The following is a 144,179-nucleotide window of genomic DNA, read 5'->3' as shown; positions in this document are numbered from 1 at the left end:
CAATCAAAGTGTTCTTTTTTCAAATATTATTACATTCGAACGAATTTATACAATAGTATATGTATTTTAGGGTTACAGTAAAAAGTACTTCCTTCAAAAAACTTTTATAATTATTTGCCACGAACAGTGTCATACCTGCGATCGTCTAAAAACGAAAGTAAACACTGGGCCGATTGGTATATATATTTTTACCTAACTCCGATCAAGTTCATAAGTTCCCAAGCTACTTATCGTATTTAAAAACAAAAAAAAATCTAGTATATTATTAAATTATTGTTTCATTTGACCTATTAAAAATTTAAAGCTAATTTCAAAAGAACATAAATAGATAAAAAATCATAATATTAAAATACCCTTTCTGCTGTAAGAAATGGTAATCCTTCTTTACATCGTCAATACGCCACCAAACTTGTGAGCTAAGATGATACATTGGCTCACCCTTCGAACCGGACACACTTAATATTGAATGCTGAGGCATTTCTGGTGGGTACTTTTTTGTCATATAGGTACTGGCAAATGAGATACCTGACTCTATATACCAAACCAATTGATACTTTAAGAGGTAAGAAAGATCTCTTCGCCAATGCGCCCATAACCTTCAAAGTAAGATGTCTCTTGTGCCTGTAGTTACACTGGTTCGCACGCTTCAAAACACAACAATACTAAGTATTGCTGTTTGGCTATGGAGTATCTGATGAGTGCCTGGTAAATACCCAGACGGGTTTGCACAAAAGTCCGTTTATGATATTTATTAATATAATATTTCTACAAATTTTGATTATCTTAAGAGATTTTCATCTTCATCAATGACGAACATCAAAATTTCGTTTAACCTTATTCTAAAATCAAAACGCACTTTCTTAGAAATGAATAGAATAATGAACACAACAAAAATTGTGATTTAATTTTTTTTTTCTGGGTCATATTGGTGAACCAACTGAGAAAAGAGCCACAACAATACTCAGTGCATGGCATGAGTAAAGTACAACCATCACGTAACTTAGGCAGTTTTATTAATTTCCTCCTATAAAATTAAAGACATTTTAATTTTCAGGGAAATCGGTGGCATTATAGTTTGTATACAATATTTATTGATACTTGCGTCAAGATAGTTTGAACGAGTGCAGCTTAACTAATGATTGCGGCTGTAAATCCAGAAAGGCACCACTGATTCGTATAAATTGTGATCATAACTGCGTGTGCCTAATTTCAATGAAATTAAAAATATCCACCAATCCGCATTGAAGAAAAGTAAAGGAATAAGCTACAAACCTTCTCCTTAAAGGGAGGGGAGTTCTTAAACTTTAACAATGCTTTCTAATAAAAAATGTATAACAATGTATTGATTTATAGTTAGTGCCAAATTACCGGTATCATACTCGGAGCGTATCTTCAAATACAAAGAAGATATGCTTAAAAGAAGTCTGTATTATAAAATTCGTGCACCTTTCGCTTGCTCCTATATTATTTTTAACAAGACTAAATCAAATAAAAAACGAATTTCTCGATACAATCTATAATCCCCGTAAGGATAAGAGCCTGCGCACATTATGCTGATTTAATTCGATTTTTTATCCTATTTCTCGTTCGTTACTTTAAAACAATATAAAGGATAACAAAGTTTTAATTATTATTTAAAAAGTTCGTGTTTTGAAACTGTGCAAATAATATGTTAGTACTGAATATTTTTCGAAATATAATTGAGAGTAAAATTCAAGGTCAAATTGTATAAGCGATCTTTTGCAAGAAATTTCATTCTGGTCACGTGTACTGAGTATTGAATTTGTTTGAATTAAGATCAAAGTGTTCTTTTTTTCAAATATTATTATATTTGAAATTTATACAATAATGCGCATGATTGCGGATTCAACACAGGCAAGCACCACTGAATAATCATGTGCTTAATTTGTGTTTATAATTCATCTCGTGCTCAGCGGTGAAGGAAAACATCGTCAGGAAAACTGCATGTGTCTAATTTCATAGAAATTCTGCCACCTGTGTAATTCACCAACCCGCATTGGAACATCGTGGTTTTCTTCAACTCAAAGGGAGAGGAGGCCTGGGCTCAAAAGCAGTCGGAAATTTATAGTTACTGTTGTTGTTGTTTGTTGTTGTATATGTATTTTTATCCCAAGCTAGGACCAAATTAAAAGATTTTCAATTTTATAAAATAATTGTTTCTTAAATAATAATCACAATACCTATTGATTTTTTATTGGATGCATCAAAAGAACGTCATGCCGACCCAAGTATATGATTATGTTACGGTCGGTATAATAAATACAGATTAAATTGATAATAATTCCTGGTATATCTTAATTGTAATTGAATCGAAATAAATTACTGAGAGAGAAATATTTACTTACTAACTACGGAAAGAATATAATATAAAATGTAGGTGAATCTTTTATTATGATAAACTGATATTGTTTTTAATGCCCAAAAGGTAGGCGGGCAGGCAAAGAGGCCACTTGTTGATATACGATGGGTAAACTACAGCCCACACATTGTTACTATGAGAAATGTTAATCATTCCTCATATCAACTTTGACCCACTAACCTTGGAAACTAAGATACTACGAGTACGTACCTTATATCTGTTGTTGCACAGGATCACTCAATTGTCGAACTCCAACATAACAACACGTATTGATATTTAGAGGTAAAATATATAGTAAGTAGATGCTACTTACCCAGATGGGCTTTCATAAAGGCCTACCGCCACGTATCCTCATTGTGTTCTGTTCCAAGTGATCTTGAAATGGGTCACAATGGCTTCGCACTGCCATATGAAATAGCGAGAAGTACTTGCAAAGTCACTCGATGAAGACGAGGATCATCTGAAGATCTCTGGCTTCGAATAGAGCATCCTCCGGTACTTATGAAGGCTGATTGCATACGTTTTAGAGGGTAAGAATCTCTTCCTCCTCCAATTCTCAGGGCTCCAATTTTTCTGAAATTTACGCGAAACAGAAATGCCTACTAGACACGTATAAATTAAAGTATAAAGTCCATATTTTGGCAGTGCACTGGTACTTGGTATGAACATAAATCAAATCGTCCTGCCCCTAAAGTCAATCCACTCGTATCGGAAGCCATATTTTCCGAATATAAGAGGAGTTAAGAATACATCTATGTTGTGCATATAACACACACTACAATACATATTGCAGTCTCATCTCCATCCAAAATTATCACTGGAACTGCAGTCAGATCACAGAGTAAAAAATACCGCTAACTAAATAAATAAACAAGGATTTGCTCCTCAGATATGCAAGGGGCTTTATAAATCGAAGCAGTTGAGTTAGTTGAACCGCCATATTTTAATTAAAATTTGACAGCGTATACATTAACAACCTTACAGAACAGATACGCCCAAATTGATTTAGTCGGCAATTAAAATATTTGTAAGTTTATTTAATCTATGCTTATTTTTATTTTGAGAGTACGAAACAGGCTTATGTATTACTGAAACATTTCTTTTATGGAACCTTGTGCAAGTTTGTCTGGATTGGTACGCGACGGTCGTTCTTCCGTTTTTCGATTTATTTTTTGTTATGTTTAAGCACAGTTGCACGGATTTGAAAAGGCTAAAGATTGACGTCCTCTATCTTTTGTGACATCATTCTTAATTAATATGAACAGATAATTATTTTCTTATTTTTTCCAATAAGATTGCATTTTACTTATTTTTGTACTCGTCTATCTGATTGGTTCTCGATTAAAACAGCAAACTTCAAATTGCTGTTATATTCTGAGCTATAAGGCTATAATTCCGAAGAGCTGGCTCCTCTTAACACGCGTTTTTTCAGAGAGAAAAAAAGGAGTGCGTTCATACATTACGGGAATGAAATGTAAACAAAAAATCGTATAAGTAACGATGAACAAAGTTACTTATTATTTCAGTATCTACAAATTCAATTACTTTCTAAAGCATTTTGACGACCTCCATGGTCGAGTGGTATGTACACCGGTTTTCATGGGTACACCACTCTGAGGTCCCGGGTTCGATTCCCGGCCGAGTCGATGTAGATTACCATTAGTTTTCTATGTTGTCTTGGGTCTGGGTGTTTGTGGTACCGTCGTTACTTCTGATATCCATAACACAAGTGCTTCAGCTACTTAAATTGGGATCAGAGTAATGTATGTGATGTTGTCTCATATTTATTTATTATTATTTATTTATGAAATAGTATTTCTACAGCTCTAATATACCTATGCTATGTTTTCCTATTTACTAACGAGATTTTTTTAATCTTCTTCCATTGTGCTTCTACATATAGGTTGGTGGATAAGCCATTGGGTAATACTTTATTCCTTGTTTCACATTGAAGTAAAAGCTTTTCATTTCTCTCTTGGATTATTTTACTTTTATCTGTATCAGTATAGATAAAAGTATAATTATTATTATTAATCTGAAAGTAACTCTGTCTGTCTATCGCTCTTTCATGACCAAAGCGCTGAACCGAATTTGATGAAATTTACTATGAAACAAACTTGAACTCCAAGAAAGGACTTTAATTTTTTGCCAATACATGACAACCGACACACTAAAATTATAGTAATTATATAAGCCTTACAGATGGACCATTTAATGGTAAATGGTCATCACCATCCAAAGACATCGGCGCTGTAAGAAATTTTAATCATTCCTTACATCACCAATAAGACCTCGACCCAGGGTCTAAGATGTTAAGACCCCTGTACATATACATACGCTGGCTCATTCACCATCATAACCGGAAGAAAAGAATACTAGGTATTGATGTTTGGCGATGGAATATAGTTTTTTTTTTCTGTTATACCTGCTCACGTATACTTTTTTATATTACAGGTTGGCGAACGAATTTACTTTCAAGTTATAAATAGTGATCTTCTAGATAGCAATACTAAATATGTAAAGTGTGCTCTGTTAATTTATTTAATATAAATTAAATAAATAAAACTAACATTACAATGGCGTGCCAATAACTCACGAAGTTAAACATCGAACAAATACCTTGCATAATTCACAAGGGCTTTAAAATAAAAGAACAATAAACTCGGCCGATTTCGATGCAAAGTTTTGGGTGCCCGTCTCTGAAATGCAAAAAGTATTATAAAACTAATCACGCTTGGATTTGGACATAACGGAGCCTTTTTTATGCCTTGATGAATTTTCAATCCACATATATTGTAGTAACCTGTAATTAAAAGTATAGTTGAGCCGAGATGGCCGAATGGTAAGAACGTGTGTCTTTTAACCGATGACTGCGGGTTCAAACCCAAGAACCACTGAATTTTCATGTGCTTAATTTGTATTTAAAATTCAGATGATTACGGGTTCAAACTAATGCACTGAATTTTCATGTGCTTAATTTTGTTTATAATTCATTTCGTGCACGCAGGCCGAATGGCCCAGTGGTTAGAACACGTGCATCTTAACCGATGATTTCGGGTTCAAACCCAGGCAATCACCACTATATATATGTGCTTAATTTGTGTTTATAATTCATCTCGTGCTCGGTGGTGAAGGAAAACATCGTGATGAAACCTGCATGTGTCTAATTTTTTTGATTATTTGATTTTACGAAAAATATTCCGTTACAGCTGAGTTTGGAGGTTGGAAGTTTATTCTCCTGGAAAGTACGTAGAGTCTTTGGTCCTGCATTTCAATTATATCTGATTGTGCTGGATTTGATCTTCAATCGGATTATGAGCGTGGTGGAACTGTGAACATCCATGTTTGCACACACTCGTGTATATAATACGCCCTGCATCTGATCTTTGAGACGACGAGACTAAAATAAATCAGGAAGATAAATGGTCGATCCAGAAGCAGTTACGACGACATCATTTGATACATTTGATTACCTAAAAATAAATACAAATTTATATCATAGTCTTTAATATCATGAACATTGTTATTGTGTTATTGTAATTTCCGTTTGTGATTCCGAGAATAAATAACTTTTTGCCAATCTCTCAATGAACTAAATGCAAAAACTTTTTGTTGATTACTTGGCTTTAAGCCCGTGATCTTTAATTAACTTTCGCGTGCTATATCTGAATTATGTAATTAATAATAATAATATGAGATAAATATGAGACAACATCACATACATTACTCTGATCCCAATGTAAGTAGCTGAAGAACTTGTGTTATGGAAATCAGAAGTTACGATGGTACCACAAACACCCAGACCCAAGACAACATAGTAAACTAATGGTAATCTACATCGACTCGCCAGGAATCGAACCCGGGACCTTAGCGTGGCGTACCCATGAAAACGGGTGTACACACCACTCGACCATGGAGGTCGTCAAATTCCTTCGAAATAAACCTATGTACGTATATGGAACATGTCATCTGGACCCAAAGTTAAAATTTTGCCAAAAAAGCTATTTAAGACTATCTAAAAAAAATATCTATCTTTGTCTGGTATATCAAAACTATCGAATTAGAAAGAGAGGGGTATAACATCTGCTACATTTATATGCGTAATACGTGCTCCATACTCCGGATGCGGTGACGAATCATAAATATCCGGTTTTAAAAGCAGATAAATTATAATGACATGATGTACAGGATATTCTCACCGATGTCATGAAGTCTATCCATTGTATGCGGTTAGGGTTTGTTCATAAAACTTATAAGGCTTCGAATTCAAAAACTCGTTTTGACATTTTTATAATAACCTAATTGATGATATATGGACATTCTAAGAAATGACAGGGCCTTAAAATTTTGATATACTTAGTAAGAAATATATCGGCCATACGAAAAGCTTGATGTTCTAAATATAAAAAAAAAATTAAATTAAAAATTCAATGTTCAGCCAGTATGCAATCGACTCAATTATAGGGATATCTAGTAATTTATACTCTAGCTAGTAATCAGTCTGTCTGATTTAAAAAAAAAGACATATGTAACTGCAAAAAAAAAAATCTGGATTGATTTTGAACCGCACCATTGCTATTAAATAACTTTTCTTTTTATATTGCGCGTGCACAACGCCAGCTTGCCTATTGTTAAACGGGTTCTTAGTAGCTACGGGAAAGATATACGTCACTTTCACTCGTATCGAAATCGTGTACATCCGTCTCACTTGCACTGAGGCGTACGGGTTGTTTTTTTGAAATTTGAATAAATTTACACTTTTAAAGGAAGGCTCAGCTCACAGAGGTTTTTGAACTCACTGTGGGGTATTATTTCATTAAAGCCTGCTTCGCTATTCATATGTAACTGCTTAATACTTACGACTTTGTCCTTAACGGGAATGCATATTTAAATAATGAAAATGGAACAATGATTTGTGCCCTGCTCTGCTTATTATTGAAACAACAGTATAGTTATTTTGTATAAAAAGGTTCTCATATTATTATAACTAGTTTTATGCTATTTTATTTTTGGAATATCATGACGTATTTAAATCCTTCAATTACATTTGATTGGTTGGATTTTAAATTTGGAACGATACATATTATGGTATTTTATTGACGATCTCCGTGGTCGAGTGGTGTGTACACCGGTTTTCATGGGTACGCCCCTCCGAGTTCCCGGGTTCGATTCCCGGCCGAGTCGATGTAGATTATCATTAGTTTTCTATGTTGTCTTGTTTCTGGGTGTTTTCTTGTTGGTACAGTCGTTACTTCTGATTTTCCATAACATAAGTGCTTTAGCTACTTACATTGGGATCAGAGTAATGTACGTGATGATGTCTCATATTTTTTTTTTTTAATATTTATTTAGTTTAAAAGATGATAGACATTTTGTGGTAATATACGGTTGCAACGAAATGTATATGAGAAGAATGTAATATTGGGTACTATTTATATTCGACTTAAATGAAAATTTCAAACCTTATACATTCATATAAGGCTTGAAATCGTTAATAATATAAACTCAGAAGAACTTGTCGCATCGCTATAAAATTTAAGAAGATATTCGATATATACAACAGGTTCTTTGTAAAGCATTCACTATATAAATAAAATTATATGAAAATCTCCATTCTTATAAGTCTAAGTAGCATCCTTGTGGGATGTTTAATACACACCTATCCGTATCATGGTAGCATAATTGTGTAATGTAAGAAGTGGTTAGTATTTCTGTAGGAAATGTTAAAATTAATGCGTCAATAGCAATGGGCGACCTTTTTCACAAAGTGGATACCTTCAGAAGGGTATCCGAAGCCCGAATTGTACTCACTAATCTCCCGTCCCTCCTCTCCGCTATTGCGTAAGGCAGTACGAGGACATCCCAGCCGCTTCCTCAGAACTGATATTACGTCACTATCCTAAGCTTCATTATTGCATTTCAAAGGTTTCTTTAAATTGTTAGATGTATTCCGAGTATCATATATCGGATCATAATCTACTTAATATGGTAAAAAAAAGATATTTGCAATAGTTATGTATAGACTAGCTGTGCCCGTGACCGCTTGCGTGTTTGAATTTAACTAAAATTTTATGTATAAATCTACAACAAAACTAAGGTTTGACTTAGGCTACAACAACAAAACAACAACAACAGCCTGTAAATTTCCACTGCTGGGCTAAAGGCCTCTTCTCCCTTCGAGGAGAAGGCTGGGAACATTCCACAACGCTGTTCCAATGCTGGTTGGTGTGAATACACATGTGGCAGAATTTCTATGAAATTAGACGCGTGCAGGTTTCCTCACTATGATTTCCTTCACCACCGAGAACGATATGAATCATTAACACAAATTAAGCACATGAATATTCAGTGGTTTGAACCCGCAATCATCGGCTAAGATGCACGTTCTAACCACTGGGCCATCTCACCTCGAGCAATCTAAATTCAAATAAACAAGCGTAATCGTGAAAGCCAAGTAAAAACTAGTGTTGTGTTAGGTCATAAGCTCTCTCTATCTGTGTCTAATCTAGAAAATACCTTTGTTTATTTTCGCACCTGCGCGCGCACTTAGGAAGCAACGAATCGAAATGCATTTCCAACTTACACTGTTAAATCTAAATTTGCATACTAAGGTTTGGGGTACACTTAGCGCTTCTGTATTAAATTTGATTAATTATGAACAGCTTTGTAGTAATATGTGTTGTATTATAAATCTCGAAGATGTGTAGCCATTATATCAAGACTAAATTAATGGCATTGACATACAATTATAATAGTATAAGGCTTGTTTTTAAATAAAAATACTAACTATTTTTACAAAATCAATGACCCACCAATCTTGAGAACTTAGATGTTAATATAATGTCTGTCCGTCCCATGCCGCTACACTCATTTTTACTACAAAGCTCTATTTTGTTAACAAAAAAACACGTAATAATGTTTCTAAAGTTAAGTCATTTGTGCATAAACTGACTTTTTAATTATTTATTTTTCATTTTACAAAGTTTATGTTACTGTAGTCGTATTAGCTGCCCTATGTAAGTTTTTACGAGTGAAAATAAATGCTATAATTACATTGTATTCTCTTGGTTCAATGTCAAAATCCCAGATACCAACTCTAACACATTAAAAAAGTAATTCAGCTACATAAACAATAAACATTAGAGAAAATTCATACATATAAAATTATAAAGATATATTGTGCACAAATTAATTGAGCTCACTGTGTCACAAACTTTAGCTCTTCTTTAGTACAATATGCTAACATAGTCCCTTGAAACTAAAAATAAAACAAAATCAAAACAAACGCATTGAAATCTAATAGAATTGTCTCATATTAAAACATTTTAAAGGTCATTATTTGCATAATGATGTTTAGAACTTTGAAGACATCGAATAGAAAGAAAAAATGAAATAAACGTTTATTAGGACACGACGCAATTATAAAAAAGTATAAAAATAAAAAAAAAACAAAAAAATAGAAAACGTAATAACTGACTATAAGTTAGTCAGTAGTTATAATTAGTTATTATTTTTTCATTGTTTTTTGTTTCCTTTTTTTTTTCAATCTCCAAAAAAAAACAATGATGGTTAACGTGGATCCACCAACCCGCATTGGAACAGCGTGTTGGAATATGTTCCAAACCTTATCCTCAAAGGGAGAGGAGGCCTTTAGCCCAGCAGTGGGAATTTACAGGCCGTTGTTGTTCGTAAACGTATCCTAAAGGTCCTTTCAGCTTCCAAATTGAATTCCAGGAACCCAACGCTGATTTCCAATGGTTCCCTGTGTGGTTCTGACGGGCTGTGACAATATAAACAAACAATATAAATATGTATTAAAAAAAAAACGTTCCAAAATGATATACAGTCTTTTCGCCCGCAGTCCACGATTTTTATCAGGAATTAGGTACTCTTATATCAGCATGCACGTAAATCATTCATAATTATTGCTGGTCTAATTAAGAGCGAACAAACATACAAAAACAAAATAGCGTAAAGAAGAATCGCGCTAAAACTTTTGATTAGTTTTGAATATGTTGTTTTAATTGTGTTTCAATGAGGTATTAAAAAAACCAGTATGATATGACATACATGAGTAGTGAAAATAATTTTTCTTGGTGGTTAGGATTGTCTAATATCCAGCTCTTATAGGTGGATACCACCCACTCACCATCATATATTCTAGCGCCAAGCACAAAGTATTGTTAATCTCTGCTCAGAAAGATGAGCCACTGTAACTATAGGTATTGATTTATAGATTAAAATACGTACAGACAATTTTTTTTGAACTTTAAATATGAAATTCCAAAGCATTTTGTTTCGATGCAATTTCAATGTTTATTAATCTATATTCAAATATAAATAACTCGCACGGGTTCCATTTATTAATAAAGAAATCTCACTAATAATTTATCTTTCGAATGAAAATTTTGAATTTAGAATCGGATTATTATTCCTTTTTCCAATTTGACACACAAAAAAATTTTACCTCTTTATATTAATAGTGTATGGACGGTATCTAGTCTAAAATATTCTCTGTCTGTGGAAGACTATTATCTCCGCGGTAGCTAATTAGTGAGCTAAAGTGTTAGCTTTAACGCCAAATGAGATGCTTATTTAAGGTCTGTATTGCTTTAAGATATTGTATTCAAGTTTAAACTGTTCGAAATACCAGTAGACTTTATATATGTTTTATTTTCTATACATATAATAAAATTGGAGTGTCTGTTTGTAATATTAAAATTTTTAGTCGACGCGTATCGAAAAGCCCATTTTTACTCAACGTATATCATATACCAAAATAACATTTTTTATAATTTTTATCGGTCTATTTGCTCCGGCTAATCTCTGGAACGGCTGGAAAATTTTGACGGGACTTTCACTGGCAGATAACTGATATAATAGGGAGTAACTTAGGCTACAATAATATATATTTTTTGTTATATTCAAGGGCGCACAAGGTCGCGCACAGCTTGTATTCAATGTGTCTCGTTTTTGTTTTTTATAATTCCATAAATCACTACATAGTATAAAATAAAATAAATAAATATGTAAGCTTAAATATTTAAAATTGCATAACAGATTTTGATGGGAGTTTTTTTAATAGATAGGGTGATTCGAGAAGAAGGTTATTGTATATAAAACATGGACAATTTAGTAAAGAAACACTGAAAATTTCAGAAGTTTCTAATGTGATGTAATTTCATTGCACCCGTGTGAAGCCGGGGTGAGTCGTTAGCTTACAATATAAATTAATGTGATTAGTATTTTTAATATGTAGTATAATTTTAAGTTAGTAGTAATAAAAGTGAAATGATAATAAAATGTATACCAAACGCTCATAGTCTACATTATTAATGTTGATAAGGACGAAAATTGTGTGACAAATAAGCTGATATGATACAAAATATGATTACAAAACGTCTGTATCAAATTTATTTTTGCGCTACGTAAATTCGATCACGTCAGCGAATACCGTAACCAACTGAAGTGGCTTACAATTAGACATCGCCGCAACTTGCATATACTCTCCCTTCTCTATTCTATCCTTTATAATCCTCTATCTCCTAATTACTTAAAAACTCGTTTCTCTTTTTTAGGCACTGACTCTGATTGTCATCTTGATCTGCGGTCACGAAGTGACAATCGCTTAAAGATGCCAACAGCTCATACTCGCTTTTACAGTGAATCTTTTACTGTTAAAGCTGTGAAGCTATGGAATATGCTTCCCCCGGAAATCCGTCGCTCTAATTCTATTTATATATTTAAACGTCGTGTGAAAACTCACTATCTTTCCTTACAATAAGTAATGTATGTACGTTTATTGAATATGTATTATATATAAAAATGTTATATGTGTGTATTTATATATTTTTTATGTATCTATATATGTAAGTATATACATATACATATATTTATATGTAACGTATGTAGGTTATATATATTTTATATTAGTATGTATATTATAAGTCATTATTTTCGTTTATCATGAATATTATTATTATTATATTATTATATTTTTATTTTTTGCACTATCCTGCTTCTGCTTCTGCAAATCCTTTCACCAAAGGTTGTCTGTTAGAGATTGCTTTAGCAATAAGACCGCCTTTGCACGCTCTTATTTTCTTTTCTTTGTTGTAATTGTTCTCTTTATTTGTATGTCCTTTCATTGTGTGTGCAATAAAGTATTAAATAAAATAAAAAATATGATGTTCCTATATGTGTTATTTGTGAGGCCTCTCCTAAAGTGCGTCACTGTTTTCAGTTTTCGCTTCTAATCGGACCTCACCTTCTTAAGGTCATCCGTGCAACTGCTTCGGCTGCAGGGTTCTCCTGCTCTTCACTGCGTTTGCCAAACCGTAATCTCCAATCTAAGACTCATCTACTCCATCAGCCATTGGTCTTTCGACATAAGAGACCAACTGCCAATTCGATCTGCTGATTTTATTCTTCAAAAATATGTTGAGCAAAGTTCAAGTTGAGCGACCTTGAATCGGTGTACTGGTCTAGCTGTTATCCAAGCTTTGGTTGTTTATATACAACAACAACAACAACAGCTTGTAAATTCCCACTGCTAGGCTAAAGGCCTCCTCTCCCTTTGAGGAGAAGGTTTGGAACATATTCCACTACGCTGTTCCAATGCGGGTTGGTAGAATACACATGTGGCAGAATTTCTATGAAAATTGTCACATGCAGGTTTCCTCACGATGTTTTCCTTCACCGCTGAGCTCGAGATGAATTATTATAAAGACAAATTAAGCACATGAATCAGCGGTGTTTGCCTGGGTTTGAACCCGCAATCATCAGTTAAGATGCACGCGTTCTAATCACTGGGCCATCTCGACTCAAATATACTTTTATATAAAGGCACTCAAAAAAAATCAAAATTAATTCATGCAATACAATACCACAAATTTAGTATACATTCACAGGAATTCATAACTCTAATAATATTGTATGAAGTAACTTTGTTACACTTTGTACATATAAGGCGATTAGATACCGAGAGGCGAACTGCTGGTCAGGTCAATAAAAAGATATTCAGTTTTTCTATAAAAAAATCTCAACAGCAACTCGGAATTTTGAAGTTGAAAGCATTTCCCGTGCTATGGAAATAACATGGATATACAAAATCAAAATATACTTTATTTAAGTAGGCCTTTACAAGCACTTTTGAATCGTCATTTAACAACTATATTAATTAAAGCTACCATCGATTCGGAAAGTAGATTCTACCGAGACGAACCGGCAAGAAAGTCAGTAGTTACTCTTTTTCAATATTTAAAAAATACAATCATATTAGTTAAATTCAATTATACATGTTTATCCTGACTGGAATTCATTAAGTAATAATTCCACGTTTTTTTTATCGTCTGCATAATATTTATTGAATAATATGCCTTTTTTAACAATGTATTTTTTTTTAACAAATGATTTAAGTGTATGAAACGGCAAAGTTAAAAGTGTCTGTGGAATTTTATTATAGAAACGAATACGGGTGAGGTATTCGTTTCTATAATAAAGGAGGATTTATTGACTAATATAAATGGTATGAATATTTTCATATTTATACTTTAGTAAATAAGATTATTTTAGTAATCCTTTTTATTCTGAAATGTCGTGTTTAATTACCGTAAGTTTCATAACGTCAACATACTTACGTGATTTAAATTTTGTCATACACAATAGACATTACGGCATAGCAGTGTTTGTGTATGAGTCATAGACGCTCCTATCGTTTTTATTGGGCCATGTAACGGTCTACGTTCTATGAAAAATGATATGTTTGGTATGTAAATAGGTTGGTTGTACATTAGTTGGATGTTCACGCCCTATTTACGAACGTTGATTTTTATATTCTGGTCATAGTTATTTTTATTACCCCGTATAGAACTTTTTTTTTTCTCGCTGGAAAAGCACCTTACGCCCTTCCCCCACGTGATGGAAAGTGGGGGGGGGGGGTGTTACTTCCCGGAGCACTGGACGCCGAGTGCGCCCAAGCACACCAGGTTTACCCACTAAAAAACCAGCGGTACCCTCTCCGTCTTTCGGCAGACGCCACGGGATCGCTTACGCATGCTACCGTGACGCCCTGACCCCAGCCCCCCTATACGGGCCGCCAACACCTAGGGAGGATTCCCAGGGTATAGGATCCCCCCCTGGTTCCTGCGGCGCCTATTGAGGCGGGGGTATAGAATATGGCTTATCTTAACAGAAGACTTTTTACAATATTTGTAGGAAATGATCCACCTTATGGTAAGTAGTTATCAACACCCATATACAACACAAAATTAAGTATTTATTTCACAAATGTTCCAAATATAAAATGTTCTAAATACCAATTTTCCCAAAAGTATGTATAAGCCGTACTGATAGGTAAAGGTCTGCTTTCCTTTAGGACAGAAGAGTTGGACCATTCAATGCACAGAAACATATACACAGGAAACCTCAATAATTTCCATTCTATCACCGATCCGAATTATAAATACCTATTAATTGTCCTTGTCCGGATTTTTAAATTAATGGACCATCTCGACTTACTCCAATTTCCTTGAACATATACAATTAGTTCCGACCTTAATCGATAAAATAATTATGCAGTTCATAGTCACAAACAATTCGCCATTGCCGTTGGTATTAGACAAGTTTAAAATGTGATAGAAACTTTGTAATTGCTAAAAGTTTCAGAATTTATTTCAGCTAGTATGCTAATTAGCTTATTCCGTGCTAAGACACGATAACGTTCAACGAAAATCTATATTTAGAACTTGACATTTTGTTTGAAATAATTGTTACTGTTATTGTGTCGGTGATATCATGTTACGCTTAGATTAGATACTGCTACTAATTTCGGTTCAGTAAATTGGTTTCTATCACATTAACCTCATGATTATAAAGTAATGTTAAATAAATCAAGATCATGATTGTGTGAGTCTGTCTGGGGAGGTTCGTAAGCAAAGTATTGTTGTGTTCTGTGATGAAGGTGCAGTCAGAGTAAGAAAACTTTCGTCGGTTTTCAAATTTATTCCTTTATCAACTCCTTAATTCTTAGTACCTTTTGAATCTAAACATCAAACAGTTACTACGTTATTCTCGGAAATAGATCTCAAGGTGACGAACCTTTTCTTATCCCGATTGTACAAAAGCAAGACAAGGACTAGAGATATCACGCTCAGACTGATGGCATAATAGCCCGGTAAGGAATTATTAATATCTCCTACAGCACCAATATCTTTGACAATTTCCGGGAATAATTTTTTTTTTCTTAAATCAACTATTACTTCGCTTATCTACTTCGCTCCGCTGTACTAATTTCATTTGCATGGCTAATATTTTAATGGAATGGGTAAAGGGATGAAATTAACAGAATCGTTATTTTAATGTAAAGGGCTATTGAAATAAAAAATTTTAAAGACAAAAGATATCTCATATCAACTGACCTTGAACATGAAAAACAGAGGTAATAAAGTACCTTTATATTTTAAACCATTAAAGTTATTTCGCTAAAACAATTACTAATGTTTTATTTTACTGCCACTTATCATTTTCACCGTGACATTGCACCACTCCCACCATCATGAGACACGCGATACCACGACAATGGTGGTATTATCTTCACATCCGCATTTTTACTTCAAGGTGATGTATTTTGTGAAATTCCATTATTAAAATGTTTGAATTGAAATACACAATTATTACTGTCTCGTAAAATTTATGTTATGAACTTTTAATTAATAAAAGCTCATTACAGTTTAATGAATATTATTTATAGTTTCCAGAAATGAGTTAATTTTAACTAATATGATTAATGTGAAAGTGTGTTTAGCAGAGAGCAGAGATGGCCCAGTGGTTAGAACGCGTGCATCTTAACCGATGATTGCGGGTTCAAACCCAGGCAAGCACCGCTGATTCATGTGCTTAATTTGTCTTTATAATTCATCTGGTGAAGGAAAACATCGTGAGGAAACCAGCATGTGACAAATTTCATAGAAATTCTGCCACATGTGTATTCCACCAACATTGGAACAGCGTGGTGGAATATGTTCCAAATCTTCTCCTTAAAGGAAGAGGAGGCCTTTAGCCCAGCAGTGGGAATTTACAGGCGGTTGTTGTTGTTGTTGTATTTATTTGTTACAGTTTGACGTCTTAACTACCGAAACGATTATTATAAAATTTTGCATACATGTTTTCAAGGTTACGGAAAAAAGACTTAGGTACTGTATCTCTGCTCACCCTCAAATCGAGGCGAAGTCACGGGTGAAAACTATGGACGGTTTTGAGGTGGAAATTTCGTTCCCTTGAGGGCGATATTGTTCAACACGAGCGACACGAAAGGAGCACTAAGCGAAGACGTATCTGGTGTATTATTTGAAGATACACGCAAGGTTTTTTCCACAGAGTGCTTAGTTGTTTTGAGGATTATCCTAAACTTTGAAAACAAAATACTGCTGGTTACACTGGTGGACCTTAGCTGTTGTTTTCAATACGTGAAGTCCTTACCTCTCGATGACGACCTCCGTGGTCGAGTAGGGTGTACACCAATTTCATGGATAACTCCGAGGTCCCGGGTTCGATTCCCGGTCGATTCGATGTTGAAAAAGTTCATTAGTTTTCTATGTTGTCTTGGGTATGTTTCTTCGGGTCTTGTTTGTGGTACCGTCGTTACTTCTGATTTTCCGCGGGCGACAATTACCTATTTACTATTTTAAAATTATTAATTAAATGTGAAAGGGTTTGTACGAGAGATTATGTCTTACTTTAGTTCATAGTTTATTGTGTCAGTTTTGTCATACATAATAAATTAGCAAAAACAACTTCGTTTCAACAGGGTATTACAAAACACCTCTCTCTCTCTCATTATTACCTAAAGTAACAGCCTGTAAATTTCCCACTGCTTAGGCCTCATCTTCTTTTGAAGAGAAGGTTAGGTGCATATTCCACCACGCTCCTCTAATTCGGGTTGGTAGATTTACAAGTGGTACAATTTCGTTAAAATTAGACACGTGCAGGTTTCCTCACGATGTTTTCACCGTCGAGCTTAAGATGATTTAAAAAGACAAATTAAGCACATGAAAATTCAGCTTGCCTGGGTTTGCACCCGCGATCATCAGTTTAGATGTATACGCTCTAACCACTGGACCATCACGGCTCTTTTTAACCAACTTATCTATTGTATATGACAAATAAAATACAATGAACTGGTTCGTATCTCTTTTAATATAAAATATTCAGTATCACGCAAACATCCAAGGCTGTGTATAACGTGTCTAGAATCATTCAACTATTTTGACAGGCATTCTGGGAACGCGATTATATTCAAAATGCTTGACATAGGAGATGCTCAGCAAAAATCTCAAAAAAAAACTCGTAAGCCATAAATCTTAACGAGAAAACAAATTAATATTCCTCGATAATTTTACGGTGCATTTTTAAAATTTTGGGGCAGAACGGATTTTGACAGACAGGAGATGAGTCGCTTGTTTGGTTTATATGCTGGTTGAATAAATATAATATAAATATTGGACAACATCAGATACATTACTCTGATCCTAATGTCAGCTAAATCACTTGTGTTATGGAAAATTAAAAGTAACGAGGGTACCACCAACATTTCGCTTATAGAAGTGTTTGTATTGTAGTGTTTTTTATTTCTTATTACATGTATTGTATTTAAATAAATAAACATTTATCTATTTTATTGTAAAGGTTATTGAATATGTTTGGTATTACTTTTTTTTAAATATTTGTTGTATATGTGTATAAGATCATCTACGAAAAGGCCTAAGTACGAGGTAGCTAATTATTTTCTTAAGAAAACGTTCTGATGTTCTGACATTAAAATTTCATATGCGAAATAAAATAGAATTTGTTTAACTTTGCGTTTAAAATTCATCTCGTGCTCGTTGAAGTAACGCCGTGAGGATACCTGCATGTGCATTGGTATAGTCTGGTAAAGTAACCTCTTAACCTTCTCAACAAGGAATATTTGTCTTTCCTTAAATTTGATAATATTTTAGCTATATTCATTAATCTTAATAAAAGCATCAATAGATAATGGATGTAAAAGAATACAAGAATAAGATGTAATAAAACGTTGAGTTTATATTTATATTGCTTGCATACCTATTTATAAATGTAACAGTAAACGCCGGTACTTTTTGGCATATTTTTCATTCTGGCAGCAGCTTTAATTTCAATTCTATACTGTTTCATAACGACAAAACTTACCTTAAAAACTCTCTAGAATAAAAAAATATTGGGTGCTTATATTTATGCTATAAATTAGATTGATATTGTATATAAAAATTTGTTCATCTTGTCTATTTATTTGAATTGAACAGAAACTCAAAAATTACCCCAGAGATTTTTAGTCCGTGTTCACCTATAGATGGAGTGATTCATAAGGAATTAAACTCATTATTAAATAAGTGCATATCCGGGACGAGTATCTAGTTTTATTTTTTTATTTTACAGCCATGACTTCCAAGTATACTAATTACTTAATTTTATTATTATATTGACATTTATCATGTATCTGTTATGTGCCTTTTATTATACCTATATTTTAAATTCGTATTAAATGTAATTAAAAAAATGATAGATAATTTGTTACGATCCTCATTTACAAATAAAAACAAAAAACAAAACAATAAAGATAGATTAAAAATAAAGTTTTTAAGTCATATTATACACTTATAAAGTTATAAGCCAAAATGAATATAATGCGAATAATGCGAAGTAAATTAATTGTTGGTTTCTTTTTTATTATTATTGAAACTATAGGCTGAGGAACATATGTATCGAACGAAATATCATTTTATTCATTCAAAAAGTACCAACAACCTTGAGAACTAATATGTTATGCCCCTTGTGCCTGTAGTTACACTGGCTCACTCACCGTTAAAGCGGAATATAACATTACTAAGTCTTACTGAGTGGAGGTAGACTCGCACAAAGTCTTACCACCAAGTGACAAAATTAATAACATTAAATAACTTGGCATTTAATGAAAATCCTTTGTCACAAGAATTGTTAAAAAATCTATAAATTCTGAGCCATGTAAGCCGCGATCAAAGTGTTTTTTTCACATCTGGAATCCGTTTTACGTTATGAGGTTTTGTTTCCTGTCCTTCAAGGAAACGAAAAAAAAAACATACAACAAGAATTGCCTTGTTCAGGGTTCCGCAGTCATGGTCATAAAGCTTTTATTCGTTTTTTTATATAATACTAGTTGTTGCTCAGAACTTCGCTGGCACTTTTCAAATAGGTCATCAGATTTTAGATATAATAAAGTCATTCCATGGGGCTCTAATTAGCTTTATACCAAAAATCAAAATAGAAATCAAAATATTCTTCAATCAAGTAAGAGCTCATTTGAAATTTGTTAGACTGTTGAATTTAATGTAAAACTATCATCGGTTCGGAAAGTAGATTCTACCAAGAAGAACCAGTCTTGAACTCTTTCCACCATTTTAATTACTGATTATATCTGTAAAGTACAATTATTTTTATGTGTCCTGCCAAGAAATCAATAAATAATAAGTCCATATTCTTTTATCTTTCATATAATTTTGTATTGCATAATATACCTATTATCTAAATATTTATCGATGATTTTTTTATATGTGCTGAGTATTATAATAGTAACGAATACCCCAAGTAACGAGTGCCCCAAAGTTCAACGAGTTTGTTTCAGTGATAACAGACGGACAGACAGACAGAGTTCTTTATAAAATATTATTATTGGCAAAATTATTATTAAAAACTTATAGTAGATTACGTCTGATTTCATTTTTGCCAAATTCTTGTTGGTTTTTCTTCCTATGCTTTTTGGTACGGCATTCTGCATGCTCATCTACGTACCCATACATCAGATATTCTACCGCCAAAAAGTATTGCTTCGTATTTTTATGTGCGGTTCTGTGCTATGGTGCTGTGCAGTGCCACTAAAGGCACAAAATACGTCGTTATGTATTATAAGATGAATGCAGTGTGATGTAAGGAATGGTTAATATTTCTAGCCGAGGTCTGAAATATATGATTGTTGGTGGCAACTTATCATCAAATGGCCTATTTGACCGACATCTAACTTTTACTTAAAAAAGGAAGAAAAACATTGTAAGGAAATATAGATGTATAGGAAAACTAAAATTCTTGAACAATACTTGCATGTTTTGAATAATATTGCACTATTCCACATTTGTGTTCCTCGATCCGGAGTGGAATAGAAGGAAGCGAAAAAAAGAAAATAAAATACACAAATGTATATCAAAAATATTTTAAGTAAAAGACATTGAATCTAAGGTAATAATAATAATTTATTAGCCCTTCTTATTAGGCCGGCATGGTGAGGGTGACTAGTGCGGCTCATTCTGGCTGTGCGTACCAGTCGTCTTCGCGTTTGGACTCCACTTCTACTTACCATCAGGTGGAGTGGAGACATATGCCTAAACCGGATAATTAAAAAAAATAACATGAATTGTATTTTTTTAATATTTTAAGATAGTACCTTAAATATTATGTACCTAAAACATTTCGCCCTTTATAGTCATGCAAATTATAATGACGTAAAAAAAATATCAATTACAACAATAATGCATTATCACATATTAAAATTGAAAGCATATTTGTTTAATTATTATGATTAAATAATGACAAATTACATTGAATTTTAATACAACAAATTGACCATAGAAAGTATACTTAAATTTTAAAATAAGTAATAATGGTTCTAAAATCATCATCATCCTTATCCCTTATCCCAATTTCATTTGGGGTCGGCGCAGCATGTCTTCTCCTTCCATACTTCTCTGTCAGATGTCATCTCACAAGTAACACTCTTTCTAACCATATCGTCTTTCACACAATCCATCCATCGCTTCCTTGGTCGTCCTCTAACAATATATCCATCCACATCCATGCTCAATAATGGTACTAAAATATTGAGTATAAATAAAATTGTTGTTTGTAGAACTTTTAATTATTTAAATAGGAATATTTTTTTATTTTAAATATAATTAAAATTCCGGTAAGAGCTTACATGTTGACATGTAATATTGTATATTATATATCATTGCTACAAGATAAACATTAAATATTTCCGTTTATACTCAGTTTAGAATGTATTTTATGACTGCATTCAGAGAAATGGACATTCCTTAATAAAACCCAGTAAGGTTAAGGCTTGAGGAAAATCTTTCTCTGGTTCGTAAAGCATAAACAAATATTTATTGCATATAAGGATGCGCTTGGTTCCTTATGAAGGTACTATTATAATACTGTCTATTTTATTTAACACGCTGAGTATTTTGAAACATTTGTTTAAATTTAATTATCTAGATGTATTATGAACAGTCGGAGTATGAAAAGGTTCGTCACCTTACGATCTATTTTCGTGTGCTCAGTATGAGCGATAATCTGCTTTCGAGAATATATGACATTGACAGACATATTTTGACAATTCAGTAGAAGATATCATATCTAATTTGAATTTTCGCACGTGATATTGGCGAAATAATCTGTGCTCTCTTGGCACAAATAAAAGACATATTAAAAAAAAAAAGAAAAATTTAAATTTGTAATGACTAATTACGCCATGAAAAAGTTTTCATGTAGATATAAAACTAGGCATAGTCCAAATATGTTAAACTATTTTGAACCAAGTTATCATACTGTGTAAGTTTAATTCTATATGCAGAGGTCAGTTTAGTGCTTTAGTTTCAAAACGTACTAAGAGTTTACGATTTGATAAAGGAATGAACTTGAAAACTGACGAATGTTTTCTTACTCTGACTGTACAAAAAGGTTTTTATGCTATTAAACGATTTAAGAAACATTAATATTTTATACATCTCGATTGCACCACCAATCGGCAGCTAAGATTTTACGTACCTTATGATTTTAATTACACTGGCTCACTGATAATAATAAGTAGAATTTCCGACTTTCCTGATTGTTGGTATCCAGGCGGGTTTGTGCAAAACCTTACCACCAAGATTGATGATTATTGATATAACAACAACATCAATATTAGAACCGTGTGAAGCCGAGGCTATTTGCTGGTGTACAATTATATCTAGGATACAGGATTTGATTTCAGGAAGACATTAGCGCTTAGCATCGTGAATAATTTCTAGGTATGAATTCAAATCTAGGAGAACCAATCTCTAAACGTAAACACCTGATTATTTCGCGTTTTGTTAGGCTGCTCACACACACGCAACCAAGACGGTCGTTAATTGAGCATTTGTATTTAAGGTATTGTATAAAAGTAAATTAAAGTAACCACCTGTAAATTTCCCACTACTGGGCTAAGACCTCCTCTTCTATTGAGGAGAGGGTTTGGAACATATTCTACCACGCTGTTCCAATGCGGGTTGGTGGGATGACATGTGGCAGAATTTCGATGAAATTAGACACATGCAGGTTTCCTCACGATGTTTTCCTTCACCGCCGAGCACGAGACAAATTATAAACACAAATTAAGCACATATACATAGTGGTGCTTGCCTGGGCTTGAACCCGAAATCATCGAGTAAGATGCACGCGGTCTAACCACTGGGCCATCCTGTTTCAATATTTTGCAAAATTTTAAAGATTTGCTGACTTTTAATTTATAATTGAAGTCGTCTAAAAATAGATAACACCTCCGAATTGGGTCATTCTTTTATTGAAAGACGTAGCTAAAAAGAAGATCCAGATAGTTGGCATCAAGCAAGGACATTTGTGAAATAAGGGCAGATGCTAATGCGTTACCGGCCTTAATTTAGACCCTAGTCTAAGTATTAAGGATTGCTTATCCTGCTTATTAAAAAACTTCATATGTAAATATATGTATACACTTATAGGCCGGGAGATAATGACGGAAAATTCCAAGTTATTTGTATCAAGTATGACGACACTTCACGGTTTGAATTACATAACTAATGACGAGAAAATTACGGTCATCGCTGTTCGTTGAGGCGTAATCGCAGGATGATCTATCGAACCTTTCGGTTTAAGTGAGTTACCTTTCAATAGAAAGGAAAATAATTATATCTTATACAAATAAGAATGGTATTTATATTATAAATTAGGAGGAGGTTGTTGGGTATCTACACATGTACTTATGACCTTTTTATCAGTTGATGTTTGAAGTGAAAGAGAAGAAACATGCTCACAATCACATTTATAATCTTTCTTATCCTTTGCCCTTGTATGTGCACAAGTACTAAGGATAAGCTTATAAAACCAAGTTTCCGGCTTCGTAAAGTCAATAAATCTTTCTTGGTGCAAGGTATCTGTTTCTATAATAAAATTCCACAGAAATTTTTAACTTTGCCGTTTCATGAATTCTAATAATTTGTGAAAAATACTTTGCTAAAGAAGACATATTATTGAATAGAAGATTATACAGATTATAAAAAAGCCTGAAATTAATACTTGTTTTTCTGGCATTTGTTACATTTATAATTTAACTAACATGACTGTATTTTAAAATGTCGACAAAGAGTAACTACTGAGTTTCTCGCCGGATCTTCTCGGTAGAATATACTTTCAGAAACGATGGTAGCTTCACTGAATAGAGTTGTTATATGAAGATTCAAAAGTCCTGGTAAAAGCCTACTTGAATAAAGTATATTTTTATTTTGTCCCAAAATATTTATAGTCGGCGTAGCATCTCTTTTCCGTCTTCACAACTATCTCCTCACACAATCTACCGATGACTTCTTAGGTCATGTTTTTCCCCCTCATCCTTCGCTTGTGTTCATAATTCTTAGTTACATTTGTTTCAGGTGTCTTGTTAAATATGGTGATATTCAAGGGTTTCCTTTCACTTTTTATGTTATCAGCACTACTCCGAGCGCTCTCTACAATCTTCAATACTTTTTCATGATTTTATTTATTCTCGTTACTCCATATGACTATTTATTAGTAAAATCTGCGACCAGAGAAACGCGCGCGTAGTCGCGGGCTAATGTATAACTTAATATACATATATTATATAACTATTCGCATTTGGCTGATAGGCCTTTTATAAATATAAAAAATTGTGAAAAATGTCATCGGCTAGTATATCCTCTGCTTAACTTAAAACTAAAAGCGCATCCGACATATCGTAATGCATGTGTGTAAACAGCCTAAACCACAAAACGGGCCCTTGTTATCAATGACGTGAGCGCAATAAGGAAATAGGGCTGGTCAATTTGTGATGAGATTGCTCGCCGTTGATAGTGCGAATGAACGCAAAGATTGGCTTTGACCTTTCGATTGGTGAATCTAGCGAATGTGAGAATTTTAGTACTTATTTATAATGAGCTAAAATTGATCTTTACGTATACTTAAACCGTTTGGTCTGGATGGTATATTCTTCGTAGGATTACATTAATACATTTAATAAGTTCTGATGATAAATATAATGGAACACTGCAATTATATTATAATTCTCTTCGTGAACAGGTGGGTAGCTGTACCAGCGACCTTGTACGCGTTTGAATAAAAAAAAAAAACAATATATTGCAGCTTAAGTTACTCTTTATTGTATCAGTTATGTGCTAGTGAAAGTCCCATCAAAATCGGTCCAGTCGTTCCAGAGGTAAGCCGGAACGAACAGACAGACAAAAATTGTAAAAAATGTAATTTTGGTATATGTAACGTGTATATATACATATGCATTTATTAAAAAAAGGTCTATTTTAATGTTACAAACAGACACTTCAATTTTATTATATGTACAGATTATAAATATTACAAAATATTGTGTATATACGGTATTAGGCTACTTGCAGTAACCATTGATTGCTTTTGCCTAATTTGTGTTATTATAATCTTATTAAGCCTGCAATGTACACATGTCGCATTGAATTATCGATATAATATATGTATTATACCCAATATTAAAAATCGTGGTGATAAATTTTCATTCATTTCAGAGAGTCCTGGAGCTTAGCTATCTTAGGTCAAAATTTTCACAGACTTCATACTTTATGTAGAGGTGATATGCATATATCAACAACTGGTTTATTACAAATGTTGTACTTATATTTTGTAATTTGTATTGTTAAGCTACTTAGCATAGACTCAATATAAATAAATAAATAAATATTGGACATCACATAAATTACTCTGCTAAAGCACTTGTTTTATGGAAGATCAGAAGTAACGAAAGTATCACAAACACCCAGACCCAAAATGACATAGAAACTAATAAACCTTCTCCATCGACTCGGCCGGGAATCGAATCCGGGACCTCGGAGTGGCGTATCCATGAAAACCGGTGTACACACCACTCGACCACGGAGGTCGTCAAATATGTACATTGAGCATTTATTTAGATAAGTTAACGTGATTTGTGATGAGGTTCATTGAAGAAGTCATAGGTATGAATATTGAGTCAGTGGCTTACTATAAAATTAGTAAAAACAATGGCCAACGCAGCTAAAAAAGTTTACTCTTCAAAATCGAAGACCATCAGAATAAATACATCAGACAAAACCCTTAAGCTCAGCTTAGTTAGAGTTCCAATAGTTTATCATTATGATATTCGAAAATAGAATCAATTAATTCATATCGCGTTCGCACCTAACGGCTTTTACTAACCGCACACGGAGCACGCCTTGAAGAAACGATCTTGTCCAGGCTTTGCCTTTTAAATTTTAATATTCACAGTTAACAACGCACTCAAATTATTTTATCAAAATATACTTTATTCAAGTAGCGAAACATGAGGGGGCAAAGGATGACCAAATTAGTCATGGATGGATTGTGTGAGAGAGATGGATGTGGAGATGGAAAAGAGATGCTGCGCAAACTATAAATATTTTAGGACAAAATCAAAATATGCTTTATTCACGTAGGCTTTTACAAGCACTTTTGAATCGTCATTTAACAACTATATTAAGTGATGTTACCACAGGTTCGGAAAGTAGATTCCACCGAGAAGAAATCTCAAAAAAATAGTCTTATTCATCATTTAAAAATAGAGCCATGTTAGTTAAATACAATTATATATGTATGTAATATATCTATCCTACTTGAAAGTCAACAAGTATTATTTTCCAATACTTTTCAGTCCTCTGTATAATCTTGTATTGAGTAATATGCCTTCTCTACTAATGTATTGACCTATTAAATATAGTAACACTCTCATCGAGGTACTTACGAGCTTAATTTTATTCTCTTACAAACTATAAAATTTCACCTTGTCAGATGAATGCATAATATCTAGCTAATTAGCTTAGATAGTATATTACAGAAAAGCAATAGGTAGTCTATTTTTTATTAGGTTCTTCAACAATGTGTACACTGATTATAGTAATATAATATAACAAAAGTAAAATTATATTCTAAGTATCACAATTACTCAGAGAAGAACACAGCATGCACTAAAAGAAAACAATCAACATCTTAGCCTAATTTGAAAATTATTTAAATCTAAATTAACAGGAAATAATAAAAAACAATCTGCATAGATCAAGTCAGAACCGTCCAAATCCAGGGGCTCGGGTTATGGGAGGTCTACATAAGTGGACCATATTTAAAGTGGTCACGGTAGCATGGCCAAGAGATCTCATGTCACACGCAGAGACGGAGAGGCTACCGATGGTTTTTAGTGGGTATTCCAGTCTATTTACATACACTAGACATCATGGACATCAGCGATTCCCACACATATCCCACTTCATGTGAAAAAAACTCAAAGCCTGGAATAAAATGGCCCTGGATTTGGAAATTAAAGACAATGATTTTTTGTAAAAACGGGGTAGTACCTCAAAAGCAGGTTCAGGTTATTTAGTAGAGTATAGTCGGAACATGGCTTGCATCTGGATTGTTATAAAGTTTAAAAACTTGTTTGAACGTATAAATTAGAAACAAACAGATCGATTTAAAACAATCTAAGACTCTGAGACCGGAACAGTAATTTCAACTTTTAATTATTAATTTAATTTGTTCTTGACATCCAACCAAAATTTGATTTGAATATTCTTTTGTAAGTACTTTTGAATCGTCTAAATCTCTAACATATTTGAAACACAGAAACTATAACCTTCACCTTAGTCTAAAATCACAAATTTCCTTTAGTTTAGTTGAAGCATTGCGAGTATGATACATAAAGTCAGAAGTAAATTTTATCCGTGGGTTTCGGCTGTACATATTAAGGCGATCGTTTTATCCCCCATTCACACCTTGGGTATGAAACGATCGCCTCCTGGCTATTTCCATTTTAATTTTTTACAAAAAGTGTCCCAAAGGTCGAGAAAAAATGCATAAGTATGAAAGCTAGCGAGGACAAGTACGATCAGAGGGGCAGTGACAGACAACAGTGACGTCATACGAAATATAAACGGAAACGGACATTTTCAAAAACCGCATTTTCGGCAGTTAATTACAGAGTTTTAGATTTTTAATATACTTGTGATCTATCCTATAGGGAATTCTTTAAAATAAACACAAAAATAAAAATAACGTGTAATAATAACTTCCCTACTGTGTATAATAAAATAGATAAAAAAAACCCGCTGACTTCTTTCGCCGGTTCTTCTCAGGTCAGGGTATTTTCTTTTCCGAACCGGTGGTACTGTTTCATTTGACCATCAATAAGTAAGCGTAATGCTTTTATATTGAATAAAGGATTTTGAGTTTAAGTTTAGTTGAGTTTATGTTGTTCCCTGCTGGAAAACACAGGGAAACAAGGGAAACACTTAATGTTACCTAAAAGATGGCCTATACATGTAAGCTGTATTTGTTTGGCGTTTAAAACAACATGTACAATACAAATAAAGCCGTTTCCACACTGTTGTAAAGCAATAAATAACTAATTAATCTCATTTAAAATGCCCTTAAGTCACGAATAGTTAACTTCCGTGTGAGATTCGCAGATTACGAGGACCTTAACAGTTAGGGTTATAGTGGCTGATATCGGGGGTGAATGACCTCGCCCTCTGTCAATTGCATATAGAAATGATTGGAATAACTAAAAATATTTTTAATTAATTTTATTAATATTACAAAAAAGTTAAATGTATATAGACTAGTTCATTAATGGTCTACTTAAAACTCAGTACGTGCTAAAATGGTTTACAGAAAATCAGGAAGTTTTGCTTTTTTGTCGGGCTATGAAGAAACTAGGTGCAAGAATAAGAGTTGTAATTTTAGTTGCCTCTTACAGATTGTATGAGCTACAAGTTATGATAATTATTATTTTTAATTCATTCATTCAATTAAAATATCTTTTAAAAGACTCCAACATAGGATTTTGGTATTATTTTGTGTTACTTCTCGTTTTTCTGAGTATTTTTTAGATAGAACTCCATCATTTTAAACTGATTTCGATATAATTTTTTTTTGTATCGGGTTTCATAAAAAAAAATTAACTCTTTTTTCAATTCAAATTCCATATTTCATCTTCTCACTTCCTTAGAAACAATGAAGGTAGAAATATATACTATACTAAGATTGTAAATGCGAAAGTATCTCTGTCTGTCTGTTTTGCTTTCAAGCCAAACTACTGGATCGATTTAAATGAATTTTGGTAAACAAACAGTCTAGAGACTGAGAAACATTTACATGCTATAAAATAAAGAGGTCTTACATCGATGTAATATTTTAAGTTAATTCGTAAATAAATTCATATTTTCTAAGCAAGAGTTTTATGAGACATAAAAAATTAAGCATAATATCGACTCCATGTAATCTATATTCTAACAATATATTCCACACAAGGTCTACGAGTGCTCATTACAGTGTCCATATTGGTTCCGTAGTTATCTTAGTTCGTACACGACTCCTATCCTTAGCTGTTCAGACCTAAATACCTTTGGGAAATATAATTTAGACGAACTATCCCAATACTACACTTTCCTGTAACTAAACGCTGGTATGGTCCTTACTTTATCATATTCAAACAATTAAAGAAGGCTTTTACTAGACCTAAGGTTGTTACTTATTGGAATTGAGTATACGATTGTCATTCAACAAGATTGAGATCATTTTGAGGAAACCTGCACGTGTCTAATTTCATAGATATTCTGCCACATGTGTATTCCTCCTACCCATATTGGAACAGCGCGGTGGAATTAGTTCCGAACCATCTCCTCAAAGTCAGAGGAGGCCTTTGCCCAGCAGTGGGAAATTTACAGGCTGTTGTTGATGTTGTTGAGGTTGAGATTAATATTTGCTATTATATACAATATTCAAGTTCAAAAGTTCATTAGTTTTCTATGCTGTCTTGGGTCGGGGTTTTTGTGGTACCGTCGTTACTTCTGAGTTTCCATAACACAAGTGCTTTAGCTACTTACATTATCAGGATATAGAATGTTTACCTGACCAACAGCGTATTCCGGTGGATAGTCTGCATTGCTATCCTTTTTTCTTTTCTGTAAATCTTGTACGCAAAATTTATTGGTAGTCAGTACACTTGTTAAAACGTATTTCATGTAATTATGATTCAATTTTGTCTGTTTAGCGTTTCCTTACTAGTTCTAGATTTGACATCTCATAAGATTAGAAAAGAGATAAAGAGTTAAGAGTTGTTTCAATTGTTTTTGATGTAAAACGTTGTTAAACGATGTTTTTTTTTGTAAAACTTCTTCAGAATCGTTGAGATTTGAAACTCGATGTAACAAAAATATTTTTTATATATTATTATTAATAACGATATAATATTTTGAGCAAGGATGTGGATGGATATAGATATAGATGACCCAAGAAAAGTTTCATGGATTGTGTGAAAGACGATATGGTTGGAAAGAATGTTACTTGTGAGATGACGTCTGACAGAGAGGTATGGAAGGAGAAGACATGCATGCAAGACCCCAAATAGAATTGGGATAAGGGCAGGAGGACGATGATGGTGAACAATATGTATTAAAAGCTACCTAATGAGTTCTTGATCTTATTTAGTTTTCTTTTATACTACCTATACGAGTATACTGATGATCACCGCATAGTCCATATAATAGGCTCTACTCTGTCACATCCTTGTGACGTACTTTTAGATTTAGTCATAGACATTTTTACTACTTTTTATTCATTGTTTTATATTATATTTTATATATTTTGCACGAATTACCACCAAGATAATGGAAATAAGCTCAAAAGCATGGAAATCACGTCTATGTATAATAGAATTGTTAGAAGAATAAACAGCGCCATCTATGACCTATGACTGCAACTATGACGAGCTTTGTAAACTTACAAAAGGCACTTATATGTAACTTTATACTATTTATAAATCTGTCTAGAGGTCGTGTTAAATATATAGTGACCAACAATAACTTCGAGGTTTACACAATATACCAAAAATTTTCAGATTTGACGGAATAGTGGATTTTTATATTCTAATAATTTATAATTTCTATATTGATTTTATACTATTTTGTTCTATGCGCCTGCTAATAATTTCATAGCAATTACGTGCATAGCTTGCGTGCAAGGGTATGACCGTGAACGACATTTTGAAAATGAATATACTTTTTGGAGCTAGAGACTCTCTTCGGGATGTTTTTAACAAAGGAAAAATCTCACTCAACGATATTATGTATAGTCACATTAACATTGACCACTTTGATAAAATCAGTGATAATTAATCATTGAATGTTCACTAAGAGTTAGGATAAGCTTATAACACCATGTTTTTGACTCCGCAAAGTTAATGAATTCTTCTTGGGGCAAAGTAACCGTTTCTATAATAAAATTCCGCAGACATTTTTAACTCAAATCGTTTATAAAAAATATGCCTTTTTTACCAATGTAAAAAAGGCATATTTATTCTATACAAGATTTTGTAGATGATAAAAAAGCGTGGAGTTAATACCTGTTGACTTCCAAGCAGGATATATTAATTTAAATAATTGTATTTAACTAACTTGACGTTGTATTTTTTAAATGTTGAAAAAGAGTAACTACTGAGTTTCTTGCCGGTTCTTCTCAGTAGAATCTACTTTCCGAACCGGTAGCTTCACTTAATTGTAAAATGACGATTCAAAAGTGCTCGTAAAAGCCTATTTAAATAAAGTTTATTCCCACAATAATTTAAACACATAAGATGAGGATTCTTCAGATACTTTAAGTCAAAGTAAGAATGTGTAACTTAAACCCTAAAATCATTTCATTCCATTAAAAATTATGCACAGCTTTCGGTTAAATGAGTGTCTAAAACATAAGAACATCATCGCTTTGAATACAAAATGTGTATTTAACACAAAGTCAATGATATTAACAAATAATACAATAAATATTAATATAAGAGCTGAGATAGCCCAGTGGTAAGAACGTGGCCATCTTAACCGATGATTACGGGTTCAAACCCAGTCGAGCAACGCTGAATTTTCATGTGCTTAATTTGTGTTTATAATTCAGCTCGTACTCGGAGGTGAAGAAAAATCGTGAGGAAACCTGCATTTATTTAATTTCCTGCATTGGAACAGCGTGGTGTAATATGTTCCAAACCTTCTCCTCAAAGGGAGAGGAGGCCTTTAGCCCAGCAGTGGGAATATACAGGCTGTTGGTTTTTGTTGTGTTTGTTGTTTTCAGCTTGGTAGGTTATCAGGTGTTTGGCAAAAAAAATACTTGTGTTATGGAAAATCAGAAGTAACGACGGTAACACAAACACCCAGACCCAAGACAACATACAAAAGTAATGATAATCTACATCGACTCGGCCGGGGACCTCGGAGTGCCGAACCCATGAAAACACACACACCACTCGACCACGAAGGTCGTCAAAAATATCTAACATAATACACATGTTGCAGAATTTCTATGAAATTAAATAAATGCAGGTTTCCTCACGATGTTTTCCTTCACCGCTAAGCACAAGATAAATTATAAAGACAAATTAAGCACATGAAACAGCGGTACTGCACGGTGAATGCACGCGTTTTAACCACTGGGCCATCTCGACTCGCTGAAAACTAGTTAATCATATTTAAACACCCAAAAGAAATGTACGTTTAATTTTAAATAAGCTTTATTCACATAATTGTTTTTCTTCCAAGAAATCTTTTAAAAACTAAACATAACTAAGTATCCAGTCTCTGTACTTTGCGACGTCAGTAAACACGGTGTATGCTCTCGGGTCACAGATTGAGTCGTCTTGACGAGCCAAGCTGACGGATACGATACCTTTTACATACCAAGCTCCAGGAATGTCTGGTGTCAGGTAGTGCGATGTCGGTGTTTTTGAGTCACGAACGAAGACATGGAAACCTCCCCCACTGTCTCCATTGCATGCTGATGTACCTTTAATAGTAAGTTTTATGAAAGTAACAAGCAGTCCTATAGTTGGGCTAAGGCATCCTCTCTCTTTAAGAAGATTTGGAGCCTTTTTCACCATGCTGTTGGTGGATAGATATGTCGCAGAATTTCAATGTAATTAGACACGTGGGATTCCTTATGATGTTTTCCTTTACTACCGAGTACTAGAATATTTATAAACAGATTAAGCACCTAAAAATTCGGTGGTACTTACCTGGTGTTAAACACGTAATCATCAGTTACGATACACTCGTACACAAGTCAATTATCATCTTCAATAAAAATAAGAAACTTGTCAATATAATACCTGTACGATAAAAAAATACCATGTAAAAATACCTGTTTTCAGGTATTTTTACTCCATTATGGCATTTGAAAAACTTAAAATATAATTTACTCAAGTAGAATCATGAAAGCAATTTTGTATTCTCATTTTTCAGTGTTGAATAAAATTGTACAGCTGTTGTTTGAAAAGCAGATCATGTCGAGAAGAATCGGCAAAAAATTCTTAATGTCTTAAATTTTATTCTTTAATATAGTCTTCATGCCTTTTTTTAAATGTTTTTTTTTTTACATTCACTTTAATGTTTTATTATTACTTTGGGCTCTTACCATTGTTGTATCCAGCACAGAATTTTTTGCCGTTCAATATATTACTGTAGAAGATGGGATTGTATCTAATACAATCTATTTCAGGAACTAAAGGCATAGTTGCTTCTTGCAGTTTATTTGACAGATTATCCGACTTGTCGATACCCCACCCCACAACCTGTTTACATATATATTAAAGCAAAGATCAGACTGGTGAAGTAATATAACGGAATTTACTTTAAAGTCACAAGGCTCACCGTTCCAATAATGTTATATGATTCCATTTGATCATACGCCTTATCAAGCCACAAGCAAGCTGGTTGGACATAGTTGTTAAATATCGCCTCAGTGCCCAATTTTAGTAACGCAATATCATTGTTTAGAGTTTGGTACTCAAATTCGTCATGAATAATTACTTGGTATACCTGAAATACAGAACAACTGAAAGTAACATGATTGAAACGAAGTGCCTTTTGGTATATTACATTCATTAAACGAACAGCTCAATAAAATATGTTGGAAAAATAAATTAATAACCCTTCCATAAGGACAAGTATGGAGGACATTAGGGACTCTCTACTGAAAGACCGGGCATTTTGTTTTGGTAGTATAATGCGATTACTCGTCCCTAATAATGCAATATTTCTGTTTGGTAAAAAATACTTTTGTAAAATTAAAAATTCCACGGGATATTTACCTCTTTATCTTGAGTAGTCAATTCATTTCCAAGAAGACTATATTTCCCGAGTGTCACTCCAAGTATCTCTGGATTCAAAGACACTCCTTTGACCGTTGCACAATGAGCAGCTGTGAGATGGTAAAAATTTCAAGGTCATAAATAGTTTCATTTAACGTCATAAGTTTTTGGACTAAGAAGGTCTAATGTTGTCTTTTTTTGGTAATGTAGTCCTTAAAATAAGTCTTTATGCTTAAGATAATGGATAGAAAAAAATCAGTTGCATCCGTTGGCGACAGTAGTCAAGTTAAAGATTTACCATATAAAAGTCATTGCTGTTTGGTCTCTTGCAGCAAGTCTTCTTACCAATTCACGAATAATAAAAAAATTATGCATTTGAAAAGTGATTTGAAATATAAAACTGGGTAGAAATTACCTGTCAAAACTGAAAATTTTGAAATAAGGGTTCCACCGCAAATGTATTCAAGAGTACCCTTCTTGAGTTTGTATATAGCACTATGCCAAGGCCATTCCCCAGATTTTGATGCGGAACCACTAACCAGTAGTTCTGTATACTTGGAGTTTATTCTACGTCGTCCACAGAATTTATCAGGCGCTTGAGACCAAAATGGTTCAGTACCTAGTTGGTATTTTTCGAAGTATGACTGGAATATATACAAATATTAATTTAGATGCCTCAGTTTAATACTGTTTTTAGGATAATTATTAACTTCGGTAACATTACTAAAGTTTACTGTGGATTGTGGAGATTATCATAAGTGTTAAAAAGTCGAGCCACAAATCCAGATAAACAGTTGGTTTACAAGAGATTTCTATGTGTCTTTGGTCCCGCCCCAAAACTTGCCAGCCATATTGAATTAATGCCACATCGGATTGTTTCATAGAAGAGGAGACTGAAAGGAGTTTTTTTTTTTTTTAATTAAAAAATATTACACCAGGATGATCTGGTTTCAAAAAATAATCCTGCCAAATTAAAAATATGGCTTAATTTATATATGTATCAAGTTCAGATAGGTTATTACGTACCCTGTTAGGATTAAAGCAGTTTTCTTTGCCATTGATTTTCAAACTTATCACGTAAGGTGGATGATGAGGTCGTAATTTACCTTTAACGCTGAAGGTGAAATTTCTAGAATCTTCAAGTAAAATAAAGTTATATATATTATTAATGAGATCTTTGTCGCCTGTAAATCTTGCATTACCTGTAATAAAAGTTTCTTTAATTTACTATTACATAGTGTAAAAGTAAGTCGCTTGCCACTGTCTGTCCCTATAGAACGGGAGATGATAATGACAAAATATTTGGTCATTTGTATCAGTATGGCGGTTCTTCAGGGGTCTAATTACGTAAAGGCAAAAAGGAAAATGATGGTTATAGCGCTCGCACCGGCGCGCCGGTGCGGTGCGCGGTGCGGTTTCGCCAAACGATTTGTACCACCCTGAAACTTTTTAACAGTTCCCTGTATGATCATAAATAGAAGTCTGATAATGCCATATCTGTGGGAGGCGACGAATGTGAACAATATTTTTCAAAATCCTAACATTTAATTCGTAATTCGGATGATTTGTACCAGTATGGCACTAATTTTTCCTGTACAAAAAATTACTCCTTTGCAGTGGTATGGCGGCCATTGGGAACTCTCGGAAAAGTATGGCAAGGTGATTTTCGTGAATGGCTACTCGACGATGATTAGCTGTGCAAAAATTAGCCTGGTATAAATTAATGTATTCGCGTCGGTATGACGGACTGTATGCTCCACCCGAGAAGTATGGCATTAAGCCACCGCCTAAAAGTAAAAAAGTAAAGTAACAGCCTATAAATTTCCCACTGCTGGGCTAATGGCCTCCTCTCCCGTTAAGGAGAGGGCTTGGAACATATTCCACCACGCTGTTCCAATGAAATTAAGCACATATATATAGTGGTGCTTGCCTGGGTTTGAACCCGAAATCATCGGTTAAGATGCACGTGTTCTAAGCACTGGGCCATCTCGGCGCCACCTCCTACTTCTTTTTTTTTCGACTATCTGAAAATACAAGCATTTTTGTGGAACAAATCGTTATTTTTCCGATTAATGCTCACACGATTGGGCCGCCGGTGCGAGCGATATGATCATCATTTTCCTTTTCGCCTTTACGTAATTAGACCCCTGAAGAACCGCCATACTGGTACAAATGACCAAATATTTTGTGTCCTCATCTCCTGGTCTACTATGTATGCTTAGATCTTTCAAAATACCCAACGGGTTCTGATGCGTTTTTTTTTTAAATAGAGAGGGGGATTTAAGAGAAAAGTTTTTGTATTATAATACATGAATACTATAGTAAAGAAAAATTCTGTACTATACTTAGATTGAATGATTCGAGGTTCAGCTAGTATAGTATAATAAAAGTTTGAGTTTCCTGTTCATCCACAGTCGTCTTCAAACATGTTTATATGTTAATTACCTCACTTGTCTTAAATTGACCTTGAAAGTTTAAGCATTATAAAATCTAATTAAGGTATGAGAGATATGACTTTAAATCTGATGTAAATGGTAACACCACGTCATTTACTGACTATGCTATTTTGAAACAGCTTCTTTTCATTTATAACTATGTCTTACTTTCTTATAATTTTACTGTCGTAAAAAAATAGTAATAATAAAATAACTGTCACTTAGGTAGGTATTGATATTTGACAACATTGAAAATAGTAATTTTAATTTTTGACGAAGGTTTACATTCTAAGTTGGATGTGAAAGATGAAATATTGACAGATTTTTCCACCAATCCGCATCGGCTTTGTATACGAACGAAGCTTTCTCCTCAGACATTTTTAACTTTGCCGTTTCGTAAATTCAAAACGTTTATAAAAAATACATTGTTGCATTGTAAAAAAGGCGTATTACTCGATACAAGATTTTGTAGATGATAAAAAACCGTGGAATTAATACCTGTTGACTTCCACGCAGGATATATTAATTTAAATAATTGTATTAACTAACATAACTTTGTATTTTTTAAATGTTGAAAAGAGTAACTACTGAGTTTCATGCTGGTTCTTCTCGGTAGAATCAACTTTTCGAACCGGTGGTAGCTTCACTAATTGTTAATTGACGATCAAAAGTGCTTGTAAAAGCCCACTTGAATAAAGTTTATTTTGATTTTTGATTTTTGGTGGATTCACAAAATTAATAAAGCAACTTTTAAATTAAAACACGAATTTTACATACCTATGAATGCGATTGTTCCGACAGAGTCTAGTTTTACCTTTATTTCTGTTGTAGAATTTAATTTCTTATTAACAATGACTTTATAGCCATTACCTAATCCAAGATGAGATATTGATACAATTTTTCTATTGTTTTTGCAAAAATATTCTTCAAATTGTGGAAGTCCGTGGCTCTGTGTGCTATTAACTTCATTAAAACGTAACACAAACACAATAATTAAGAGTTTTAAATTAAATTTCAACATTTTCATTCATTAATAATAATTCGTACACATTCGTGTATAAGTGTACGACTTTATGATTGACAGTCTTTGTATGAAGTGATCAGATTGGTTCCTTGGAAAAAGATCTCTCAATTCACGGATTAATAAACTTGTTTTAATAAAAATATTGTTTTGTTTAGGTATAGAAGATAAAATATCGTGCCTTTTTTGTTTTTATTTACTAAATGATTTGTAAAAAATGTTATTTTGGTATATTTACCGTGTATAAATACATATGCATTGAGTAAAAAAGGGCTATTTTAATATTACAAACAGACACTCCAATTTTATTATATGTATAGATAACTTGATAGAGTTTTGATGCAAATTTACTTAGTAGGTGCCATCCTCATCCTTTGAGAAGAACATATTTCACCACGCTGTTCCAATGAGAGTTGGTGAAATACAGGTGTGGCAGAATTTCAATGAAATCAGACACATGTAGGTTTCCTCACGATATTTTCCTTACACCGCCGAGCACGAGCTGATAAACATAAATTAAGCACATGATTGTTCAGCGATGCTTTGGTAGTTTGAACTCGCAATCATCGGTTAAGATGAACGCGTTCTACCCCAGCCAGGCCAGTGCTATCTCGGATCTTGAATTAAGTACTATTAAATAAATAAATATTATACATAAATTCCTCTGATCCCAATGTGAGTAGCTAAAGCACTTGTGTTATGAAAAATCAGAAGTAACGGCGGTACCACAAACACACAGACCCAAAACAAAATAAAAAACTAATGAATTTTCTACATCGACTCGGCCGGGAATCGAACCCGGACCTCGGAGTGGCGTACCCTTGAAAACCGGTGTACACACTACTTGACCACGGAGGTCGTCATTACTAAAACGTCAATACTAATGCTACTTAATATATATAAATAACTGTTGTAAATAACGTACGGTACAGGTTTCTCGACGTAACCCACACTAAGATCGACGCCACATGACAGACGACGAATAAAAAATATTATAATAATTCTCAACATATGATTTGACCCTAAAATTAGTCATCGCGAAGACGTCACGACGTCAAGTCGTATCATTGTTTTCAATATGCGTACCTTGTAATTATTAATAATGTGTTTGAAATTAATTAAGTATAGTGTGTTTTTAACAATTCTGACTATATGTGTTACCGGTGTTAATAATACGCCATCTCACGCGTATAGGCCAGAGGAATTTGACGAGTATTTTTGTGAAAACAATACAGTGATCCAATCAAAATTTTTCGCAGGACTAAGTTCTGGATATAGAGTTATTATAAACAAACAATTAGAGGCGGCGACGGAGATCAAAGTGAAGTTAGATTCTGGTGCAACCATTATATTTGTAGGTTTATAGTATTTATATCCAATATTTGTTATTACTATTTATAAATATTAGATTATAATCTAATATGTCTCGACTTAGTCGTTTCGATTTATGTCGCGTTTTACGAGGACTTAACATGCCGTAAGTACCATGACTACCTGCAACATCATCGTTCCCTAGATTAGTTGACCCATGACCTACTGAGCTAAGTTGACCTTCTGATTAGATCAGTGGAATCATAAAAATCAATTTTTCCTTATTGTTTTTCCTTATCTTTAATTTTAAAATTCAAATAATTGTATTATGATAATGTATTTTCGTATTTGTTTTGTAACTATTTGGCATAGTTTTAATATATAATAATTATAATTTTCAGGGCGAGAGCGTATACAGTCCATCAAATGATGCAAAATTTACCGAAAGAGATCTTATCTCAAATATTTATGGTTTTGTAATACGTAAAGATGTGCCTAATTTTACATTCGTTGTAAAAGGAAGACACGCACCAGAACATCCACCTTATATACTAAGTCTTAGAATAGATGGAGAAGAAAATTGTATTAATCCTAATAGGGTAAGTAATTTTACCTTTTTTAAAATCTAACTTGATCTACTTCAATTCAAAAATGAATTGTTTTATATTTTTTTCAATAACATGGACCCAATTTACCTTCAAGAATGAAAATATATCAAATTATATGGTACTATTTTTGACATTGGAAACAAAATGAAAAATATTGATATTTATTCCAATAAATTGTGATTTCTTGTTTTAATAAACATGTATAATAATAACAATAACAACAACAGCATAAATATTTCACACTGTTGGGCTAAGGCCTATGACGAGAAGGTAAATAGCATATTCCACCACGCTTCTCCTATGCGGTTTGGTGGAATACACATTTGGCAGAATGTCTATGAAATTAGAAGGGTGCTGATTTCATCACGATGTTTTCCTTCACCGCCGAGCACGCGATGAATTATAAACAAAAATTAAGCACATGATCATTCAATGATGCTTACTTGGGTTTAAACCCGCAATCGTCGGCTAAGATGCACGCGTTCTTACCACTGGGCCATCTCGGCTGTATAATAACATCTGTATATTATAAATTACAGACATATTTTGGAAACAGACGTCTAGACATTGATCCATTTTGGTCAGAAGCTCCTGACAAGTTTTGTGGCAGACGGAAGATCAATAGGGAACATACTGAATTGATTGTCAGTGGTTCTGCTTCGAAGGGAGGCAACTGGCCTTGGCATGCAGCTATATACAGAATTCACAGACTAAGTTTGCAGTACATCTGTGGAGGGTCTCTGATATCAAAACTTCTCATTCTAACAGGTATAACAATGGTATACAAATGGTACTTAGTACCTTGTCTTATTGTCACTTATTAAATGAAATTTGAAATGATTGCAAAATTATTCGTGTGTGTTATATGTGTGTGTTATTGTGTGTTATATTTACATATAAGAGCCGAGATGGCCAAGTTGTAAGAACGCGTGGATCTTAACCGATGGTTTTGGGTTCAAACTTCAAACCCAGGCAAGCACCACTGAACATTCATGTGCTTAATGTGTATTTATAATTCATCTCGTGCTCGGCGGTGAAGGAAATCATCGTGAGAAAACATGCATGTGTCTAACTTAATCGAAATTCTGCCACATGTGCATTCCACCAAACCGCATAGGAACAGCGCGGAATATGTCCCAAACAATCTCCTTAATGGGAGAGGCCTTAGCCCAGCAGTGGGAAATTTACAGGCTGTTACTTTACTTTAGTATATTAAAAATCAAAGAGACATATACAGTAAACATGATAAGCATTTGACTTGAGAGGAGAGAAGTCCTTTGGTCAGTTTTAGGTCTTTAACTTTATGTTACTGTACTGCTTCCTTCCTTGTTTATTTTGACATAGCTGCACATTGTGTCACAATCAACGAAGCACCAGTAAATCATGAATCTCTTGGAGTTGTTCTTGGAAAAACGTCTCTCCTCACCAATGAAATAACTAGTCAAGAAAGAAAGGTTCGTGTCATTATTTCTCATTAAATAATACAGTCAAAGATAAATTGTTATTGTGAAAAAAAAAAAAACTATAGTAACAATCCTCTCGTTACATTTTGCTGGATATCTTACGAATTGAAAAAGGGTTGACGGCATCATCAGCCGCCTGTTTTTGTCCACTGCTGGATATAGGCCTCTCCAAGCGCACGCCACTATGGTCTTTCTCCGGCTACTCGCATCCAGCTCCTGCCTGCCGCCTTGCGTATATCGTCACTCCTTAGTACAATACTACTTAGTACAATTACAATTTCTATGAAATTAGACACATGCAGGTGTTTTCCTTCACGCCGTTACCTCACGATGTTTTCACCGAGCACGAGAATTACAAACACAAATGAAGCACATGAACTATCACTGTGCTTGCCTGGGTTTGAACCCGTAATTGGGCCATGTCGGCTCTCAATTTTAACCTATTTTGCATTTCGTTATTACATTTCACATAAAATTCCAGGTTTACCAAGTTATCGTTCACGATGACTTTAAAAAGAAAACTTTGGACAATGACATAGCTTTACTAAAATTGAGTGCTGAGGTATCATTCACTAATTACGTTCAGCCAGCCTGCGTGTGGCTTGACGCTGTGTACGATCAACTGGATTCTTATGAAATAACAGGAACGGTAAGCGTTTATTGTAAAAGTTTTTTAACTTAATATAAAACCTCATTGGTCGAATGTGTGTTCACCGGTTTTCATTTTCCCACTCCGAGGTCCCGTTAGTTTTCTATGTTGTTTTTGGTCTAGATGTTTGTGGTACCGTCGTTACTTCTGATTTTCCTATTTTGGTTTAGCTACTTACATTGGGATCAGAGTATGTATATTGTAATGTTGACTCAAATTTATAAAAAAAAAAAAAAAAAAATTGAATTTTGTATCGCAAGTCGTTCCAATTATAAGATCGATGATCTTAACTTGATTGAAATCAAATAGCTCATTACATCAGTAATAAGTAATGTTATACATTTCTTTTAACCCAGAATTTCTTCGCCAAAAAACACTATGGAAAAATTGTTCGTCTGACGTCAAGACTGAAAACTCTATACTTCTTCGTTATTCAGGTCGTGGGATGGGGTATTGACCAATCAGATTCTTTATCGAATGACCTTCATGAAGCAACGATACCAACAGTCCCAACTTTGACTTGCGTTTTATACGATCCTGTTTTCTACAGCAACATATTGAATGAGAAAAAATTCTGCGCTGGAAATGCCAACGGTGAGTTCAATTCTTAGTGGATCTGATTATCTACTGCTAATAATGGTCTTATTGTTTCATTTTTATATTTATAAATACACTAACAAAATTAACTATATAGTACGACACAACTTAGATGTAGCATCGGCAAAATTCGTAAATCCGATCACATCCGAATTAAGTATACTATCTCAAATTATCAATATTTATTTCTCATGTGTATATGATCTTTACACAAACGTAATAACTTGTAATATCATTGACCTCATATGTTTGACACGCCGATTTACATGCACTTGCTTTCTCGGGTTGAACTGACGCGATGATCTATAGCGATGAATAGCGTCGAATGGCGCGATAGGAAGCTATTTCTATTAGTTGTTTAAACCGGCAGTAATCGGCTTTATTAAATTTGCCTTGCCTTGATACTACATCTAAGTTGTGTCGTACTATACCATTTTATTCTTGCGCTTTACTTTTTAATTATTCAAAAACGAAAGAGGTTTTATATATTGGCGAAAAATTGATTTTCTGCAAGCGTCTTCGCCTTAAAAAGTAACTTCGTTTGTTTTATAATAAACTTTTATTCGTAAATTATTTCGAATGTATATTAAATTAGTTGTTGCCCGCGGCTTCGCTTTAGAGGTTTAGTTGTCATGTGTTGGGAAAAAAGTAGCTTATGTCCTTCCTTGTAGGTCAAATTTGCTTCACATTAAATTTCATCAAACTCGGACAGACGGACAGAGTTACTTTCACATTTATAATACTAATATAGATTTAAAATATCATTGAATCAATATTTTTCTCATTCAGGTACTGCAGCCTGTAACGGAGACAGTGGCGGAGGCTATGTCGTCTTCGTTAGTGACACTAAGGACCCCTCCTATAAAATTGACTACCAGACCGGAGCATGGTACGTGAAGGGCATCGTATCAGTCACCTTAGCCAGAAAAGATTCATCAATATGTGAACCAAACGCGTACACCGTTTACACAGATGTAGCTAAATACAGGGATTGGATCCTGAAATATATGTAATATACATATTGTATAAATATTTTTACGTACAGTTTTTTTTATTTCCTTTTTTAAACATTTGACAGGCATCATACTTTACATTTTATACGCAAAATGTTATATCTGTATCTATATTATGTTATACTATAAACATGAAAGTAACACTGTCTGTCACACTTTCAAGACCAAACCTCTGAATCGAATTTGATGAAATTTTGTATGAAGCAAACTTTAATTTCAAGAAAGGACATAAGTAATTTTTTTGCCTGACACATGACAACAACCGAAAACGTAAGCGAAGCCGCGCCGACTACTAGTAATGTTATAATTTTCTATAATATACGTTAGTGCTGTTGTTTGGTTCTCTTATGACATATTATTAAATATAATTATTGGTTTTCGGATTACTGGAAGAACCAAACCCAACCATACGCTAAAAAGTGCATACAAGCACCCGTCTGGGTAGGGACACCTCATCAGGTGTTCTACCGCTAAACAACAGTACTAGGTATTGTTGTGTTCCGATTTGAAGGCTGAGTGAGCCAGTGTAACTAAAAGCACAAGGGATATAACATTCCCAAGATGATTAGTCATTCTAAATAAGTGTCTTAAATACTGTCTTACTTTAAGGTTACTGATGATTGCTATACTGTATAAAAATCTGCATTTTAATTTAAATAAAAAATATATAAATAACAATAAATATATAAAATAAAACAATCAAAGATACAAGATAATTAACAAAAAAGGAGTAATGACAACCGGTTTGGTATGACGATACTAAGGCATAATCTTCAAAAAATTATTTTTGATCATTTGAAAGAATATCAAATTCACTTATTTTGACTCATAGTTATACTGTCTTGAAATATTTTCAACGAACAGTTTTGATGAGATATCTTTTTGAAGCAGCCTGTAGTCCCCGACGCAAAAACAACAGGGTGTTATAAGTTTGACGTGTCTGTGTAAATGTGTATGTGTCTGTCTGTGGCATCGTAGCTCCCAAACGAATGATCCGATTTTTAAGCGGTTTTTTTGTTTGAAAGATATATCAGTCGAGAGTGTTAAGAACACGCTATGTTTGGTGGAAATCGGTTCAGGTCTTCAAGGTCATCAGGGAGTTTGTTAGTTGTAATAAGATTGTTACACGCTCAGTTTGCTTGTAAGCATATGTGGGATCTGACATTCGAAACACTAATGTCTTCTGGAACCACTGAGCTAGTCTGCTACTAGCTCAGTGGAGATAGGAGACGTAACCGTGCACTGCCTTTTAGTAAACCCTTCCAGTTTGGGTTCGTTGGATTTGTTTTAACTAGTTATCTTTATGTTTCTAATTGACGAGGATCTGATGCTAGAAATCTGGAACATCTGAGCTGGCCTGATGATAGAGCTCGAAGGTAGGAGACGTAACTCTGCTCTACCTTTTAGTAAACGCATCAAGTTTGGGCTCATTGACTTTGTCTTATTTATAGTTGGGGGTTTCTATTTATTTTTAATTTTAAATACTCTTATTGTAAAAAGAGAATCCTTATGTATACATAATATGCTCTATTCCAGCGACAATGATTTTGTTTTAAAAACATAAGTATTATATAAAATACATTTGCAAATACAAATTTAATACAAGTGAAGTAAATGAATACTATGATAAAAATAAATATCTACATGAAATTATATAATGACTGACTGGCATTAAGAACCGTCGAAGCCTGTCTCACAGTTGGTAACAGTTGGTAAACATGTGGTGGATGTATTGTCTGCGATTAAGAGGAAGAGGAGAAAGAAGATGCAAAAAAATATTAAAATGGTCATTACACACTCCATTATATCGTTCTTCGTCACGCATTTTAAAATCTGGACCGATAATTATTGTTTAAATATTGACAAATATCCATTGTTTAATATTTTTTATAAATTGGAAACAAAAAATTGATTTAATTTTATACTTTTTTTACACAAGTCTCATATACTTATAAGATACTTGTAATATTTGTATTTCTTTATATCGAAAAAATGTAACAGGAAAACATAATTAGTTATCAGTTAAATTTTACTCTCAATTTGATATCTTGTAACAACAATATTATTTTGATTATAATTGACATTTAAATAAAATTAATCATATTTATTGACCTCAGAGGTTAAATCTGTGTATTTATATGAGCAAAAAATACTCGCAATTGTTCGGAATTCATTCTAAATAATTTAAATTAAATACTAAGACAATAATACAACAATGACATACTGTAAATTTACCACAGCTGGGCTAAGGCCTCCTCTCCCTTTGAGGAGAAGGTTTAGTACATTTTCCACCACACTGTTCCAATGCGGGTTATTGGAATACACATGTGGTAGAATTTTTATGAAACTTGCCAAGAACGAGAAGAATTATAACTACGAATTAAGCACAAGTGGTGCTTGTCTGAGTTTGAATCCGTAATCATCGGATGAGATGCATGCGTTTCTAATATTTTTTAACCTTGTGCATTAAATCTTATTTATTAGACTTAAAATTAGACTAATTTATGAATTGTAATAATAGTCATAACTCATAATCAAAAAAAAATAATGGTAGAGCTCTACAGTAAAATAACTGTAGACCAGCTTGAAGGGTGAGTAAGCCAAAGTAATTACGAGTACAACGGACATAATAATAAAATTTTAACAAAAAGAAAAACCGACTTCAAACAAAACACTATTTTAAAACAAATGAATATGCACGAAAAAGTAATAAAAATAATTGCGTATTCAACATATTTTTAGAGTCTTCCTAAGTTAAATGAAATGAAAAATATTAGACTACTTAAAAGTCGATTAACGATTATATCATGTAGTTATAGTTATTGGTATATTTAGAGCCGGTGTCAGCCACGGTGCTCTTGCCCCAACAATCAAAAGAAAGAAGCGATACGAGCCCCTTGATTGATCCAGTATATTATTGTGTAAAAGGTAATTTGTAAAAAACATATTTGTTAAAGTATTCTCGTATTGTTTTTTGATAGATATACTGTAGGGTTTTATTGGCTGACACCGACTCCAAATATAACAATAATTATAACTACATGATATAATCGTTAATCGACTTTTAAGTAGTCTAATATTTTTCATTTCATTTAACTTAGGAAGACTCTAAAAATATGTTGAATACGCAATTATTTTTATTACTTTTTCGTGCATATTCATTTGTTTTAAAATAGTGTTTTGTTTGAAGTCGGTTTTTCTTTTTGTTAAAATTTTATTTATTTTTTGATTTTAAGTGAAGCTGATGTTGACTAACTAATTTTTTTTAATATGGATAGATTAAGTGTTCCGTTTATATGAGTCAGAAACTACTTCGAGGACAATTTCAAAGGAAACTTGCGAATAAAGCAAAAATAGACTTTCGAAAATGCGGATTTAATACGTCACGCGTCGTAAACTACAAGGATCCCTCGAAAGAGCTGTAATCGAACTCAGCAAAAAAACTTTGAAAAAGACCAACTATATTTCGTACATCATATGACATCACATCACATACACAAAATTTGATTAAAGATAGTAAGAAATTCTGCCCCATATCGCACCCTAACTGCGAGCCGTATAGAAGTTCCATCACTACATAGTATAAAACAAAGTCGCTTTCTCTGTCCCTATATCTTTAAATCTACGGAACGAATTTTTTTAAAAGATAGTGTGATTCAAGGGGAAGATTTGTGTATATAATACATGAACAATATAGTAAAGAAACACCGATAATTTTAGAAGTTTGCGATGTGATGTCGTATATAAACAAATTCTGTAGTATATTTAGTATCAGTATTGCACCCGTGCGAAGCCGGGGTGGGTAGCTAGTTGATTATAATATTCAACTATGATAATTACATAAACATAACCACACTACGGAAGGTGACTCAAATATCCAAATAACCTATAAATAAAAGATTCGACCGAGTATCGCTAACGTGCTCCTCAGAATTGTTCCGTTCCCTTCCGTTCCGTTACTTTGTCATGGATCCTGTGCTCAGAACCTTACCAAACTTTCACCAAATTACCCTTGAAGTATATATTTTATAATAAAAAAAGAATTATCAAAATTGGTTAACGTGATTTTCAGTTATTCACCTATTTGTCGCGCATATACATAATGCAAATTTAAGACTTATGTCGTTTTCACATGGATACCATCATCGGAAAAAAAAATAAAAAAAATGGGACCCCACGGGAAGCACTACCTTTCAAACAAAAAAAAATTATCAAAATCGGCCCACCCAGTGAAAAGTTATGAGGTAACAAACATAAAAAAAAAAAAAAAAAATACAGACGAATTGATAACCTCCTCCTTTTGGAAGTCGGTTGAAAAGCCTTCCAATTTTGAAAACGCATTAGAATGTTGATCATTTATCATCAAGGGGACTGTTAAAACCTCCGCAGATCTTGTTAACAACGTATGGATGAAACTTTTACCTGCGTCTTCTATTATGTTAAACGAGCAGGAGGCTCACCTGATGGAAGGTGATCACCACCTCCCATGGACATCTGAAACACCGGGGGCTTGCAGGTGCGTTGTCAGCCTTTAAACAAGGATTACGCTTTTTTTTAGGGTTCCCAGATCGTATCGGTTCGGAAAAACCGCCGGCGAAATTCTAGTAGTCCGATAAAGAAATGATAAGGGAAAGTAGGTGTAGAAAAAGTTCATTAATTTTCTATGTTGACTTAGGTCTGGGTGTAAGTGGTACCGTTGTTACTTCTGATTTTCTATCAAGTGCTTTAGCTACTTACATTGGGAATAGAGTAATGTATGTTATGTTGTCCAATATTCATTAATTATAGTTAAATTTTGATAATAGTTCAATAATATATTGCTGAATTAATTTTTTTAAACTGAGACCCAATAAAATGATATAAGCTTCCAATATACGATTGGCTCATAAATTTAGTAATCGCGAAGACGTCGTGACATTAACTCGTCTTATTTGTTGACAGTATGCGCAGCTAAGCATATAATTGATAACAATGTGTGCCAAGTCACTGAAGTATATTGCGCTTTTAACAATGTGTGTGACGGGTGTTAGCAATACTGATTGGCAAGCAATGAAACATAAGAAGTATTTTTGTGAGAACAATACAGAAATTCATTCGACGTTTTACCCTGGACTAGATTACGGGTACAAAGTTATTATAGATAAAGAATTAGAAGCGGCAACCGAGATTAAAGTGAAATTAGACTCTGCGGGCTCTATTGTTTTTGTAAGTCTATGACATATTGATTTATATGAAAATTATCTGTATGTGAACAAAAAGGAATTAAAAATAAACATACGTGAATTAATTTATTTGGACAGTAGTAATATTAAGTGTTACTACTAATCTCGCTAATCAAGCTTTTATTGTATATACGTAATACAATATTATCTCTTAGGACTTACCAGTGATCAATTCTTTTCATGATTCTTTCAATTAATTTAAACTTTATTTATTTAAATGGAATATTTATTTTCCTAAAGTGAGTGTGTAAAGAATAATTATAACTAAATAAAATCGAATTATAATTTTTAATTAATTACCATAATAATTCCTTACTAGTGATATTATTCTATCAATATTATTATAAATGCACATTTTTATAATTGAAATTTTATTAATTTTATAATCCTTATCATGATCATTGATTTGGAAAGTCCATTCAATAGTCTCGCAAATTATGATATAATAACACATGAACACCGCTAAATCGTCGGTTAATCCAGAATTATTCGACATAATACGGACGAATCGAACAAAATCTAAATTATTAACACTAGTTCACATAATCTTCTTTCATTAATTTCATTTATTTACAAAAGACTTCCATTGAAGCCTTATTACCTAAGGTATCAAATATTTAAAATTGGAACGTAATATTGTGAAGATAATTGGACAGCGAGCTCTCGAATAAATTATGAGTAATCAATGAATCACATACTCGTATACCTTTAACATAAATCCTTTTACTATAATTCACCATTTTCCTTGAGTTTGCCATATATTTAATACATTTAGACTTCCTAATTTTTTTCCTTATTAGCCATCAAATCCTATATAATAATACAGACTGTTTTCCCCGTCGTTTCGGGTTTTACCCAGACCTAGTTGGGAATTTCGATATCTGATAACCTTTGACATTGATGTCACTATAAGTCACTAAAATATGTTACAACAAACTAAGATGAAATACCTCACCGTGCCTGACGGATAGAGAGGTCTTCGAATCCCTTTTCGAGCGCTTAGTTTCGGACTAAGCGATCGACATCTGATCGAGAAGATAGGGAGGCGTTATATATGTATAGGCAGATGTTTCCTTTAATCTCGGGGAAGCGAGGTAGAAAGGTCGACGTTTCCATACTATTATCGTCCAATCGATGGGTTTCTATGGGGCCCGAGTTGAGTCACAAAAACTGCATAACAACTGCAGGACTAAGATCGAAAGATCGCAGCAGATAATGGTCATCCGCATAGTCAAATCACATCAAAATAGACTTTATTCTTGAGCTTTTACAAGCACTTTTGAATCGTCAATTAACAACTACATATATTAAATGAAGCTACCACCAGTTCGGAAAGTAGATTGTACCGAGAACAACCAGAAAGAAAATCAGTAGTTACGATTTTAAAACATTTAAAAATACAAAGTCATGTTAATTTAATACCGTTATAAATGTATGTAATATATCCTGCCTGGAAGTCAACATGTATTTCACGCTTGTCTATGTGTCAGGATATATGAAGATAGAAAGGGAGGATAACGCACGATATCCTAAAAGGCGGCGGCTGTCCCTTTTCGGAAAATTTGTTGGTAATGGATGCCGGTTGAAACGGCATAAGGGCGCTGTTCTTCTGTTCTCTTCTGTTTGCGCTCAAGATCTTCAAGGGGCTCGACCGATTTTAATATAAGTACTTAATTATAATTTTCAGGGAAAAAGTATACGCAGTCCATCAGAGAAAAAGAAATCGAAAAAAATCAAAGCAAAATTTACAGAAAAAGACCTTAATTCTAATATTTTCGGTTTTGTGTTGCGAAAAGATGTGTCTAAAATTAAATTTGCGGTACAAGGAAGGCAGGCACCAGCACATCCCCCTTATGTACTAAGTATTAAAATCGATGGAGAAGAAAATTGTATTAATCCTAATAGGGTGAGTAATTTTTACCACTTTTGATTCAAATATATTATTTGACTAAAATATGAGAGACGAATTATTCTTAAGGGCAAATTTAGACGTATCTTTTCCATTTGAATTAGAAAAAAATAAAAAGAAACTTTGGATTTACGCATTTCATGCCATTCGATAACTGTTTGAATTTGTGATTAATGTATTTATATATTAGACTAAACTCAATTTCCAACTTATTTTCACTTTAATTTTACTTCTAAAATCATCTCATAACAGTTTCATCGACGTTCCAAATTTGTACAAATCCATTGTGAATGTCATAGATTAACCACGCTCTCGACCAACAATATCGCTACAACTTACTCTCAAAAGTCTTTTTTTTTTGGCTTTTCTCCTGTTTTGCTTGGAGTACTTCTTGCATTTCTCAAGAATTCATAAAGGAATATTTGAATTAATGATATAAATTTTTATGTATTTCGATTTATGAAATTTGGTTAAATTTTAAGGTTTTACTTTATAAATTTTGTCTAATAAATGATATTAAAATTACAGACTTATTTTGGAAATAAAGAACTAGAGATTGATAAATTTTGGCCTGAAGCACCCGATGAATTTTGTGGCAGGAGGAAGGTCAACAGAGCATCTACCGAATTGATTGTCAGCGGTACCACTTCGAAAAGCGGTTACTGGCCTTGGCATGCCGCTATTTACAGAAACCATAGACTAAGTATGCAGTATATCTGTGGAGGGACTCTGATATCAAAACTTCTGGTTTTAACAGGTATTATATATAACCTTAAACCTACATGTACGATCACTTTTAAAAATATATATTTACAAGCTGTGCCCGCAACCTTGTACGCGTTTGAATTAAACAAAAGAAATGAAGCCTAATTAAGCCTTTTTATGTCAATTATCTGCCAGTGAAAGTCACGTTAAAATCGCTCCAGAGATTAGCCGGAATAAAAAGACAGACAGACAAAAATAGTAAAAATGTTGTTTTGGTATATGTACCGTGTATACATACATATGCATTGAATAAAAAAGGGAATAAAAAAGGGAAAATATTACAAACAGGCACTCCAATTTTATTATATGTATAGATTTAGTTACATAGAATTAAAATATAAGGAGATATTCATTTTAAATACGTACCTATACTAGACGTCGACCAAATAATAGGGGTCATTTCGTATTTATCGAATAAGGCAAAGGTTCTGGTAAAACCTATACCAATCAGACAGAATTCTGTTACGTACACAATATTATGTATTCAAGAAAATCTATTGAGGCGAATAAGCTCTAAAAGTTCCAAACATTTTAATTAACAGGCGGGAATTCCTTCGCCTATATGTAGGTCATTTACTTACAAATACTTTACTTTTTCCTTATTTGTTAATTTCGACACAGCTGCACATTGTGTAACAATCAACGCAGAACCAGTAAATCATGAATCACTTGGAGTTGTTTTCGGGAAAACATCTCTTCTCACCAATGAGATGACTAGTCAAGAGAGAAGGGTTTGTGTTATTCTTCTTTTAAATTTGTAAATATGGTATGTAAATGTCAATTTCTGCTAACATTGGAAGTTAACTTTAAAATAAAGCATTTCTGTAATGTCATTTTATAACTATACCACCATATCAAGAAATGCGCAAGAAACTTGTTTAGTTAATTCTTCAATAACCAGATTTACAAATATGTTAGTATTCATATAATTGTTCTTATTATCTTATGTTAGAAAACGGGCCTAAATGATTAATTTTATCTTGAATATTTCTTATTTAAATATATTTAAACGTAAATCATGAAAATAAGGTACATCGCTTATATATGTATATAAAAAACAAAAGAGGTCCTAAAATTGAACCCTGTGGGTGAAGTGGTCACCATCACCCATAGACAATGACACTGAAAGAAATATACTATTCCTTACATTGTCACTGTGCCCCCAACTTTGGGAACTAAGATGCTATGTCCCTTGTGCCTGTAGTTACACTGGCTCACACATACATCAAACCGGAACACAACAATACTGAGTACAGTTGTTTGGCGGTAGAATAACTGAAAAGTGGGTGGTACCTACCCAGACGGGCTTAAAAATCAGAGAAAGAAGATACAGTCATTCTTATGGTATTAACTAACTTTCATAAAATTCCAGGTTTACCGAGTTATCGTTCACGATGACTTTAAAAAGAGAACATTGGACAATGACATAGCTTTATTAAAATTAAGTACTGAGGCTATATTCAATAACTACGTTCAGCCAGCTTGTGTGTGGGTTGACGATGCATACGATCAACTGGATACTTATCAAGTAACAGGAACGGTAAGCCTTTATTAAAAACTTAAACATTCAAACGCAACTCTTTTCAATTATAGAATCTATAATCTTTTCTTAATTGAATTCAAGTATTCCATAACTATAAATTTTCTATAATTGCTCAAAGTGTTTCCGCAAAATGACTCACCGTAGGAAATTTATTTAACGTCAAAACAACATTGTCATTGATTAAACTTATTAAAAGTCATCACTTGAACCGAGATGGGTCAATAGTTAGAACGCGTATATCTTAACCGATTATTGCGGATTCAAACTCAGGCAAGCACCACTGAATATTCATGACCTTAATTTGCATTTATAATTTATTACGTGCTCGGCGCTGAAGGAAAACATCGTGAGGAAACCTGCATGTGTCTTATTTCATAGAAATTGTGGCACATGTGTATTCCACCAAGATGCATTGGAACAGCGTGGTGGAATAATTTCCAAACCTTCTCCTCATATTGTGGGAAGGCCAGAGCCCAGCAGTGGGAAATTGACAGGCTGTTGTTGTTTTGTTATTCAGGTTGTAGGATGGGGTATTGACCAATCGAATTCACTGGCGAATGACCTTCATGAAGCAACAATACCCATAGTATCAACACTAACCTGCTTTATTTATAATCCTGTTTTCTACAGCAATATATTAAACGAGAGAAAATTCTGTGCGGGATATGCTAACGGTGAGATGACAATTTAGTACTTTTGTTTGTGTTTTTTATTTTTTTCTTCAATAAATATCCTGTGGATATTATATTATACAATATTTTCCACTTGTCGTTAATTGAATCCAAAAGAGATTAATTTATTTTTTCGATTACATCTTTAGTACCTATAATTATCAGATTTATACTAGCAAACAATTTTTTTATGCAATATATATGAAATATATTTTTAATAAGTTCTTAATTGTTGGTTGCTAACCTACTCATTATTATTATTCATTTAATAGAATTAGTGCCCTTTTTTATTTAATTTGAAAAGAAAAGGTTTTATTAAGTATACAAAAAAACAATTCGGTTTTTTAAGCAATAATAAATATTGTTGCTTCTTTCTTTGAAATTATACTTTTTAATTCAATTCAACTACTCGTTACTGCATGAGCATATTGTACATAATTTGCAATTTTAAGCAAATGCCTTGGGAAAAATTATCTTTTTGTTGTCTGTCTTTGTACAATCGCTGTGAACAATTCTAAAATGTGTCTTTTTCATATTCAGGTACTGCTGCCTGTAACGGAGACAGTGGCGGAGGCTTTGTCGTCTTCGTTAGTGACACTAAGGACTCTTCCTTAAAAATTGACTATCAGACCGGAGCATGGTACGTGAAGGGCATCGTGTCAGTCACCTTAGCCAGAAAAGATTCATCAATATGTGAACCAAACGCGTACACCGTTTTCACAGATGTTGCAAAATACAGGGATTGGATCCTGAAATATATGAATTGTGATTGAATATATCGTATCGAGTATTATTTTGCTAAAATTTGAATTAATTGTCATTTTTTATGACTTAATAAATATTGGACAACATCACATGCACTGATCCCAATGTATACAAACACTTGTGTTATGGAAAATCAGAAGTAACGAAGGTATCACACACAGTTTGTTTTCATATAGTTCACGAACTACTTTCAGTATTCGAGTAGATTCTTTATAACTAGTTGATAATAAATATTGATATTTGTAGTATATTTGTTGTTTAATTTTATGATACCATTCTGATTTAATTTCCACCAGTGAATTCTGTATAAGCCTCTCAGGGTGCGCGAACTTTTTTCTATGCTTGTATCTAAAGCGTCGGGAAATATCCTGTTTTCGTGTTTGAAAGTAAATACTTCTTTAGATGCATTAATTAATTTCGAGGAGGACTAAAAGCCTAAACAAATGATAGGTCTTAACGGCCCATATTTGCATTTTTACTGCCATCTAGTGGTGTTATTATGAATTAGGGCATCAACCAACGCATCCAACCTATTTTAGTTAACCTTCTTAGGTGTAGATGGCGCTTATCAACAGAAACAACATGTCTGTCAAAATATATTTATTTCATCTTTAACTTCTGTTGTGTGGTTTCAGCGCATCTTTTTTGTCTCGCAAATATTATACAAATTTGATTGTGTGCCATATGAAATACTGGTGAACAATTTACGTCACTACGATTTAAGAGACACGGATTCAGGAGGTGATATTAATGAAAGGAAATACTAGTTGGAATATAAGGGTGCCTCAAGGACATATTATTGGCCCTTTTCTCTTACTTATTTCTATAAATGACATGCCGTGTTTTTAAGGAATCAAATTTCAGATGGTTTTTACTTGCTAATATTTCTTCTATAATTTTTTTAAATAAAATGACGTTTTTCGATGTATGCAATTAAGCAATGCCTCCTCTGAAATATTATTATTATTACAAGAACTTATAGGCTATTTCATCGATATAAAATTAATTTAATAATTTGTTTATACAATATTTGTTAAATTTCAGGAAAAGTCGGTGGAGTTTTTTTTTTGCCAGTTTTTCTCGGACCCGTGTTTATTTTACTGGTGGTATATTTTTGACAATCAGTAAACAATGTTAGAGTTTAAGTAAATAATTAAATGTATATTATTATGTGAGTAAAGAGTTTGACATTAACTTTGAAGTATGGGTGTGCCATGAGAAAGGAGATGTAGTTTTAGTGGGAAGAGAAAAAAAGCGCTTAAAGCTAAAAATTATTATAAAAATATAACAAAACGGTTTTACGGAAAATCTTTAAAAGCAGTTAGTTTATTAATTATTCGATTTTTGTTTTAACAATCAATCAAAAAATGTAAGGAGTACAAGGCATTTCGGGACTGTTCTATATGGAGAAATATTATTCTTTTATGTGTTTGACCAAACACAACCCACAACAAAATATGATGTAGTCTTCATATAAGACTTAATTTATACAAAATTAAAAGATTACAATTTTGCTTTATTTTTCTTTTCAAGAACTTTAGAGCAAATTGGCTTCCATAATCATATTCTTTGATTCGTGACCAAATATTTACATATTTTTATTTATCCAATGTATGTATTTTCCTACATCAGTAAACACTACATAATAATCCGGATCACATATCGCCGCGTCGGTTCTTGACACGGTGAGTGAGACGATACCTCGAACGAACCAGGCTCCGTTCGTTTTGTTTGTATCCTTTGCTTCATCTGGTACAAATACTTGGAAAGCGCTTCCACTATCACCATTACATGCAGATGTTCCTGTTAATTGCATATATATTATTAATCCAGACGATCAAGTTGCTCAAAGAAGTGCCACTGACGCGCACGTTACGTACTCTCAATGTGATAGCAAACAGGGTGGATTGGTTTAGTTGCAGCCTACAGCCAATAATTGGATTATATCCTATACAATATAGATATTCATGATTAAAATATTATTATTTAACGTGATGTAATATCGAATTGGGATAATCCTGTAATGATACGTATACAGTATTGCTTAATAAATAAATAAAATAAAATATTGAATAACACTATACAGGATAGAATGAGGTATACAATTACTAATGGAAAAACATACACAGACAAGAAAAATCAATGAAAGACTCAAATGTATTCTCATCTAAAACAGCGGATCCTCAAAACTGAATATGTTTCTTATAGAAGACCAGACTTACCGTTCCCATAGCCAGCACAGAATTTATTTTCGTTGAGGACGGTTGCGTAGAAAAGAGGATTACTCTTAATGCAGGTGTTATCCGATACAATCGGCATTGAAGCTTGATTTAGGTGATGTGATAACGAATCGTTAATATCGAATCCCCATCCTACGATCTATAAAAATACATAATAATGGTAATTAAAATTTTTCTTCATGAACACAATTTCTGTTGGAAACGAAGCACAAATATTTAATTGAAATAAACACATAGTTTATTTTTTAAACATCGTGAGGAAACCTGCATGTGTTTCATTTCATGTGAGGAACTTTCAACAAAATTCTGCCACACGTGCATCTACCATACCGCATTGGACCAGCGTGGTATAATATGCTCATAACGTTCTCCTCAAAGGGAGAGGAGGCTTAGCCAACAATCAATAAAACGGTTCTCTGAGTACTAATATTGTCATTCGATTTAAATATTAAATAATTTAAAACAATCGATATCTATATACATACAATAATACTATAAAGTTTGCAGGAATTTTGAAGTAATATTCATAGGCTTAAAGAAAAGCTTATAATAATATTAGAACGACAAATTTTGTTTTAAAACAAATCCGACGAAGACGTTCTTCAAGATTAGTCGACTTGGGACTTGGAAACTAGAAAATATTGCAGAACGACCTTATAATCTAGATGCAATAATCGTGCAAAATGTCAATAAAATTAAAATATACTTACGGTACCTAAAACTTCTTTAGTCGGTAACCTCTCAATAGCTTTGTCGTACCATAGGCAGGCTGGCTGGACGTAATCAGTGAAAATAACCTCAGTTTTCAATTTTATCAAAGAAATGTCGTGGTCTAGGTGCCTGTGGTCAAACTTGTCATGCAGGATTATTTGATGAACCTGATAGTACGAAATAATGCAAAGTCAATAAATCTTTCTTGGGGCAAGGTATCCATTTCTATAATAAAATTCCGCAGACATTTTTAACTTTGCCGTCTTGTAAATTCAAATCGTTTATAAAAAAATACATTGGTAAAAAAGGCGTATTATTCGATACAAGATTTTGTAGATGATAAAAAAGCGTGGAATTAATACCTGTTGACTTCCAGGCAGGATATATTAATTTAAAAAATTGTATTAACTAACATGACTGTACTTTTTTTTAAATGTCGAAAAAGAGTAACTACTGAGTTTCTTGCCGGTTCTTCTCGGTAGAATCTACTTTCCGAACCGGTGGTAGCTTCACTTAATTGTTATATCACGATTCAAAAGTGCTTGAAAAAGCCCACTTGAATAAAGTATATTTTGATTTTGATTTTTGATTTTGAATGAAAAACGATATAATTTCGGCCTAATAATAAGAAAGAAGAAACTTATATAATTAAGATCTTAAAGAGAGCATGCAAGGGAGTAGAGGGCATCCGTGGAAAAGGTGGCATAAGGGTCTAAGAGCTACGTCATGATATCGCTTGCTCCGGTAGCAACCTCAGCGATAAGAAACAGATCATAGACATACACCAATAATGAATTAATGGTACAAAGATGTTTCAAAAAATATATTACATAAAATTTTGTATCTATTCTGTTGACCGTTGAAGAGTTCCTTTGTCTGGGCCAACCCTACTAGAATCAAATAATGTTTACTATAAAAACTCATTTCAACCAAACAGAATAAACGTGTCAATTTTCAACTCATATGGTAAGAAGAATTATTTATCGTAAAGAGTTTTAGCGTTTGAAGAATTGAGCATAACAAACTTACTAAAATTGCATGTTTGATGAATGGTTGTATAGAAATGCATATTGTTTATCACCGATTATATAATGTTCACCTCTTAATCTTAGGATAACCTAATGAAATGATCTTACAATAACATACTTCTCTTTCTTGAGTTCCAATATCGCCACCTATTAAATTGTATTTTCCAAGGACGACGCTCAATACTTCTGGTAAAAGCTTTACGCCTCTCGAAGAAGTACAATGTGCAGCTGTAGGGTGTTAAAAGAAAAAAAAGTGTTAGGACATTTTATTAATCAAGTCGAAAATTCAGTAAGTCGAAAATTCAGTAAAACTGAGAATAAAAGAAGTTAAGTTTCCATTATTAGCACGTTCACTAATTAATAATAATTAATTAACAATTGACAAACGACCATATTGCAAAACCTTTCTGTCGGCAAAGACATAAAAATACAAATATGAAATATATTCGACTGTTCTTGGAGAAAAAAAATTACAAGTTACTATAGCACCAGCTATAGTTTTAAAAAAAATCCAAGTATAAGCCACATAAACAATAAAACATAACATATAAGATTGATACATATACATATACGAGTAGTCGCCCGCGCCTTTGTTCGTGTATTAGGGTGTTGGTTGTAATGTGTCAGGCAAAAAAGTAGCCTATTTTCTTTCTTGCAGTTCAAGTTTGCTTCAACAAAAGTTCAGCAAATTCGTTTCAGCGGTTTGGTCGTGAAATAGCAACAGACAGACAGACAGAGATGCTATTGCTCATTGCTGAGCTCTTACCTGTCAATACGAAGTACTCAGAGATGAGGGTGCCACCGCAAATATATTTTATAGATGAGCGGTCGAGTTTATATAAAGCTACATGCCATGGCCAGTCTCCAGGTTTCGTTGGTGCCCCGCTGACAATCAGCTCAGTGTGTTCTATCTTACGTCTTCCACAATTAGTCATTGGTTCTGTTATTGGATTTTCAGCGTGACCACGGTGACCTTCTATATACTGATCTAAGTATCCCTAGAAATTCAATACATTATTATTTTAGTCGAACAGAGAAGCCAATATAAATAACGTCTGACACTGAAACTGTTATAAAATATTTCTTATCGGCAATGCTCTTATAGACTATAGGCTCTAAAATTTGATGTCCCTTGTATTTTTAATTACACAGTTTTGTTTAATGTGATCGATCTTATGATTGGTTTAGCAATTAGACGGTTCAAGTAACTTTACCAACTAAACGATATCTAGTAAAACATTTATATATTTATTAATATGTCATGTTATCGTATCTATTATACTTTTTTTGATAGGACTGTCAAGAACACTTTTGTTGCAACGACACATAATATAGTGAACTGCAAATGTTTCAAAATCAGTTATGTTTGCCTAGTCAAGATTGGCACGTGTTTAGAACACAGTGTGAGATGTAAATCTTCCACTTGTGTATCCATTAAGCTTCATTTAATGACCGTGGTGGAATTCACACAAAATTTCTCATTGAATAAACATATTGATTGCTAAGAATTATAATTATAATATTACTTACCACAAGGGGTTCATTGCAGTATTCTTTAGTATTAATGTTGACACTTTTAAAATATGGAACTGTTCCTTGTCTCAAACCTTTGACAGTGAAACTAATGTAATTACTTGACTTGAAAAAATTTATAGTGAATGCATTGCTATCATATCTACTTGCAGTTATTCTTGCAAAACTTACGTCACTCTGTAAAAAAAAAAAGAATTTATGATATTCGTTTCAACCAATCTTCGTTGCGACATGTATTGCACAAACTTTTGAAGATACGCAACGTATAACCATGTTTTTCAACTTTTCTTAAATTCAATAATATTCGATAATTTATCTGCTCTTTAATTTTTTTACTAAGTAATTCTAATTTTATTCAAAATTACTTCTATCCCAATTTATACATTATGCTCGTTTCAGTAATCGCAACCATTCCTTTAGTCAATTCAGAATCTTTGATTCTTCCATGAAATCCTTAGTTTCACATTGGACATATGCTATATGTTTAACTTTTAAGAGATTGTCTATGCTTCGTCATAAACCTTCGATGGATACATAAATTGTAATGAATTATGGATAATTTGACACATAATTAAACATCTAAATATAAATCCATGATACATTTCAATCAAGAATTTTAACAGAAATTATGTATTTACCAATGTAACGCTCGTTTCTATGTCAAATTTTAATTTTATAACGCTGTATTTGGGAAATTGCTTTCTAATGTTGACGAAGTATGTATTTTCCTCTTCTGGAGGAAGTCCTGGTTCAAAAGACGCAAGTATATCCGTTGAACCATTACAGGGATAAGCAGCTAGCAGAGGATTACCAACTAAGGCCCATCCTGTATCATTATCACCGATTACATTGTAAAAAATGTTATAAAGATGTACAAGAGCTTCATATTCACATTTACAATTCCAGAATCTGAAAAATGCAATAAGAATATATTATTGTCTTTTATATCTACATTTATCACTAATAATATTAATCATTATCATCACATCAACTAGTTATTCCTCACTCATTATTCTCCAGCTTGTAGACGTTTGGTATTCACAAACTCACGTTTATTTGTTACAGAAATCAGTCATACTTAATACACGTAGAATTTTTCGGAAATTTTTATCTCATGATTAACTCCTAACAGTTTTTGTTTGGTCAAAAATCCGCAAAAATGGATAATGAAACCTCAATAAAACGAGAGCATTGAAAAAGTAAATAACAATGAGGCTTTTTAGATTTTTCTCTTATCTTTTCGAGTTTTGGAACCATATAGAATCTAATTCCTAGGTCGTTAGCGTCAAATAGGTATAACTTGTCTTCACGTGCCCTAGACTTTATTAGCCTTTTCACTTCTGTCTGATTCTAGTGATACGACCACTAAAAGTAATATTTAGCATCAAATAGAACATTACACAAATTATTTTATTCCGTCATTGAGAGGGAGCGTCTAGAAATTTGTTTGATGATTACTAAACAAAGAGCGAATAGCAGAGAGCATAGTATGAAGATCAACAGTTAGTAAATATTATTAATTTCATATAAATTCATTTGTTTTTTAGAAATTATAATAAGAGTTTTAACAGAACGCTTACCTTTGTCATATAAATGCTGATTTTATATTAAAATATTTACAAATGCACAATATTCCATATGTTTTTCCTTGTAAGATACCAATGCACTATTAATACGATAACTTGTTGCCGGCGTGATCTTGGCTCGACTAGCTTTATTAAAATATAAAAAAGCTAAAACGTAGATGTAACAAGTTATATAAGATCATCAACAATAAATCTCTTGATGTTAAAGGATAATGTTTATTTAGGTATATAAATTCGCTGTACTTATGACTTTATAAAGTTGTAATCGTATTCAACAAATGTTGCTTAGCTAATGACGTTTTGCAAATATAAAAAGACGTATAATTATAGAACTTAGAAGGTACCTAAATGCTTAGTACTCAGGACTCAGAGCTCAGAGGTACTGTCGGTTTTTAGTGGGTATACCATTTACCGATGAAAGCCACATAGTCTTCCGCTTCGGGGTAAACGTGAAAATGCATTAACCTACCTAATAAAAAAGAGGGAGACTTTGAATTTGATTTCAACAACTGATGACTTTGTTTTGTAATGAATAAATAATAAACTAAAAGGCCTTCGATCCTAATGTTTTATCAATAATAAATTATAATATATACGTATTGCAATTTAGTTTTGTGTGTTAAATATTCAACTTTATTTTTATATTGCATAATTTTTTAAATTTTTATATTAAGAATTAATAACATTAAATGCTTAAATATATACAAATATGAAATAAAACTAGTTACTGTATAAATCTTGACCGCGTGGAATGGTGGCAAGAATGCTAGCTATACTACTATGCTATAATACCATTAATAAGTAACATACTTAATAATAAATAACATAAGAATGATATATTACATATTTAATATGTTTTTTCTTTTTTAAGTTTACGTAATCATATTTTCCTTGATTGCATATTAAATAAATCTACTGAACTCATCTTGTAATCAAGTTACTGAGTTTTCTTGGTATCATCAGCAGCCGTAGTATGCTCTATAAGTACAATAAACTCTTCGAGATCTGAGGCTGTGTTATACAAACTATTGTAACATTTAATGTCGGTAATATATACCACGATTCAAATAAAATGTAGTAAATTGAATATCCGATATTTTTATTGAACTTTTATTTTCGATTTTATCGTTCTTGATTTTTGATCACTTGAGGTATCTCTTTTGTTCGCGTTCGAAATATAAATTAAAAAAAAAATGAATAGAAAGTTCATCCTCTAAAATTAATATTCTATCCGTTGCTGTTACTACAACATGCATTCAAGCCTCTAATAAAGCTGTTGTAAAAGTCAAGGTCAAAGACACAAGCATCCATGATCACGATGATCCATAATAAAAATATAAACTCGTTTCTTTATAATATCTCAAAATTTATTCAAAGTAAATACTATTTGTTCTCCGTGGTGAAACAAAATGTCGCAAAGAAACATATATCCAGCATATGTTATAGGTATATAAATTCGCTGTACTTATGACTTTATAAAGTTGTAATCGTATTCAACAAATGTTGCTTAGCTAATGACGTTTTGCAAGTATAAAAAGACGTATAATTATGGAACTTTGAAGGTACCAAAATGTTTAGTCACTCAGGACTCAGGGGACAGGGGTACCATCGGTTTTTAGTGGGTATTCCATTTACCGGTGAGAGCCACATACTCTTCCGCTTCGGGGTAAACGTGAAAATGCTTTTTCTACCTAATAATAAAGGGGGTGACTTTGCATTTGATTTCACAGGTTTGAAGTTGTTGTGTCATAATGAATAAATAATAAACTAAAAGGCCTTCGATCCTAATGTTTTATCAATAATAAATTATAATATATACGTATTGCAATTTAGTTTTGTGTGTTAAATATTCAACTTTATTTTTATATTGCATAATTTTTTAAATTTTTATATTAAGAATTAATAACATTAAATGCTTAAATATATACAAATATGAAATAAAACTAGTTACTGTATAAATCTTGACCGCGTGGAATGGTGGCAAGAATGCTAGCTATACTACTATGCTATAATACCATTAATAAGTAACATACTTAATAATAAATAACATAAGAATGATATATTATATATTTCAAATGTTTTTTCTTTTTTAAGTTTACGTAATCATATTTTCCTTGATTGCATATTAAATAAATCTACTGAACTCATCTTGTTATCAAGTTACTGAGTTTTCTTGGTATCATCAGCAGCCGTAGCATGCTCTATAAGTACAATAAACTCTTCGAGATCTGAGGCTATGTTATACAAACTATTGTAACATTTAATGTCGGTAATATATACCACGACTCGAATAAAATGTAGTAAATTGAATATCCGATATTTTTATTGAACTTTTATTTTCGATTTTATCGTTCTTGATTTTTGATCACTTGAGGTATCTCTTATGTTCGTGTTCGAAATATAAATTAAAAAAAAAATGAATAGAAAGTTGATACATCCTCTAAAATTAATATTCTATTCGTTGCTGTTACTACAACATACATTCAAACCTCTAATAAAGCTGTTGTAAAAGTCAAGGTCAAAGACACAACCATCCATGATCCTGATGATCCATTATAAAAATATAAACTCGTTTCTTTATAATACCTCAAAATTTATTCAAAGTAAATACTATTTGTTCACCGCGGTGAACCAAAACGTCGCAAATAAACATATGCTGGATGAAAAATAAAGAAAGTAATATCAATAAATAAGCAAAACAAAATGTCCAAAATTGCTTCTTGTGGGATATTGGGACAATTATTATATTGGGACACAGGGGATATTTTTTCGTACTACAAAGAGCTATTATTAGATAAAGAATATAAGGTCGAGTGCACACTATCTAATTCATCATATTGGTATATTTTCATGACCAGGCTTCATGTTAAACATATTCTGGATAAGTCACAATATATCCCTAAGGTGTAATGCTATTCCAAACTTCATAGATAACGAAATCCGTAGCCGCTTTTGGTTGTCGAGTAAATCTTTATGACCGGTATCTTATACTATGAAGAAAAAATGACTGTCAACATGAAGTAATTTAATTAATAAACGGTTCACCAATGTGTATATATATATATTACCAGATATATAATATCTATTACCAGAGTTAACTATAGGTGAATACCAAGAGACTATGTGACAATAAACTAAAAAAATAGAAGTTGATGTACTGTTGTAAATTAATACAGGGTTTTACAAGTATACTTTTTATAGAAAAGAATAAAAATGATATAAATGGAGGATCTTTATAACGTTGTCGTAGCATCCCTTTTAAAAATGCACAAAAATACACGGATACATACCCATACACTCAGAATGCTCGGATGATTGAAAGTAACTATTATTGCTTTTGCTCTTGCTCCATTGACATCTGAAAGATGCGTTGCCGTTTTCTATTGTTTGCTAAAATAATAAAGGATGAATTTAGCCTCAGATTAATGTTGTCAAAAAATTACCAATTATAAAGATTCCCAGAACAGAAGCGACTACTTACTATTTTCCTGCTAGTTACCAAGCACATGATTGCTTCAAGGTAAAGTACCATTACATGATTTGTATAAAAAAACAAAGTAAATCTTTGATCATGTTCACATCAGGAAAATCTATGATTTTTTAGCAAAGCAAATATTAGTGCAAATTAATTTTTGTATATAGATGGAATAGTTAGTACTCGACCATCAGTAACTCTGCCTGCATCCCACGGTACGGTGTTCTTAATATATACGTGTTTGACATTTAACCTTTTATTGATAAAATCTTTGTTTAGACAATGTAGTTTTTCGAATATTGAATTAGAATTACATAATAATAAAAATATATAAACGTATTGTGATTACTATTATACAATCAATGTGTAATGTTTATACGAATACAGAAACGTATAAATAATTATAATTATTTTTCATGGTGTTCGCAGGTTGTTGAGTTTTAAATACTTCATTTGATCAATATTTCAAAAGTTCATATGATGAATTGGATAGTACTGACATTAGTCGTTTTTATTATAAACGCAGAATGTGATGATTCCGAGATAGTTTTAGGAAATCCACTAATCCATGCTCATCCTTGTAATGGAACAGATGATATCACAGTATCATATGAACCAGGTCTGGCACCAGAAGATGAGAACCAATATGGCGTTTACATTAGTCAAAATTTTAAAACTCAAACGAAGATTGAAATAGCGCTTGATGCATATGCAAATGTTACTTTGGTAAGTAAAACGTTTCTCTAAGCACTGTACCCATCACCATCATCTTCCTGCTCTTATCCCAATGTTCATGCTCTATCACGTTCACCCACGTTCATGCTCAAAACCTTCCTCGCAGTATGTTCCTCATTCCTCTGCACAATATGCCCATACCATGATAGCCGTCTCCCACATAACTTCTCGGCTATCGGTGTCGCTCTTCCTCTTATGTACTCATTCTTTACTCTATCCATTCGCATAACACCACACGTACATAAGAACTGTATAAAATGTGTATGTTTTTTTTATATAATTAAATTAATTAGAGTTTTTGATTTTGATCACATTGAAAATTTTATTTCAGAATGACAAAGATTATGCTAGAGTTTTTGGTAACAAAAACTACGAAATACGTTTTTTCAAAGATCATGTTGGTATTGGATTTAGGATTACAGGAAAACCATTTGCCAAAGTACCCTACATAACGAGCCTCATTATAAACAGTAAGGAATTCTGCAGTCAACCATTACTGGTAAGTCAAATTGTATTTATTTCTTCATTTATAGTAACAAAATTGTCTTATAAATAAGGCACTTGGTAGAAATGTTGTTTTTTTTGTAGCAAGATCAATATTTTTAGACTTTTAATTTGAAGTAAAACCCAATAATTCATTTATGTTTTGTTTATTATATAATTATAAATTCTTTCATTTTCTAGGGTTACCTGGATGAATACATATTAGGTTACAAGGATCAAGCATAGTCTGATTGATAAATCAATTAAAGCTTCTGAAGTATGCCAACTGAGAGACGTAGTCTCAATCTCTATTTAAACTTGTATTTTCTCCAATAATTTATTTAAATATAAATAAAAAAATCCATGTTATTTACTTTATTCCCTTATTGTTTACTTGTTTTTTACCTTCTAGCTGGATACGATAAGGGTCAGTTAGGATAACTGTTAAAGTTTTGGGTAAGCCTTGTTGCGCAGACCCTTATTTTACCTCTGTCACGGTAAACTATTTGTTTAACTTGGCTAACAAAAAAAATTCCCTGCAAAATTAAAATTTGAATTTTTACAAAGACTTTTGAATTTTTTAATCGACATAATTAAACAACATTTGGGGAATTTTAGTTCAGAAACGAATACTATGACCCAAGAAGGATTTATTGACTTTACAGAATAGGAAATAAATCGTTATGCAAATATGAATATTCCAACTTAACAATTCGAAAGGAAGTTATAAGTCCAAGATTATAAAACTACCAGATGACTCTCTTCTCAGATTTAATATCTGCAATATATCAACAATAACATTCCACACAAATTACACCTGAAACAAAAATTATTTTCAGAAGAACAATATTCATCACGAGGCGGACAAATGGGGAATATTCATCCCTATTTAACCTCCTTAAGAATATAATTTTGAAATGCTATATACTGACCGCCTTTTAAAAAACTCAAGACTCATGTTCTGAGCATAAGTTATAATTACTGTTGAGTACGTTTCAAACATTGATCCTAATCCTAATTTTAAAAGAAATACTTTATTTAGGTGCACATTTATATTGGAATATTACGTTTATGTAATTTAACGTATCCCATATGTACATAGCCTAACGTGTTTACCACAGCTTCGGGTATTGTAATTGTTTGTTAATTGATCAATTGTAATTGAGACGTGTAAACATATACATCATTTATATAAATATATATTTAATATTCAACTATCGATTTACCAATTAATTGAATTATATTAAAAATATGATTAAAATAGTATGTGCTTTGATGTTTCTTCTATTAAAAGTGGAAGCTGATGAAAGTGACTTCGATCCAGTTGGGAGCCCATTGCTCGTTGAATATCCATGTCTGGATTCCAAGGATATTGTCACTTGGTTTGACCCTGGCTTACCACCGAGGGAAAAAAATAGATATTACATCCTCATTAATAGATATTTTCCAGCGAATTCTGTAATACAAATGGCTTTTGATTCGGATGTGAATATTATGCACAGACACGAGAAAGTAAGTATTTTTTTATCCATTTTCATCTCATATTCTGATGTTAGAATGACTAACTGAAAAAATAAACATACAGCTTTTTATATACAACATGATAATTATTATACAATGTAATTATAGATTAAAGTAGATGCGCTTTGTAGTTTCTTTTTCGGTTTTCTGTCAAGTGTAATTGCATTTTGTTGATATTTGTATATCATCACATAAGAAATATTAGTAAAAGTGGCCTAATTATAAGAAGCATATTTAAGCACCTAAGATCTATTATGATGTACTCGTTGGTGAAGAAGAGCATCACGGGGTCTGCTTGTATTATCAAATTCTGCCATATGTTTTAATGTAAAACTGAGATATTGGATCAGATTACTGAAAAGGTTAAAAGTATTAAGTTCTTCAGTCTTCAGGAACAATAAATATCTAAGTTCCTGGGGTTGGCGGTACATTGTAGATATAACGAATAATTAATATTTCTTAGGTCAGCATTTTGTTGCTAACCTAAGAAATATTAATTATTCGTTATCGCTGTTTATAGGCGATAGGGGACCACTCCAAATCAACATCAAGTGGTTTGTTTGTCCGTCCCTTCATTTTATTTTTACAATTTTAGAAGAAAAATGGAACACTTACCAAAATATTTGTGGGTAGCAACGAATCCCTAACGTTAACTTTTGTATCTGATCTCATGGGATTTGGATTTATTGTGAAAGGCGTCGTTCCTGGAATAAATCCATATTTTGACAGCTTAAGTATAAATGGCGAAGAAGTCTGCAATCAACCAAATGTGGTAATTAAAACAATTTAATATTTAATCAGTATATCCTTCACGAAAATCATAATTGAGTAAATATTTTTAGTATTTAAATAAAACTAATTATAACGGATGAATCGCGTATATTAATTATTTTTAAACATCCCGACGTTTCGAGCACTTTGCAGTGTTCGTGGTCACGGGTATTTTTAGTACCCATAAAATATTTCCGTACAAGTACGATTGAGCTGATATTAAGAGTAACTAAAACACTTTTTGATTCTTCATTTGATTGACTTTAAATTGTTCTACAGTCGGTTTCAATAACTTCTCTGTTTATTCCTTTATAATTTAATTTACTATAGTCTCAAATTATATTTAATTTAATTAACATACCTGTTCTGTTTATTATGTGCAATGAATAAGAACCAAATTTCTTGCTAGTTTTTCTAGAATCTACATTCCCAAATAGTGATCTTAACAGTAAACATTATCCTGTAAATGATTCAAAAGAGCTTGTAACCTATTCTTTTGAAAAATGTTTTGAATTTTCTTAATAGTCTTATATGTAAAATTATATAAGGGATACCTGGAAGGTTACATAGCAGAGACATTAGATAAGGGCCCACAAAGGAATTGTGGACATCGGAAGATAGATCACACGGAGCTGATAGTCGAAGGAACTCGAACTAAGCCTGGGGACTGGCCGTGGCATGCAGCAATTTTCAGGCTTAAAAATAAAGTCTTGCAATACATTTGTGGTGGAACATTGATCTCCAAAAATTACTTATTATCAGGTAAATAGTTCTAAAAATATTGGGTTTTGTTACACTTTTTTTTTTCTATCAGTATTTATTTATTTACTTTGACTTAATATAATATAACTATTGGTTAATTGGTTCTTTGTATCTGTCTGGCACCAACTTTGTGTGCCTCGATTTGAAGGTTGAGTAAATCTACACACGCCAAGGACAAAAATTAGTTCCCAAGGTTGGTGACGTGTTCAGGATGTAACGGGTGGTTAATATTTTGTTATCGTGCCAATAATTATGTGACATTGCTTACTTATTTTAATATAAGTTCATTGTATTCCTGTGTTGAGGCAATTGTGTCATGTATTTTTATAAATTATTAATAGGAAACTTAGATAAAATGCTCCAATAATAATATCTATGTAAAAATGGTTTTCATTTTTCCTAAGAACTAGAGTTACTTGTGTTCATCGGACCATACAAATTAACAGATATTTTTCTTATGTTATTTCAGCTGCTCATTGTGTTACTATAAGAGGAATTCCAGTTCCATCCGGTGACCTGAATGTTGTTCTTGGAAAGTATAATTTGATTGGAGGTGATGTTGGAACTCAAGAACGAGCGGTATGTACCCAATTTACTTATCTTGCTCCATTAAAAATATACGTGCAGCATGCACGATCACGTGCTTGCTTGTTAGGTTCTCAAAATGTATTCCACTACCAAATAGGTACTTATTGTTATGTATTGGATGAAAACTTGGAAGATGAGCGAGCGGGCATACGTAGTCAATCGTATTATGAGAGTTACTGAAGAGAGAAGACTTGGTTACAGGCTTAGTCACTCATCAGATATTTTACCGCCAAAAAGCAATACATAATCCTTTTTGGCATGAATTGCATTGTTGCATGATTATTGAACACAACAGAATAAGAGTTTTAGTCAGTCACGAGGATAGCTTCGCTATTTCACACTAAGACAGTTCCTGATTAAGGTACCTTTATTTATACTAATATTATAACTGTGAAAGTAACTCTGTCTATCTTTCATGGTGAAAGACAGACATACAGACAAACCACTGAAGTGTATTTGATCAAATTTGCTACGAAGCAAACTAGAACTCCAAGAAAGGTCATAGGCTACATTTTTTTTGTAACTATAAAATAAAATATGACAACCAACCATTTAAACAAGAGCGAAGTCGCGGGTGACTAGCAGTTTATAGTAAAAAAAAGTTTGTATTTCTCTTCACCCATCCTGTGGCTGGAAATAATCATAGATACGTCTCAGTATAATGAGTCATGTTAATTTAATTATGGCATATTGGTTCTGGTGCGGTTTTCCTTAAATTTGCAACAATACTATATGATAAGACTAATGACATTGTATTCTATTTAGATTAATGTCGACGTATTGTCTTGGGATTTTTAGGTGTTTGTTTATTGTATCATAGGCGGTGGCTTAGTGCCTATAAAAAGTGCTACATATCACAGGCTTCTATATTCAAATCAAAGATTTACTTGATGAACTCGTAGTAGAAGTGATTGAATTTTTCTGTTACGAAATTGGCACTCAAAGCGTCAAATTCGAAGAAGTAATGTTTACAGTCCCCTGCCTCTGAAAACATAGAAAGTCTCTTTACCTGAACAATCTATACTCAAACTCAAACTCAAATAACTTTATTCAATATAGAAGCATTACACTTTCTTTTTGATGGTCAATTGAAACACTACCACCGGTCCGGAAAAGAAAATACCCTGACCTGAGAAGTACCGGCGAAAGAAACTCAGCGGGTGTTTTTTTTTATTTGTCTCATATATTATTTAAACAATTTAGTATGAGATGAAATAGCTTATATACTTAATCTTAACACCTGACGATCAACCCAAAAAGGCGTGCGACGCCGTGGCTTACAACAAGTCATAATTGTTTTAATTTAATAAATTAACTTGATTAGAAATTACACCCGTTTGAGATTATAGTATTCATAGATCAGTGTAGTCTGGATAGCGGTGGTACCCATACTGTAACTAGCAACTTTATGTGCTTCGTATTTTCTTTAATGATCACAAAAAAAACGACCTTCGTGGTCGTCATCAATTATGTGTTTCATGTATTGTGTTTCCTGGTCGAGTCTATATAGAAAAAGTTCATTAGTTTCTATATTTTCTTCGATCTTGTTGTTTGTGGTACCGTCGTTACTTTTTGGATTTTCCACAACACAAGTGCTTTAGCTGCTTACATTGGGATCAGAGGAATGTATGTGATGTTGTTCAATATTTATTTATTTATTTAAATGATGCAAAATCAAACGTAAATTTTCAGATCCACAAAGTAATCGTTCATGAAAAATTTAACCACATGAATCTTAATAATGACATATCTCTGCTAAAATTTAAATCTGAAGCCACATTTACTGATTATGTACAACCTGCCTGTCTGTGGTTCAGCAACGCTGGTAACGAAGATGATCATTTGGCCACAGGACAAATTTTTGGAACAGTAAGTTATGCAATATAATTATATTAATCTCGCAAATGTTGCAAATGTCCATGGGTGGTGGTGATCACTTTCCATCAGGTGAGCCTCCTGCTCGTTTGCCCCCTTTAACATAAAAATAAATAGATAAAATAAAGTCGAATAAATAAAGAAGGAGTACATTTACACATTGTTGTAAAATTACTATCTGTTTGGAATGAACTTGACGTTAAGAAAATTACGCATATTAAATTTTTATCATATACTTAACCTTTTCAGATTTGTATGTGGGGAAGTGCCATAAAATATTTAAAGTTTGAAATGCAGTATTACATTTGTGCCATATTTTAGATTGTAGGTTGGGGCTATGATAGTAAAGATGCTTTAACGCGTCAGCTGCGTCAAGCGAAGATACCCATGGTCTCAGAAAATTCGTGCATTAAGAGTCATCCTCTATTTTACGCAAATGTTCTGGATGGCAATAAATTTTGCGCTGGATATCACAATGGTAATGCAGATATAAAATTATGTTTGGTATTTCGCTTTTAGTATATATAAAGTAAAAAGAGAGTTGCTGCACAGGTTCGCCTAATTTGATAAACAAATCTCTCTTCGATTATTATTCGATAAAATAATCATACTAAAAATTAAGTGACAATTTACGAAGGAATTACACCCTAACGTATATTACCAATTAACAAAGTCTCGCGAGCATCGTCTCGAGATTGCTGAGTCCCAGTTCCAAAAGATCGCATCTCATTATGATCACATGTGTATTATATGGAACATATACTTTTCACAATAATTGTAGGGTATACCCTAAATGTCCAGAAAATAGCGTTTTAAGATTCAGTCAAACAAACTACCACAAAAAATTCTTGCTAATCGTGAAGATAAATTCAATTCATTGACAGTTTCAAGGTCAATGGTCTCGAAGCGAAGTGTCACTCGTCTTTTGTTATAGGTACATCTGCATGCAATGGTGATAGCGGAAGCGCCTTCCAGGTTTTCGTTGCTGACAAAAAACACGATTCGAATGTAGTTACAACTGGCGCTTGGTACGTTCGTGGGATTGTATCTGTGACAGTTGCAAGAACAGACCAGCCGATATGTGATCCGAAGCATTACGTCGTGTTCACTGATGTGGAAAAATATCGGACATGGATTGATGCTTATTTGGAAAACGAAAGAAATTGAAATATTTTTTGTCATGTCTTACTGTAATTATTATTAAAATTAATTTTATATACTACTAGTTTTACTGGGTTTCGTGGCTTTCCTGTAACGGCCTGGCCACGGGGATCGGCGGCGCGAAGGGCGGTGCGAATTGCGAATCGACAATTCGCGCTTCGCCGTTTGCAGGCCACGGGCAGTGGCGTTCGCCGCCGCGACTAGTAAGGACGTCCGACGGCAAAATGTCTTTATCTAAATTATCTCTATATTGTTTAGATAGTAATCGCCTTTTGGTTCAAGACCTAATATTTGGAAGAGATTGTGGAGTACATGATATAAATAAAACTCGGGGTATAGACGGGGAACTCCACAAGAAATACAGAATATTTCCAGATTTTTTTTTCGTGTATACTAGAATGAGTATTCAAACCTTCGATTATATTCTTGTAAATATTCAATAAAGTCGAGATGGCAGAATGGTTAGAACGCGTGCATCTTAACCGATGATTGCGGGTTCAAACCCAGGCAAGCACCGCTGATTCATGTGCTTAATTTGTCTTTATAATTCATCTCGTACTCGGCGGTGAAGGAAAACATCGTGAGGAAACCTGCATGTGACAAATTTCAGAGAAGTTCTGCCACATGTGTATTCCACCAACCCGCATTGGAACAGCGTGATGGAATATGTTCCAAACCTTCTCCTCTAAGGGAGAGGAGGCCTTTAGCCCAGCAGTGGGAATTTACAGGCTGTTGTTGAATATTATACCAGAATTAGAAAAAAAAGTCAATGCAAATAGAATTTTAAGTGCCGCTGAAAAATTGCGTATATATTTACCTATCAAAATATTATATTCATCTATATTATTCTACATTACCTATTTATTTATATACTTATGTTTGGGTAATTATTTTATTTATTAAAAAAGTATATATAATGTCATTTTTTTTCTTAAAACTAAAATAAAAAACAACTTCTAACTTTTAATCAGCCATTAACGTTAATTTCAATTATTATTATTATAATAATCGAAAAATATATATTATTGTAGCTTAAGTTACTCCTTATTATATCAGTTATCTACCAGTGAAAGTCTCGTTAAAATCGGTCCAGCTGTTCCAAAAAATAGTCGGAACAAACAAAAAAATTGTAAATTTTTTTTTTGTATGCATACATATGTATGTATACAAGGTACATATAACATGTACCGTGTATACATACATATGCATTGAATAAAAAAGGACTATTTTAATATTACAAACAGACACTCCAATTTTATTATATGTATAGATGTAACTGAACTTGTGGTCAGTTCTGACTTCTGCTAGCTAGCGCAAAAACATGATGGCAGACAGTCGAGCCGAGCGTACGTAGGTACCGAATACTATGCCTACATAAATATTTCGGTACACATTCAGAAAGGCATATTTTATAATCTGAACGTAATCTTTGGAATATATAACATAATCCATCAAAATTATCAAAACCTGAGATGTGTAGTTTAATGACGAATTGACGTTACATCATTAATTAATTAATTATATGTACCTAAATAAATAAAAACAAAAATTCACCTTCACAATCAGAAAATTTTATTTTTATTTCTTCACACAACCTCTTCACTACATGTTTAAATTTATGCTGTGGATGACCAGATGTCCAAATAGGTGGTCTAGCTAATATTTCAGCAATATTAAAGTTTCGGTATTCATTTTTCGCCGCGAAAAAAACTAAACTCTTTTGATTCCAACGCGAATTCGCGGCGACTGCCGTCGACTACGTGATTTGCGCCGTCTGATTCATAGTTTTCGTTTAGCTCGCCGGCCGCGCCGCAGATCGCGCGCGCGATTCGCGCGTTACAATTCGCCGGTCGCTTCACCGGTCGCTGTTGCGCGTGGCATGCTCAGTACATGGCTATACGTTTGTTTCATTCGCAAGACGTTTCGCCGTTCGCACCGCGCGAATATTCGCGTCCGCGAATTTCCCGTGGCCAGGCGGTAAGGGAGGAGGAGGATGATGTTTGTTTCAAGTGTTACTGTAACACTTGAAAGAAAGGATACAACTTCTCATTTCATTGGTGAATTGATGATATCTTATATTGTTAAAATTTCATACAGTGACATTGTCTACAAGCGGTGGTGACCACTTGCCATGTTGACTAATTTCCCAATGTATCTATTTTATAATTACATAAAATATAACTTAGATTTTAAGATGGATAAGTTACTTTATAAATCTAAAAGTTAATTTTACTGAAAAGAAATAGCATTCTAAAAATAAAGCGACCTTTTGTTTTTCCTATTATTTTATAACTGGTAATATTACATATTTGTTTAAATTATAAATAAAAAAAACTTGAAATATATTATCATGCCTGTCATATCTATGTCTGTCCCTAAATTTTTAGTTACTCCTGCCCTATTTTGGTCAAGTCGTCCCTTTATATAATCCCATAATAAATTTGTTAAGGATATGCAAACCCAGGTGCAAACTTTACTCCGTGTACAAGAATAAGGGATAAGCTTATAACGCCAAGTTTCCGACACCGCAAAGGCAATAAATCATTCTTGGGGCAAGGTATCCGAAATTCCATAGACATTTTTAACTTTGCCGTTTCATACATTTAAATCATTGGAAAAAAAATGTTGTACACTGAAATAAAAATTGGCAATGTCTAACAATAAGAATACTATCTTGAACCGATATAAAAAGTCATATTAGGTAACGAACTAAGCACCTACTCATTTATTTCATACTGTTAAATTATGTAGCAATATTATAGCTTAATTAGACTAGGTTCAAAATCTCTCGTTTACAATTAAAGACTACACAATTATAAAAAAATTGTAAAAGAAAAACCATAAGGCGGCAGAAATAGTGATTATTTAACAAAAGACAGTTCTGGTTGAAATATCTATTGATTTAAAAAAAAAAAAAAAACAAATGTCATACAAGTTGATAAGTACTTGTTCGGGCATTGTGCAAATAAAATTCTACCACTAAAATAGCAATATGTAGTGACTAGTACTTATATACCCGTGAGTTAGCTGATACAATAATAGTAGGCACAAGTCTCTAATTTCTTAGTCACTAAGTTTGGCGGAGTATTGTGCGCCAGCGCCAACATATCGGCGTTGATAACTTGTCAATTTTTTTTCACGTTGTTATTTATCCAATGAATGTATTTTCCTACATCAGTAAACACAACATAATAATTTGGATCACATATCGCCGCGTCGGTTCTTGACACGGTAAGTGAGACGATACCTCGAACGAACCAGGCTCCATTCGTTTTATTTGTATCTTTTGCTACATCTGGTACAAATACTTGGAAAGCGCTTCCGCTGTCACCATTACACGCAGATGTTCCTGTAAATATACGAGGAAATTATATTCATACGGCAAATCTAGTACCCTGTGTGAACAGAGGGCATTTACTCGGTAAAGCTTCGGCTAGCCGAAGAAAGACCACAGAGGTGTGCATTTGGAGAGGCCTAAATAGAGCTGCTGATAATTCAATTAAACCTTCCTCGGTGTTATTTCCTTACGTCCTTATGTCAAACAAGGCTTAAAAAATGTTTATTTATTTTTGTATATTATCGACGTGTCTATGCCCCTGGCATTGCTGATGCTCAAAACCAACGACATTCACGTACCATTAAAAAAAATCGAGTACGACTACAGGTTATATATTATATCACAATATCCACCTACTTAGAAATGCGCTACATATTTTTTGCATAATGGTATAAAATTCATTATTTTTAGTAAAGATAAAATACGATAATAGCTGCCACTAGGAGGTAGGTAACTGACAGAGCACGCAGCTTTCAGCGGTGTGTTAAGCATCATTCAAATCTTATACAAGACCTACTTAAATAACATAGGTCAGCCGAACTGCTTTTGAGTGAGAGATAGTGTTTATAATTAAAAGTCTCAGCCAAAATTGGTGGTCCCTAAAAATTTTAATATCTTAAGATTAATAAACGATATCTTAGACAAGTCAAAGCAATGTGTCTTTAAAACAATTTATTTATAGCAAGAAAGAAGAAGAAAACTTAGACTTACCATTTCCATAGCCAGCACAGAATTTATTTTCGTTGAGGACGGTTGCGTAGAAAAGAGGATTACTCTTAATGCAGGTGTTATCCGATACAATTGGCATTGAAGCTTGATTTAGGTGATGTGATAACGAATCGTTAATATCGAAACCCCATCCCACGATCTATAAAAAAATAAATACAGTATTAACATTCACACGTTCGAGCATTGGTTTTTAATACATATACAAAGTATATAATAGAAGTATACTCAAATCTAGGTAATGATGGTCTTTTATTAAAAATAAATAAAAGTATTGTATGTTCTACTTGATAGTTATTTTACTTTTCATAAACTTAATTCTAATGACAAGAGACGTTTTTTATAGCTGTGTTTTTTAGATGTGAAAAAAATTGAATTATTATATTATTTTTACACAACATACTAATAGACTTTAAAATATGTATTTGATAATTTACATGTAAGATTTATCGGACCCACAAATATGTTAAGGCATTTTGTGTCTTTCATCGGATATAGAAATAACAAGCAATCATAAATGGCACAGAAGGGATAACCTATCCTATCTTATATAAAAGTTAAATATTTGATAATAATTACCGTTCCCATAACTTCATTTGTTGGTAATTTTTCCAGCGCTTTGTCGTACCATAAACAAGCTGGTTGGACGTAATCAGTAAAAACAGCTTCTGTTTTCAATTTGATTAAAGCGATGTCGTTATCTAGATGTCTGTGGTCAAACTTGTCGTGCAGGATTATTTGGTGGACCTTATTATGAGAAATCAAGAAAATAGTTGTTAAATTTAATTTTAGTTGTTACGGCATGTAAGTGTTAATACTGTTGAAACGCCAACACCGACAAACTTTTTTATTAAGGGTAAAGTTTGGAGCGTTTGGTCATGATGTTCTCCTTCATCACTTAGCGCAAAATAAATTATGAAAAAAAATCAAGGACAAACACAGTCAGTGGTATTTGCTCATATTTGAATCTACAACATTCGGTCTTTAGATTGGTTTGTATTCGATACTGGGCATTCTGGGCTCCCAATTAGTGAATATTTTTATCAAAATAAAAATGTAATCAATTGATTTAAATTCAAATAAATCTAGTTTGAATTAATTTATCAAAGTTCTAAAGAATTTAATACAATAAGATGTGTTTTGGCATGAGACGAAGTGCTCTAAAATTGACCTGATAAACCTACTTCTCTTTCTTGAGTTCCAATATCGCCACCTATTAAATTGTATTTTCCAAGGACGACGCTCAATACTTCCGGTAATAGCTTCACGCCTCTTGAAGAAGTACAATGTGCAGCTGTAACGATTCCAAACGGACATTAGTATTTTATTAAATCTTAAGGAGAAACTTTTAGAGAAACATCAGAATTGTTTGCACGACATATATTATGTCCAGAATTCAAACTAAAATAGTTTGTTTTTATTTTGAGATATTTTTAATATTTCTAGACGATATGTTTCAAAAGCTAATAAAACTCTTGTAAAATTTTACGCTTTACAAAAAAATCAGTCTATTGACCTCATTCTTAGAATAACTCAACAGAAGAGTAATCTTCTGGACATTAAACATTCTGTTAAATTTGACACCATAATTTAAGAACTAGTCACAAAAGTACCTGTCAATACAACGTTCTCAGAGATAAGGGTTCCACCGCAAATGTATTTTATAGACGAGCGTTCTAGCTTGTACAAAGCCACATGCCAGGGCCAGTCTCCAGGATTCGTTGGTGCAGCGCTGACTATCAGTTCAGTGTGGCCTACTTTACGACGCCCACAGCTCGTTGCTGGTTCTCTACTAGCACTTTCAGCGTGATCTTGGTATCCTGATATGTACTGATCTAAAAATCCCTAATAATATTTGAATAAAAACATTGTAAATTGAAATTAACAAAGATATGATCTATTCTAAATTACTTATATACAATAAAGAAATCGCCTTTGGTGTAGGACACCAATAATTTGCTGTCGATGTCACCATATATGGATGACGACCTCCGTTGTTGAATAGTGTGTACACCGGTTTTCATGGGTTCCACTCTGAGGGTCCCAAGTTCAATTCCCGGCCGAGTCGATGTAGAATAAATAAAAACAAAACACTATTTTAAAACAAATGAATATGCACGAAAAAGTAATAAAAATATTTGCGTATTCAACATATTTTTTAGAGTCTTCCTAAGTTAAATGAAATGAAAAATATTAGACTACTTAAAAGTCGATTAACGATTATATCATGTAGTTATAATTATTGTTATATTTGGAGCCGGTGTCAGCCACGGTGCCCTTGCCCCAACAATCAAAAGAAAGAAGCGATACGAGCCCCTTGATTGATCCAGTATATTATTGTGTAAAAGATAATTTGTAAAAAACATATTTGTTAAAGTATTTTCGTATTGTTTTTTGATAGATATAATGTAGGGTTTTATTAGCTGACACCGACTCCAAATATAACAATAATTATAACTACATGATATAATCCAATATTTATTTATTATTATTTATGTACATCGGTTGGTCATTTAATTTTTATTTTTTGACAACTTTGCATCATCATCAATTAAATATAAGATTTAGTAGCCCTTAATTGTATGTAATACACTTACCCCGAGTGGTTTTTTGCAGTATTCCTTTGAATTTATTTTGACGCTTGTAAAGTAAGGAACTATTCCCGGTGTTAGACCTTTGACAACGAAACTAATGTCTTTATGTTCCTTAAAAAATACGATATCGAATGTATTACTTTCATATTTACTTGCCGTAATTCTTGAAAAATTTCGATCGTTCTGAAAAAAATAATAATAATTGGTTACGTATTAATTTTTAGATATTTGTTCTAAATTCAAATTTCGAACGGAGAGAGATGTAGACGATAAACATTACTCCAGAAATACTTGTGATGTAATCTATTCTATATTAGCAGACTATTCATGCAATGCTTTACTCAAGAAAAAAAACTATTAAATCAATATTCATAAAGTTATACCAAACGACAGTAAGTTTTGGAGGTTGTACTCCATTCATACAACAATAGCTGTGCTCAACAGTTACACGTTTTATATTGACGTGCCGAGCGTGAATTTCATGTTTTTGTATGTCATATAAAGCCGTAAGCACAGCAAGAAACTTTTCAGTATATTGTTGTAACTTATCAATTATTTGATTTAAGATGTTATTTAATTTTTAAATAAGGAGCACATTTATATTACATAGGTGGACCATCAAAATAAATACGTCACAGGATTAAATATTCACCAATGTAACGCTCGCATCTGCGTCAAATTTCAATACAATTCTGGAACTCGTTGGAAATTTCTTGTCTATAAAGGCAGTGTATGAGTTTTCCTCTTCCGGAGCCACCCCTGGCTCATATGATACTGATATATCAGTTGAGCCATTGCACGGACGAGCGAAAAGAATCGGATTACCGATGAAGGTCCATCCCGAATCGTTATCACCGTTTATATTTGGAAAAAGTACTAAAAAAACGTAAATTAGCTCCTGTTTCATATTCACGATTCTAGAATCTGGAAAATACAATTAAAATCATTACCGTCCTGGCTAACGCACATTTGCTGATACTAAATATACTACTTATGTTGTTTATTTACAACATTAGAGACTTCAAAAAATATTAGTATTTATCTATTTCTCCTTACTATTCAATCATGTATTGAAAACAAACGCATCAAAATCTGTCGTGTAATTTTGAAGCTCTAAGCATATATAGGGACAGACAGCGGTAAGTAACTTTGTTTTATACTATGTAATAATGATAATGATTTATTACACGGTGTTAAAACTTAATTTAACAATTGCAAGATGTGCAACAGACGGCTTTATCACTAAAGCGATAAGCAAATTTTGTGAAGAATACTAATAAAAATAATGTGCGGAGGTGGGCAAAAATTTTGATATATAATAATACACAATACACGTAACTATAAATATATTAAAGCGACAAATATAAATATTTAATTATATTTTTTTAAAACGGCTTGATATTGACCGCTTCATATAACTAAAGATTACGAATTACAAAGTTAAGGAGAAGCTTCAACATAGGACTTAGAACAGCAAGAAAAAGAGTGTCTTATTATCGACCGACTTCTAAAAGGAGGAGGTTATCAATTCGTCTGTATTTTTTTATTTTTTTTTATTTTTATTGGCTCCAAATATACCAATAACTATAACTACATGATATAATCGTTAATCGACTTTTAAGTAGTCTAATATTTTTTATTTCATTTAACTTGGGAAGACTCTAAAAAATATGTTGAATACGCAATTATTTTTATTACTTTTTCGTGCATATTCATTTGTTTAAAAATAGTGTTTTGTTTGAAGTCGGTTTTTCTTTTTGTTAAAATTTTATTTTTTATAGCTCACTATTTACTTTTTAGTAATCAAGTTTCATTTTTATTTTTACCAAATTAAATTAAAAAATCTTACCTGTAGTATTTAATAAATTATTAATATTATTCTCGAGAATCACAAAGCACGATAATTTGAATGATTTTCCTTATGATTTTACACCAAAACAAAGTCACTGACACTTGATAACCTGTTTCCCTCGTATACTATTTATTTGACCTTGATCTCGTCTCAGCTTGTGTTGTCATATTAAAATAAATGAAACCAAAAAGAAGTATTTAATGAAGCAGCATCTTCGAATTACTAATTTCATATAAATCTATTTTAGATTTATATTACAGTAACGTTATAATATACAGTCTTAGAAGAAAAAATCCATTTTTATTAGCATTAACAACAATATGCTAGTGCTGCCAATTCAAAAACAACAATTTACACAGAATTTTATTATTTATTTTTTAATATAATAATAATAAATGATTCAAATTAAAAAAATGGAATTATAAATATATATATTATTTGTTCTGTATACATTTTGCTAATTTGATATAAGAAAAGAAGACTGATTACGTATATTAAATAATACAACAAATGTTACATCGCTTATCAGTTTTGAATATTTCTAAGAAATAAGTTTACTGTTTTCTATAGCCAAGATTTAAATTATTGAGTTAGACATATTTCTCAGCAGAAAATCTTAGCAATTCAAAATTATATTACAATCATTTTTTCCATATCGATATGACGTTAAAACCTTCAAAATTTGATCATACTCATCTTTTAAAAGTCAGTAACCAATTTGCAGGCTTTACTTGTACCGTTTTGTTTACTGTATCAGTATCCATGGACATTCCTATTAGGGATGTTAAATAAGGAGTCCACTGAAGTCTGGAATCCAATTCTATTCCCAAAAACGCAGTTGGCTAATTCAAGACGGCCACCGTTTATAGATATATTATAATTTTGCTTTTTAACATTGGGTAGGGTACAATTACACATTGACTACGTATTAAAAATAGTGAAGTATCGTCAGCAAACAACTATATACCACGAATACTTTAAGATAGAAAATAAGATCATTTATATATACTAAAAATATAAACGGACCCAAAATTGAACCTTGTGGAACACCCACTTTTAACGTAGATCTAGAAGATTTTATCCCATTAATGAAAACTTAACGTATTATACATAAATACGTGCATACAAGAAAATAACGTTTAGTTTTATGAACGATTAAAAAATCCAGTACAGTTTTTGATAGTATCTTTAAGTGGCTTTGAAGTCGCTCAGTCGGGTCATTAGAAAGTGTCTTTAAAACCTTATATTATTAAAGTACACGCAAGTACAGTAGTATGAACTTGAATTGAACCCGTATCAAGTCAAAGAACAAAAAAATTCGAATTGAGGTAAAGTATAGTACGACACAACTTACATGTAGCATCGGCAAATTCAATAAAACCAATTACCCCCGATTTATACAACCAATAAAAATAGTTCCCCATCGCGCCATCCAACGCTATTCATCGCTATAGATTCTCGTGTCTGTTCAACCCGAGAAAGCAAGTGCATGTAAATCGACGTGTCAAATTGACGACTATATTAGTTCAGATGATATTACAAGTTATTACGTTTGTGTAAAGATTACATAAGAAATAAATATAGAGATATCGTACTTAATTCGGATGTGATCGGTTTCACAAATTTTGCCTTAATATTACAAATTTAAATTTGGAATATTTAAATTCTGACATTGCCTCAATACTATATTATATTTGGAATGTTTATTTAAATCAGTATTAAATACATAAAAGCGCCATCTAGTGAGATATTATGACACATCTTTCTGCTATGTCTAAGTTGGCTAAGTTATCTAGACTTAAAGGTAAATGCGAATAGATCTAGATGTCGCTTGTATTATAAAAGATAAATGAATTATATAATATAAATATTTGTATAAATATCTTATACCATTTCGCCAGGCATTTTTTTGAATGGCCTATAAGGCTATATTTCCCGAGACGAAGAGACAAACGAATGTTACCTCTTCATAATATTAGTATGTTCACTCACTATTCAAAAACCACTTCTGAATGTCATTCTCTATATTGAATTAAACGCAATATCTCAAAAGTGTCATTATTATAATATTATTGTCGAGACCTTATATAAATTGGAGTACCTAAACCAAACGCTAGCGCGATTTAGAAGCCAACACGTTTATATATATTTTCAGTATAAACATTCAACTTTTCAGAATAAAAACTATAACGAGAAATTAATACATAATATTAATATTAATATATAACATAATATTTTATAACGTTTTGTTTAGTATAACTACAGGCACAAGGGACAGACCATCCAATATGTGTTAGCTATTTAAAAAGAAATAATATGTACTGTACATAAATATGATTATGATCTGACTATTTTTATTGAAATGTGAAAAAAATCAGCAATGCGGGTAGTCAAATAAATTGTAAATATAAGAAGGACTAAAGATTTTAAAAGCACTGTGTGAATAGATTTACTCTCAGTTCGTTTGAGGTTTTGATGGCGAAAGTAATTTAAGGTAAGATTATAATTGTACTAATTGTAATGTTCATTGTATTAAATTAAAATGTAATAATGTTTAAATGTGTTGTATAAAATAAATACATTGTATGATGTGCATTTTCTGTTTTATTTTAATATAATAATAATAGTAAAATGTTAACATATGTTATATATCATTTTATTTATTTAACAATATCCATGGGCTGACAGTCCCTGCCAACACTGATTTTGATCGTTCAGTCAGGTCATTAAAAGTGTATTCAAAGCCTTATTTTTATGATTAAATTCCATATACAATATATTAGTAATAAGCAGTAAATTTGTCCATGCCTAAATTTCATATTATTTGATTAGATTACGACAGGAAGGAGGAACTGAAGGGTCACCAGTCATACGCTCATAAACGGTCTGACTGCCAAGGCGTTACAGCAGTATACGAAATACGGAATCCTGTGACGTCACCGAAAAGACGAATAGGTTATCGCTGCTTTTCGAGTGGGTTTTCTGAAGTAACAGTGCACTGGACATCCTGGGCACCGGCGTGGCCCATATACCCTCCATTTTGTGTTGGAGAAACGTTTTTCTCTTTTTAATTATTCCAACGATAAAAAGAGGTTTTATACCGCTGAACTCTGTAGTAATAATTAATATATACCTTAAACATGTTGGTAGGGCTTTGTGCAATCCCGTCTGGGTAGGTAGTACCCACTCATCAGTTATTCTACTAAATAACAGTACTCAGTATTGTTGTGTTCCAGTTTGAAGGGTGAGTAAGCCAGTGTAACTACAGGCACAAGGGACATAACATCTTAGTTCCCAAAGTCGGTGGCACATTGAAGATGTAAAGAATAGTTATATTTCTTACAGCGTCATCTTCCGCCAACCTATACCATAAAACAGTAACTGAACAAGACTAAGAACTGAATAGTGATAATTATAAACATACAAATATCTTTTCGTTGAACTGGATACTAAAACTTCGTACGGAATATATTAACTATTTGGAAAGCTCGGAATAATAAAATAAAACATTATGTTTGAAAAACAAATCCTCTTGTTTAACCATTCTAGAGAATAAACTCTCAGAGATTTTACAGTTCGCTGAGCCATTAATTGCAACGAATAAACAAGAACCTCATGCATTTTTATATTTGTGCTTGATACCAGAAATGTACAATAACAACAAGAATAACAGCCTGTAAGTTTCCCACTGCTGGGCTAAGGCCTCCTCTCCCTTCGAGGAGAAGGTTTGGAACATATCCCACCAACCCGCATTGGGTTGGTGGAATACACATGTGCTAGAATTTCTATGAAATTTGACACTTGCAAATTTCCTCACGATGTTTTGCTTCACCGCAGAACACGATATGAATTATATACACAAATTAAGCACACGAATATTTAGTGCTTGCTTGGGTTTTAACCGACAATCATCAGTTAAGATGCACGCGTTCTGGGTCACCTCGAATCTATATAGGAATGTTAATGAAAATTAAACCAATTTTAATATTATCACATAAAGTCAGTATCAAAATGATCTATTTCCTAAATAAGAATTTGAAAGCCGATAATTTATCGTAAATGATGTTTAACGTGTTATAATTAAATAAGCTTTATAAAGATAATCTATTTTTTATTTTGCTGCTGTCTCTACACGATCGTTTACACACACTGAGACAATTTGCAAACACGAGCTTCACTCATACTAATGCAATAATAATAATTTACAGTCACGCGAATTTGTGACTGAATAGGTCTATAACAATTATGCACTAGTGTTTCTTCATTAGTAGAAATTCGACCAAAATAATAATCGCTATTGAAAGTTCGAGGAAAACATTACATGTGTTCGCATTTATCGAACATTTATTTTTTTTATATTTCTGTCAAAGGCCCAAAAGACTTTATTGAAAAAAAACAATAGATAAAAAACAACGTTTCGTAGGACGGTTTGCATGTAACACACATATGTACCTTAGTAAAAGACCATTAAAATTCCATGTTAATTTAAATAACAACAAAAACTTAAACTAACTGTTTTATTTTGTTTTACTCCTGGCTTTAATCGCGTATTTGGAAGCCAGAAGTAATGAGTAGCCATCTTTAGATCGTATAAAAAAAATCGCTAACCGTTGTCTATTCCTATGTATGCTTAGACCTTAGATCTTTTAAACTACACAACGAATTGTTGTTTGATTTTTTTATAAGATACATTGATTCAAGAGATAAGATATAACGCATCACTGGCTTTTCCCGTGCTGTGCTTCGCTAATGGCTCGGCGGGGCTCTGATTATGCTTCAAGAGTACCGTTCCCTCCCTCCAAAACCATTTCAAGCTGGCCTGTACGGCCATCCTTATCATATTTCAAATCAAGTGTAACTTGACCAAAATAGTCTAGTATTTCGTACAACAACAACAACAAAACAACAACAGCCTATGAATTTTCCACGGCTGGGCAAGGCCTACTCTCTCATTGAGGAGAAGGTTTGGAGCATAACCTACCACGATGTTCCAATGCGGGTGGGCGTAATACACATGTGGCAGAATTTCTATGAAATTAGATACACGCAGGTTACCTTACGCTGTTTTCCTTAACCATGACATGAATTATAAACACAAATTTGAACTCGCAATCATCGGTTAAGATGCACGCGTTCTAACCACTAGGCTATATCAGCTTGTGTATCAAGATATATATGTACAAAAATAATAAGCATCACAGTGCGGTTGTTTTGCGTCCAACAATTTTCAAGTGTTCGTTAGCCTTTGCAATAGTCGAGAGTGCTTGGCGTGACTCAAATCTGCTCTTGTTGGATACACGACGACCTCACATCTATTCCGACAACGGTGTAACAAGTTCGAACAAACACTTCGTTAAACTTATGTTAAACAATGTTTGATATTTATCAACTGATTGAAAGGTGTGAACTTAGTTACATTACATTTGATAACCTTGATTAATTTTGATATTAAAACTGTCAACAAAATCACAATATACTTCATTCAAGTAGGCTTTTGCGAGCACTTTTGAATCGTCATTTAACAACTATATTAAATGAAGCTACCCCCGGTTCGGACAGTAGATTCTACCGAGAAAAACCGGCAAGAAAATCGGTAGTTACTCTTTTTCAACATTTAAAAATACATTCATGTTAGTTAAATATAATTACGTATGTATAAAATATCATGCCTGGAAGTCAACAAGTATAAATTCCGCGCATTTTTATCGTCTGCATAATCTTGTACTGAATTATATGCATTATTTACCGATTTATTTTTTACAAATTATTTAAAATTATGAAACGGCAAGTTAAATAATGTTTGTGTAATGTTATTATAGAAACAAATACCTTGGCCTTGGCGGAAATGCACAAGAATTATTTAACACGTTCAATACGGAGCGAGGTCTAACACGCCTCGTATGTGTTTCCGTTGTGGTGCGGCTAAGAAAAACATAAATGTCTCTGTCGTGCGGAGGCCATAACGTTAATACTTTTCTGGGTTTCTGTGACAATGTACCAATGTACTGAAGAAATAAAATGCGGTCACATATGACACATCCAGTTTTAATTTCCCCGTACCAATATGGTTATAGTTTTCATACGAGGTCTTAAACGCCCCATACCGTAGGAATGTAAAAAATAAAAAAAATTAGCCGCAGTCAACGTGTTTAAAAAACATATCTGTCAATAAATCAATTAGGTTAACTGATAAAAGTATTCTGTGTATATGTCAGACGATATTTTATTACACCCGATGAATTAATGATTGTTCGTAATCATTAATTTTTGAGATTAACGTGTACTACGAGAGGACGGAAGCTTCGTCTAAATAATGGTCATGTCTCCCAGCTATTTAATTACAATTTAAACGCGTTTTATGTCATAGCGTTGGACTCATGTTTTGTATACCATAATTGTGTAGTGCTTATAAATTTAAACGTACTAAGCGATCATGATCATTACATAGTATAAAACAAAGTCGCTTACCGCTGTCTGTCCCTATGTATGCTTAGATATTTAAAATCACATATAATGTGATGTCGTAAAAAATCAAATTCTTTAGTGTGTTTAGTGTCAGTTTTGACCCAAGCGAACCCGGGCGGGTCGCTAGTTACATATTATATAACAAAGTCACTTACCACTTTTTTCTAATAGATAGAGTATTTCAAGAATAATGTTTTTGTATATAATACATGGACAATATAGTAAAGAATGATTGATTGTTTTAGAAATTTCTAATATGATGTCTGTCTATTTCTAATTATTTTTTTTTTTATTTATTTATTTATTTCTTTTTATAATAAAACATACACATTAATATATTTTACAAGCCATTAAACCATTTTCTGGTTTGTATTGGCTAAGAAAAGTATTCGCATATACTATTTATTAAAACTAAACAATACAGACTGTTCCCAAATGTCTCATTTAATTATATATATTTTTTTATTTATATACATACCATATACACATACACATACATACACATACACACATATACATATATATACACATATTTATACATATATATACATACATAGTATAAATTGTAAAAAAAAAAACAATAGATAAAAAACAACGTTTCGTGGGACGGTTTGTATGTAACACACATACCTTAGTAATAGACCATTAAAATTCCATATTAATTTAAATAACAACAAAAACTTAAACTGTTTTATTTTGTTTTACTCCTGGCTTTAATCGCGTATTTGGAAGCCAGAAGTAATGAGTAGCCATCTTTAGATAGTATAAAAAAAATTACTTACCGCTGTCTGTTTCTACGTATGCTTAGACCTTAGACCTTTTAAACTACACAATGGATTTTTGTTTGATTTTATTTTATAAGATACATTGATTCAAGAGATAAGATATAACGCATCACTGGCTTTTCCCGTGCTGTGCTTCGCTAAAGGCTTAGCGGTGCTCTGATTATGATACGAGAGCACCGTTCCCTCCCTCCAAAACCATTTCTAGCTGGCTTGTACGGCCATCCTTATCATATTTCAAGTGTAACTTGACCAAAAAAAGTCTAGTATTTCGATATATGCGTAAAAAGTGAATATATTCGTACAACAACAAAACAGCCTGTGAATTTTCCACTGCTGGGCACGGCCTACTCTCTCATTGAGGAGAAGTTTTGGAGCATTATCTACCACGATGTTCCAATGCGGGTGGGCGTAATACACATGTGGCAGAATTTCTATGAAATTAGATACACGCAGGTTACCTTACGCTGTTTTCCTTCCCCATGACATGAATTATAAACACAAATTTGAACTCGCAATCATCGGTTAAGATGCACGCGTTCTAACCACTAGGCCATCATGTGTATATCAAGATATATATGTACAAAAATAATAAGCATCACAGTGCGGTTGTTTTGCGTCCAACAATTTTCAAGTGTTCGTTAGCCTTTGCAATAGTTGAGAGTACTTGGCGTGACTCAAATCTGCTCTTGTTGGATACACGGCGACCTCACATCTATTCCGACAACGGTGTAACAAGTTGGAACAAACTCTTCGTTAAACTTATCATAATATTTGATATTTATCAACTGATTGAAAGGTGTGAACTTAGTTACATTACATTTGATAACCTTGATTAATTTTTTTGATATTAAAACTGTCAACAAAATCACAATATACTTCATTCAAGTAGGCTTTTGCGAGCACTTTTGAATCGTCATTTAACAACTATATTAAATGAAGCTACCCCCAGTTCGGACAGTAGATTCTACCGAGAAAAACCGGCAAGAAAATCGGTAGTTACTCTTTTTCAACATTTAAAAATACATTCGTGTTAGTTAAATATAATTACGTATGTATAAAATATATCGCCGCAGCCATGTTTATAAGACATATTTGTCAAATAAATTCCCATAATCAATTAGGTTAACTGATAAAAGTATTCTGTGTATATGTCAGACGATATTTTATTACACCCGATGAATTAATGATTGTTCGTAATCATTAATTCTTGAGATTAACGTGTACTACGAGAGGACGGAAGCTTCGTCTAAATAATGGTCATGTCTTCCAGCTATTTAATTACAATTTAAACGCGTTTTATGTCATAGCGTTGGCCTCATGTTTTGTATACCATAATTGTGTAATGCTTATAAATTTAAACGTACTAAGCGATCATGATCATTACATAGTATAAAACAAAGTCGCTTACCGCTGTCTGTCCCTATGTATGCTTAGATATTTAAAATCACATATAATGTGATGTCGTAAAAAATCAAATTCTTTAGTGTGTTTAGTGTCAGTTTTGACCCAAGCGAACCCGGGCGGGTCGCTAGTTACATATTATATAACAAAGTCACTTACCACTTTTTTTTAATAGATAGAGTATTTCAAGAATAATGTTTTTGTATTTAATACATGGACATTATAGTAAAGAATGATTGATTGTTTTAGAAATTTCTAATATGATGTCTGTCTATTTCTAATACAAAGCTAGTTGCTAGTTATGAAGTAAAATCAAAATATTTCGATTACATGATTACATCAAGAATATATAAATTTACATACACTATAACTAGAATTACATGACGGCAAATTTTGGCTAACGTGCCCCTTTGTGCCCCAGATGACGTTCAAAGTGCATTCAAATAATTCAATCAGCTACCGGTGTATATTGTTCAATAGAATAGTCTATGATGGTATCCTCACCTACAACTAGCTATACTATCAGCTTGTAATCGATATTTCTCTACTGCATTGTAATTTAGGTGATTGTTATCATTTAGAGGTGAAGAAGATTCCTTAAACTTTTTTCCATGGACATATATGCATTCCCAAAGACCGGAATTTTGCGCTTATGTTGACCTACTATAAAACCTCTTTATGTACTCATACAAAATGTCTTCTTGGCGCTTTATATTCTCAGATGTTTTTTTGGAGAGCTGATCGTAATACTTAACAAAGAGTCTCATCGAGTATATAATAGTAGAAATCTGAATGTCATTGGTTATTACGTTGCGTTACTGATTGTTAAAAATTTAGACCAATTATATTAAACCTAGCTTCAGTCGTGTCTAAAAAAAGTATTGATGAAAACCCCTAAACTCAATTCTACGTTTCCACGAAACTAAAACAGATTTTCTGAAACCAGCTAAATAAAATACGCGATATGAAAGCAGCTAAATAAAATTAGATCACATATTTTTTACCATGTAAAAAAAGTAAACTAAAGTAACAGCCTGTAAATTTCCCACTGCTGGGCTAATGGCCTCCACTCCCATTAAGGAGAGGGCTTGGAACATATTCCACAACGTTGTTCCAATGCGGCTTGGTGGAATACACATGTGGAGGAATTTCAATGAAAATAGACACATGCAGGTTTTCTCACGATGTTTTCCTTCTCCGCCGAGCACAAGATGAATTTATAAACAAAATTAAGCACATATATATATATATAGTGGTGCTTGCCTGGGTTTGAACCCGAAGTCATCGGTTAAGACGCACGTGTTCTAACCACAGGGCCATGCTCTGCTCTAACATGGCGTATGAAAAATTTTGAAGCAATAGGTACACCAAAAATTATAATACATAAGTTTTTAGTGTTTTTTTCATTTTTTGTTGACTGACTACCACCGCCCATGGACATCTGCAATACCAGGGGGCTTGCAGGTGCGTTCGCAGGGGCTTGCAAGGAGTACGCTCTTTTCTTGAAGGTTCCCATGTCGTATCGGTTCGGAAAAACCGCCGGCGAAAGCTGGTTCCACAAAGTGGTTGTGCGAGGCAGAAAATGTCTAAGAAATTGCGCTGTTGTGGATTTTCGGACATCTAGGTGGTGAGGGTGAAACTTAGAATTTTGACGAGATGTCCGAAGGTGAAATTCTGCAGCCGGGATTCATCCGAACAATTCCTTGGAACATTCCCCGTGAAAAATTCTGTAGAAGATGCAGAGTGATCCAACATCTCTCCAGGTCCAATTATTCTCTGTATTCTTTTGAAGTCATAGATAAATGTTTTCAATTTAATTCCAAATTATTTTCAATAGAAGGATTAATTTGCTCTGCATTTTAAATTACTTTAAAACTGTTTGTTAAATATTATAATTTTTAATTTTATTTGATATATTATTTAAAGTTATATATTGTTAATTTTTGTTGGTATTTGGTAATTAAAAAAGTTTTTGTATCAAGTTATGCACTTTATATACACTAGGTATTTTTTTTAATTTTCTCTATAGACATTAGTGTCAGACACAACATTATGTCGAGATACGTTGATGACTGTCTGAGTAGTGTAGCATTAAGACAGATGACATTTTGCCAATGATATGACATTATCTATAGAGATGTTCGCATCTATCAACGTAGTGTCATGCTCCTATTTAGACAGTGGATCACGTGACCAACGTGACACTATGTCTAGAGATGTTATGGCTGTTGACGTGTCATATTTACGCAGAAAAACAATAACCGAGCATGATACTACCAAAGACAGCGGAGAGAAGATGAGAAGGCTTGAAGCGTCCGTGAGTCCGTGAATATGTACAGATGCAGACACAAATGTCACGTCGTAACGTGCGCGCACCTCCATACATATTCATGGACTCGACAAGAGTGACGAAACAGTCACCGTGACAAAAATAAAGATACTAATTAATTATTTTATCTATCGATATATAAAACCTTTTTCGATTACAACATAAGTATGCAATGACAGTACGGGATACACTTAGAATCTATTTGAGTTGTCTTTTGACCATTGATTAGCGCCTTTCGGTCTTCTACTGGTTATTCTTTGGAGAGTATTCTAACCCCCATCAGCCGTTTTCAACAAATACATAGATTCTGGGAGAGTCGAAATAGGCTAAAATAAAATAAAATAAAATAATATTCCATTTCGGGTTGGAATCGACATTCGCACGAAGCGTTTTGCGTTCCCATGCGCACAGACAAATAGGCTATTTGACAATGCGAAAAATAAATTGTCAATTACTGTAATTAGTATATATTATGACTTTAGAAATGGTTATTTATTAACGAAAGTTGAAAATAATACTTAATTGATTTAAAAATCCACAAATATAAATGCATTTTTTTAAACGAGATAAAATGCTCCTGATTGGCCAGGCTTATGATATATACCACAGATTAAAATACAGGCAAGTGACGTCACCGACCCCGTTGCAGCGCCGTATTGTCCAAGAAGCGTTTTCGTTCGCTATTTAAATATGGAATTTTTAATATGATATTTTTCAGCAAATAAGTACTTGAAATAAAAAAAAAAAACAATTTTTACTGGGTTCCTTAACCTCTATTCAATGGTATAATATGGAATTTAAAAACAAAAACCAGTCAAATAGCCTATTGTGGTGTGTCCTTACGTTGTTTGTGTTTCCTGAACATTACAATTTGGATATCTTTAATGCAAGAGTAAATAGCATATATTTAAGGGATACTATCTTGTACTAAATCTAACTTGAAATCAAGCTGAAAGTCATAATATGTTCACACCTTAGGTACCTATCACCTTACATATGGTACAATTGTCTAGCAACTATAACGATTGAATAACTAAGATATATAACCATTGTTCACTATATTTCGGTTGAAATATTGAACTTATTTGAACAAATAAACACCATGCAACTATCGAATACATATCTCAAGGGATTTGAAAATACACAGGCAGAGAAAATAGACAAGCGAAACCAGGTAATGTAACAACGATACCCCTACCACGGTATTTTGTAGAATTATAAATAAATAATATTAATAAGTTAGATATATATAGTATATTAGTATAGTTAATTATATTAATTCCTTAATTCATTTGGATAATGAGCTGGCTGGCTGGAGATGGCCCAGTGGTTAGAACGCGTGCATCTTAATCGATGATTTCGGGTTCAAACCCAGGTAAGGGCTTAATTTGTGTGTATAATTCATTTCGTTCTCTGCGGTGAAGGAAAATATCATGAGGAAACCTGCATGTTTCTCATTTCATCAAAATTCAGCCACATGTGCATTCCACCAATCCGCATTGGAACAGCGTGGTGAAATATATTCCAAACCCCCTCCTTAATGGGAGAGGGGGCCTTAGCCCAGCAGCGTGAAAATTTACCAGGCCGTTACTTTACTTTTCTTTTATTTGGATAATTACTACATACTTAAAAATAATAGTAATGTATTCTGTATTTAATCATGACTCGGAAATCTGTGCCTTTCTTTATTCGATCGTGTATAAGTGACATCTCATTATATTTTTACAATTCGTCCTGTATTCGACGGTGAAAGAAAAACATCGTAAGGAAAGCTTCATTCAGTGGATTAAAATCTGCCTATTAGAGCAGCGCTGTGGAGAAAGATTTAGCCAATACATTTACAGAATGATACTTTATACATTATGATAATTTTAAGTTTGTAACTCGAACGATCGAGAAACAAATGGTAATATCTATTTTGATTGGTTTATTCGCATGCTCTTTGAGTCACGATGCTGGCTACGGGTTGTGTAGGTGGCCAGAAATTACCCGAATTACCGCATAGTATTGACTGTGAATGGACTCAAAATGCAGATGACAGTTCCGTTTGCAGTTCCTCGTTCAGTATTTGTTGGAGTTCTTGTCGTAATTGTTCTGAAATAGTGCAGAATCATCGTTAATTTTCTCTTTGAAATCTTCTTCTGATGAAATAACTTAGTTGTTACATTTTATAAAAGGTTATCTTTATAAATGTGAAAGTAACTCTCTCTGTCTGTCTGTATCTCTGTCACGACCAAACCGCTGAACCGAATTTGATGAAATTTGGTAAGAAGCAAACTGTTAATAAGCAACTGTAAAGTTAATTTCATAACTTGAAAACACACGACAATCAACACCCTAAAATGCGAGCGAAATCGCCGGCGACTACTAGTTTTTCACAAAGCCAGAAATTTGGCAAAGTTTCGTTAAATTTAGTATTTTTGTTTCCAAAGAAGTAAAGTTTTGTATGTAGTAATGGACAAGCAATATGTGCAGTGGTAGCAACTTGATGGTAAGTGGCTTTAACGGTATACTCGATTGTATTTATTGGCAACGTAAGAAATCACCATAACCAACTATGGGAACGATGATGTTCCTGTAGTTACTCTACCATAATACTAATTATTGCTGCTAAATAGACTTACAAAAAGACCCCCCCCCCCCAGTAAGGTATTTAATAGTCACGTGACATATACAAATCATCAAATAGAACAAATTTTTATTTACACTCCAGGAAATAGTATTTCTGTAATGTTAGATCAAATATCAGTCCACATTTTGTCCACTGTTATGATTGTTCGGAAGAAACGCTCCAGTAACGAGTAGGAGTTCGAGTCCCACCAAGGACCCTCCACAGTCGCAAAGGCTAACGAACCCTTGAATATTCAATGTAAAACAAGTCTAACTGAACACTATAAATCTTTTATACTTTTTTATTTGATAAATGAACTAGCCGCAAATCCTGGCTTCGGGTGGACGTAAGTTTATTTTTGGGTCTTTGTCCGACATGTTTAAAAATTTTCGTTCTATTTCAACATATTTACACGAAAATCTTAATATATTAAATACCTAAACCTTCATTATGAATCCTTCTGCCTATTAGTGAAAACCGCATGAAAATCTGTTTTGGAGTTAGCGAACATACAGACAGAATTATGAACTTTGTAGTGATATACTTTTATCCGATGATTGCGGGCTCGAATCCAGGCACCACAGAATTTTTATATGCTTAATTTGTGTTTATAATTCATCTCAAGCTCGGCAGTGAAGGAAAACGTCGTGAGGAAACCTGCATGTGTCTAATTGCAAAGAAATGCCACACGTGTATTTCACCAACCCGCATTGGAACAGCATAGCAGAATATGTTCCAAACCTTCTCCTCACGGAGAGAGGAGGCCTTAGCCTAGCATTGGGCAATATATAGACAGTTTTGTTGATATAAAGAAAATTGTAGGATATTAAAAACGTCTGATTCGAGAGTAACTACGTTAATGTTGCAGACATTAACGTAGTTACTCTTCAGTGAACTCTCACGATACGATGGCACGGCAATTCGACGTGACTAGAGTCGGGTGCAAAACTAACCGATTCTTTTGTTTTTTTTTTCATTTGCTACAGGCACGTTCCTCATAAGGCCTGCGATATATTGAGTTTTGGAAATGTGAACACTTTCGTGCAACACGTAAATTTATAAGTACAGCGTGTTATCTCTTTACGATCATTTCCACATCCCATCGGATTATTCGCTATCATTTCCGATATCTCCCATATCCCATGGGATACCTATATCCCAGAATGCACGCGAATAAGGGTGAATTCGAACTGGAGACGCGTTGAGGATGGAAAAAATTAGTCCGATCTATTTTTGACTTGTATTAAAACATCGATTTAAAACGTCAAATCAAATTAAAATAAACTTTATTCAAGTAGGCTTTTACAAGCGCTTTTGAATCGTCATTTTGCAATTAAGTGAAGCTACCACTGGTTCGGAAAGTAGATTCCACCGAAAAGAACCGGCATGAAATTCAGTAGTTACTCTTTTTCAATATTTAAAAAATACAGTCATATTAGTTAAATACAATTGTATGTAATGCATCTTGCCATCTTATTCCACGCGTTTTTATAATCTACAAAATCTTGTATCGAATAATATGGCTTTTCTACCAATGTATTTTTTACAAACGATTTGAATTTACGAAACAACAAAGTTAAAAATGTCTGCGGAATTTTAATATAGAAACTGATACCTTGCCCCAAGAAGGATTTATTGTCTTTGCAGAGACGAAAACTTGGCGTTATAAGCTTATTCTTACTTCTTGTGCATATACAATGATTATCACAGATATTATCAGTGATCAATGTTACTGTGAATGTACATAATATTGTTGTAAATATATTGCGTCAAAAAACAGAGGACATTTAGTTGGATTGATTTCTTAAATATCTTAAACAGGCACGTTTGGCCGATTATTAAATCCTACTCCTTCCAAACGCAATAACTCCAGTCCACCACCTCTCTTAAAGTTATTATTTTCTACAATAAAATTTATAAAATCTACGAATGTCTTGTTCACGGGTCTCGTAAATATGACATTCGTAGATAATGTCGAAATATCGAGCTCCACTGAACAAAAATAAAAAAACATGGTAAATATCAGTAAATTAATATCTTTAATAATAAAAATAACTATAGGATACCGCACACCAGCTAAGATCTTCTGATTTTTATTTAAAAAAGAAAACGTCAAAATATATAAAAATAGAATTTAAAAAGACAATGGCAACTGTGAGCCCGTGGATGTTGTAAATTACATAAAAAAAGGATATTACACATTTCACCCCCAATCCAATCAAACCATCTGTAACCCAAAATATCTTGCCTTATACCATTCTACATATATCCATAACCAACACTATTATCGTAATATCATAAAATTATTATAATAATATGACATTTAATAAGAACTTAACGTAAAAACTGACGTATAGTCTAACCTTCATTTCCTGAACTATCGACCGATTTAAGCTGGGAGCATTTAAGCTGGCAATATAACTCGGATAAGCCGTGTACACAAGGATTGAACTGTGGAACGCAGTCAATACTTCAAGAGCTTTGTGTTCCTAGCACAATATGGATTACAAAGCAATTTCTATGTGTATAACCAGACATATATATAATTATTGCCGACAAAGTTTTCGTAAACCTTTATTTTGATATATCTGAATTTACAGACTGATCTTAAATATGTATTATTAATAATTAAATTGATCTGCCAAACTTCTTTCATAGCTTATTTCATAATTGAAATTGTTATTTGAAAATTAGTTATTAGTATAAATATTCTGTTTTGGATATGGCTATATGTGAACATATCTTTGGCCTTTGTCATTGGTCTTGTAATTAAAAAATAACACGACTTAGACCATAACAAATTACCCTCAATGAATTGGTGGGCTGGTATGAATGATTACAATTTACCTGGAATATCATTATTTCTAAACTTTTTTTTTCTTATCCACTTTAAAAAAAATGGTCTATTCCCACCTTTTTTATAATCAATTTGATTTTTATTTTAAAAACATTTTTCAAGTTTGCAAACGCTGTTGAATCGTAATATCACATATGTAATGCTAAAAAGCGATTCGTTCTGCGCGCTCATTAACATTCCTTTAACTTTTTCATAAGAAAAGTTCAGTCACCTTGTAAAAAAAAGCATAAATTATATTAAGAATACTATCTATATTTAAAAACAAAAATCAATAACATAATTACTGGCCAAGATATATGTAATGAAATAATTCACCAATATTCATTTGCAGGTGTACATACATCCATAGATTGAAAAAGCAAGATTTTATACATGATAAAAAAGTGTGGCGTTAATACTTGTTGACTTCCATGCAGGACATATTATTTTAAATAATTGTATTTAACTAACATGACTTTGTAATTTTTAAATGTTGAAAAAGTGTAACTACTGATTTTCTTGCCGGTTCTTCTCGGTAGATACTACATTCCGAACCGGTGGTAGCTTCACTTAATTTTAAAATGACGATTCAAAAGTGCTTGTAAAGGCTTACTTGAATAAAGTTTGTTTTGATTTTGATTTTGATTTTTAATTAATTAATGAGTCTAACTTTGGATGTCTTGAAGATTTAAAAAATCGATAATTGGTACGATCTATATTGATCCAAATTGTTGGCCGATTTATTGGTTCAAACTCGTCAACTAGAGTTTGACATTACCAAGGTCTGAAAAGTATTTGCCAATCTTATTGGTCACAAGGTTCATCATTAAATATTCAAACCATAGTCCAAAGCTAAAGTTGGATATATAATTCAATACCTACTTTTCGATAACTAGGTCATCGCGTTGAACTATTCAGAACTAATACGATCATTATCGCACGTATTCAAGTAATATGTAATATAGAAAAGACAAAGTAGAGGGCATAAAAAAGTATAAAACTGCATTACCTGTTCAGCTCCAATTTGAATATTTTACGTTAGCTTGAAGGAATCTTGCGAGAAAAGAAGGCATATTAGTATGGAGATGACTTTTTATTTATTTATTTTTTATTTTCGGGAAACAAACAGTACAATAGAACAGTAATATGAAAACATAATAAATTAATACATAAACCAATCAAGTTTCCACTGATATCTATTACAAATTAGAAGCAGTAAGTAATAAAGACTAAGATCATTATATGAAGAATTAAAAATAAAACATAAAAAATAAACATTAAAAATTAATAACATAACACAAAATTAACATTCATTGATTAAGCAATTTATTGATCTTCTTTTTAAAACTTAAAAGACTTTTGTAACTTCTACCAATTTTTTTTGGAGTGAGTGTTTTTTGTCTTGTTTGAAACGTAAGTTGACCTTGAGTATCAAAACACAGGTGAAGCTATCAGATACAGATAATTTAAATATCGAATGTGTTTTTGTTTTTCTCATGTTTTCGAAATAATTTCGAGAGTTTTCATTTTGATTTTTAAATCAAACGTGCGGTTATCTAGCTGTACTAATATTTATGATGAATGCTCGATTCAATCAATTTCGCTGATAGCTTTATATTTAATTCAATACAGTACCATGTCAGTACCAAAGTGTTTTATAAGTGTACTTGAATGAAGATAATTTTGATTCGATTTGAAAATAAATGTCGAAGATTGAATTACTGTTATGAGCCATTTTGATGCCTATTCTTTTAATATTTTATTGTTATTATAGTGCCTAGTTAACGATGGCTATTTCATTGCCACGATTTGGATTTATCCCTGCAAATTTGCAAAAAAGACTCACCGGTATCTTCGTTGTACATTTTCGTCAGCGACCTTAAAAGTAAATTCTGTACATTTTATCTTACAGTTAAGTACTCAATAATGATGTCTGGACTTAGAATTGGCGAATCACTATTACAAGCATGTTTAAACATATTTTTAGGGATGAGAAAATTAGCGTCAAGACTTCACAAATACTTTTTTTAAAACATGAAGGCAATATTAACTTGTCCTTGGGTCTAACTAAAATGGCTCAATTGACGACCTCCGTGGTCGAGTTGTGTGTATACTGGTTTTCATGGGTACGCCACTCTGAGGTTCCGGGTCGAATCCCGAAGTCGATAATGAAAAAGTTCATTAGTTTTCTATGTTGTCTTTGGTATAAGTGTTTGTGGTGCCGTCGTTACTTATGATTTTCCTTTTCTGCGGTAGCTTACATTGGAATCAGAGTAATGTATGTGATGTTGTCCAATATTTATTTATTTACAATACAATGTATTGCTATTGGACAGCAGAATATATGGTGAGGCATACATACCGACGAAACTGCATCTCTATGCAAATTCATCTCAATGTAAGCTTTTGAATTATCAAAGGTTGAATTCTCTTATACGTCTGAAACGAAAGTAAAACTTTTACTTATATATTAAAAAATCCAATTAATTAAAGAAGCTTCCCTTTACTTTGTTAGCATCTGGTACTCACATATATATACCATAACCCAAGACTATGGCTTCAAATAGCTTAATTACGCTCCGATGGCAGATGCTCAGTCTGGGCGATGTCTACAGACTTTCTAGTAATTATGTGAAAATTCTCTTTAATGGCTTATTGGAAATGCCGATCTTAATATTTCAATTTTTATTTTTTTTTAATTTTATATACGTACCCAATATTTTTAGGTAGTTTTAATCTTTTCCTTTTAGATATTATCTAGAAGTATTTTAATTATAGTGATTTATTATGCAATCTGTGTGGTCCCGCATTATAATAAAACCTCCCCTTATTCGCCTCTTACAACACCTACGGCCACCCGTGGGCAGATATTAGGGCCCAGTGCATATCACCTGCACTTTGGGCTACCGTGTGGGTAGCGTGGTGGTGGCGGGTAAACCAACACGATAGCATTCCTAAAAGAGGGTTAGTGTCAGGCAGGCGGCCGATTTTAAAATTTAATCCAAAACCTTAAAAGTATGGAAAACGAAAGCCATAGAAATAGAATAGACTCGGCTTCTGTGGGAAATGGACAAGGGTTGTCGCACCAAAACGGGTGGGTGCGACTTAAAAAGCGAGCTCGAAGTGTGAGAGAGGTAAGATTGAGGTGTGCTAGTTGGGAGGAACATATTGTGAGGCTTTGAGCACGGATGTGGATGGATACAGAGGTAGAGGTAGATGGATTGTGTGAAAGAAGATATGGTTAGAAAGAATGTTACTGGTGTGATGACGTCCGACATGCTGCGCCGACTCCAAATAAAATTGGGATAAGGGCAAGAGGATGGATGAGTACTTGGCACCAAAGAACATAGTAGTCTTCTACTGCAAATCTAAATGATGAAAGTAAATTAAATATATACAAGTATTCGCATCCGGAGTGCTATTGTGTAGAAACTCATTTTGTATCTAACTCTTGATATTAAAAACCAAATAACTGTGATATGTTGTATGTTATCGTTATTACAGTATGTGTATATCACCTTATAGAATTACAGAAATGTGTTTTACAGTATGTTTCGATATTTTTCTTCTATTTCGACTAATACTATTTTAGGTGTTGATTTGATATGAGGTTGTGTATAAGACAACAACAACAACAACAACAGCCTGTTTATTTTCCACGGCGGGCTTAAGCTTCCTCTCCCTTTGAGGAGAAAGTTTGGAACATATGCGCTGTTTCAATGCGAGTTGGTGGAATGCACTTGTACGCAGAATTTCTATAAAACTAGGCACATGCATTTCCTCAAGATGTTTTCCTTCCCCGCCGAGCATGATGAATTATAAACACAAATTAAGCACATAAATAATAAATAAATAATGAATAAATAACAAAAAGTGGTGCTTGCCTTGTTTTGAACCCGCAATCGTTAAGATGCACGCGTTCGAAGCACTGCGCCAATATATGGGCGTATAAGAAAATGTATTTTTTTTGTTCTCTGGTGCATCTTGCAGTGAAATGCGATATTATGAATATTGTACTAAAGTTATCATTTGAGTTTTTCATTTCGGTATTTTAGACGATTATTCGTCGTTAATCTTGTATGTGCATCTCTTTTAATGCGGTATCTTTTCTGTTTTTCATGTGAAACATCTATTTCAGTTGTGGGCAAGACCGACGCATATACCGGGACCGCAAGTGACACGATGGTTGTGTCGCCTTGACATCTCGTAGGTCGATCTTGTCTGTATGTACACTTCGTAGCTATATACAAATACATTATTTTTTTACGATATATATGTAAGACTATTGGTCTATTATTATTCAGTTAGAATCGGCAAATTAAAAACGTGTTGTTCTGTAAAAACAAAGATTCTTTTATTTCAACCATTTTACATTTCTAACGAAACACAAAGTATATCTCTACAGATATTACTAACCTGTAAAAACAAAGAAATGACATTTACAGTTAATTTGTCGATCTGTTTCGAATTTTATAAAATTAATATTTTTCTACATTAATAAAATTAATATTCTGACAAGTCACCATCTTATTCATTTTTAAAAACATCACTTATACATCACTACTGCTTTACCATATTAACGGATTGGCGAGTAGACTGAGTTCTGCGGCATTCGCGGTCAAAAAATTAGATTATGTACCGATGTTATGTTATGTATTATGCTGTGGGGCAATGCAGCTGCTATTCATACTATATTTGTGCTACAGAAGAGGGCTATTCGCGCAATCTATAACCTAGGAGCTAAAGAATCGTTAAGGAATAAATTTAAAGAAATCAAGATATTGACTATTGCTTCTCAATATATATTCTGCAATGTTATGTATGTACAAAAAATATTAATGATTTCATGAGAAAATGTGATACTCATAGCATTGGTACAAGGAACAAACACAAACTTGTTACTCCTGTTACTCGACTACATAGAGTCAGTAACTCCTTTGTGGGGCAATGTATACGGTTTTACAACAGGATCCCAGAAAGCGTTCAAAAAGCCTCTGTTGCCAAATTAAAAAAAATTATTAAGGAACGCTTGTGTGCAAAAGGTTACTATACTATTAATGAGTTTATGATCGATAGCACATGTTGGGAATGAAACGATCGCCTCCTGGCTATTTCATCTCATATTAAATTGTTTAAATAATATATAAGACAAAAAAAAATCCGCTGAGTTTATTTCGCCGGTTCTTCTCAGGTCAGGGTATTTTCTTTTCCGAACCGGTGGTAGTGTTTCAATTGACCATCAATAAGAAAGTGTAATGCTTCTATATTTAATAAAGTTATTTGAGTTTGAGTTTGAGTTTACCGATCTTCTCCAGATAGCGCCATCTTTAGAGTCAGCGAAAACAACAGTTACCGACCCACTGACGCGCCGCAATTTAAACACATAAAGGAATCTTAAATATTCCTTTATAATATATAGGTGGAAAGCACAAGGTGGGAGCAAATAGGCCATAAAAAATTCTTCTTCTTTTTCTTCTTTTTCCATAGACAATGGCTATGTAAGAAATATTAAGCATTCCTTACATCCCATAGACAATTCCTTACCAACCTTGCGAACTAAGATATTAAATCCCTTGTGCATCCCATCATCCCTTGCAGTTACATTTTCTCATTCACCCTTGATATCTGTACACAACAATACTAAGTAATGTTGTTTGGCGGTAGAATATCTGACGAGTGAATGGTATCTACCCAGACTGGCACAAAGCCCGACCACCTATTAGACTTCCATGATATTAAATCATTTAAATAATACATAATGTCACTGTCTCTAGGTAATTTATGTGTGTGTATGTTCAATATATATATAAAATTAGTTTTTCTTATATTTAAAGTCTTGCACACATTGATGTATTATCAAGGCAACTTTAAGTTTACTTAGTCTTAAGGCGAGTCTACAAGAGTTACAACCAATTTAGAAGAACAATAAAAAGGCATTTTCTACAGACGAAGCCAAAGTGTTATATAAATATTAAGCTGAGGCCACACTTGCGTAAACTATATCGTTATACTATGAGAATTTGTCGTCAATAGCCAGTTGGATTGAGATGTATTTAATTCCATTAATGAATAATAAGTGTGTATAATAGATAATATGTGTGTGTAATAGAGGGATGAAAAATACATCATTAATAACAAAAAACAATTTTACCCTTAAAAAATTAAATAAAATCCGATTAATAAATTTAATAGTAATTTTAAATATTAAAGTATAAAATATATTTCAGAAAAGATGAATGATGAATGATGAATCATAAATTCATAATTATAGTGAACACAACTGTGATTGAAAATATAAAAAAATATATATATTCTAAGGAGGTAGACTATAAAATTATAAATTGTTTGTTGGTCAAAATGGAACTGACATCTTATTCCCATAATTACACTTTTTACTCCAAAGTGGAACACACCAATGTAATAACAAACCAATCTATTGTCATCAGAAAAGTTTTCCTCAAACGTTACATACAAAACGTTGCACATCATAACATTCGACTTTGAAACAACCAACACCACACAGCCAATTAAATAAATATACAATTATAACAAGTGTAGCGTTACCTTTAACAAGTTGCAGGAAATAAAGGATAGTGTCTATTTAGCGTGCAGTAAAATGTATGGCTCCAATAAAACAAGTGTTTGCTTGTGTGAACCGAGCTTTAGAATGATACAACATTTGTTGATATTGTACAAAGACAAATTAATATGAAACTTTTTGCTCGGAGTTGGATTTAAGTTTCAACTTTTGTGATATCGCGTATTATATAAGACTAGCTGTGCCCGCAACCTTGTACGCGTTTGAATTTAACGTAACAAAATAATGTACCTATATATTATTGTAGCCTAAGTTACTCCTTATTATATCAGTTATCTGCCAGTGTACGTCCCGTCAAAATCGGTCCAGCCGTTCCAGAGATTAGCCGGAACAAACAGACAGACAAAAATTTAATAAATGTTATTTCGGTATATGTACCGTGTAGGTATACATATATATGCATTGAGGGGCTATTTTAATATTACAAACAGACACTCCAATTTTATGATATATGTAGAAATCGGGTCCAATAAGGCGATGTGTACAAAAATAAAGCGACTATTTACAACCAATTCTAATAACAGATTGTGTCTTTATCGCACACATCCTTTACTGTTTTATCTTCCCATGCTATTAACACAACTATCCTGTTGAATCTGGGCAAAGTTAGATCTGCATACATTCTTGTTATCTATATTAATATTATAAATGTAAATGTAACTATGTCTCTCGCTCTTACACGACCAAACCGCTGATCAGAATTTGATGAAATATGGTAAGAAGCAAATTTGAACTCTAGGAAAGGACAAGTATTTTTTTGCCAATACATGACTTCGTAGGCGACTAATAGTATTATATAAAACGGACAGATGGACCTTTTAATGGTAAATGGTCATCATCATCCAAAAACGCGGTTTCGTAAGAAATTTTAATCATTCCTTGCAACGCAAATGAGACCCCGACCTAGAGAACTAAGATGTATATTATATGTTTATCTATAGGGAGTACATTACAGGATTTATTTTTTGGTCTAATACATGACAATCATCACCCTAAAACGTGGCACGTGATTACTAGGAAGTTATAAATTAGTATATTTTACTACAAATTTTATTCTGAGGCTTAAATAAATTAGCAGACTAAGCACCCTTTATAACAGTAAACCTGCCTTCCATAAACCTTGTTCAGGGTACAGGAAAGGACGTAGTCTCAAAGACCACGCCCTCTCATGAACGTGTAATATAATGGAAATAGTCTGTTATATACATCTCGTTTAATTAGTTTTAATTCAAAGCGATAACTTGCTACTTCTATGATAAAACGAACTATTCTTTGACTAGTTTTACTGAGGCAATTAAACAACCTGAACATTTATGGCCTAATCAAAGCTTAATGCTACTGTTGGATACTTTGTTTAGTAATGGAACGTATCAAAATAAACTATTACGATGTGATATATTATTTCTATGAATAAAATCAAGTAAATAGACGAAAGGATATTAATATAAAGGCTTCACTTTCATCTGCATTCTTCTTCCGAATTTGTCATGGGAAATGTTCCGAAGAATTGTTTGGACCATTTCCATCTGCTGAATTTCATCTTCGGATATCTCGTCTAAATTTTTAGGTTTATATAGCGCGATTTTTAAGACATTTTCTGCCTCGCACAACCTGGGGCTGTTCGATTGATTAATTATGATGGTTGAACGAAATATATCATTTCTTAAAGCTCAGCATAATATCCGAAAAAAATTAAATCAATTTACTAATTTAAAAAACATAAAAGTTTATCAAGGCAACATTATCTTAGTATCAGTATCTTATTATTCATTACATAAATAGTTATTGGTTTTAGGACTTCCAAACTCATTATACAACAATTATTAATACACATATTGTATAAGGTACATACGTAATGTTAGATCTGGTTATTTCAAAATGCAACTCTGCGAGTTTTGTACCGTTTTCTTTCAATGGAAGCTACTTTCTGAAACGGTGAAATAGACGATTCAAAAAAAAGTTATCTATACATATATTAGAGCTGAGATAGCCCAGTGGTTGGAACGCGTGCATCTTAATCAATGATTTCGGGTACAAACCCAGGCAAGCACCACTATACATATGTGCTTAATTTGTGTTTATAATTCATCTCGTGCTCGGCGTTGAAGGAAAACATCGTGAGGAAACCTGCATGTGTCTAATTTCAATTCTGCCACATGTGAATTCCACCAACCCGCATTGGAACAGCGTGGTGGAATATGTTCCAAACCCTCTCCTTAATGTAGGAGGAGGCATTTGCTCAGCAGTGGGTAATTTACAGGCTGTTACTTTACTTTTTTAATTTTATACATATAATAAAATTAATGTGTCATTTTGTACTATTAAAATTGCCTTTCTTTACTCAATACATATATACGGTACATATACAAAAAATATCATTTTTTACAATTTTGTCGGTCAGTCTGTTTGTTCCAGCTAAGCCCTGGAATGGCTGGACCAAAGAGACGGGACTTTCACTGACAGATAACTGACATAATAAGAAGTAACTTGGGCTACAATATTTATTTATTTTTGTTAAATTCAAACGCGTACAAGGTCGCGGGCACAGCTTGTCCAGAATAAAATACGTATAATTTGATTTGATTTGACAGGACAGTGGTTTGATTTCCAAAAACAACGAAAATTCTACATCGATGGACAGTGATAAGGTTTTATCACACATTATAAATCCTTGGTCGCAGGGCTTTGTGCAAGGCCGTCTAGATAGGTACCACCCACTCATCAGTTATTCTACCGCCAAATAACAGCAATCAGTATTGTTGTGTTCCAGTTTGAAGGGTGAGTGAGCCAGTGTAACTACAGGCACAAAGGACATAACATCTTAGTTCCCAGGTTGGTGGCACATTAACAATGTAAGGAATAGTAAATATATCTTACAGCTTCAATGTCTATGGGTGATCGTGACCTCTTACCATCAGGTGTATGGTCCCATATGGTCGTCCGCCAACCTGTACAATAAAAAAAAAAAATAAGTAAGTGGTCGATGAAGTGCATTTAAAATGAAATTAAGTGAAGCAACAAAACGAGAATGCAATTACCCCGCAGTGCGAAACGGCAAGTCTTTTGTTAATACGTCAAAAGTTCTCTTACTTTAATTAAAAAATTGTTAATCACTACTAGAGCAGAGATGGCCCAGTGGTTAGAGCGTCTTTATCTTAACCGATGATTGCGTGTTCAAACCCAGGCAAGCACCACTGAATATTCGTGTGCTTAATTTTTGTATATAATTCATCTAGTGCTCAGCTGTGAAGGAAAAAATGTGAAGAAACCTGCATGTATCTAATTTTATAGAAATACTGCCACATTTGTATTGCAACAATGTTCCAAACCTTCTCTTCAAAGAAAGAATTTACAATTTAATTGTTGTTGTGATAATCACTACACATTACCGGAAATTTGTATTTGCTTTAGTCGCTACATTTTTAATATTACACGCGCTCCGTTTATATTCACGTTTTAGTACCCAGTTAAAACAATAAGAACATTAAATCAGACTAAAGTGCTATGGACAGCTAAAGAATATTTATCTGCAATAAAAACAAAACAGCTTCGAAATCGCGAGACACAGATACAACCACTTAACCAGACGATACTAAATACGAATGTATACTAATAAATTATTGTTTATCGTTAAATATGAATGAACAGATAGCACCATAAAATGCTATCTCTCAATAAACGAGAGAGGCTATAAAATTGCTCCTGAACTGAGCATTGTTAACGAACAAGAAAGTGATTGGACAAGGTACTAAATGTATTTAAAAATCGATATGACCGTATCACTATTATAGGTAATTTATAATTGTTCTATTATTCACAGGCATCACATTGTACACTATGTATTAAAAATATAAATATAAATTAATTAATAAAAATATAAATTACTTTTTGGTAGGGCTGTGTGCAAGCCCGTCTGGGTAGGTACCACCCACTCATCAGTAATTCTACCGCCAAATAACAGTACTCAGAATTGTACTAGCGTAACTACAGGCACAAAGGACATAACATCTTAGTTCCCAAGGTTGGTGGCACATTGATGATGTAAGGAATACTTAATATTTCTTACAGCGTCACTGTCTATGGGTGATGGTGACCACTTACCATCAGGTGGCCTATATGCTTGTCCGCCAACCTATACCATAAAAAAACATAAACAATAATTAGAGATAAGAATTATTATAACATATATATTCTTTTTATATAATAAATAATTAATAAAACCAATAAGATATGCCATAAACGTAGAAATGAGCACAAAAAATACCTTTATATTTCAATTGAACTGAGGGCGACTATCGTGACTTTTAGAGAAAGTAACTATTCTTTATATTACTAATGCACCGTGGTAACCAAGTAGTTATGTTTCTCGTAATTTTAAGTCTCTCTTACTTGGTGGGGCTTCGTGCAAGCCCATTGGGTAGGTACCAACTCATGAGATATTCAACCACCAAACAACAGTATTATATTCACTATTGTTGTATTCCGGTTTGAAGAGTGAGTGAGCCAGTGTAACTATAGGCAAAAAGCACGTAATCTTAGTTTCCAAGGTGCATTGGTAATGCAATCCATTGTCTATTGGTGGTGGTGAACACTTAACATCAGGTGACCCATATGCTCGTCGTTGAAAGAAATACTTACTCTTCCAAATAGAATATTACGTACTTCCATTTGATAGTAGAATATAATTATGAGGTAACTACTAGTAGGTAACTTGTACAAAGCCACTAAAAAAGACATAATATGCTTTGAAACGAATACCAGTATTATTTATTATATAAATATACTAGCTGACCCGGCAAACTTCGTACTGCCATAATCGAAATGCTTAACTTAGTCCAAATGTGATGTGCATAGAAACCATCGCACGTAGCGAATATATAATTGATTTTTTTAAAGATTTGTTAAATAAATATTTCTGATACATATTCCATTACAAACTTTAACATAATAAAAAAAGTATTGCGTTATAATACCTTGAAAGTGGGCATAAAATTGTCCTGAACCATATGTGTTGCGCCAAATGATGTCATGTGGAAACAACTGTTATATTTTTGAATGTTGGCTTTGGCTAAGAAATGCTTAGAATCATTTCCCATCCCAGAAACTAAAGAGCGATCTGCTGGTGCGACACACACACACACACGCTATAACTAAAGTTTAAAAAAATAGAGCAAGTAACTTGAAATATCACTGCTACGTAGCGGTAACCATCAACTGACAAAGATAGAAGCAAAGAATATAATAATATGTAGGGGGATAATAGGATGCACTCTTTGTCATAAGAGTAAAGTAAACGATAAAGGATCGATCTGTTTATTGGTTGTCAAGTGTCAAATATTATGGTTACGTTCATAAATGTAATATGTGACAAAACTTCAATCAATCAATCAGCCCATTTTCGTCCACTACTGGACAAAGGCTTTTCCATTGCACGACACTGTGATCGTTCTTAGGCTACTCGCATCCAGCTCCTGCCAGCCGTCTTGCGTAAGTCGTCGCTCCACCGTGCCCGAGGATGTCCTACACTACACTTTTTCCCCAACGGTTATCGGTTTTGCGACAAATATGGCCAGCACACTGCCTTTTCAGCGTACTAATCTGGTGAGCTATGTCGATAACTTTGGTTTTCTGACAAAATTAATTTATCAAACAATCTATGTACATAAAAATGATAGACAGTAAACAACTGAAGTTAATTAAAATTAAGGTTCTTTTGGTACCTCCTGTGAATTAATATCCATTCAATGGAGTACATATTGCAACGCACCTCTCCAAATATACATAATTCTACAATTAAATCCATAAGTGCTTTCAATTTTTTGTGCTTATGTCATATCGACTGTTCTTCAAATAAATTGTTTTTAATATCATCTTACTGAGGATTACATGTAACAGATCCAGTCGACCATTTTTCGTACATAAGAAATTGCGTCTTGTACATATTCGTCCATGGGCAACCAATAAACGAAGATGGCAATATAGTCAATCGCCCGATATCATTTACATTAGCATCATTCGCTATCGCATCTTGCAAATGAATATATTCTTCAGATCTTAATTTTGCTTAGTTGAAACGATTAAAATTAAGACATTCAGTTTCTATTTTGGCATACATGTCAACTATGTACTGATGATATGGTTTACCACATCTCGAGATATAATTTTGTGCTTGTGGACGATCCATCAGTCGATATGAATAAAAAATAATGGCACAAACTTTTTTCTGTATATTTAAACATGAAAATAAACGATGTACTTTTAAATGATTTTTTGGAATTAATAAATTAAAATAAGACATTTTATCAATTGAAACTGGTGGATGAGTGTACTCATTTTCAATTAATACTTACTTTTAATTTGACAGTACAATTTTCCGTCTAAAAAATCTCCATTAACAAAATGACCCGCCATTTATTGAATTCATTTGTTACAAAAAATGTAATTAATGAAGAACCACTCGACCGATTTTGTGCAAACTTCACATAAACCATCTACTAAATAGTCCGAACAAACCCTGATAATTTGGTTTGGATAGGTGAGCCCGTTCTTGAGTTATAAAGTGACATAGAAAAATGCCACTTATTTTTATATATATAGATTCGATAAATAGATGTAATGATGTTTTAAATAATGCAAAATCAATTTTAAAACATCAATGTTTTATTGTCTAACATCGATAATCATAGAAAATCAATGATAATTCTCTATTAAATCTATTTCTAAGGAAAAACAAAGTCATTGTTTTTATTATATTGCTAGCATTTTTATCATACTTACTCACCTTCTAAACCTTCCCTGGACTTCCACAAATAATTCAAGACCAAAATTAGCCAAATCGGTCCAGCCGTTCTGGAGTTTTAGCGTGACTAACGAACAGCAATTCATTTTTATATATATAGAAGATTAAAAAATACTTCAAGTGACTTGTTCACTTGTGAAATAGAATTCCTAACGTTACATAAGATCACACGTTCAAAGGTATGAAAGTGTCGCTTTTAAAAATATAAACTTTCAGAGTAAATCTTTGGAAATGAAAGAGAGATTCTTATCTCTATAAGAAGACTTGTGAATGAATTTTCTAAAACGAACGCCTTAGTTAAATGTGAAAGTGTGCAGTTTCTATATTTGTTTGCCTGAGTTCAACCACTAGTACCAAATATACATATAATTTTCGTTACTTCTCAGTAACCACGCAGCTATCAGCTTTTTATCACTATCACTACATAGTATAAAACAAAGTCGCTTTCTTTGTCCCTATATCCATATGCATGCTTAAATCCTTAAAACTACGCAACGGATTTTGAAGCGGTTTTCTTTAATAGATAGAGTGATTTGAGGTGAAGGATTTTGTATATAATACATGGACAATATATAAAAGAAACATGGATTATATTAGAAGTTTCTAAAGTGATATCTGATGATATCGTAAATAAACAAATTCTGTAGTTCATTTAGTATCAGCTTTGCACGTGAGCGTAGCCGGGGCGTTGAAACTTACTTTACTACACTTAGTTCCATTTTTGTAGGAATAGTGTTGAAATGTATTTAAAAAAAAATCTAAATGATAAGTTCAATGTTTAATGTCAATTAGATTATTTGTTTCATACAACATTTATACAAGTTTTATTGTAATTCTTGAATTAAACCGAGATGACCTAGAATGATGCAGGTTCTAATTCAGACAAGCACTGAATTTTCATGTGGTTAATTGGAGTTTATAATTCATCTCGTGCTCGACGGTGAAGGAAAACATCGTGAGGTAACCTGCACGTCCTACCCGGATTGGTGGTGGAATGAAAAAACTTTCTTCTCAAATGGACCAATACAGTAATGGACCATTTACTGGCTGTTACGATTACATATAGTATTTAATTTGTTTGAATAAAGATTTTTGACTTTAACAGCCCATGTACGTTTTTACATAATCGATGGAGATAATTTTGGTAATTATTATACATACATATACATATATACGTGTCTTATAATGCTATAATGTATTAGTATACAACTTGTTTACTTATACATTATAAGAATGTATGTTTGTTCTCTTTTGTTAAACACTCGAAAAACAAATAAAATAATCGCTATTATTTTTATTATCATATATACCATAGTAATAAAAGTCATGATTTATTGGGACATTGAGATCATTAAAAAAAAAGATATTCCCTCAAGATTATTTATGTTCACAGATTATATGGAATATAAATTAATTAGCTTTGTTTATATGTGATACGATATCATTATTACCAACAGTAGTCCGTTAATACACAAAAAAAGCCATCAACGCTTACTTTGAAAGAAATAAACATCAAATTTAGGCCAATAAAAAACTGTAAAATATGATTACAAATTTATTTAATGTCAGATACGATATAAATTTGATAAACAAAGTCGAAAATGGAACGATAAATGTAGTTTATAAGTGGTTCCGTAGAATTAATTATTAAGCTTGGTGGTAGCTTTCTACCCCGAGAATCCCCCCCTAGGTGTTGGAGGCCCGCATAGGCGGGTCGACCGTCAGGGCGTCACGGTAGCATGCGTAAGCGATCCCGTGGCGCCCGCCGAAAGACGGAGAGGGTACCGCTGGTTTTTTAGTGGGTAAACCCGATGCACCTGGGTGCAATCGGCATCCAGGAAACCGGGGAGTCCCACACACCCCATAACTTTCCATAACGTGGGGGAAGCGCGTAAAGCGTTTTTCCAGCGAAAAAAAAATGGTGATAGCTTTCTGCAAACCCTAGGTAGAACACCCACTCTTGTTCCAGTTTAGAGGATGAGTGTAACTACAGGCGACATAATATCTTAGTGATCAAGATTCGTAGTCTATTGGTTATGTAAGGAATGGTTAATATGATTACCATTATCTATGGGCGGTGGTAACCACTTACTACTAAGTAGCCTATTTGCTCGCCTTATTTATATTATAAATAAATCGCTTGAACGATCACCTTGACGGTTGGCAAACTTTTCATTGAGAACATTTATCTAGAAATTAATTTGTTGTAACTCACAGCTGTTCGGTGCTTTCTACCTCTATATAGGTTAATCGTGTGCCATTTTCTATTTATATTATATATGTATTTAATATTTGTAAGCTCCGCATAGCGATGTATCGTTTTTATACATTACAACTGATCTCTAATAGCGAAGAAAAGTTGTTTTTTCGCCTCGACGACTAATTTCGCTCCGAAACGCAAAAGTTTACAAAGAAAATATTATTTTTCGCGTAACGTAATATCTTGAAGACGTTAATCAATGTTCCTTGTTTATTTTGAAATATATTCCTAAAGAAATAAGCTATTAATACAGAGATGCGAAATCCGAGATGGTTTGGTGGTAAGAATATGTAAATAACAAGCGAAGATTTTGGGTTCAAATCCAAACAAGACAATCTGTTAATGGCAAATGAATAACTAATAAGTTTCAATTACCTCTATTTATGTTTTTAGTACATTTCTATTATGTTTTTTTTCTTGACTTGTTTTCTCCATACTAATTTATAAATATTATGAGATTTTAGATGAATACTTTTTGCAATAAAAACCACTAAGTGTCCTAGCATATCGTAGTAATCTTCAAGTAGGAAGATGGGTACAATTTCATCAGCGGTATGAAGCCTCGAAATCTGAACTTTATGACCATCAGAAGTCTTGTGTTTTACGAGCACTGTTGAGCCTCATAATGGGGCACATGTCCAAGACGTAAGAGAGTTACACAATTTATATTACATTGTTTGTAGTATTTGAATATTATTTTAAAGTGACTGGTTTTCCCAAACATATTAATTGTCAATCATTGGACTACCTATATGAAAATAATTATCAAAATAAAAATAAACTTTATTCAAGTAAGCTTTTACAAGCAATTTTGAATCGTAATTTAACAATTAAGTGAAGCTAACACCGGTTCGGAAAGTGCAGGGACAGGGAACAACCGCCAAGAAACTTAGTAGTTACTCTTTTTCAACAAACAAAAAATACAGTCATATCATTATAATATAATAAATATAACATGTCATGGAAATCCATCAGTTGAATGAGATAGAAGAGGAAAATCTACAGCGAACACGTTGGAGAATAATAATAATAGATTTTTTAAAAAAAGAATGCGTTCAAAATATAAATTTATAAAATAAAGTTTATAAAAATTTTATTCTATATTTTTTGACCCTTCAGAGTGTTATTTTTTCTTTAAATTTAAATGAGAGAAAACGGAAAGGATACTCTCCCAAACAAAACAAGAATTATCCAAATCGGCTTATAAATGACAGGGCTCTGGGGAACGTGAAAAATAAAATTAAAGTTGAAGTCGATTAAAATTCGTCAACTTTCATGGTGAGGACAAATTTGTATGATGATGTCGTCTCAGCAGATTTTTTTCATAGCGGAAAAGGAAAGATATCAAAGTCAAAGTCAAAAATATTTATTGAATATGGAAATGATTACATTTGCTTATTGATAGTCAAAAATCTAACACCTGTTTGGTTATTAACACCTCGGACCTGAGAAAAACCAGTGTAAGAAACTTAGCGAGATTTTTTTTATTACTAGTCAACTAGCCAGCCGTGCTGTGCATAAGTGTGTGCACTAACACAGATGACTCTGGGACGGAAAATCCGAAATGACCAGAAAGAGTTCAGGCGTAGATAAAACTACTTAACGTGCTTTCCGAATTAGATTTCTACAAAAAAAAAAAACACACAAAGCTATGTTCCTAATATGTTTAGCTTAAAACGAAAAAGTACCATCCAAAAAAGGGAAATTGTTTTAAAATAATGGTTAAAAAAAATAGCATACTCTGAAATAATGTGTACCAAACAAATAGAATTAAGTCTTTTATAATCATAAATTTATATGCCTATACTTTATAGGAGTTTATTAAAAACAATAGAAAATAATGCGAAGAACAATTGATATTTGCAGTATATTTATAGTTAAGCGAAAGACTATTAAATAGCTACTAACATAACGATGTCTACAAAACTATATAGACGATTGTGCTTTTTGACGTCTTTTTTAATTTCCAATTTTCGGGCTTCAAAGTAGGACACGTAGTATGTACAAATTGTATCCCTTCATAGTCAAGCATATGTGATAAATGAATAGAAAATAAAAAAACAATGTTTAAGTGTAAACACACTTAAGAATATTTAGACAACATTGTGCCCAACAATGATAATTTAAAAATAATAAATGTTGATACGATATATATTTCAGTAGAATAAGTAATATCAAAGGAAGATATCGCTTCCTCTCGTCATATGACACACACATCTGGTCATAGTTGACCTTCCTACCAATCTGAGGAATAAAAAGGGTTTTATGTGAGAATTCCTAGAGCTGTGTCTTGTCCACTTCAATATAAGATGCGTAGTTCGGTCGTAACCAACAGAAGTTGTTTATTTTATTTATCAAATCTTTTCTTGGATACTTGATAGTACTCTACTTACTATAGTTTACTTGTTGACTTTCAGGCAGGATATTATATGCGAGTATTTATTTACATATTTCTTTTTACCTTTGGAAAATATACTGTGGCTTGGAACGTGGTGGTACGTAAAGCAGCTATGAATGAACCCGGTCCGGTCAAGTTGCTAAGATCTCATGAGATTGATGAGATTCTGGATATATACGAGTTACTTTTATTATATACTCGTATAACTGTATTTAACTAACATAATGAATTTTAAATGCTAGCCAAGGGTAATAACTTAATTTAATACCCTTCTCGGTAGAAACTACATTCCGAGCTGATAGTAACTTTACTTTTAATATAGTTGTTAAAACCTATTTCCAGAAAGTATACTTTATTTTTCCAGAATAATACATTATTCACCTCAGGTTTTTCCGAACCGATACACATGGGAACCTTCAAGAAAAGAGCGTACTCCTTCCTTAAAAGCCGGCAACGCACCTGCAAGCCCCCTGGTGTTGCAGATGTCCATGGGCGGTGGTAGTCACTTTCCATCAGGTGAGCCTCCTGCTCGTTTGCCAGCTATGTCATAAAATAAATAAAATAATAAAACCTTCAACTTTGATTTGATTTGGTTCAATATCTTTTAGTTATTTTAGCAGAATCACTATCTCTTCACTTAATAGTTTAAAACTTAACAACGAATTAAATACTGTTTGAACCACGATGGCCGAGTGTTCTAAACCCTGGCACCACTGAATTTCCCTGTGCATAATTTGTGTTCATAAATTATCTCGAGCTCGGAGGTGAAGGACCATATCTTGAAGAAATCTGCAAGCGTTTCAAAGACCTGGGCCTGCTAAAAACAGATACAGTCAATGTCTACATCGTTAAATACCATTCGAAATTTTGACGTAGTATTGAAGAAACAAGATTATGACGGTTAGATAAGGATATTATTTTAGAATTATTCCAAGTATTTGATAACTTTACTTGTACCAACTGGATTTTAATTCTGATAATAACGTTGAACGTACAGTTCTGATGATATTAAATAATTGTTTGTTTTAAACTAAATATACAACTATTTAGACTGTCTGCTTCCTTGATTTCTAGAGATAATTTCGTTCCAATACACTTCTTAGATATCATTTGAATAAGATCACGTCTAACTCAGTATCTTCTTCGTTCAAATAATGTCCTGCCTTATGTTGTAAAAGTACTCTCTCAGGAAATACATTTATCTCATACAAAGTATGAGACACTCTTGAGGTTTAAGCTTACTCACTAATTTACTTTTAATTTACCAAATTTAATCAAAATCGATTTAATGATTGATTCTTGTATATGTCAATTTATTAACCTCTTAATTTTATCAAATATACATACATACTAAATACATACAAACAAATATCTAACTCATAGAAGAGTAGATGGATTATTTAGTATTATTTATATTAGTATTATTTAGTGGATAGTAGATGTAGACATCTACTATCCACTAAAACGCATAAAAGGATGATAAGATGCTTTAGCCCGACAGTAGGAATCTTAGAGCCCGTTAATGTTGTAATACTTCTGATATAAAATTGTTTGGAGATAAAATTACTTTTTAGTCGCTGTAATTCATAAAGCACTATTCTTTTATAGCTAGATGTAGTGGCTATCACCGTTTATAGAAAACATTGAAATGTTGAGAACTAATATGGCTCTTGTGATTCTACGATGGATACTTACCTACCTTTAAAATAAGAATATAAAAAATGTAGTTAAACGAAATATCTGATGAGAGATATCTCTAAGTAAAGTAAAAAGTAAAGTAACAGCCTGTAAATTTCCCACTGCTGAGATAAGGCCTCCTCTTCCATTAAGGAGAGGCTTTGGAACATATTTCACCGCGCTGTTCCAATGTGGCATAATATCGATGAAATTAGACACATGAAGGTTTCCTCACGATGTTTTCCTTCACCGCCGAGCACGAGATGGATTATAAACACAAATTAAGCACATATATATAGTGGCGCTTGCCTGGGGTTTAACCCGCAATCATCGGTTAAGATGCACGCGTTCTAACCACTGGGCCATCTCAGCTCTCCTAATCCCAACGTAAGTTGCTAAAGCACTTGTGTTATGGAAAATCAGAAGTAACGACGGTACCAAATTAAAAATATATAATAAATAAAATCTCACAAAACAAGATTCCATCGTCGAACATGGTAATAACAATTAACTGTAAACTTATTTTATTACAGCGTCCCGTGAAAGCCTTTAAAGCGATAAATATGGCGTAAAATAATTTTCATTTCGACGGATTGCGAAGAATGTTTATGGTATCAATAAAATTCGTAATAATGATGAAATTATATTGAATTTTATCATGTAACAACGGATTACTTCGACTTGGTTCAACGGATTGATTATTTTAATTGAAATATTTATAAATGGCGAAAGCTCTATTATACAGATTAACAATAATATAATTATGTGTGTATGAAGTTTTTTATACAATAGTAATAGCCTGTAAATTTGCTTGTGATGGGCTAAGGCCTCCTTTGCCTTTGAGGAGAAGGTGAGAAGCATATTCCACCACGCTTTTCCAACGTGTCTTGGTGGATTTTCATGTGGCAGAATTTCGTTGAAATTACACTTTTGATGATTTCCTTCACCAGCACACAAGATGATTTATAAACACAATTTAAGCATTTGACAATTAAGTGGGAATTACCGGTTAAGTTACACGCGTTCTAATTATTGGGCAACCTTGCTTATGGATATGAATACAACATTTCTAACACAACTTAAGACGCCAAAAGATTCGGATTTATTCTTATTTACCAGATACCAAGAAGTATTTACAGGAAATATTATAGCACAACATTTTAACAGCCTCTACAATATATATTCAGAATCCTTTAAATTTAGCATTGCATTTTAGAAGATAAATAAACTGGTGCAGACAAATAAATAGTCGCTGTTTATTGTAGTATAGCTTTACATCAAAGCAAATGTCCGAAAGTCGTATCTTAAGAGCAAAGGGAATATATAAAGGGGCTTAAAAATTCACTATTCGCCGTTTCTGTAAAAGAATTTTCAAACTAGTTGTTTGAGAGATCGTCTGAATACCGAAATGGATAGTTTTTATTTTTAAAAAAAGTATCGTTTGCGTGAGGACACGTGTTCATTATCCACGGATACTTTTTAGATTATTTGTTCAATTTAGCAATTGATAATGTATAAGTTTGTTTATAAAAGTTGATAATTGTTTAACACGTTGGCAGCGGCATAATTTTTTCGGTACGGGGCGTATAAGACCTTCTATGAAAACTATCATAATACCGGTACGGGGCTTATTAGACCTCGTAACGTTTAAGAAACTAAACGCGATGTGATTGTTGCGTTGCGTTGTGCGTTGTCAAAGAGACTCCGTATTTATTCTTTACAATATTTGTAAATATATCATCACCACGATTAATATAAACAGCGATAGAATATCTCTATAATATAAAAATGAGTCGCTAAATGTGTTGCTAAGCGCAAAACTCGAGAACGGTTGGACCGATTTCGCTAATTCTTTTTTTTAAATATTCCTTGAAGTACAAGGATGGTTCTTAGGGAGAGAAAAATTCCAAAAAAAAAATTTAAAATTTCCTGAAAAAGTCGAAAAACAACACTTTTCTATACTCCCATACAAAAGGTGTTGTTGAAATACATCGATCGTATGACGATTATTACGATTATCCGATTCTGTTTCTGCGAGCAGAAGATGGATATCGTCTTGGACTATATCAAACTAATTCCCGACAGGCTCTGTGACATCGAAGAGAGTTAGTTGTATGGATTTCTATGCATATCGTATAACGATTAGAGATAATCAAACTAACCATATTCTGAAGCGTCGTAAGCTGTTTCAAAAATTAATTGTTAATATTTAAACTAAGGGAACGAACGATTAAACAATTATTCAATACAACCAATCAAAACTTCGAGATCGAGATGATGAATATTAAATGAAATAATTTTTAAGTATTTGATTAGATCTCGCATGTTTCTTGATTTGTTTCTTTATTATTTGTACATTGTTGATGATCAGTAATTACTTGCAAAATGAAAAATTAAAAATTTATTTTCTGCGACTAATGCCCAGCGAAGCGGGCGGGTTTTGCTAGTTTGTAATAAATTTCTTACTCATTTACAAGCAGCAAAAATGTTTTACTTTTTATTGTTTTTTAAACAAGCTAATCACATGATGTATAGGTTATCTTTAGGCGTTATAACATCATGCTTTTATACGCGATTGTCTACTAAGTTGCTAGATAAATAGCGATAAATCCCATGGTTCTGGATTCAAACCATTACGGGGATAAAAATGTATGGGATTTGTCTGTCTATTATTTTTTGTTTTTAGCTAAGATTGTAAGTTTAAAAGTATCCCGTTCTCCGGAAAGCACGTTAAAATTCAAATTTTATTTTCTTAAAATTTAAATTTATGTATTCTTTTGTTTTTTTTTTTTAATTTCTCTATCTCAGTTTACATATACTGCCTCAGATACAAGTGAAACCAACTTTTTATATAAGTTATATATATTGCTTACAAAAGTGAACTGTAAGGTTCTTTATGTAATGAGAGTTCATTAACCTGAAGACGAGAGTCCTGAACTCTTTCCGATCGTGATCGATTTCCTGTCCCATCACGAGAATAAGGGAAAACATTTCTGTTCCTTAGCATGTCATCCGTAATTGGCTGGTCTTGCTTGATATTGGGAATCGTAATCAAAATCGGTCCGAACGACATTACCATAATCATAACATAATGCTACACATGGGTGGAGCAGTAACAAATTACACTTGGAAACCGCTCGGAGCAGTTTATTAATGACCAATGAAACAAATGACGACCTTGACGATACCCAAGGCCGAGTAGTATGTTCACCGGATTTCAAGGGTACGCCACTTTGAGGTCCCGGGTTCGATTCCCGGCCGAGTCGATATAGAAAGGTTTATTAGTTTTCTTGCTTTTGATTCTCCATAATACAAGTGTTTAAGCTACTTACAATGGGTTCAGATTAATGTATTTTTTGTTGTACAATATTTATTTATTTATTTAATAAAACAAATGCATTAATAGAAATTCTTACAAATATAATCAATTGAACAAAGATCGTTCATTATATTTGCTTGTGATTAATCCGTGATGGTGCGGGTTGTTTTTATATTGAAGGTGGCAAAGGAGCAGGAGAGTCATCTGATGGAAAGAGACTACCACTGCCCATGGACATCTGCAACACCGGTGGGCTTGCAGGTGCATTACCGGCGTTTAAAAAATAAGTACGCTCTTTTCTCCAGTGTTCCCAAGGCGTATTGTTTCGGAAAAACCGCCGATGATAGCTGGTTCCACAGAGTCGTCTGTAAGGCAGATCATGTCTTAAAATCGCGCTGTTTTGGATTTTTGGACATCTAGGTAGTTAAATATGAGTAAGTAACACTGAATACTTATTTATATTAGTTAATGAAAGGCGGACAAACTCTTGAATTCATACGCGCTTACTCCATTATTCTTCTAGGTTTTTAATAAAATCGTTTTAACTATATGTAAACGTACTTCAAGTACTGCACAGTTGTTAATATTTCAAAGTCACAGAGCTGTCACTATTCTAAGCTACAAGCATGCATTTGTCTATCCCGGTCTATTGTGAATGAATGGAGACACCGTTAGAACGACTACTTGATCAATATTTCATTCACCGTTCGAAAAGGAATGATGTTTGACTTATTGTGAGTAATTTATTTATTCATTGGCTTGTTTGTTTTATTCGATTTTACTTTAAATGAAAACTTTACGTTCTAATAAAATTTAAAAATCGAATTGTATTGTCAAACATTTGAGTGAAACTTTTTATACGCAATGGTTTTCTTTCTGTTATTTCTACGAACATTTTAATATACAAACATTTACAATTAAAAATACGCACACATTCACACACACGTACAGTGACAAAAAACGATAAAATATTCCCAGGTGTTGAAACCTAATCCGATAAAACTACACAAGATAATCATTTGTTTCCATAGAATCAATCAGGTTGGCGTATGTTTGTCTAATTTGCATGGTGGCAGCCAACACTGAGCCAATGTTTGTTCAAAATATAGTCCAGTTGATAAGGCTGATTACACAAGATCAGAGACAAATTATTTGTTGGACACAACAAACTTCTAAATTATAAAAAAAATATAAATGTAATCAAAATATTTAGTAACGATTTTTCATTTTTCTACTTTAAGGTAAAAGAATATATCGCATCGCAATTCCATTTTTTTTCTGCACCACTTCGATTTCGGAAACTCCATATAACCGCGTAACCAACCATACCGTAGATCCAACTTTCTGGTGGTTTTTCCAATAACATACGATTTGGGATATTCAAGGGAAGATACTATTCATATCCTTGTTGTCGTCCTTCTGTGGTGGTTGTGCCCTATTGCTTTGGTTTGACTGAGAATAATAAATCTTTAATTATAATAATATTAGTATGGGGATAATAGAGTTGTGATTGACAGATATTGTGCCCATGCCCTCTAATAGTATATCATAAAATAATATTAGTGTGGCGATATTACTGTTGTGTTTGGTTATACTGGAAATCTGAACTGTTCTTGGATACCTATTCTTCTATAATATTTAGTGATAAAGAGGTCTGCAAAAAATCTGACTGTCATGACATCAATTGTCTTTATATTAGATTTTAAATTAACATGGTTATTTTTATTACTAAAGTTACTAATTTCGGGATATTTACCATATTCTACATTTGTAGATAATGTCGATATATCGAGCTCCACCGAAAAAATTAAAAGACATGGTAAATACCCCGAAATTAGTAACTTTAATAATCAATCGTCTTAGTTTGAAGTCCAACAAAATCGCTAGTCCGTGCTAACCCTTACATGTAACGGAGACGACAATTAATCTATCCTGTTGACGTGAACATCACACTGCCTCTGGGCACTACGTTATATCGAGTGATTATGTCTAAATATCAGAAAGTCACTTTCAAAGTCTATAAATATATTCATACAAGACTATGAAATGTTCCTATCATGTCAATGGTCTAAATAAAAAGGTGATATTTATATAATACAAGATTTTTCCCGCAGCTTTGCTCTCATTTTAGTGGTTGGTTGATAAATTAAAAGTAAATAAGTAAAGTAACAGCCTGTAAATTTCCCACTGCTGGGCTAAGGCCTCCTCTTCCATTAAGGAGAGGTTTGGAACATATTCCACCACGCTGTTCCAATGCGGCTTGGTGGAATGCACATGTGGCAGAATTTCGATGAAATTAGTCACATGCAGGTTTCCTTACGATGTTTTCCTTCACCGCCGAGCACGAGATGAATTATAATCACAAATGGATTTGAACCCGCAATTATTGTTTAAGATGCACGCGTTTTAACCACTGGGGCATCTCAGCTCTTTGATAAATTATAGCAAATTAAATCAATTTTATTCAAGTAAAGTTCACCATGAAGCGTTTTTGAAAGCAGTCGAAAAGAAATACCAAGAAACTCGCATAGTTGGTCTATATTTTAGCCTATGTGTTATTCTGATATAGGAGCTATATTATTGTAAAGTTTTTTTAAAAAACAAACATTCGTACATACAAACTTTAGCCTTTGTAATAGTAGTACATTATGTACTAGAATCTTTTCTGCGCTGCATGGTATAGATATTATTTATTTTGGTTAAGGTTTTCTTTCAGTTTCAAGAATTACAGAATGTAATAAAAGTTTTATTGGAGTGATTGCATCAAATTTCAATAGGCATATTTTGATCGACATAGATTAATAAGTAGCTTAAAATAAAATGGATCAAGGCATTTTTAACTTTATTACAAAAATATACGAATCATAATTGCTCAACGCAAGTTTGGACTTACTCGTTGGCCGTCTCCGACTTCCTCCTTCAAATTAGGAGCGCTAATTGGGCATTGCAAGAATGTGTTACAAGTTATTCAAACATTAGTTATGTGTAATTATCTCCGTACGCTTTGTGTATTTATCGTCGTGAAGTGAAGTGAAGTGTATGAAGATGATAAAAAACCTATTTTATGTCCTATATTTTTTTATAATTAATAGAAAAGCGATTTTACTTACAAGATTTGGGGAATACCCGACTCATCAGTTACTCACTTGAAAAGGCAAAAGTTTATCAAGTAAAAATTTCATACATCAGTGTTTAAATCACTTCGTTAATTTTAATGTTTATTTCTTGACTGGACAGTGAAAAAGTGGTCGGAAAGCTGATCTTGAATACGTCCACTTACACTTAGTCTAGCGACCATTTAATTCCTCATAAAATGACGAATTCCCGGGTACCATATTGTTTTTAAAAATAAAAATTTTAACAAAAAGAAAAACCGACTTCAAACAAAACACTATTTTAAAACACATGAATATGCACTAAAAAGTAATAAAAATAATTGCGTATTCAACACATTTTTAGATTCCTCCTAAGTAAAATGAAATGAAAAATATTAGACCGCAAAAAACCACTAAAAGTCGATTTACGATTATATAACATAGTTATTGTTATTGTTATATTTGGAGTCGGACTCCTCCTTTTTGAAGTCGGTTGATAATGACATCATTATTTTGACTTTGGCTGTACTGGCCATCTTCGCCTTTCAGCTATCACTTACCATCAAGACGACTCATATGCCTAATAGGCTTGTTAAAAAAAAATACGGAACGAAATTATCAGTTAATTTTCTATATTTGTCTACGTAACCTTAAAAACAGCTTGTAGCTCGCGCTCTACTTCTTCACGGCTAACATAATTACCATCCGCGGAAACCACACTGTGATTTAATTTTTCCTTTTTCATTCATTAACACTGTCAGAGGGACTTTATATTTTTTTTCATTAATTTTTATTCATCAGTCTCAGTGGAACCAAAGTACGAAACGAAGCAATTTCACTTATTCTTTAAAATAACATACGACGATTTTTTTTTTAATTTTATTAGACAATAAATTAAAATTTTGTTGCGGTATTATTTTACGTTCTGAAATTATAAGATTTTGTTTTTTTAGTATATTAAATAATCAATTACGCGTATTAATTATATACTTAATCAATTACGTTCCACTGGTGGTCTTTATTTATTTCCATTTTTTGGATATAGTTCAGAAATTATTTCATCACAGTGTTGCTGTGTCCATCTAATACCAGTGGGTTTTACGGTGTTTTCTTTCACGAACAAACAAGATTCTAGTTATAACACACTAATTCAGAAAACAATTCTTAAGCTGGATTGCATATCGTAATTTTCATTCAATCACCTTCATCATCAGTACATAGTATTTTGATGCTATGTGGTGATGATGTCAGAGTAGCTCTCTCTGTCCCTATATCCCTATATATGCTTAAATCGTTAAAACTGCGCAACAGATTTTGATGTGGTCTTTTTTAATATATAATGTAGTCTTTTTTAAAAGAGATTCGAGAGCAAGGTTTTTGATAGTACATGGACAATATAGTAATGAAACACTGATAATTTTAGAAGTTTCTAATGTGATGTCTTAAATAAATATATTGTTTTTAATATGTGATAGGTGGCAAACGAGCAGGAGGCTCACCTGATGGAAAGTGTCTACCACCACCCATGGACATTTGCAGCACCAGGGGGCTTTAAGGAAGGTGTACGCTCCTTGAAGGTTCCCATGTCGTATCGGTTCGGTACAACCGCCTGTGAAAGCTCGTTCGACAAAATGGTTGTGTGAGGCAGTCTATAGTATATTTACTATCAGCATTACACCCGTGCGAAGCCGGGGTGAGTTGCTAGTTACTAATACAGAGCCTTTTCAGTTCGATACACTTAATAATCTTAAACAAATCGTTAAATAAAAACAATGATTTGGTGTACAAATTATTATAATATATGCCATCGTAATCCCTCTGAATTCAAAGTTGCTGTCCTCATAATTATGGGTTAAAAACAATTTAAACTTCGTAGCACGGCTTACCCCATTCATAATAAACTTTTAAATGTACTCCCTAATTTATAAAAGCCCCAAAAACTCGAAATAAACAACAAGTTTCATATAATAAACAATAAGGACAGGATGGACAAAACAGATATACGATGTAGCTATAGCTACTGTTCGTAATTTATTTATGATTAGTGACCTGCCTCGGCTTCGCACGGGTGCAATGCGGTTACAGAATATCTTACGAATAAACTTTCCCATAGAATCAAATTATCTATTACAAAAAACGCATCAAAATCCGTTGTGTAATTTTAGAGATCTAAGCATATATGAGCCGAAACGTCTTAGGGGTTAGAACGCCTGCATCTTAAGCGATGCTTACGGGTTCAATCCCGGCAAGCACCACTGTTCTTGATTTGTGTTTATAATTCGAAAACCTCGTAAGGAAACCTAGATAAGAATAATTTCAAGGAATACTGCCATATATGGATCCACCAATCCGAATTGCAGCAGCATGTTGGAATATGCAAACCGTCATCTCGAAGGAAGAAAAAGGCCTTAGCCCAGCTGTAGGAAATTTACAGACTGTTGATGATTGATGAAGCATACATGATAACAGACAAAAGTAAGCGGCTTTAGTTTTATACTATGTAATGAAGAAATTTGAGATAATATTATGTAATCTGCGTCGCTCGTTGTACGTAATTCGAGTCGCTGAGTGTAAACTTAGCAAATAATGTTTAAAGTGACATCTATTAAATTAATTGTTTCCACTCTCGCCTTGTTTTGAGACTGAAAAATTCGGCTTTTTAGGTAGCCGCATACATTATACATTCTTTCTCTGATATGAATTCTTGTGTGTCAAGATGAGGTCTACCAATGGAATATGATCATGAAACGTCAGAATACTGTATGCGACCTTTATTATAAAATATGAAATGTTTTTTAGTCATTTATTTTTTTCCATTTATAAGTGTCACAGCTCTTCATAAAATCTTGCGTGAGTCAGCGAAAGGTCCTGGCGAAATAAAAAAAAAAACAAAAATTGTTCTTGAAGATATAAATCATCAAAATGGCAGAAGTAACTTTTCAACGAGTAACTTGTAAAGTGATCACATCTTGAGACAAATTTGAGAAGATCATTTTAGACTTATTTAGTAGTTTTACTTGGTGGTAGGGCTTTTTGCAAACCCGTCTGGGTAGGTACCATCCATTCATCAGTTATTCTATCGCCAAATTACAGTACTCAGTATTGTTGTGTTCCGGCTTAAAGAGTGAGTGAGCCAGTGTAACTACAGGCACAAGGGACATAACATCTTAGTTCCCAAGGTTGGTGGCACATTCACGATGTAAGGAATAGTTAATATTTCTTACAGCGTCATTGTCTATGGGTGATGGTGACTACTTACCATCAGGTGGCCCATATGCTGGTCCGCCAACCTATACCATAAAAAAAAGTTTTGTTTGAGAATCGCCCGCGTCTCCACTCGCGTTTTAGGGAATGATTGTAATATGTTAGACAAAAAACTAAACTATGTTCTTCCTTAGAGTTCAAATTTGCTTCATAGGAAATTTCGTTAAATTCGGTTCATTGGTTTGGCAGTTAGAGAGCGACAGAGAGACAGAGTTACTTTAACATTCATAATATTAGTATATAAGAACAGTTTTAAGCTTAGATTCGATTTCTGACATACCCACGTCACTAATATATTTTGACATATGTTTGTTTCTTTTGGGAAATATTGAGATTACATTCTTTTGTTTTCAGGTTCCTTAATAAACATGTCCTTAAAAATTTAATTTGCAAAAATATTTATTATAAGATTATAAGACGTCATCTTCTAGTTTTGAGATCATTTCACTCGCTTCTCTAGCTTTTTGTTTATGTTATAGTTAGGAAACGAAGCAAAACTCATCTGCTCGGAAGTGATTACCACCGTGTATAGACATCTGCAACACCTGGGACTTTCAGATGCGTTGCCGACCTACAAAAAATTTGTTAGTTAGCATTTATTTAATACTCTCAAAATATTACGTCAAAAGTCTATCGCAAGTCTGCACAGTCTCTTAATGTAAATAAGGACATTGAAGACATTTACTTAATAGGTCAAGACGTTTGGGAAAAATAAGGGAATAAAGGCGTGATTCCTTAGCCAAGATGATGCGTCAAGATATCAAATTACATTCTAACTTCTCACATACGATTTAAATTGCATGAATTAAGTTACGTGAGTGTTTTGTTTATTGTGCTCGTTTTATAGCGATGCCTTTGTCTTTTTCATTAGTTTTATTTATTACATGTCGAGATTTTGCTTTGCTTTAAATTATATGTAGATTACGTAATTACGTTGGCTTTTATTCAGCCAGCCAGCAAGAGCGACTTTTTAACAAAATCTTTTGAAGAATACAGCAAATTCCATTTTAACAAAATGTTATCTACCTACCATGCCTTGGTTATTAGGGTTTTGTGGGAGGCCATCTAAGTAGGTACGACTCTCTCATCAGATATTCCAAACAATGTGAACATCGCTGTGCTCTGAGCACAGACGCCCGTGTGGAAAGGAGGTGAACTCTTTCGGTTTACATGATCTCTCTTGTTCAGGGAGTTCAGGGAGACTTTTCCGCCACGGTTCTCTTAATGACATAATAAGAACGGCTCTTGCCACCATCGACGTTCCTGCTCTTACTGAGCCTAGTGGAATTAGTCGTGATAATGGTAAGAGACCTGATGGATTAACATTGGTTCCCTGGGAACGAGGACGGGCACTTGTGTGCGACGATAGATGCGTTGACACTTTGGCCCCTTCTGATATCCGAGAAGCAATGTTAAGAGCCGGTGCCGCTGCGGAAAAAGGTGAAGCAAAAAAAAATCTAAATGTTCGTGTCTTATATCAAATTACTTTTGCCATTTTCTGTCGAAACGCTTGACCCTTGGAGTAGTGGTGCAAAAAGCTTAATCAAAAGTGTAACACCTCGCCACATTGCTTCCAGTGGTGACAGGAGGGCTGGTTCGTTTTTTGCCCAGAGGATCGGAATTGCGATACAACGGGAAAATGCTGCTAGCATTCTTGCCAACATTCCAAGCGGTCAAGATTTATACAGTAACTAGTTTAGTTCATATTTGTGTATATTTAAGCATTTGATGTTATTAATTCTTATGTTAACATAATTTATAGCAATTATTAATAAAAAAATGACTTTTTAAGGTTTAATGATACTTATCATAATACTAATTAAAATTTTAACGTTAAAATTCAACAGTATTACTCAGTATTGTTGTCTTTCAGTTTGGGAAGTGAGTGACCCAGTGTGACTACAAGCATAAGGGATATAACATCTTAGTTCCCAAGGTTGGTTGTGCAGTAATGTGAGGAATGGTTATTATTTCTTGGAGTGACATTGCCTATGGGTAGTGATTGCTTATCATTAGGTGACCCATTTGCTCGCCTGCCAACTTTGAAGCCTTGAAGCCTTAAGATACGAATATAAAATTAAAAACAGTTACTCCAGAAAACAAGACTTCGTAATATATTAGCATAACAGTATTTCCCGTTAAATTAAATATGAACCAGCCCTCCTGTCACTTGTGTAAGCAATAAGACAAGATGTTTTAATTTTAATAAAAGTGTTTGCGCCCTCCCACAACGGTCCAAGTACAAGCTATAAACAGAACAAGGACTAAATAATTTGGTATATGAGATAAATATTTGCATTGTTTGTTCTCTTTAGCGTTCTGTTATGGTTTTGGTCAATTATTTTCCTGATATGAGATGGGACTGGTATGCCAACTCTTGTAACGTTCCGCAATATACTTCAAGAAAGGAAAACATCACGGAGAAACCCGTATGTGTATAACTTCAACAAAAATTTTCCACATGTTAATCTAGCAATCTGCATTGGAAACGCGTGATGGAATATGCTCCAAACCTGAAATGGAAAGGAGGCCTTATCCCAGCAGTGGCAAAATTACTGGCATATCATATTATTATAACTGCAAGGTTGGTCTTGGTGGTAGGGCTTTGTGCGAGCCCGTCTGGGTAGGTACCACCCACTCATCAGTTATTCTACCGCCAAATAACAGTAGTCAGTATTGTTGTGTTCCGGTTTGAAGGGTGAGTGAGCCAGTGTAACTACAGGCACAAGGGACATAACATCTTAGTTCCCAAGGTTAGTGGCGCAGTGACGATTTAAGGAATAGTTAATATTTCTCACAGCGTCATTGTCTATGGGTGATGGTGATTACTTACCATCAGGTGGCCCATATGCTCGTCCGCCAACCTATACCATAAAAAAAAAACCCACAATGCCAGAACTATTGGTTCAATTTGAACTTTATGCCTAATTATTTATACTATGAAATAATTTTGGGTAACGTTATTGAATTAAGATTCAAAAGTATGTGAGTCCATCTACTGTATATTTTAAAGAGATAGTTTTTAGTGTTAAGACTTGATAATTCACGGCTCCAATGGTTGCGATCAAATTTGCTCACTTAACACCAGACATCGTCAAACATCAGTTAAATACATTCCTGATTGACAGCTGATAATCAGCTGGTTAGTTAGCGGTAATTACTCAGATGGATATCCATTAGGCTTTTCTACGAGTTCACTTTCATTATTCAATTTATTCAATTTAAAGTTAACGCATTTATTCGCCACAAATAAATTTATACAGCTACATTCAGTTCTGGTAATCCGTACTACGTCAATTCAGTCGAATCAAGAGTTATTAATCAATGTCTAACAAAACATTATTAATGAATACGGCAATTTCCATCGAAGTTACACGTGATGAATATTCATACTGAAGTATTTGTTGACTCGAGGTTTCTTTAATAAAATCTTATTATTCATTGAAAGAGTACTTTTTAGAAAAAAAAACGCCTGGATTATTGCAATTCCGTTTTTTACAATTATTGTAAAAAACGGTATTGCAATCTGTTTATTTGAGGTTTAACTATGCGAGGTCTTGTCGTTTCTTCCCGCTGGAGACTGAAAACGGTACTTAGGAAAAGTCTGGCAGTAGGTAAATATTGAAGATTCAAAAACGCTTTATTGTTAATTTTACTTTGCTTTTGTAAAATTTTGATATGAACAAAGTATGTTAGTAATTTTTAAATCAAGTAAATCAATGTGTGCTTTGTTCATAACATAGAATTTCATTGCTTTGGGGGATTTCAAATATGCAAATGTATTATATATTTTTTCTATTAAGACGTGAAGAATGTCTACTAATACTACAATTATACAAGATCTAAAGAAATTGAGGTTCACTATTATTAGATCAACATTTTTCCTCTGATCGCTCACATCTGACACAGTATAATATAGTCTGATTTACTTATACAAAAATGTTATAAGACATTTTCAAACTTTTCAAATATTTCTTAATAATACTACGTTTAATACATATAAATGAAAGCTAACATACGCGTTAGAGCACTTATGTTAGGTTTCATATATTTGATACTCGTACTCATATTATTATAGTGTTTGGTTCTTTTGGTGTCAAAAACCCAAGCCCATATGGGGATATACCACTTCCTCATTATTCATTTGTATATTTTACCGGTATGCAGGATGACATTACGTCAGCTATCTACCAGCGTAGGTGTCATTAAAATCGGTCAGATATTAGCTGACATCCCAATTTCATATATGTAATAATAAAGAAATAAATCGGGAAAATCTTTAAATAGTTCAGATTCAATAGAAAGAATTAATTTGCAATCCGTTTGAAGGATAACAGCCAGACTTGTTTCCTATTGTTTATGTAGTGATTGTTGGTTCTTTGTCTTAAATGCGAACGACGACCATTGACTTTCCTTATTTAAGATCGCAGACGAAATCAAGGAAGACACAATCTGTAAGCGGAGCTTGGTCGACTTAAATTAAAATAAATGTTCAAGATATAAGCTTTAAGAGATGATCGCAATGATACAGAGTGAATTATTAAACATTACGTGGAATAATAAAAGGAGATCTCGCTAACTTGGCTCAGAATTATAAAAATATATGTAAGTATCGTTGGATTTTATTTAGATTTCTTAGCCGTCGTAGATGGTATTTTCTCGAGCATTTAGAATATAAGAATATAAAACTGTTTAATTATTAATATTTCGGTTTAAGATTATTTGAATTTAAGAGTACATATATTTTTTTTATTTTTAATTAAACAGAATACATTTAAACGTTCTTTTGATTTAATGGTATTTAATGTCTGTATTACACTATTTTTAACATATTTAAGACAACTATCGTCATTACATAGTATAAAACAAAGTCACTTACCGTTGTATGTCCCTATGTATGCTTAGATCTTTAAAATTACGTAACGGGTTTGATGCGGTTTTCTTTAATATATGAAGTTATTCGAGGGGAAGGTTATTGTGTGTAATACATGGACAATACAGTAAAAAAACACTGTCAATTTTAGAAGTTTCTAATGATATGACGTAAATAAACAAATTCTGTAGTATATTTAGTATCAGTATTGCAAACGTGCGAAGTTGGGGCAGGTCGCTGGTAATATTATTTTAAGAATAAGTTTTCTTCAATTACAACAACAACAACAACAACAGCCTGTAAATTCCCACTGCAGGTCTAAAGGCCTCATCTCCCGTTGAGGAGAAGGTTTGGAACATATTCCACCACGCTGTTCCAATGCGGGTTGGTGGAATACACATGTGGCAGAACTTCTATGAAATTTGTCACACGATGTTTTCCTTCACCGCCGAGCACGAGATGAATTATAAAGACAAATTAAGCACATGAATCAGCGGTGCTTGCTTGGGTTTGAATCCGCAATCATCGGTTAAGATGCAAGCGTTCTAACCACTGGGCCATCTCGACTCTTTCTCTTCTTCAATTATTGTCTTGTAATATTTTGTTCTTATTATATTAAAAAAATAAACATCAGAAACTTGGACCGTACACCCTAGTTCATCTCAGTTTAAAGGAAATTAGGTTAGCGTCGTTAATCAGCGGATGTGACGCAGGGCGATAGTCGACTTCCGTTGCGAGGCTTTGGGTGCGATTACACCTCAGAAGCCTTTCAGTTTTCTTAAGGTTTCGATGTATTTATGGGTTTCGTCGCTAGGGAATTGTGGGTTGGGGTAAAATGGGTTAAATTTAAGGTAACAATATGGAAAAAAGTTTTACGCTCGGAAAAGTGTTTTCTTTCTATTTGAACATATAATTTATATTTATGCTTCCTCTCTTTGCGGTGTTCGATTTTTGAATATCGTTTTTTTTTTTTTTGTGTAAAGGAATATTTATAATATTCTTGGGTTATTTTAGTATGCCGATAAAATGAAATTTATTTTTATTAGCTTGCGTCAATATTCGTCGCTTATTTACTATTTAATCTTAAATACTTTTATTTACCTATTGTATATTACCATAATCGTTTTTTTGGATAAGTAACTGCTCATAGAGGAAAAATTTCATTTCAGATAATATTATTATGTTATCTTTTATAATATTGGTGGTCTCAAATGAGTCTGACGGTAAGTGGTCATCTCTATCTATAGGTAAATGTGCTAAGCCACTAGGATATTATGTCTCTTGTGTCCGTATTTATATTGGCTTACTCATATGAGTGGGTGGTACCTACCCAGACGGGCTTTCGAAAATGTCATTCTGGGTATGATTACTATATTATAGTAACTGGTAGTTTGTTCGAAATCATTTGTGTTCATATACTCATTCTTATTTATTCTATTATATCAGTACTATGTATTTCTTAGATACGTTTTTTTTTTAAATTAAGAATGCGCCAAGTAAATTAAGAAATTACTAATATTCCCTCCTATTTCGATGACCTCCGTGGTCGAGTGGTGTGTACATCGGTTTTTATGGGTACGCCACTCCGAGGTCCTGGGTTCGATTCCCGGCTGAGTCGATCTAGATTATCATTAGTTATCTATGTTGTCTTGGGTCTGGGTGTTTATGGCACCGTCCTTACTTCTGATTTTCCATTACACAAGTGCTTTAGCAACTTACATTTGGAACAAAGTAATGTATGTGATGTTGTCTCATATTTATTTATTTATTTTATTTTATTCCTATTTACCCCTTCGTTTAAGCTTATCAATTGTGTTAGGAGCGGGTACGATCATTGCCCAAAGGATCAGAATCAATCCTATGCATCTTACATCGCTAGGCGGGCTATAAATCATTGACCTATTGGCGCTTCAATTGAAGATTTAATGAGAGGCCCAACAAGAACAAAGGATAGCACGTTAAATCCCATGGTACGTTTAAAGGTACTTTAAATTCCTTGCAGCTACTATCAGATGGCTCAACTGCTAGTTGATAGGAATAAACTGATGACGATTGATGATGACGCCTTGGCTGATTTCGGCATGTTATAATGCACAATTGTATGCACTAACTTTAGTTCACTATCAATTTCCTCACTATCATAATCCAACGGTGACTTTTCCCTTTTTTTTTTCTTTTTTTTTTGTTATAGGTGGCAAACGAGCTCACCTGATGGAAAGTCTTCGCTCCGAAGTGACCACTTACCACCAAACTATACCATAATAGAAAGAAATGGAACCTAGCTATGGCTAGGTGACCAATGAGATACTTTAATATTAAATAAATTTGAGAATATTCTCAGACCTAATTGTTGATGAAAGTCTGTATTATGAAGAGATTTTCTCTTATCTCTCTTTATTTGAAATGAAGGAATTTCGTACACCATCGATAATGATCAAGTTAGTCTTATTACAAATCAATTAAAAATCCAAATTAACAATTTAATCGTTTATAAGCCACCCTCAATTATGCGGTTAATTTCCATTCGGACGTAACCGATGGAAATGGGGTCTGGTTGTCGTCAAATTCACAGATCAAAAGAGAAACAGGAAATGGTATTGAAATTTTAGAATTTGTAACATTTGCCTTTTTGTTCGCAAAGACAATAAATCCTTCTTGGGACAAGGTATCCGTTTGTATAATAAAATTCCACAGGTAATTTTAACTTTGCTGTTTCATAAACTTAAATCATTTGTAAAAGATACATTGGTAAATAAGGCATGTAATTCAATACAAGATTATTATATTTAACTTTGCCGTTTCATAAACTTTAATCGTTTGTAAAAGATACATTAGTAAAGAAGGCATGTTGTTCAATACAAGATTTAGATTATGCAGACGATAAAATAGCGTGGAATTAATACTTATAAACTTCCAGGCTGGATAAATTACATCATGATGTAGAGTAACTGCTGAGTTTCTTGTCGGTTCTTCTCGGTAGAGCCTACTTTCCGAACCGATGGTAGCTTCACTAAATATAGTTGTTAAATGACGATTAAAAAGTGCTTGTGAAAGCCTTTTTTTTTTTATTACGCTAGAAAAACGCTTTACGCGCTTCCCCTACGTGATGGAAAGTGGGGGGGTGTGTGGGACTCCCCGGAGCCCTGAACACCGAGTGCGCCCAAGCACACCGGGTTTACCCACTAAAAAACCAGCGGTACCCTCTCCGTCTTTCGGCGGACGACACGGGATCGCTTACGCATGCTACCGTGACGATGCTTGTGAAAGCCAACTCGAATAAGTATATTTTGATAATTTTGATTTATGACTCTTATTAAGATGGCGACGGATCAAAAGCCGTTTACTGAAAATTAAAACCACCATACAAATCAAAATGGTATAAATAATACATAATTTAGCAATTATGTATTATTTATAAACAATATACTACATATATGCTTATCAATACACAATACACATACGCTACTAGTATACTACGCTACATGTGTAGTGATAAGTTTTAATATATGTATATTTAAATCAATACGTACATACATATGAATACTAGTATTATTACCAACAAAAATTAGAAGTGCGCACGACTTCGTACTTTGAATTGAAAAAAAAGTTATTGTTGTAGCCTTTGTTACTCCTTATTACATCAGCTATCTGTCAGTGATTAGCCGGAACAAACAGACAGACAGATAAATCCTTAAAAACTATATTCGGGTATAGGTATCTTCGTGTACTCCACGTACACTCACTTTCTAATTCATTCCACTTCAATTTTATTACGTGTGTAGATGAGTAGGTAACTCTTGAAACGTGTATAGCATTTCTACTTTCCTATGGTCTGTGGTCAAATTATACTCTACCAACCATTTACGCCCCTGATGCGACTCAATACGTGTTAATGTGATATGGGTTTGGTAAAATTGTCATGATTACAGAGATAATTAGACAAAAGACTAGCTGCGTTCGAGTATAATTAGGGGACAGATAATATTTGTTGTATAATTAAGTATTAAGTTTTATTGTACACTTTTTGTGCGTACAATTGACTGGTTTTTGCTCCTTTAATGGTATGTAATTGATTTATATATTTTGTGTAAATGATTTTACCCCCTTTTGGGCGCAAATGGATTTTTAAAAATAATATAAAAAATCTGTCTTTAGAAAACGTTTCACTCTTAACGACTTTTCTAAATGATACTTCTTTACATAATGTTTAATGTGACTCAAAAACACAAAACATTACGTTGTATTAAATTTACATTATTTATTAACATAACTTTGTATATTAATAATGTAGTGTATTATAAGAGGTAGTTTATAAATAAATATGGACAAGCCTACGCGTAAGGCGAGCAATAGTGGGGGGTACGGCCATTGGCCATATCATAATCAAATAGTTCGCCGTACGAGCAAGACGTGTCCGTTATAAATCGAACTGTGTTGTTTCATTATTAACCACGTGCCTAATAGTGACCTGTACAAATAACATTAAATGTATGTATATACAAATATGAACTAAAGCTAGTTACTGTATAAATCTTGACCGCGTGGAATGGTGGCAAGAATTACGTTCATAATTTTTTTTTTTGTGACTTGGTAGTGTTACCGTCTTGGTAGACACAGCATATTTTCTATCGCCAAACAGTAGTGCTTATTAACAGTGCTTATTTACCTTTCAAACCGGACGAAAAAGTGAGTGAGGTTTTTGGAAAATATTCCACCACGTTGTTCCAATACGGGTTGGTGGAATGCACATGTGGCAGAATTTCGATGAAATTAAACACAATATATATATAGTGGTGCTTGCCTGGGTTTGAACCCAAAATCATCGGTTAAGATGCACGCGTCCTAACCACTGGGCCATCTCAGCTCAATGGCCATGATAGGTGGTTAGTGCTAACCGTTAGGTCGCCCAATTGCCTGCCTATCAATCTACCTAACCTAACCATAAGATAGTTCTGAATCAATAATGCTACACAATTCTCTAATCGGACGGTAATCATATCCGACCAAAGAGTTCAAGCACAGAACAGCTGCAAGAACTAACTTCCAAACTCTGACGCCAATAACTTTTCATTCGTTCAATTCGCAATTTAAATCTGGGACATCAAAATCTCCAGCCTTACTTAATACTAGGTTTATGATGCAGTTAGATCTTATTACAGGTCGAATCCTTTGACTGAATTCCAAGAATTATCCAATACTTTGACAACCGTTCTGTTTTATAAATGTATAAAATATAATATACTTACTATCATCAATATACTGCTTAACTAGTGTTGCCATTATAGAATTTATTTTATTACCTTTCTTAAAACATAAATAAATTGTAGAGATCAGGTAACTCTATTAAATATTATATCATAAAACATTAAGCCTAGCACATCACGAGCTATTAATATTTTTCCGATATAATCCTAAAACCTTTACATTCATTTAAAGTATTAAAAATTTTAAAATATTTATTTCAAACACATATTGCCAGAAAAACACATAGTTGAGTTTATAATTTTTTCATCGTCTAAATTTAAATAATAAACTTTGCAGTTCGAGTCACAACTGCCGTGAATTAATTGCAGGAATTCTTGCTATTATTCTTGCAGAACTATCGCCCCGGATAATAGGTTTAATTCTTGCAAGATTAACTAACTACCGTTTTAAGAATGTTAAAAGAGAAATCTTTTCCTGACTGAATAAACTAACTTAATAACGACTCGGAAAGATTTCTTGACTTTAAATAACATTTTATCCTGGAACTTATAATGAAATTTATTGGACCTGTCATAATATTTACTAATTTTTGGAGCAGAAAAGTTTTTAAGGCTGAACGCGCTAATTACAGGAACTGTCAAGATTTTTTGATAAATTATCTGTTAATTAATGTTGAATTAATCGAGTTGAACCGGTGATTTTAAAAGAATGTTGCTTCTGAACGAAGTACTGACTGTTGAGTTTTTTCTCTTGACCGATTTTCACCTTTAGACATCAAAATCAAAATCATTCAAAATCAAAATAAACTTTATTCAAGTGGGTTTTTACAAGCACTTTTGAATCGTCAATTAACAATTAAGTGAAGCTACTTTAAAAAAATTTGATATTTCGTGTTTCGTGAAAAAATCGCGAAGAAACATTATCTGATCTGCTAAAGTAATTATTCAGAACATGCATATTGCATTTACAAATAAAAGGTCCTATTTCATTCAGCTGGTTTCTAAGAGACAGTCCTCTTAAAACTAAAGACACAACTTTGTTTTCATCTTTCAACAGGGTTTATATTATGTAAATCAAGTAACCCCAAGAAGAAAGTCGTTGAAAGCGGGCAGGCAAACTTCGAGCTATCGAAGTGTAGTAAACACTACCTTATGCAAGCTATGAGATCTCAGTTTGTTACTTCCTGATAGGGCTGCGACTGATACTGACGTTCATGTATTGATTACACGAAACAAATTTCAAACTTTTTTTATACAACTGTCTAAATTTCACATACTTGTTGAAAATTTAAACGTTCTATCTATTGCAGTTCTTCAGATAACCTGATGACAAACAGGCCAAAAGACAGTGAATATTTGGGAATAGGGTTCCGTTTTTGCTCTTTGGGTACGGAACCCTAAAAAACGAAACTAACTCACGCATTGCATGACCCATCACATATTACATAATTTATTTCGACACGTGGAGGCTTTCTCACGATTTTTTTCCTATAACGCCAAGCGAGATAAATTACTATAGTAATGCTCAAGCCATTTACATTTAGTGTTACAGAATGCTTTATTTACATAAAATATATTTCCTTTAAAGATTTCAATCAATGTGTACAAATCAAAGATAAAAATGACTCGTGTAGTTCTTACCAATACATAGTATAAAACAAAGTTGCTTTCTCTGTCCCTAAATGGATGCTTTAATCTTAAAAATTACGCAACGGATTTTGATGCGGTTTTTTTTCAATAGATAGAGTGATTCAAGGGGAAGGAAGGATAATATCGAGCCTTTACCGCCATTTTAGCGCAACCGACAAAAACCAAATTTTACAGGAGACGATTTTTTTTAAATATTTTTATACAGAAGCGTGCTAGGAAATAAAAATTTCGCATACTTTAATATTTTTTAAACATTTAAATATATAATTAATAATAAAACAAAAATTATAAGTATTTATGCCATTTATGGCGTTTACATTATTTTTGCTGTCATAATCGATAGTGATTTTGGCGTTTACGATAAAAACGTCTATTAAAATGACTATATCCAAGTTACTATAACTGTAAATAAATAAGCATTTTAAAAGGTTTTTAAATGAAATAATAACATATATAATTGAAAATATATTTATTCATATCAAACATTTAAAATAATGAGATCAATCAACGTATATAAAATAAAATAAAGTATTTCTTGTGGTACGAATCTACTTCGTCCGATTTAACACCACGTACTGTTCCATCATAACTTTTAAACAAAATAAATTTTGTATCATTAAAAATATATTTATGTTAATCATTTGGAATAACGAGATCAAGCAGATTATACATAATATAACAACGTACTTATATAACATTAAGTAAAGTATTATAATTCTCATTATTTGCATCATACTTCGTCCGTTTCAGCTAAAGCATCACGTATGGTTTCATTATGCCGCATACTTAAATATTCTTGATGGAATCATCATTCTAGATTCTTTTCTTTACGATATGTTTTGAAATTCTTGAGGTAATTATACTTTGGTGCTCTTATTGCGACAACAGCGGGATGGAACAGAAGGCAACATCTCAATGAACGATTTTAACTGTGCGACTTCTACTTCAACAGATTTATTATGAGTATGAAGAGCTTTTTTGCTTTCCCAAGCGGTATTTAGAAAATTATTGGCATTTTCGATAGCGCATCTTAAAGACATTTGAGATACTTAACTTATCTCTTAAGCAAAAAATGTTGGCATATTTTAATAGGCTGTCCATTATAGTTTTTAAAATAATCGTATGATATTTTACGAACATTACTACTAGCTCTTTTTCTGCCAATCGATCTCTCTTTAGCACATGACAGTAGGAATTCATTGTGTCTTTTGTCACAACCTAATCCACAATAGTTTTCAAGGATATTAGCCTGATCATCTTCAGTAAATTTATTTGAACATGAGTTACCACATCTTTTATTCATACAAGGATGAGGTTGCACAGATTTCGATACAGCAGCTTTGCGATTTTTTTTTGATAAAAGACGTTCCGGTAAAGGTTTTATTTTCCTGTATCCTCTTTGACCAACACTCGTCTCTTGAGGTGACTCATGTCCATCCGAATCACTGGACGATGAGGCGGGCTTCCATGAGTATTCACTATCAATGAAGGCATTATTGTCGTAGATATCCAAAGACTTCCCGTTTAGTTCTTCTTGGTCAAAAATGAACTGGTGCTAGGCTGTATTAATAAGAGTCTCTCTTCGGGATGTTTTTAACAAAGTAGGAATACTCACTGTTGCGTCACAGTATATTTACAACAATATTATGTATATTCACAATAACATTGATCACTTTCAGTGATAATCATTGTATGTGCACTAGGAGCAAGGATAAGCTTATAACGCCAAGCTTCCGACTCCGCAAAGTCAATAAATCCTTCTTGGGGCAAGGTATCCGTTACTATAATAAAATTTCGCAGACATTTTTAACTTTGCCGTTTCGTAAATTCAAATCGTTTGTAAGAAATACATTGTTAGAAAAAGCATATTATTCGATACAAGATTTTGTAGATGATAAAAAAGCGTGGAGTTAATACCTGTTGACTTCCAAGCAGGATATAAAATTTAAATAATTGTATTTGACTAATTGTATTTGACAAACATGACTTTGTATTTTTTAAATTTTAAAATAGAGTAACTACTGATTTTCTTGCCGGTTCTTGTCGGAAGAATCTACTTTCCGAACCGCTGGTAGCTTCACTTAATTGTAAAATGACGATTCAAAAGTGCTTGTAAAAGCCTACTTGAATAAAGTTTATTTTGATTTGATTTGATCAATGCAATCAGGATCCCCTAAATTAGTTTGATCATAATTTGTTATATCTACTTGTGCAATTTCATTTAGATTATCTAAATCCATTGAAGTATAAGAATTTTCAGTGTCAGAATCACTATAATCAACAAGTTTATTTAGAGTTATTGTAATACGTGGATTGGAATTTTGCTCAGAATTTAAAACGGTATCAGACCGTGATGTCATCACAGTTAGTGTAGGGTCTATATTAATATCGTTGTTACTGCCTGTTAGCAAGAATGGATCAAGAACTAAAGCCTCTGCATCTTGCTGTATTTTATTCTGCGGGGAGTGGTGATATTAGCTATAACAAATAAGAGATATCTTAAAAAGAATTGCATGATGTAAAACATATAAATGGACGGACAAAGTTGTAGTAAAAAAAGTGTGATCACTAACCTATTAAGAACCCGTCTTTAAGAGATCGTTAAGGAATTATCTGTCATCCACTCTTTGTTTCTTTAATTAAACTTAGGTAAAATAGAGACCATTCGCGTATCAACGTGGATGGCCTAACTTAACTATTTTTTAACCAATACTAATCTAACAAACCAACAATTAAAATGGGAGAACAGTAGTACAGGCAATAAATTGTACGCATATTACATTTTTCTTGCATTTTATTTAAAAAAATTAAAATATACATACCTTAGCTGCTGAAGTCGACATTGCTTTTTTATTTGATAAATGTTTGAGCTTCTTATTTGGAGTACACTTATTACTCAATTAATTCAAATACTACACAATAAAAACACTATTTAAAAGGTTAATTTTACTATTCAAAAGTGCTTGTAAAAGCCCACTTGAACAAAGTTTATTTTGATTTTGTTTTTGATTATTTGTTATTATGAGTGAAACTATTTTTTTAACCACAAAGGATTTTTATTTCCCTTGATTATTAGGATGCAACTAACAGCGTTCCTTTTGGAACGCTGTTAGTTTCATCCTTATAATCCTAAAAATCCTAAAAAATAACATCGTTCCCTTTGGAACGCTGTTAGTTGCATCCTAATAACTTTCGCGGAAATAAATATGTCACGACAGGTTTCTTTATTGTAAGCGCCTTACGATCAAGGACTAATGTCGGTTGCGATAATAAGTAGGGTCGCTTGCGCTAAAAAAAATCGGTCATTAGTCAAATAAGATAAAAATGCCTATTGTCGCTTACGTTAAGACTTTAAAAACGTATGTATTCACGATAATTTTAGCATTTGCTATAACTTTGTAACGGTTTTTTTTCTGAGGAAATTATCAACAGGGATCGGTCCGTTACGGTTTAAAATATTAGTATCAATAAAAAACGATTTTTCGACAAAAGTGTCGCTTACGATAATTTGGCGGTCATGGCTCGATATATGCACCATATATGAGTAAAACACTGATAATTTGAGAAGTTTTAAAGAGATGTTTTAATTTTTTTTGCGCTGAAGTTGCACATTTCACCCATGCGAAGCCGGGGCGGGTAGCTAGTATGATCATAAACACGAAATATCATTTGTGTTTATAATAACAAATTATAATTCAGGACATGTAACGTAATTAATTATCAGATTCTAGGAATTAGAACTAACCAAAGCAGACTGTAGATTATAATATATTGCTAAGTTATTAGTAGAAATTATATTTTCTGTAGATATAAATAAATTTCAGGAAGGACCTTTGAACTTGGCTATTTTTGATCGCACTTCTTTTGTTATTGAAGTCAACAACTGTTATGTATCATAATATTGAAATTGGCTCTCATTTAACATTTATGTTTTTGATGGAATAAAATATATAACAAATATGTAATATAATAAAGATAAAATAATAGATATAATAATAATAAAAATATATAATAAAGATAAAATTATTCAAAGGCGCTTGTCAGAACTCACTTCATTTCTTCTTCGTGAAAAGTTGAATAAGTCTACTGTGTATGTTGATTGTATCCTTTATGTATACGTTACCAGGCCAGGCTTTAAATCAGTACAATAAGGACTTAAAACTTTTTGAATTCAGAACAAACATTAAAAATAGTTTTTTTTTTTAAATGCTTGTTCTGAATTCAAATGTTTGTTCGGCTTTGATCTAGTATAATATGCATGTATTACACACGTAAACCTTCCTCGTTAATTACTCTGCTCATTGATGAAAACAGCATTTAAAATCGTTGCTTAGCTCAAAAGATCTAAGCTTTCAGATCAGTAGAGAATTTTGCACTACGTATAATTGTTAAAGACCACCTTTTACTGTTTTATATTATACAACATTGTAACGCGTGCATCTTAACAGATAATTGCGGGTTCAAATCTAGTGATTTTTCATGAACATAATTTTAAAATTTATAATGTAGGTCATGCTTGGTGGTTAAAGATGACATCATAACAACTCCGTATGTATCTAATTTCAATATAATTCTGCGTTCTAACACCATTGACCAAAGAGTATTGGAGCAGCGTTTTTTTTATAGCATAGGTTGGCGGACCAGCATATGGGCCACCTGATGGTAAGTGGTCACCATCCCCCATAGACAATGACGTTGTAAAAAATATTAAATATTCCTAACATCGTCAATGTGCCGCCAACCTTGGGAACTAAGGCCCTTGTGCCTGTAGTTACACTGGCTCACTCACCCTTTAAACCGGAACACAACAATACTGAGTACTGTTATTTGGCGGTTGAATAACTGGTGAGTGGGTGGTACCTACCCAGACGGGCTTGCACAAAGCCCTACCACCAAGAAAAATGTTGTTGTAAATTATATAAAAATAGGATATTGCACATTTCACCCCCAATCCAATCAAACCTACCTAACTAATTGCGTGACGACATCTGAAAGGAGAGAAGAAGAAGTGGGAAATTTAAAGGCTGTTGTTATTGTTGTTGGTGAAATAAGATCTTTACTACAAAGGAAGTGGATACCTTAACGAAGCAGTGTGATGATAAAGGCTTATCTTTATATTTGTAAAGATTAAACAGTAAAGTGTGCTATGGACAGGAAACAACCCTAAATATCTAAGCTAAGTTGGACGATGCTTAGTTTCAAACTTTTGTGCAATTAAACGATACTTTGTCAGTATCTACGGGAAATTTGCTTATCTTGTCCGTTTATTGAAAGGTTATTGAATTCAGTAATATTGAAATATTTGTTTATTTTTATAGGTAAATAAATATTGGACAACATCACATACATTAGTAAGTAGCTGAAGCGCTTGTGTTATGGAAAATCAGAAGTAACGACGGCACCACAAACACCGAGACCCAAGATAACAGAAAACTTATGAACTTTTTTTTTCTATATCGACTCGGCCGGGAATCGAACTGTGGACCTCGGAATGGCGTAACCATGAAAGCCGGTTTACACACAACTCGACCACGGAGGTCGTCTATTTGTTTTTGTTGTTATGAGTCGAACCCAGTGGTTGGAAAACGAATGGGTTTAATCCATTGAGTTATCTCCGCCTTAATGTTACTAGCGATGTGCCCCAACTTCATTTGGGTAAATTTCATACAAATTACCTTTCAAAGAGGAAATACCTTCTATTAAATTTCCTGCTTCACTATTTAATTAGAATAAATTATAATTAGTAAATTGATTGATTTGTGAAAAATATAATGACGTTTTAGA

General features: G+C 33.1%; 5 protein-coding genes and 1 long non-coding RNA gene across 9 annotated transcripts; 4 read left to right on the top strand and 2 right to left on the bottom strand.

Annotated features, from left to right (window-relative positions):
* Positions 1–32,340: 32,340 nt before the first annotated feature.
* LOC124539411 (chymotrypsin-like elastase family member 2A) lies at positions 32,341–37,337 on the bottom strand. Its single transcript, XM_047116803.1, has 7 exons — positions 37,094–37,337; positions 34,908–35,083; positions 34,297–34,525; positions 33,882–33,991; positions 33,442–33,609; positions 33,206–33,362; positions 32,341–32,578 (listed from the first exon to the last, which is right to left on the bottom strand). Exons 1-7 carry the CDS (start codon positions 37,335–37,337, stop codon positions 32,349–32,351), a joined length of 1,314 nt encoding a protein of 437 aa, XP_046972759.1. The 3' UTR covers positions 32,341–32,348.
* Positions 37,338–38,357: 1,020 nt separating this feature from the next.
* On the top strand, positions 38,358–43,007 carry LOC124539402 (CUB and peptidase domain-containing protein 2-like). Of its 2 annotated transcripts, none has more exons than XM_047116793.1 (7): positions 38,358–38,691; positions 39,050–39,247; positions 39,796–40,024; positions 40,601–40,710; positions 41,201–41,368; positions 41,725–41,962; positions 42,755–43,007. In XM_047116793.1, exons 1-7 carry the CDS (start codon positions 38,440–38,442, stop codon positions 42,976–42,978), a joined length of 1,419 nt encoding a protein of 472 aa, XP_046972749.1. In that variant the 5' UTR covers positions 38,358–38,439; the 3' UTR covers positions 42,979–43,007. The 2 variants fall into 2 exon arrangements, with proteins under 2 accessions (XP_046972749.1, XP_046972750.1); XM_047116794.1 differs by having other exon boundaries at positions 38,361–38,691; positions 41,806–41,962.
* Positions 43,008–47,867: 4,860 nt separating this feature from the next.
* On the top strand, positions 47,868–54,100 carry LOC124539403 (CUB and peptidase domain-containing protein 2-like). The gene is made up of 7 exons (XM_047116795.1): positions 47,868–48,183; positions 49,888–50,106; positions 50,638–50,866; positions 51,496–51,605; positions 52,247–52,414; positions 52,935–53,091; positions 53,629–54,100. Exons 1-7 carry the CDS (start codon positions 47,950–47,952, stop codon positions 53,859–53,861), a joined length of 1,350 nt encoding a protein of 449 aa, XP_046972751.1. The 5' UTR covers positions 47,868–47,949; the 3' UTR covers positions 53,862–54,100.
* A 1,061-nt stretch (positions 54,101–55,161) lies between these two features.
* Positions 55,162–80,980, bottom strand: LOC124539305 (chymotrypsin-like elastase family member 2A). 3 transcript variants are annotated; one of them, XM_047116662.1, is made up of 8 exons: positions 80,829–80,980; positions 79,632–79,903; positions 78,983–79,162; positions 77,999–78,230; positions 77,570–77,679; positions 76,965–77,132; positions 76,371–76,527; positions 55,162–55,656 (listed from the first exon to the last, which is right to left on the bottom strand). In XM_047116662.1, exons 2-8 carry the CDS (start codon positions 79,884–79,886, stop codon positions 55,442–55,444), a joined length of 1,317 nt encoding a protein of 438 aa, XP_046972618.1. In that variant the 5' UTR covers positions 79,887–79,903; positions 80,829–80,980; the 3' UTR covers positions 55,162–55,441. The 3 variants fall into 3 exon arrangements, with proteins under 3 accessions (XP_046972618.1, XP_046972617.1, XP_046972616.1); XM_047116661.1 differs by lacking the exons at positions 76,371–76,527; positions 76,965–77,132; positions 77,570–77,679 and adding exons at positions 56,076–56,232; positions 56,804–56,971; positions 57,951–58,060; XM_047116660.1 differs by lacking the exon at positions 55,162–55,656 and adding an exon at positions 75,103–75,671.
* LOC124539306 lies at positions 64,439–65,641 on the top strand. Its single transcript, XR_006967021.1, has 3 exons — positions 64,439–64,641; positions 64,856–65,152; positions 65,493–65,641. It is a non-coding gene; the product is annotated as an uncharacterized LOC124539306 (long non-coding RNA).
* Positions 66,799–72,344, top strand: LOC124539304 (chymotrypsin-like elastase family member 2A). The gene is made up of 7 exons (XM_047116659.1): positions 66,799–67,156; positions 67,761–67,937; positions 68,485–68,698; positions 69,168–69,277; positions 70,979–71,155; positions 71,483–71,639; positions 72,096–72,344. The coding sequence occupies exons 1-7, from the start codon at positions 66,896–66,898 to the stop codon at positions 72,326–72,328; spliced, it is 1,329 nt and encodes a 442-aa protein (XP_046972615.1). The 5' UTR covers positions 66,799–66,895; the 3' UTR covers positions 72,329–72,344.
* Positions 80,981–144,179: the final 63,199 nt, after the last annotated feature.

Source organism: Vanessa cardui, chromosome 22 (genome assembly GCF_905220365.1).
Source record: "Vanessa cardui chromosome 22, ilVanCard2.1, whole genome shotgun sequence".
Lineage (NCBI taxonomy): Eukaryota > Metazoa > Arthropoda > Insecta > Lepidoptera > Nymphalidae > Vanessa > Vanessa cardui.
Note: the sequence above shows the minus strand (reverse complement) of the source record. Positions and strands in the feature narration are given on the sequence as shown.

Bases quoted from the DNA above. Each gene is read 5' to 3' on its own strand.
- LOC124539403 (XM_047116795.1), top strand. From the start codon at position 47,950: ATGTGTGCCAAGTCACTGAAGTATATTGCGCTTTTAACAATGTGTGTG. The intron at 48,184-49,887 runs GTAAGTCTATGA...TATAATTTTCAG, and splicing joins CTGCGGGCTCTATTGTTTTT to GGAAAAAGTATACGCAGTCC. The intron at 50,107-50,637 runs GTGAGTAATTTT...TTAAAATTACAG, and splicing joins ATTGTATTAATCCTAATAGG to ACTTATTTTGGAAATAAAGA.
- LOC124539411 (XM_047116803.1), bottom strand. From the start codon at position 37,337: ATGTTGAAATTTAATTTAAAACTCTTAATTATTGTGTTTGTGTTACGT. The intron at 33,992-34,296 runs GTAATTTCTACC...ACCATCTCACAG, and splicing joins AAAATTTTCAGTTTTGACAG to CTGCTCATTGTGCAACGGTC. The intron at 32,579-33,205 runs GTAAGAGCCCAA...TTACTATTAAAG, and splicing joins CTGTGCTGGATACAACAATG to GTACATCAGCATGCAATGGA.
- LOC124539304 (XM_047116659.1), top strand. From the start codon at position 66,896: ATGATTAAAATAGTATGTGCTTTGATGTTTCTTCTATTAAAAGTGGAA. The intron at 67,938-68,484 runs GTAATTAAAACA...AAATTATATAAG, and splicing joins TCTGCAATCAACCAAATGTG to GGATACCTGGAAGGTTACAT. The intron at 71,640-72,095 runs GTAATGCAGATA...CTTTTGTTATAG, and splicing joins TTGCGCTGGATATCACAATG to GTACATCTGCATGCAATGGT.
- LOC124539402 (XM_047116793.1), top strand. From the start codon at position 38,440: ATGTGTTTGAAATTAATTAAGTATAGTGTGTTTTTAACAATTCTGACT. The intron at 40,025-40,600 runs GTATAACAATGG...ATTTTGACATAG, and splicing joins AAAACTTCTCATTCTAACAG to CTGCACATTGTGTCACAATC. The intron at 41,963-42,754 runs GTGAGTTCAATT...TTTCTCATTCAG, and splicing joins CTGCGCTGGAAATGCCAACG to GTACTGCAGCCTGTAACGGA.
- LOC124539305 (XM_047116660.1), bottom strand. From the start codon at position 79,886: ATGAAACAGGAGCTAATTTACGTTTTTTTAGTACTTTTTCCAAATATA. The intron at 77,680-77,998 runs GTACTTTTGTGA...GAATCGTTACAG, and splicing joins TGAGAACGTTGTATTGACAG to CTGCACATTGTACTTCTTCA. The intron at 76,528-76,964 runs GTAATTATTATC...ATTTTTTTATAG, and splicing joins CAAATGAAGTTATGGGAACG to ATCGTGGGATGGGGTTTCGA.